The 141,863-nt window shown below is 51.2% G+C and overlaps 1 protein-coding gene and 2 long non-coding RNA genes across 4 annotated transcripts; 2 read left to right on the top strand and 1 right to left on the bottom strand.

Moving 5' to 3' along the window:
- Positions 1 to 56,314: 56,314 nt before the first annotated feature.
- Positions 56,315 to 99,244, top strand: LOC123333447. Of its 2 annotated transcripts, XM_044942349.2 has the most exons (4): positions 56,315 to 60,667; positions 94,824 to 94,967; positions 97,688 to 97,720; positions 98,841 to 99,244. In XM_044942349.2, exons 1-4 carry the CDS (start codon positions 60,141 to 60,143, stop codon positions 99,142 to 99,144), a joined length of 1,008 nt encoding a protein of 335 aa, XP_044798284.1. In that variant the 5' UTR covers positions 56,315 to 60,140; the 3' UTR covers positions 99,145 to 99,244. The 2 variants fall into 2 exon arrangements, 1 of the variants encoding a protein (XP_044798284.1); XR_006550865.1 differs by having other exon boundaries at positions 56,315 to 56,965; positions 97,688 to 99,244.
- Positions 62,097 to 79,360, bottom strand: LOC123333448. Its single transcript, XR_006550866.1, has 5 exons — positions 78,921 to 79,360; positions 75,651 to 75,854; positions 68,829 to 69,055; positions 63,531 to 63,732; positions 62,097 to 62,519 (listed from the first exon to the last, which is right to left on the bottom strand). It is a non-coding gene; the product is annotated as an uncharacterized LOC123333448 (long non-coding RNA).
- A 29,384-nt stretch (positions 99,245 to 128,628) lies between the features above and the next one.
- LOC102391785 lies at positions 128,629 to 132,953 on the top strand. Its single transcript, XR_006550864.2, has 2 exons — positions 128,629 to 131,095; positions 131,625 to 132,953. It is a non-coding gene; the product is annotated as an uncharacterized LOC102391785 (long non-coding RNA).
- The last annotated feature ends 8,910 nt before the right edge of the window (positions 132,954 to 141,863 follow it).

Raw genomic sequence — 141,863 nt, 5'->3', positions numbered from 1 at the left:
AAAGCCGGAGCGCTGGAAGTGGTGAGGAGTGGGTGGCAGGGGTGGAGAGGGAGGCGGCTTGGAGCATGGCCTCTCTGTCTTTGCTTGCAGTTTGGTTGAAAAAGGGTAGGGGCCGGTGAGCCAAGGCTGGAGCTGGTGAGGGACGTGGTATCCAGGGAGAATTTTAGATGAGAGCAGCCTGGATTTGTTTAAGCGCCGATGCAGAGCAGCTAGTATGGGAAGGGTGTTCCAGTTGTCTATTGCTGTGTAACAAACCACCCAAGTTGTAATGCCTTAAAACAACAGCCGTTTATTTTCTCTCACAATTCTTTGAATGACTTGGCTCTGCTGGCTCACCTGGGGCTGCAGTCACTTGCAGGTTTGACCAGAACATCAAGGTGGTCCATCACATGGCTGGTGGCTGGTGCTGGTCCTTGTTGAGGACTTGGGCTGAGACTGCTGACTGGAACACCATGGTTCTTCTCCATGTGGTCTTTCTGTCTTGGTTGGGCTTCGTACAGCATAACAGCTGCCTTTCAAGAAGAGTATTCCAAGTGCTCCAATGAAGCTGCAGATATCTTAAGACCCAGTTGTGGAAGTTACCCCATGTCACTTCCTCCACGTTCTATAGGTCTAAGCAAGTCGCAGGCCAGCCTTGATTCAAGAGGGTGGGGGCGGTAGACTCTTCTTGATGGGAGTAACTGTGAAACATTTGGGCCATCTTTAATGTAACTCAGGAAAGAGGGAAACTTTGAGGGAATAATTGATGGATCCATCAAGAAAATGGCAAAGCTGGACCCCAGGGCACATGCAGTGGGATTGGCTTTAGAAAGAAGAAGCGTTAGAATGGGATTCCAAGAAGGCAGGGTCATCTTATACTTTGTCAAGGTCTGAGCAGGTCAACCAACCACCAAGTTCTAGATTATATAAACCACTTTGAACAACTTCTTCCTTTGTAGGATAACAGAGAGACTTTTATCTTAGTGTCTCAGCACACATTATTGAGTTCTAATATGTGGCCTTAATCCATTCTCCCAGTGGCCCTGTTTGGTTAAATGAGGGCAATATGATGATGCCCATTTTACAGGTGGAACAACTAAGGCTCAGCAAATCTCTGTCTTTGAGTGTGTGTGAATGTGTTGATTGCACATAAAAAATGTTTTCTCTGTTCTGTCTAACGAGCATGATAACCCCTTAGAGGATTGACCCCATAATGGATGTGGAGTGAAATTCTCACCCAGCAGAGGGGATCAGGCAGTGGGGGGCACCAGCTTAGATCCTGGCAGCCTGAGGGTCTCTTAGGCAGGAATGGAGGCTGGGGCTGTGAGGTCTGAGCCCCTCAGAACTAGAAGTCAGGGGGTAAGGAAGAGAAGGTTGACTGCAGAAACCTGGACTAGTGACCACCATTCCCGCCACCCTAATCATGCACTCGTGATATTAATAAAAATAATTTATGTCATGTGACTGCTTTTTAACTAGCTGCTTTCAAGACTTAAGACCAGGATTATAAAAGGCATGCATTTATAAATTATTAGCCCAGAGCTCATAAGCACATATACTTTGGGGAACACTTTGGTAGCACTTTAAATTAATTTATTGTCATTCATTCCAGCTGTCTGTGATGTAAACCTTCAGCTATAAATTTGTACCATCATCTGACACACCATTAACTAAGGTGCTGCCCGAGCCAGAGCACATAATAAAACATTGGAGTACAATTTCTGTAGGGACATAGAGCTCCCCTTTCCTTCGTTTCCTCTCTTCTTTTTCCCATCCCCTCTCTTCCCCTCTCCTCCCCTCTCCTTTTAATGATAAGCAACATGGAGAGAAGGCAGGTGATTGAGAGTTATGTTGACAAGGAAATCAAGGCAGGTAAGACCCACTCTGCCCTGTGGCCAAGCACAGGGCTCTTGGGTTTCACCACATTGTACAGACAGGACATCAGAGGTCCCGAGAGAGCATGGGTTTGTCTAAGATCACCCAGCCAGCAGAGACCACAGCCTTCATCCTACCCTAATTCCTCTCTTGGCAGGAAGGCTGAGTCTCTGCTCCTGAGAATTTTGGCCTGGGCCTGAGTGACCCCCCTGAGCTTAGAAGAAAGGTAGGAATGGGGAATAAGATTTCTTTGAGAGGAATTTCTGGTGCTGCTGCTGCTAAGTCGCTTCAGTCGTGTCCGACTCTGTGCGACCCCATAGACGGAAGCCCACTAGGCTCCCCCGTCCCTGGGATTCTCCAGGCAAGAACACTGGAGTGGGTTGCCATTTCCTCCTCCAATGCATGAAAGCAAAAAGTGAAAGTGAAGTCGCTCAGTCGTGTCCGACTCCCAGCGACCCCATGGACTGCAGCCTACCAGGCTCCTCCATCCATGGGATTTTCCAGGCAAGAGTAATGGAATGGGGTGCCATTGCCTTCTCCAATTTCTGGTGAGGCAATCAGAAAAGCATTCTGGGGATGGTAGGCACAGAGAAGGAACGAATTGGGGAAGGGGGGAATTACTCCCACAAATACTACTTTTAAACATTGGAAAGGCTTGTTTTGAGGGGGCCCAGAAGGACAGAGTTGGCACAGTGGAAAGCAGTTCTGGGGGACAACTTGGATCCCATGAGGAGGGATTTGGTAATGATGAGAGCTGGCTGAGGCTGGTGGGAGCTCCCTGTCGCTGGAAGGATGCAACTGGAGGGCTTCGGGGGACGTAGCCCTGCGTGTTAGTTTCCTATTGCTGCCGTAACAAATGACCACGGAAGTCGTGGCTTCAAAGGATACACATTTATTATCTTATAGTTCTTTTCAGGTCAGAACTCCAAAATGGAACTCACTGGGCTAAAATCAAGGTATCAGAAGGGCTACATATCTTCTTGAGACTTCCAGGGGAGACTCTGAGTTTTTGTCTTTTCCAGCTTTTACAGGCTGTCTGCTTCCCTTGACTCGTGACCCCTTTCTCCATCTTCAAATCCAATGACCTTAGGCTGTGTTCCTCTCAAGCTTCCATCTCATCTCCCTGCTTCTCTCATCTGCCTCCCTCTTCCACTCTATGTACCTTTGTGACCACATCGGACCCACCTGGATGGTCCCAGAACATCTCCCCGTCTCAAGGTCAGCTGATCAGCAACTTCAATTCCATCTGCAACCTTATTCCTCTTATCCTGTAACCAACATATTCCTAGGTTATGGGAACTAGGATGTGGACATTTTGTTGGTAAGTTGCCAAGTCGTGTTCGACTTTTTGTGACCACATGGACTGCAGCATGCCAGGCCTCCCTGTCCCTCATCATGGGGGTGTAATTACTCCACCTGTCACAGATGGGGGGTAAGACCTCTGAGATCTCCCTTACCCAGAGAAATTTTCTAATCCGGAGCCAAAGGATATTGTGTTGTTTCTCTTGGGCAAGATAAGGTATGATGTAGAAGAAAGAGGGAGAGGAAAAGGGAAAAAAAGAAAGAGGAGGCAGGGCTTGGAGGCAGGACTGGAGAGGAAAATGGGGCAGGAGAAGTAGCAGAAGAAAGAGGAAGAGGTTGAAAAATTGACTTTCATCCCACATCACATGGACTCAGTCACTCAATATATGGTCAGGCTGGGCATCAGGGAACTTGAACTCCAATTCTAGTCCTGCGATGTGATCAGAAGCCTGTCTGCTCCCTGCTCTCACTAACTTCAGTTTCTCCCTTGGTCCTGGCCTTTGATGGTTCTCCAAATTACCTGTCTGAAGTGAGCCACATTGAGGAGGTCACAGGAAGGCTATACTGGGGCCAGGCTAGTGGGGACGTCTGGTGGGGACGTCCTAGAAGGGCTATGTGGCAGGGCGGAGGCAATATCCACTCCCAGGAGCCAAATGGCCATCACTGCCCCTTGAAGAGAGAACCATGGCCCCTAATGGTCCATGAACTCCATGTCCTAACTGCAGGGGGCTGTGAGTTTGCCCTCCTTGACCCATCCAGCCCCCTTGCCTCCCCTGTCCCAACCAGGCCTCCCTGCCTTCATCCCCAGAGCCCTAACCTTTCTGAGGATCAGTCCTGGGAGGCTTCTGGGACAGCTTGCGGGGAGCCTGCTAGAAGTTGGGTGTTCTGGGCTGACGATCGTGGCATCATCTCTCTCCGGAGGGCAGGGGCTGGGTCTTTCTAAAACCTCATCTGTCCACCTCCCTCATTTCTCTCAAATACTACTGTTAAGGTCCTTAACTTGAGTAATAACAGAACTTATCCCCAGGGCTTTGGACAAGGTGGAGTGACCGTCATTCTATTAATAAATGGCTCGGTGGGACAGGGTCTGGCATGTAACAAGAAGTAAGTGGTGGGTGGTGGCCTTCCCATCAGTGCTGCCCCTGGGCGAGCCGTGTCCCTCCATTTCTCCAACATGCCTTCCTGATTGACATCTCCTGGGGACCCCAGCTCAATAACTGCAGGTCTCTGTCTCCTTGGCCTCCCTGGCTCTAGGAGCCAGCCCTAGTCAGGCACTTAGTAGGTGCTGGGTCAGGGGTTGGAAGGTATGAGTGGATGCTGAGCTGAGAACGAATTCACTCAGCAGCATTGCTCAGCCTGGCTTGGTGCCAGACCTGGTGAGGGTGCGCCCTGCCCCAGTCCCCACCCTCCAGGCACCCACTGAGCCCCTTTGCCTGTCACACGCTCCTGCCCTGGGTGTGCGGGTCACTGGCCGCAGAGGGAAGAGAGGAAAGGCTCCGATGGATGGAGGCGTCTGTGGTCCTTGAACCCTCAGCACCCGCTCCGTGCTGGTACTCATGCTCTTATCTCTGGCCAGACCTTGAAGAGCCAAGAACCAGTCCTATTCATCAATTATCTGCTGTCTGTGCCGAGAGCAGAGCTGCCTAACCAGATAAAGACTAAAGGAAGGGCAGGGGGCCAGGAAGCAGACAAGGTGCCGGAGTGGAGCCCTCTTCAGCTGGTGGGCACACACCGCGGTGGGCGTGCACCCTGACACTCTCACACGCAATGTCTCTGGCACACCTGTCACCCTCTCACACATACACGAAGCCCCTCACCATTGAAAGGCCCTCCTGCATACATGTCTAAAGCACACAAACCCACGGCCATGGCTAGATCGCTCCCGCAGCTTGTCCCCTGCACACAATGCTTCCGACACCCACAGACGCAGGTGCCTACGTAGACACACCCTCCCCCAACATCTGCCAGTGGAGCCTGGTCCCAGCTGCCCACCACCTCCTCACACTCGTCCCATGCCTTGACAATCACATGCAACTCCACAAACCTCTGGCACACACATGTGCCCATGCACAGGTTCTCCATGCACACGGCTTGCCAGCGCCCATGCTGAGGGCTTCCTCCATGTTCCCCGAGGGGCAGAGCGGTGCCAGCATGGGCTGGCTTTATGGGGTTCTCTGAGGACAGATGGATTGCTGTCTAGAGCTGGTTGCTTTGGTCTGAATTATTGGCCGTGGAATCAGGGGACCTGGATTTGAGTCAGAGTTCTAAACTCACTAAGCTTGCAGACGCCTGGCAGAGTCCCTTTCCCAGTCCAGACCTCAGTTTCCTCATCTGTGAGATGGCAACAGTCCCAATGCCAGTGGATGTTTCCAGGATCTACTCAAGTGCTGTCATGGAAGTGAGAATGTGAACACAGAGAGGGGCAGGGTGTATTATTATCGCTGTTTGCTGCTGTTGGTGGGGGTTAGTCAGGGTCCTTTGGAGGTGCTTGTGACCAGGAAAACGCAACTTGATCTTGATAAGGGTTCAACACCCTCCACCCTAAATCACCGGGACCCTGCTTGGGTCCAGAGCCTCCCCCAGGCTGCCCTGCAGCAAGCCTGTCCCCAGCCACGTCCTCAGCCAGGCCCCATAGTGGCACACCCTCCATCGGCGCCCAGGCCCTTGGGGATAGGTATCCACGCAAGACTTTCCCCCGGCCGAGTCCCAGGGTCACAGTAGATGGGCGATAACATAGTCCTTGGGGGCCAGGACGGTCTGAGGAGCCGTGGCTCACGGCGGCTCTGTAGGGTGCCCAGATGACAGTGCGAGCTGGGAGGCATGGTGGGAGAGCACGCAGAGGTGTAGGGCATGGGGTGTGTAGGGCTGCGGGTCTGTGTGTGGGAGTGTAGCCTGTGGGGCTGTGAGGATGTTGGGTATGTGGGCATGGCTGTGTGGTCTGGGGGCATGGGCGAGTGTGCATGAGTGTGCTGTGTGTGTACGCATCCATTTTGGTGTCTGAGAGGGCCATGCAATGTGTACGTGTGTGTTTGTGTGTGTGTGTGCACTTGTGTGTGCGGATGGGTGAGCCTGACCTTGTGGGTAGGTGGTGGTATGCGTGCTAATGCTTCTATAGTGCTGGAAAATGTGAGTGTGGAGATGTGTGAGCGCTATGGAAGTGTGTGTGTGTTGTGGTGTGAGTCTGTCTGTCTGGGTGTGGGTGTGTCTGTCTAGGAGGCTGGCTGCCGTGCGGGTATGGGTGGGAGTGTATGTGTGTGTTGTGGTGTGCTGTGTGTCTGTCTGTCTGGCTGGCTGTGGGTGTGTCTGTCTGGGAGGGTGGCTGCAGCTCGGGTGTGGGTGGAGTATATGTGAGTGTTGTGTTGTGGTGTGTCTGTCTGTCCAGGAGGGTGGCTGCAGGGCCGGCGGGTGTGGGTTTCTTTGTGCTTGTGTGGTGTGTGGGGTGAGTGTGCGGGGCGGTGTGATGGGGAGGTGGCGGGTTGGGGGAGCAGCAGGCAGGCAGGCGGCCAGGGCGCGTCCCCGCTTCCCCGCACAGTGGCTGGGCTGACAGCCGGGCGGAGAAGAAAACTAGACGTCAGGGAAATCAGTCAGAGACAAATCGATTCCCTTTAGAGGTGAGAAAAAGCAGATGCTGCGGCTGCTGGTGGCCTGTTAGGCTCTGAGCCACATCCCTCCCCAGCCCGAGCCCCTCCCCCACAGCTCTTGGCTGCCAACGTCCCCCCACCCCTCCGCCTTTGTTAGGGGCCCTGCTGCGGGCCTGCTGCCTGGGCTGCCTGCATCCCTTCTCTGGCAGGAACTGGTGCTGGGTGTGTGTGTGTGTGTGTGTGTGTGTGTGTGTGAGTGTGTGTGCCTGTGTGAATGTGTATGTGCGAGTGTGTGTGCGAGACTGTGAGAGTGTGTGTGAGACAGTGTGAGTGTGTGCGTGGATGTGAGTGAGTGTGTGTGTGTTTGTGGAGACCTAGTTGTGGGCCTTACCTGATGGCAGAGCCCCCTTAGGGACTTCAGAGACGTTGGGTCAGCAGCTTGGCTAAGGACATCCAGGGAGCTGGAGGTGGCACTGGACCCAAACTCAGGCCTCCTGGGTGCCAACCAACAGGGATTTTGCCTGCCTCCTGCCTGCAAACCCCACCCCAGGGATTCTCTGAAGGAAGCCCCCCTTTTTCCACTCCATCCTGTGTTTGGGGTTAGCACAGGAGCTGCTGTCCCCAGGTAACACCAGTGCCTCGTCCTTATTCCCTGTGTGTCTGTCGGCCCCGGGGGGTCTGGGGCTGTGAGCAGAGCTGCTGCAGTGGGGCCCTGACCCCCTGCCCGGGCCTTGCTGGCACCTGGCTGCTGGGTGGTCGGTCCCCATCTCCAGGACCTCCTCTCTGCCACCCCTTTTTCCACTGGGCCTTAACACCCAGAACAAATCAGGAAACATGGCTGAAGTCTCTTTGAAACAGAACCTCCTGAAGTCAGGGCTTTGTTTTCTCTGCCCCGGGCTCTCATGGTCAGTCTCTGCAGGTGCCTATTCAGCAGACTTGCTGAGCTGTTGTTCTGGGCCAGGCCCTGGATCTGGAAATGAGCAAGAGGACCCAGGCCTGCGGTCAGGTAGCCTCATGTTGGACTGGAAAGACATGTTGTGACTCCAGCTGGGATGAGAAGTATGGGGAGGGGAGAAAGAAGGGAAGGGTCCTAACCACGGGCAGCCACCTCCCTGGCCTAGGCTCCACTCTCCTTTCATGGGGCCTGTCGGCTCCCAGCTTCAGCTCAAGCTGGTTCCTTGGCCACAGTACACCCCTTCCCTGCAACTTGCCCACCTCCTCCCCAGCGAGAGCTCCCCTAGATGCCCTCCTTTCCTTCACACCCGACCCCTGGCTAGGACAGGTGGCTCTGCCAGGCCCGTACTCCATCTTCCCTCCTTCTCAGGACAGTCAGCTACGTCCAGCACGGATGCTCCACTGGTTGAGTGTGAAGTCGCTCTGTTGAGCAGAGGGTGTGAGAAGTGGCTGCTCCAGGGGCTTGATTTCTGGGACAGCTGCACCAGCAGACTCAGCTCCCAGACCCTGTCCTCTGCCCATGGAGACCCTGCTCTCTGCGCCCCACTCTCAGGCACGTCCTGACCAGTGTCCATCTGCTCAAGTCCTCCACGGTCATCCCTGGCCACAGTCTGGAACCCAGAACCTACACTGAGAAGGTCTGGCTCTCCCAGACCTGGCTGTGTGTCCTAGGCCAGGCACTAACCCTCTCTGGGCCTTGTGTTCTTCCCAGCTAAGGGGATGAGGAAATCAGGCCATTTTTTTTGTTTGTTTTGTTTTTACCCGGAGTGTCCCAGAGTGGGATCTGCTCAAAGTAACAGCTGTGTTTTTGTTACTGGTGGTCGGGGGGATGGCTTAGGGAACCCTTCCCAAACTCCACCCCTGGCCTAGATTCCCAGTGGCCGGCCAGATGGGAGAGGCCACGAATTGATCTACAAACATTGATAGAATCAATATGGGGCCAAGCCCCATTGTGAGCAGATAGCACCTGGCCTAGAGCCTGGCCCATGAGATGTGTCCAAAAATTAACTGTGGAGAGAAGCAAGGGATAAAGTCATGAGTGTGGACGTGGCTGGTGTGCCCCCGGCCCCCAGGAGCTTTTGGTCTCACTGGGGCACGTTGGGTTTCTGACTCCAGCTCTGCTGCTGACCGCCCCTGGCCTTCCTGTTTGTCCCTCAGTAGCATGGGGACTTCTGTGACCTTGAAGCTCATTTCCTGCTGGGATATTAATACCACCACTAATAATAACAGTAGCCATCGAGGCAGGAGCAAGCATACTAATATTAGCTGCACCTGTTGAGGGCCCAGCACCTGCCAGGCCCCCACATGTGTTCTGATGTCAGTCCTCACGAGCCCTCCCCTGTGCCGTGAGCTGGACTCACCATCACCATGTTGACAACGAGGGGATGGATGCTCTGAACTTGCCCAGAGTTTCATGTCTAGGCTAGAACTCAGGCTATTTTGGTTGGGCTCTGAGGGTGGCAAAGAACAGAGGTACTCAGCTGACCTCCAGTAAGGGAGGGCTGAATGAAAAGAGGAAACTCGCAGGGACCTGGGGTGAGCCAGTTCTCTGTGCTGCAGGCAGGGCTGGACCATGGTGTGGAGCAGCTGGGGCAAGGGGGTGTCGTGCAACAGCGAACCCCCAGGGGCCTTGGTGCAGGCATCACCCCTCTTAGATATTACTGAGGACACTAAAGAAGTCTTGTTTATGGGGTTACATCTATTGATATTTACCGTGTTCTAAATGAAAATTGAGAAATCAAAAATATTTATTCTCGAAGAACAATAAGAGTAAATCATAACCTATTAACCATTAGCATATTTTTCAGGACAAATAACTAGTTTTTAAAGTGAAAACACTGGAGAGTGTTGCCACTGCCCTTGTGGGTCTCCTTAACCGTTCACTTAGGAGAAGATGGTTGGGTTCTCATGTCATCTGTTGAAGCCACTGGAAAATTCTGCTGTATGCTTGCAAAAGGAAGAAAGTAAAAAAGGCAAATAACACCTTCTCACCTTGCAGAGCCTCTGAAAGCACTGGTGTCTTAGGTCGTTCCTGATAGGACCCCTGCATGGACTCCTCAACCTGACATATGCTGCAGGAACTCAGCCATCAGCGGAAGGCTGGACATCAGGTCTGAGAGCTCAGTCACCCTGGGAGCTGGCAGCTGGAGCAGTGGGAACTGGGAGAGTGAATGGGGCCGAGAGCAGCTTCCTGGAGCAAACAGAAGGTGAATGGAGCCACGGCAGACGGGCGTCTTTGCAGAGGCAGAGGGGAGAGGAGTTTTCGGGGAGGGGAGTTTTCCGGGCCCTGGGGAATGACTGGGCACATCTTCAAAGTGAGATGGAGGGGCATGGGGCCAAGGCTGGCTGAGACCTCAAGGGCCCCGGGCTCCGGGAAGATGCTCGCTCCCACCTGGTGTAACCCCGGATAAAGTTTCCTTTCCACTGTGATGCTAGGCTTCCTTGTATGTTGACATTAAATTAGCCCCTTCCTAGTTTCTGGGTTGCAACCTTGGTTCAGTGCACAGAAGCACAACGTGGCTCAGTTTGGGGCGCCCCGTTGTGTCAGTCAATTTGGGGCGCCCCGTTGTGTCAGTGCTGCGCTGTGGGCTCGCTCTGCATCGTGGGTCACGTGGACGTGAGTAGATGATGAGCAGGGTGGATGGGCGATGGGGGACTTAGAAGGATCTGCCAGTGCTCCCAGAGCACCCAGAGATCCCAGGCATCTACTGCTGAAGAGGGTCTGAGTGGCCTGGCCTGGAATTTGTGGAAGCAGGGCACAGATAGGGAGCCCTGGTTCAGCCTGGAATTCCCAAATCTGGAAACAGTCACTGTCATAGCTACTGATCTTTCCACTTCCTTGTGAGGCGGTGGACCCTGCCAGGCAGAGGGAAGGGCAGCCTGGAAGGAAAGATTCCCACCCAGAAGAGAGCAGGAGGAAGTGGGGCTTGGTTAGGGCAGAGGTCTTGGGGCCGTGTGATGATCTGGGGAACCTCAGCTCTGAACCCCAGCTCTGCCACTTCCTCCGGGCCACAGTTTCTTCATCTGTGAAGCAGGGATGAGGTCGTCCAGCTCCCGTGGTTAGGTGGAGGTGACCTGAGAAGGTGAGAGTGAAATAAGATCAATGGGATGATGCAGCCGGTACAAAGAACTGGGCCAGTTCCATGAGGCTTGAGCTTCCTTTCACTTCTGTTTGTGCTGTAGACCAGATCCTGGTTCATAGGAATTGCTTGGTACATATCTGTTGAATGAAAGAATTTAATAAACAAACACATCAGTGGCCCAGTTAATGCCAGTTCTTTCCCTAGGTGAGGCTAGCCAGCCACCTCTGGCAGGAAAACTAAGACCCAGAGAGGGGAAGGGACTTGTCTACGGTGGTGCAGCAAGTTAGCGCCTGAGCAGAGTCCTGGATGAAGCCTTTGCTGCCATCAGCCCTGGCCAGGAAGTGTGTCTGGGGGAAGGGGTGGGCCCTTCTCTGTGGCAGATGCTTGTGTGAATTTGTGTGCTTGTGCCTGTGTATGTCTGGGAAGCCAGGAGACTCAACTCCCTTCTTTCTAGAGTTCTTCCCTCCTGCTGGAAGGCCTGTCATGGGTGGCTACTCTGTGTGGCCCCTGCACACCTCACCTATTTCGTGGATTTTTGTGCAGCCTGAATTGCCTGCAGGGAGGTATTTTCATTCGGGGTGTAAGCCCTGTCTGAAACGAAGCCATCACAGCTCTGAAGAGAGCCCAGGGGGCTGCTCCAAGCATGGGGTGGAGATGGGAGCTGAAGATTTGAAGAGGTGGGAGGTGGGAGTCTGTCACATTGTCCTCCGCATCCAAGGGCTGAGGGGGCAACCTTCCTCCTCCCTCCTGCATGAGTGCCCCAGGCCAGGGACCCCACCCTGGCCACAGGCTTGTCAGTCAAAGGGTGCTGAAGTCCGTGGTTCTGCTCTGTTACAGCACTTCTCAGAGCGTGGCCTGAGGAGCAGCAGCAACAGTGTATGCGGAGCTGGCTAGACATGCAGACCCCGGACCCCATCCCAGACCTATAGCCTCCAAATCAAATGAGAGATGGTACCCAGGAATCTGCGTTTTACAAAACCTCCTCAGATGCTTATGAACGTTTAAAAATGACTGCTTTACACTGTTTCTCAACAAAAATATGACATTTAGCAAGTATAGAGTTAAAAGAGGATGGGTGTTTCTTGGTTAAACTTAGGAACCTATTGAAATTGTCTGGTTGTCTGTCTGTAGGTCCATCCATCCATCTGTCCTTCTTTATTTGGTAGACATTTAATTCAGTTGCACCTAGAAGCTGAAATGGGAAAGTTCATCCCCACCCTGCCCCCTCCAGCTTATGAGGAGCTGAGGAGGTGGGCTTCCACTGTCCTGAGGCTCCAGGTGGTCAAGTGCTTCTGCAGGGCAGTCATTTGTTTGAATCTGAGCCTAACGAAGCCACCCTAAGACAAAGTGTACAGGAGGGAAAGGGGAGGAAATGACTTTTACTTGATATCTATTGTGTGCTGGGCCTTTTCCCCTTCCAATCTCCCTTCCCACTGGGAAGTATTATTCTCATTTTACAGAGAAGGAAACTGAGGCTCAAAGAGGTGGACATGACTAAGGCTGCAGAACCTGAGATGTGATAGAGTCAGAATGTGAACCCAGTTCCTCTCGCCCCCAGAAGCTGTGCCCTTTCTTCTGTTCCACATGGCCAGAATCTTGGGGGACCTGAGGATCAACAGCTAGAAGCTGAAGGGTAGTCTGATTTGAGATGTGCTTCTAACCGTCTGTACTGTCTGGAGGTTAGCAGGCTGTCTGTGAGGCAGTGAGCTCCCTGTCACTGGAAGTGTGCAAGCAGAGACCAGGAAATCCCGGGGCCATGGGTGTGGTCATATGTGTATACAGGGCAGGACTGAGAACAGGGATCTTTGAGGCCTTCTGCCCTTCTCGGTGGGCCTGCTCAGGCCTGCTCTGGGGTCAGTGTCCCCATGGTTGGAGGCTCTGCTGCCAGCTGCTCATTATCTGTGGCTCCTCTAAGAGGATCCTGCCAGCTCCCAAACAGGAAATGTGTCAAGAAAGCTGTAATTAGAGCCGGGAGCCACAGGCCCGAGAGGTGCCTGCTGCAGCTTCAAGTGCAGACATGCTGTCCTGGTGAAGTCCCTGGGCAGGGACCCAGTGAGTAAGGCCCTCAGAGCCTCTCCTTGCATGTGGCACCCGTGCCCCACCCCATTCTCCCTGGAGGAAAACCAGCATTCCCTGGGCGCCTACTGGGTGTCTGGGTTTCACATATGTTCTCTCTTCTGTTCCTCCCCAGAAACCTGGAAGAGAGGAAGATTTTATCATAATGCAGTGAGGAGCCCGAGGGCCTGAGAGGTCATATGACTCACTCAAGGTCATCCTGCCAAGGCAGAGATGTGATGAAGCCCTGCCCTTGTGAGTACCTGGTCTAACCTTGTCATCATTCTAAGAGGGGCTTTGAGTCAAAGGTGGGGTGCAAGAGGCCAGCAGCACGGGTAGAGGAGGCCTAGGTGGGCCTGACTGGGTCCTGGGTCTGCCCTGACTGCCTGTGACTTTCTTCAGCTTCTGTGAATCTGCCGCGGAGGCATAGATTCCTGCTGTGTTCCTCTATCAGAATGCTGGGTCACCCATAGCCATTGTGGTGGTTTAAAAGCATGACCACAAATTCTTCAGCCCATTTTCTATGGAGAAATAACCTCTAGGGAGAAATAACCCTCTGTAGTCTGGGCAGATTTGTGACTGCTCCACCCCACAGAGAGTGGCAGAAGTGATGCTAAGTCATACCATATGACTTTCCTTTTGCTCACTGGAACACTTTTTCCTGAGCCCTGAGCCACCACGTAGGAAGTAAGAAGAATCACTAGCCTGAGGCTGCCATCTTGTGAGGAAGCCCAAGCTACATGGATGGTCTGTGTCTGGGCTCTCTGTCCCCGCTGAGCCCAGCCATCCTAGCCTCTCCAGCTGTTTGAGCTTTTCCAGCTGAGGCCTCAGATATCATGAAGCAGAGACAAATCACCCCTGCTATGTGCTGTCTGAACCCCTGGCCCATGGAATCTCAGGATAAATTGCTTTATGCCACTGTTTTTGGCTGATTTGTTATTCAGCCATAGTTAACCAGCACAGCTATGCAGCTGGGTTGTACCATATGGTCATCTCAGAGGTCCCACTCAGACCATCTTTCCCTCATGGCCCCTGGGAAGCTGGCTGGGCTCACACTCTCCATGCAAAACATTGCTCCAAGGAGAAGGTATGGGACTGGGGTGGTGGGGGGTGGGGGGGGGGCGGAACTCTGTATCTCCTAGGGGTTACATCTGCTCAGCTTCCTCTGCCCACTTCTTTCTCAGAAATAAGCTCCCAAATCCAGATCTGCCTCAGGCCCTCTCATGTGTGATTAAGAGTCCTGATCCCTGCTTCACTGCTTCTTAGCTCTGAGATCTTGGGCAAGCTACTTAACTCAGTTTCTTTAGTCTTAGATGGGGATGATCAATGTGTATGTCAGAGCAGTGCCGTGCACATAGCAAGCACTCTGATGGATGTGGCCCCTTAGTATCCATGAAGGTGCCCTCTCCCTGGCCCCTGTGCATCTCCATGTGCACAGGGCTTTACAGTTTACAAGGTGCCTTCCTGTTCCCACAGCAACCCTGTGGGCAGGTCAGTATCATCACCATTGAACAGATGAGGAAATTGTAGTTCTCAGATGTGGCTCATGTTCATGGCCTCAGATATGAGCCATTTCTCCAACTCTTGCTGAGCTTCTTCTGGAATCTTCCTTTGTGTCTGATCTCCTTCTTACTTCCACTCTCTACTGCCTCTGGAATTCCGGAGTCTCAGCCTATAGCCTATGTGACTTTGGATGATTTCCGCTTTCTGGGTCTCAATTTCCCCCTCCATGAGATGAGGGAGTTGGGCTAGCTGATGTCCAAGGGTGCTTTCAGCTCTAAGACAATCCAGCTGTTTTTCACATCTGGGGGTGGCTTGCTCACAGGATTCCCTGCTGCTCCTCTGCGAGCTGTGAAGAAACAAAGAGGGCCTCACACCCCGGTTCCTGGGTGGCAGGGCCAAGCTCTGAGAATCAGGGAAGGAGCACCCCCATCCCATCCCAGGAGTCGGAAGGACCAGAGGACACTGAGGCATTTGCTCCCAGCTTGGCCATACTTGCAGTTCTGTCTGAGACTGATCCTGACAGCAGCCAGGTGAGGGACCCAACCCAACCAGGCATGGCCTTGAGGCCACTCCTAAGGCCATTCCCAGTGGAATCTCTGGGCAGTTATGGGTTCTTCAGCATCCTGACTGCTTGTGGTACAACTGCTGCAACTTCACCTTCCAGGTATTTCCCAGGCCCACCTCAGGCCTCACCTCCTCCAGGCAGTCTTCCCTGATATGAAACATTAGGTCTTTTCTCTGTCCTCCTGTAGTGACTTGGGCTTCCCATCAGGACCCTTTTTGAACTGTGATCTGTAGCTATCTGTTTACTTACAGATTCACTTCCAAGACCTTGAGTCACCGGAGGCCAGGGTCCGTGTCGGTCCTGCTCTCTTCTTCTTCTCCAATGCCCCACACAAGGCTGGCACTACTTAGGGGCTCAGTAAATATAGCTGGCATGAATGAATTTTAGATAAATAAACAAATAGCAACAATCCTATTAGCAGTAAATAGCAGTAATTTTCTCTGCTTAAACTATCCCAGCCTCATCTGCCTGTGCCTTAAGCCTGGCCAGGAGAGCATGACTTCCATAGAACATTATTTTGGTTCCTGTAGGATTCCTTCTCTTGAATTGTCTGTTTGTACAATGTCGCTCCCCAGAAAACATCTCCATGAAGTTTGTTTTGTGTCTATTCTGAGAATTTTATAATGAAGACTGCCAGGAAAAATTCTTGCTTTATACTTAGAGGCAGTTACGATTTTCCTAAATATCAGGCTTTATTTATATACTTATATTTTATTTCATGGATGCTGTGTAATTGATCAGGTTTCTCCTTTTGCACTTGCTACCAGGAAGCTCAGATCAAAAATCTGGATCCTTTGAAATAATGTTAAGAACTTAATCATCTTCATTTTTGAACTACTCAGATTCGTGTCTCATCTAATGTCCTTTCCTCTGTACTTCAGGGACTTTGCCTGTGTACTTTCCTATCAGTTTCTAATTTCTGTCTTATTGTAAGATTTTAGTTATCCTTATAAATTCCATATGGGTTTGTGTATGCTTTTAAATCATTTTTCTTGGGACAAGGCAAGATATACCCAAGTGCATACACATAGTACTTCTGAGCACATTCTTCCCAGGTTGACCCAGGATTTGATTACAGGCTGCAGGATGCTGGCGCTAGGTCTGCTCTTGGCCACACCGGCCTGTCTCCTTCTATGCTCCGGCCCCAGAGGCAGCCTAGCCCATGTTCTGTGGGTGTGGCCTGCCAGGCCTCTTGCTAGGTGATTTTCCCTGGCAAGAATAGGGTTTCTCCCTGAGCTGCTGGCCTTGCTGCCCTGCTGCTGCTTCCTGACCAGCCTCACCTCTGTGGCTCCTCACCCCCTGCTTCATGTCCCTTCTGTGATGATGCTTAAAACTGCTCCCAATAAACTGACTTGGCTGCCTTCTCAGCTAAGACTTGACCTTGTCCCTTGGATGCAGCCTGATTCCAGTTGCCATGGGCAATCACACTCACCATCAGTCAGGCCAGGGCAACTGACCTCCAGGCTGTGAGAACACACCGTGGCCAGCCTGAGTCAGCATCAGGGGTGGGGGAGTACTAGGAAAGCAGGCATAAAGTTAAGTGTTATCATTTTATCTCTGGAGATGGACATTTACCTCCAGAGGTAATGAGGGAAGGTAGTATGAACATGTTTGACAAATGGAGACAACTGTTTGACAATTGTGGTTCCAAAAGACGTGATTGACCCAAGGTCACACAAGACACTAATGGACCAGAGGGCTTTGCCTTCCAGCCTGGGGCTGGTTCCTCTTTACTTTCTCCCATTGTTGAAGGCCTGACTCTCCAGTGGAGATTGGCTGAGGGTCTCCAGTCACTCCCTGGCAAGAAGAACGCTCTGAGGCACACAGTCCTCTGAGAACCCCATGCCCAACCAGAGTCATCAATTGCCAAGAGGGCGTAGGGCCCCCGTTTCCTCTGCAGAGCCACGTGGTTATGGAGGTTCAGCCCACGTGATATGACGATCTGCCTGCTGGACATAGAAAAGAGAAAGAAGGGGAGGTGCGAGGAGGCGTGTGGGGTGCTGAGGCCTCTGCATCAGGAGGCCTCATTCTGGTCTCTGCTAGAGTTCAGAGCCTGGCCCCTGATCAAGTAAGACCTCTGTGTGTCTTCACTAGAGTCTTGTTCTCTATGCATTTTACGAGGCTGTGGTGTTCAGAGCGGGTCATTTTGGAAGTAGGGGAGTGGAGGAATTGTCAGTCTCCCGTTTGGGCATCAAGAACAGTATGGGCCCTCATTCTCTAAGGGACCACAAACATGTCCCTTGACTCTGGGGGGTCTGAGTGCTGTCGTCTGTTAAGTGGGACCCCGAGCCTTTCCCCACCTCTCTGGCAGGGGTGATGTGATAACCAGAACCTACTTGTGTTTAGACTGTTTCCCCACCTCACATCTCAGATGCTGTGAGAAACAGCTCCCCAGGGGACTCTGTGTACCTCCTCACCGCCCACTCACGTTGCTGGAGGAAACAAAACCCCTCCAGAAAACAAAAGACATCAGTGCATCAGAATGCACCGAGCCGATGATGGTGTTTGAATTGGAAATCAGTGAGGTGGTTTGGTTTCCATTCCGTATCAGAGCTTGATTCATGCAACGCGAATTTGTCAAGGTTTTGTTCAGTCTACAAATATTTGTCGAGTGCTTGCTTCGTGCTCAGCCTCCCCCTGCTCCGTGGTGGAGCTGCAGAGGTGATAAACCACTCTGGGGTGGGGGATGCAAGCAGACTGGGACCCCGTTCTGAGTCCTGGCTCTGGTTCCCACCTCCTTGGTGACCATGGGCAAGTCACGTCTCCTCTCTGGGCTTGTGCCTTAGCCACCTTCCTCATAGCATTGTTGCAAGCAAGGATCAAGGGAGGAGATGCAATGCTTTTATTAGCAGTGACTGAAACACCAAGTGTGGTTATTGCTTTATCAGGAGTGATGAGAAGACATGGGCTCTGCTCCCATAGCAGCGTGGTTGGGGAAGCTGTTAGTTATGGTAACGGGAGCTTTGGGCTGAGGGGAGTGGACATACGATGCTACGGATCACAGGGGAGTCAGGGAGATTTGTGGCCTTCATGATGATTTCCTAGCAAGCAGCTGTGAGCCCTGCCAGGGACTGCGGATGGAAGGCATACGTGGGATTTAGAAAAGAACTTCCTCCGTTCCTGGGGAGATGAATCTAGTATATGCCAGCTTTCTTACTCAGATACCACCTTCCAATCTCCTGTGGGCACTTTCAGGAAATTTACAACCATGTGCATCTTGGGACAGGGTTCAAGGGAGGGGAAGGGCAGTCATGGGGGTGGGAGTCTTAGTCGGGCTGGCTGCTATAACAAAGACCGCAGACTGGTGACGTAAACAACAAACACTTATTTCTCATGGTTCTGGAGGTTGGAAGGCCAACATCAGGGTGGTGGCTGATTCTGTGTCTTGTGAAAGCCCACTGGCCAGTTGGTAGATGGTGCCTTCTTGCTCTGTCCTCATATGGCAGATAGAAAGATCATTTATCTACTGACTCTTCTTATAAGGGCACTAATTCCATCAAGAGGTCTCCATCCTCATGACCTAATGATCTTTCAAAGGCCTTACCTCCAAATGCCATCACTTTGGGGGTTAGGCCTTCAGCATATGTAGTTTTGGGTATCTTCCCAGGTGGCTCAGTAGTAAAGTGTCTGCCTGCCAAGTAGGAGATGGAGGTTTGATCCCTGGGTCGGGAAATCCCCTGGAGGAGAAAATGGCACCCCACTCCAGTATTCTTGCCTGGAGAATCCCGTGGACAGAGGAGCCTTTTGGGCTACAGTCCATGGGGGTCCCAAAGAATTGGACACGACTTAGCTACTAAACAAAAACAACAGCAACAACATATGAAGTTTGGAGGGACACAGACATGCAGTCCATTCCGGAGGGTTACTTCACTGAAGGCGTTGTAGTACTGGTAGCATTGGTGTGGTAGGGAGAGAGTTCCAGGCGAGGGGAGGGGAAGGGGTGTGCGGGTACCTGGTGTGTGTAGGGCAGAGTGAGGATGCGGGTCCCTCCAGGCCCTCCTGCCACCTCCTTGTTTCCCCTGCCAAGCCAGAGCGTGCAGAGCTTCTGCTGGTCAAGAACAGAGTGCACAGGTAGGAGGGGTGAGCTGGTTCTCTGGTGGTGGGGGAGGGCCAAGTTGGGATGGGATAGGGAAGACAGGTGGGAGATGCAAAAGGCTATTTAGGCAGCTGGGGCAGTAGTGCAGTGGAACTGACCTTGGATGTAAGAATGAGTTTTCAGATTCTGTCTGGCTGGATCGGTCCTAAAACCCCTGCCCTGCATGTGCCAATCGTGCCGCTGGTTTTTCTCCATTTCCCCTCACATTCTTCTACCCTTCTCCGTCCTATTCTGTGTTCTGGGAGCACGACCCCTATGGACTGAAGGCAAGAATTTACATAACTATCTACCCCAAACATTATGGCCTAAAACACCCACCATTTGATTATGCTTATTGATTCTATGCTTACCAGGAGGTGCTAGTGGTAAAGAACCCGCCTGCCAATGCAGGAGACATAAGAGATGGGAGTTCGATCCCGGAGTCAGAAGATGCCCTGGAGGAGGGTATGGCAATTCACTCCAGTATTCTTGTCTGGAGAATCCCGTTGACAGAGGAGCCTGGAGGGCTACAGTCCATAGGTCATAAAGAGTTGAACATGACGGAAGTGACTTAGCACACACACACACGCATGCACGCGTTGATTCTGTGAGTTGGGAATTGGGATAATGTGCAGGAGGGACTGCTTGTCTCTGCTCCCACAGTGCCTGGGACCTCAGGCTGGAAGCCTCGAACGCTGGGGATGGGATCTTCTGAAATCCAAAGGTTTACTCTCTTACCTGTGTGACGACTGATGCTGACCGTGGCCTGGTACCTCTGTTGTGGTGGTCCACTGGAACCCCTGTACATGGCCTCTTCACGCGGCTGCTTGGGCTTGCTCAAGGCAGGGTGGCTCACTTTAAGGTGTGAGCATCCCAAAGAGGGACAGGTAGAAGCTTCATCGCTTTTTATGACCTAACAGATATCACAGTGTTTGTTCTGCTGTAATCACACCTGTGGCCAGATTCATAGAGTGTTAAGGTCCCTCTAAGAAGAGCATGTGGGAGGCGAGATATTGAAGCAGCCATTTGGAAAATGGGATCTGCTGCAGGATAAATCAGCAGGAGATCAGATTCACTCCTTCACTTATTCTCTGGTTCCATCAACAAACATTCCATGGCTTCCTCCTGATGGACTGTGGGTCAGTACTGACTTGTGTTCCTGTAGCAAATGCCATAGCTCCTGTTGGTCTGACTTCTCCTTCATGGCAGCTCCCACCACCCCCCAGGCAATTCTGGAATTATTCTAGGGGTGGCAGCAACTCCCACTGGGGTGCTTCACCAGTCCTTTCTGCTCTCCCTTAACCCTGCTCATGCCTATTAAAATGTCCCTATTATAAAGATCTCCTCAGTCACCCTCTTGAGTGATCATTTCTGTCAGAACTGTCACTGATACACCGTATGTCATGGGAGGAAGCTGAGGCTCAGGGCGCCTCCCACAGTGAATGTCTGGAGCGGGTTGGCTTTGAGCCCTCCACTCCAGTCTCTGGGTCCTGTGCCTTTTCCCAGGCACCACTTGTAATGTGTAGTCGGGGGAGCTCATCCGAGAAGCAGGGCCAGCCAAGCCCTGAAGGTCTGTTCTCCCAGGTCCTCTAGCACCCTGCCACTGCCTTCTGGGCTCCACTTGTGGCCTGCGTGGCCATGTTTGTCACGTCCCCAGGCTGGGGGACTCCCTGGGGCCTGCTGGATCCCTAGCCCTCCCTAGGTTAACTAGCAGCAGAGCGCCCCAAGGGGTGAGAGATGTGCCCTCCCGCCTGCTCACAGGCACTGGGGCATCAGGGCCAGGAAGGATGTTGCGTCACAGCCGGACACCTAAGCCAGGGAGGTGAAGGGGCTTGCTGGCCGTCACAGAGCATGCATTCCCAGCCCAGTGCCAACCCTGCACGCCCACCAGGCTAGGTCCCTAGAGTTCTTAAAGAGCTTTCATTTCTCACTAGATGAGTGAGTGATATCCGTGACTTCAATGATGCTGATGACAGTGGTGATGCTGCTGCTGCTGCTGATGTTGATGTTGATGATGATGACGAGGGTTATGGTGGCAACAAGTTTGCCGAGTGTTTCCCATGAGCCGGACACTTGGCCTACATCAGGTCATCTAAGATTTCCGCTTTGTAAGGGGACATGACATCTTGGGGGCCCCTTTTCTCAGGACCGTGCTGGGTCAGTGGCTCCCTGGGTGATCTCCTGTCTCACGGCTGTCTGTGCCCCTGCCCACAGCGTCTCTGTGAAGCAGGTCATGTTTCGCAGGATGGCACCACACTGCAGGGTGAAGTGACTTGCTCTAGGCTCCACAATTAGTAGGAAGCAGGGCTGGGATTTGAGCCAAGCTGTGTCTGACTCCAAGTCCATGTTTTCATGTGTCCTTCCCACCCAGGAACGAACAGACTTGAATGGATCAGGCCACTTGCTTCTGGCCACGGTGGTGTGAGGACAGGGAGGCCCCTTGAGCCCAGGTCTTCTTTCTCAGGGAGGCCTCCGTGTGAACGAGTGTCTGAATTTTCTCTTCGCAGCCCTACCGGTGTCACCTCAGGGTGGGGGGCACTCATGGGAAGATGAGGGGCCATTCAGGAAGGTGTCCATTCTTTGAGGACAGGGCTTTTCTCTCTTAATCCACCCCAACTCCCCAGCTCAGAGCCTGGGTACAGCCTAGGGCAACGGCCGTGGGGCAGTGTTTGTCGATTGAGTCAGTTAAGAAAGAATGAATGAGTGAATGAGTGAGCTCTGAGGATGAGGAGTGACCCAGTTAGGAGGCCAATGACTAAAGATTCCAGAGGGCAGAGGACTGCCTTTCACCTGGATGGCTACCTGTTTGTTTATTCCAGGGGGGGAAAAATAAGAATATGAATCTGACAACGAAGCAAGGCTGTGTGCTAATTCTATTCCCAGATCAAATCACAGTGCGGGGAATGCGTTATCATCAGCATGATTACCTTGGGGGAACAGAGACAGGGAGTTTTATTAAATGAGACAATCTCGCTAAAAGGAAACCTTACATTAGACTTTAGGCCTTAAATAATATTAGTGTCAAGAGCCGACAAACATTCTGCATGTGATATTGGGGGCCAAACTGACTCAGAGTGGGTGACTTAGTGGAGGGTTGCTGGACTGAAGCGACCCGGCAGTGGCAGATGGAGCATCTCCTTGGCCCAAGTGGTCACTAGAAAAAGAGGTTCAGGCCCCACTTTTCTTCAGGCCAGCGGGTGCCTCCCTCCTGGTACCATGGCCATGCCACCCTCCACAGCCCCACAGGGAGAGGGTTGTGCCATTCCTGTGTAGGCACAATGACCCTGAAACTCAACAGACCCAAGTGCAGGCCAACAACCATTTCTTAGATCAACTTGCCATTCCCCTCCCTGAAAATGCTGCCCTGGGACATTGCCCCTGTTCTTTCTGTTCCTGTTCCCCCTACCCTGTCTCTCCTTCCCTGTGTCTCCGTCTTGCGTGGAGACCCAGAGTTGGCGCCACTCTGAAGCTCAGAGTAGGGCGCCATGAAGATCAGGAAGGTCTGGATTCAAATCCTCCTTCACCAACCCTGTGACCTCGGGCACATTATTTCATTTCTTTGGAAGTCAGTTTTCTTGTCTGTAAAATGTGTTAACCTGTTCTGTCCTCATAGGCTTGTTCTGAGGATTGAATGCGTTAGTCTGTGGACAGCTCCTAGGATGGTCCCTGGAATGCAGGAAGTGCCCCATTCAGGTTCTCTTTATTCCTGCCCCTGCTTCTCCTAACGCATCACCCACATACCCAACCCCAGAAAAGGACTACAGGCTGCTGGAGAGCAAAAGTCTCCAAACCATGGTGGGAAAAGAGCATCTTGTGGAGCCAGAGATCTTCTTCTGTCCAGATGATAGATCCGTGTGTTTCCAGAGGTCACCTAGTCCAGCTCCTCCTGTTACATAAGGGGAAACGGAGGATGGAGCTGGGAGCCTCAGATGGGCAGCAAGCTGGCTGCTGTCCTGGGAGTGACTCGGTCTCTAGAAGACAGTTCCGGGATCTGCCTGGGGCATACAGATTTGCCAACCCCCAGGCCAATGAATCTGGAGTTCAACGCCTACCTCCACTTTCCCCCTCAACTCTGGAATAATTGATAGAGTTAGAGTAACAGTAGCTCCCATTTTCCAGAGACCTAAGTGTGCTGGGCTCCATGGTGAATTTGACATGATGGACTGTGCCGTGTAACCAGGGAGGGCTTAGTCCCAATCGCAGAGGAATAAACTGAGGTTCATAGTGGCTACTCGACCTGTCCAGACTGTGCAGCTAGTGAGAGATGGAGCCAGTCCTAAAAACCCAGATGGTCTGACTCCTGGTCTGGCTCTGGCACAAGTCGCAGTTCTCATGGCCACAAAGCAGAGCGCTCTCTGTAGGACGCCTGGGGGCACGATGGCTAACTTGGACTCCGTTTTTCTCTGCTGACCTTGAAGAAGTCAATTACTCATTCTGAGCCTCAGTTCTATCAGCTAGAAAGTGGAGGTGATAATTCGTAGGGTCATACCTGCAGTGATCATTGTGAAGCCCAGAATCCTGGAATTTCAGACTGGAGGGGACCTTAGGGACAATCCCATCTGGCCCCTTTTTCATGCCCAGAGAAATTCAGCAACTTGCCAGGGTTGTGCAGCTGGAAGGGGCCAGGGCTGGGATCTGAGGCTTGACTGCAGAATGTTGTGGCTGTGTGGTGACACCTGGCTTCCAGTTCTTCCCGGGAGGGCTTACGCCGCCTGCCTCAGCGCCGTCCCTGCCCTACTTCTCTGTGCCCCGTCACTCTCTCTGCACCAGGCATTTCCCCTGCAACACTGCACCCTTCTTCATGGCCCCTGCCTGCAGCTCGTCCCAGCTCAGAGAGGGAACGGGGCAGAGCAGTAGCATCTGGGCTGGCATTTAGGGAGCTGTGGGCTCTGGTCTGTCTCTGATATTGATGTGGTGTCTGGATTCTGCAAATCCCTTCCTCTTCCCGGTTTCCAGAGTCAAAAAGGACCATGGTTTTATCTATTCAAAACTAGACAAGTTTATCTTTCCCCAGAGTATATTTTGTGCACATCCCCAGTTCTGGTGGATGTTTCTGGGCATTACACAAAACAACAATTCATCATCAAAAAAGTTCGGGAAATGCTGGGTTAAACAGTTTTCTTTTCCTAATGCTACTTTATTTAAATAATTGATTTAATTTCAAGAGAAATGCATACTCACTCTGATCAGTGGAGAGTGTAGAGCGATATAAAGCAGTTGCCAACAGCCACCACCCTCAACTTGCACTTCCTAGGGCGTCTGTGTGTGCTAAGTCTCTTCAGTCATGTCCAACTCTTTGTGACCCCGTGGACTGTAGCCTGCCAGGCTCCTCTGTCCATGGGATTCTCCAGGCAAGAATACTGGAGTGGGCTGCCATGCCCTCCTCCAGGGGATCTTCCCGACCCAGGTATCGAACCTGTGCCTATTATGTCTCCAGCATTGGCAGGCAGGTTCTTTACCACTAGCGCCACCTGGGAAGCCCCACTTCCCAGGGCAAGCGATGCTAATGACCTGATCTGTGTCTTTACACATGTTTCTGTGTTGGACTTCCCTGGTGGCTCAGACAGTAAAGCGTCTGTCTATCAATGCGGGAGACCTGGGTTCAATCCCTGGGTCAGGAAGATTCCCTGGAGAAGGAAATGGTAACCCACTCCAGTCCTCTTGCCCAGAAAATCCCATGGATAGAGGAGCCTGGTGCAGGCTACTGTCCATGGGGTTGCAAAGAGTCGGACACGACTGAGCGATTTCACTTTGTCTTTGTCTGCGTTCATAAAACACACTTGCATATATGTAGGGTGTTTAAGAGCCTTGTCTCATTTTCTCCTGAAAGCCTTGTCTGTGCCGTTAACATGTGATGGGCTCTTGATCTCCAAGACCAGTGATGCTGCTTTTCTGAGTCCTGGGCCTTTTTCATCCCTGCAGAGCACCTTGGAGCAAGGCTTTGGGCCAGGCTGAGCTAGATGACCTGACACTTGGGCCCCAGTGACTCACAGGCCATCAGGGGAGGCTCGGTGAGGTGGGTGGGTGGGTGCTGGCTGCTGCCCTGGGATTTGGCTCAGACCACAGAAGCAATGGGCCTGGGTGGGTGAGGGCCAGCCCCAGGGGCCTGGCATTTACAGCCTCCCTGAGAATGCCCTGGGTAGCTGCTGTCTGCCGGGAGCCGCACAGGCTGGATGAGAAGGGGCAGTTCATGTGTTGGTGCCTGTGTCCAAGGAGGAAAGAGAAGCCCACTCAGCCACAGAGCCCTCTGCCACCCACATCCCTCTGGCTTTAGCTTAGATGATCGCTTTGGCCTGGCTACCCTCCTCAGGCTTGCCTGTGTACCCCCAGGTTTATACTCTGTTCGTCATCTTCACCTTGAGGTCCAGGGGACTGGGGACAAGCCTGGGATGATATAGAAAGTTGGGGTAGATCCAGCCCACACCCTGGGGCCCAGGATCATGTCCAGCCTTCTCTAGGTGACTCCAGGTGGGCCACCACACTTCCTGGGGAGCCAAGTCCAGGTGCCTGAAAACCTTGGTTTGAGTGCTGGTTCTGTCACTCAAAATGCTGTCAGATGCCAAGGAAGCTGTAACGCCTGGCCCAGGTCTCCATTTCCCAAGTTGCTGTGCACTGGGCCTTGGCCTCGTCTGGGCTACACGTCAATTTGAGGAGTCTGGGCCTATTCCCCAGAGCCGTGTGCCAATGTCCGTACATGCAGAACATTGTGTAGGGGGCGAGGGGCATGTTCTCTTGCAGCTCTAATACTTTGGTGTTACGGCTCATTTTTGAGGACCTATTGTGTGCATGGTCCAGGGCTAGGTATGGGAGAGTGGAGGAGCGGAGGTTGGGTTGGATCCGTACCCTCTGGGAACATCTGGTCTGTCTGAGTGATCAAAGTGCAGCCACAGGATACACACATCCGGGTGAAGACCAGAGCGGGTGAGAGTCCTGATGGCCTGCGGTGGAGCAGCTCTGTACCAGAGTGGTCAGGGAGGGCTTCCTGGAGAAGGCAGAGCCTTGATGGTATTCATGGGGAGTGGCACGGCACAGATAAAGGCATGGAATAGGAGTGGTTAGGTGTTAGGGGCCAGCCCTGGCAGCTTTGTTGAGAAGATGGCTCAGTGAGCCCACACGGCCCACAGTGAGGGCTGCACAGGTTGGCCCTATCTCCACTATTGGCACAGCTCTGATGGCGAGAACCGGGCATCAGCAGCCACCCACCTCCACTCTAGGGAGGGAAGCTGAAGTCTGTCCCCACAGCAGACTCGACAGGCCAGAGCTAGCTGAGGGATAAACATCGCTAATCGTTAATTACCATGCGCAGTGTGATTTTATGACTTTCCAGATAAATGCTCTCCAAGGGAGTGTCAGCATTACAGACCTCCAGTTCAATGATCTGGGGTGATGGTTTAAGGAGTGGGGTGCCAGGGGGGCTGGAGGAGGGTGGGTCCCCTCAGGAGTCAGGTCTAGGATTTCTGGCCTGGTGGGGGAGGGGGCTTGCCCGAGCCTGAGCAACAGACTGGAGTGGAGCTGCCCGCTCTTCCTGTTACTCTCCCGAACTGTCCACCTGCTGGCTGCCCCCTGTGACCCCCAACCCTGGCTGGGCACTGCGGGACTTTTTGGAGTGGGAGATTCTGACGGTCCTTCCTGTTGTCTGTCTGCTGCCTTGGCCTTGTCTGATAGCCTCTACCCCCAGCTCTCGCTCAAGTCCAGTGGCTCATCAGAATTGCTGCTCTCCCTTCCTAAGACACAACTTCACCACCTCTGCTAAGAAACCCCTGCACACTGGGGCCCTTGACTCCAGCTTTACCTCTGTCTTCTTTGAACCAGAGCCATTTCTTTCTTTCTTTTTTCTTTTTTTTTGCTATGCTGGACAGCATGCAGGATCTTAGTTTCCTGACCAGGGATGGGACCTGTGCCTCCTGTAGCGGAAGTGCAGACTCTTAACCACTGGCCCACCAGGGAAGTCCCACCAGAGGCATTTCTGAGTCTGTCTAACTCTACACTCAGGCTGGGAGTCCCAGGAGACCTGCAGCTGCTGAGACATCTCTGGACTCTTCCAAAGGCTGCCTTGCATTTTGCATGGGGGGAGCCTCCCACGGTGTTCACTGCATTTGGCTTCCTTTTTGGGCTTCCCAGATGGCCTAGTGGTAAAGAACCTGCCTGCCAATGCAGGAGACATAAGACACACGGGTTCGATCCCTGGGTCAGGGAGGATCCCTGGAGGAGGGCATGGCAACCCACTCCAGTACTCCTGTCTAGAGAATCCCTTGGATGGAGAAGCCTGGCAAGCTACAGCCCATAGGGTTGCAAAGAGTCGGAAATGACTGAAGCGACTTACACGCATGCTTGTGTGCATAGGAAGGGCTGCCCCAGGGTAGAAAGGCCCCTTCGCTGAGCCTGCTCTGTGCCATGTGCTAGGCACTTGGTAAAAGGCCCTTTCATGCCTTTGCACAGGGTCAAGGTAAAGACCCTGGAGCCAGACTGCCTGGGCTCCTCTCCCATCTCTGTCACCCATGAGCCTCTGTTTCTTGGCTTCCTTATCTGTAAATGGAGGTTATACTGGGACCCATTTCATTTAGGGTTATTGTGAGGATTAAAGGAGTTCATCAGTGGGAAGTTCCTGTCACTGTTTCAGCCCATAAATCTGTGTCGCTAGTTCACTGGTACTGTATTTCATGACAAGAGGAAGAAAAGGGGAGCGGCCAAGCGTGGCCCATGTTTGAATCCTGGTGTGTAACTCAGAGTGGGACCTGCGAAAAGTCATCTCATCTTATGGGTCTGAGTTTCCTCATCTGTAAAATGCTCATTATAGTAGTAGCCACCTCCTAGGATTATGGCTCCGATTAAATGAGTTCATGCCCATAAGACTGGTAGCAAGGTGCCTGGCACATGGCTGGCTCTCTGTTAGTGGGATTGTCATTTGTGTTTGACGGAAGGCAAGGCAGCCTTGGTAAGCAGAAGGGACTTGCCGAAGAACTTTGTTTAAACTCAGATTCACCTGAGACGAAAGCCAAGGTTAGTTTTCTCTAGTTCCATCTTCCTCCCATGCTCAAGGGTCAGGTTCTGGTCCCTTTAGGTCCCCAAAGCTTTCTCTTCTCTTATAGTTGGAAAACCTCCGCCAGCCTCCTTCCACCCTAGCACAGCTTATTAGCTAATTGAACCTCAGTGAACTGAATCTCTGAGGGCACCCTTCCTCCAGGAAGCAGGGCCAGACAAGGCCACTCTGCTGACCTCGGCAGGCACAATGGGTCCCAGGACAATCAATCGCTTTTATGACCAAGGCCACCACCTCTCTTCCTCTTAGATCCCTCTGTGGAAGCCCGGTGTGAACACTCAGCGCCTGGTCCACCTCCTTCCTTTCCTTCTGATTCCATTCTGCCGCTGCTAGGCCATGTAGAGAGCTTGTCAAGCACAGGGTCTGTCTCTTGTTGGGCACGTGGGGAGCCTCCCCTCCTTCACTGCACTCTGCAGAGTGCTGACGGGGCGAGCAGGATCTGCAGCTGAGTGCTGCAGACAGCACTCTCCCACGATAAGGACCAGCAAGCACCCTTGAACGGGGAGTGTGCCATTCTTCACTGACCCTGGGCAGCCGGGTGGGCAAGGCCGCCTCTCAGACTCAGGTTGGGGGACAGGCCAGCAGACAGCAGGGGCGGCCCACAGCAGGCCTGGAGGAGGCAGATTTGTTTCCCTTGAGGTCTGGGAACAGGGGTGTTGGAATAACAGAGGCTCCTGCTGCTACCCTTGGCGAGAGAGCGGTGTGATTTCAGCCAGATTGCCTGGGTGCCCCATGAGTCAGTGCTTAAGAGCAATGACTTCAGGCTCACTTCCGTGCTTTCTGATGACCTAGAGAGGTGGGATCGGAGGGTGGGGTGGGAGGGAGAGGATGTATGTATCCATATAGCTGATTGACTTCATTGTACAGCAGAAATTAGCACAACATAAGCAATTATGCTCCAATTAAAAAGTTTTTTAAATAAAGAAAAAAAAAGAGCTAAGTACATGTGCCACAGCTACTGAGCTCACACGCCCCAGAGCACGTGCTCTGCAACCAGAGAAGCCACCACAGTGAGAAGCCCACACATTTAGAGGAAGAGTAGCCCCACTCTCTGCACCTGGAGAAAGCCCAGGTGCAGTAACAAAGACCCAGGACAGCCAAAATAAATAAATAAATGTTTTTAGAAAGAACTTCAAATGAGGCCAGCTTGCACCCTCAACTAGCTGCCACCGCAGCTAATGACAGCTAGATCGAACTTCATCACATATGGGTGCCAAAGGCGAGGCTTTAAAATCATGCCCATTACCTTTTGACTCTCCTTCCCTCACAAGTTGAGCCTCATCCCCCTCCCCTTGAATATGGGCTGGGCTGCCCCTGCCTTTTCACCTCACCCAGGCTAGGGAGGGACCCTGAGCGCCACAAACATTCTAACAGCAGTCCTTGTTGCAATTCCCAGAGCACCCACTGCAGGCCAAGTGCCAGGCTGAGCAGTTTCCTGGAGCCACTCATGTGATCCTAACACCCAATGGTGGGGTAGCAACCCCACATCCCCCACTCAGGGATGAGGAAACGGAGGCACAGAGAGTTAAGCAAAGCACTCACAGCACCACCCATAAGTCACAAAGCCAGGCGTGAATGTCCTTCTTAGCCACCATGTTACCCATAGGGATGCAGCAGCAAAGAAAGCCCGGGAGCTCCTGTCTGGAGACCTGGGGGGTCCCTCTCTGTCCCCACCCCGAGCCAGCCCTCTCCTCTCTGGGTCAGGGAGATGGATGTGGTGTTCCTCGCAGGTGGCTGACCACAGCTGAGAGGACCCCTGAATGAGAAGGAACCTGGTCACCTCGGCAGCTCAGAACCCACAGAGGTCTGGGGAAAGGCAGGAGGAGAAGGGAGGTCAGCCTCCATCCTGAAGGATGAGGGAAGCCGGGACCTAGAGTCAGGTGAAATTGGGGGGCGTCATCAGAGGGACCTGGGGGAACAGGGGCTCTGGAAGCCGGCTTGGGAATTCCTGGCTCAGCTTTACAGACAGTGGAAATCTTTAACAAAACGCAAGAAAATATTGTTTGAGCAGGACAGCCTGATTTCCATGCAGTTTTCCGCACCACCTCAGGGTGTTCTCACCTTGCCCTGGGTGTGCTAGCTTAGCGATGCCCTACTCCCTTCCAAGTCCCCCAGGTAAGATCCTGCGGGGCCAATTGGACTCTTCCTGGCACCCAGATACCCTCATCTTGTCAGCTGCTGGGGGGTCCTGCCTCCTCCGCCCTTGCTTCTGCCTCCTTCCTTCCCACACCACTGTCCCTCCCCTACTGCCATCTGGCCTGCCGGGTGGCTGCCATCATCTCTGGCTGCGTCTCTCTACCTGGGGACTTCTTCCCTCTGGCTGCTTCTCTACCTTTCAGACTGAGGGGTCTTCCTAAGGCACAACTGAGCTAATTTTCACTCTTTGCTTATAATTCCTCAGTGGCTTCCAAGGCCCTCAAGAGAAGTCTGAATCCCTGAGCTTGTCTAATGGAGCCTTTTGTGCCTGGCCACCCTGGACACAAACTCTGAGTCCTGTCATTGAACTAAAAGTCTTCTCTGACTGGGAGGCAAGGTAGTAATCAGAGAAGGCTTTCTGGAAGAAGTGAGAGCTAGGCTGGGGACTAAAGGCTGATTGAGAGTTCATGCCATCAACCACACAGGAGGGGTGCTCCAGGACACCAGTGGCCAAAGACTTTTCTGGAGGCACCCCCACCCTCTCAGTGCCCCCGTGCCTTGGGATTTCTGAGAGGAAGCGGAACTGTGGGGCCATGCCACCGGTCATGCGGTGTGGACATTCTGGGAAATACCGCTGGCCACCGGGTTGGCGTCCACACAGGAAGGGGGATTCAGGACTGGATTTGCTGAGCTCAGATAAGCATCCCTGGAGTTCCCCAGAGCGGAAGCCCTCATGCAGGGGAACCTTGTGTGTGTGTGTGTGTGTGTGTGTGATAGGCGTGTTTGGAATGGTCAGGTATTGATTGAAACTGTCATACAAAAACAGGAGACAAACCGACTGGTGGAGGGTTGGCCTTGGGGAGCAAGAGAGCATCCTGTATTGGTGAAGGGACCAAGATTCTTTCTGCAGGGTGTCCAGTGAAATCCCTGGCTGGGTTCACAGCTAGACAGGAGGGGTCACATCTCCAGAGCAGGGCTAGACAGGGGAAAGCCTGGGCACCTAAGCTTTTCATTTGTCCAGATAACGTAATAACTTGAGATGAATCAATCCCTCTGCAAAACCATTCGTGTCAAACCCAGCCCTTGACTCAAGGGGTACCAGGAGCCCCAGGAAAGAACCAGACTTGGCATTGAGGAAGACGTCCCTGTCCCAGCCCTCCAGTTGTCAGTGGCTGCTGACATGTGATACTGGGCAGCTGCTTCCCCTTTTGAGGATCTCCATCTTCCCTTCTGTGAAATGGGCATCTTAATAATAATTTTTCTGCCCCCAAGGCAGTTGGAGAATCACATAGGATAATGGAGATAAGGTTACACAGTCATCTGGTGAGCTATGTACAACCATTGTGGGTGTGGGAGATGAGAGGAAGTCTTGGCTCTGCCCTCTCACAGCTCACGGTCTGGTAGGCAGGCAGATAAGTAGTCAGATTAGAAAATCTAATGGGGAAGTTACTGGTATAGGGAGGCATTCTGCATAAGCACCTCAACCAAGGAAGGCTTCCTGGAGGAAGTGACCTATGAGCTGAGACCTGAAGAAAGGAAGGACGAAGAGGCAAGTAGGAAGGAAGAGTGTTCAGGGTGGAGGTCAGGGAGAAGGGGAAGGAAGACATCTGAATGGTTCTTGCTAGTTCAGCATCTTTCAGGCATTGCTGTTCTAAGTCTGGTAGGAGGTGGTGAGAGCCTGTGACAAGTACTGCGTGTCTATACATGGTGGTGAGGAAAGTGTTCTGGCTTGGAAGGCTTGGCTGTGGCTCAAACCTTTTTTTAATTGAAGTATAGTTAATTTACAGTTTTGTGTCAGTTTCAAGCATATAGCAAAGTGATTCAGGTCCACACACACACATTGTTGTTGTTTAGCCAGTAAGTCTTGTTCGACTCTGTGACCCAAAGGACTGCAGCATGCCAGTCCTGCCTGTCTCTCACTTTCTCCCAGAGTTTGCCCAAGTTAATTTCTGTTGAGTCGCTGATGCTATCCAACAATTTCATCCCCTTTAATGTGGAAACTCACACACATACTCATACATATATATTCTTTTTCAGATACTTTTCCATTATAGATTATTATAAGATATTTGGGCTTCCCACGTTGTGTAGTGGTAAAGAATCTTCCTGTCAATGCAGGAGACACGGGAAACATGTGTTCGACCCCTGGGTCCAGAAGATCCCTGAGAGGAGGAAATGGCAACCCACTTCAGTATTCTTGCCTGGAGAATCCCAAGGACAGAGGAGCCTGGTGGGCAACAGTCCATGGGGTCGCAAAAGAGTTGGACCTAAGCACATGCACACTTGATAAGATATTGAGTATAGTTCCCTGTGCTATACAGTATACAGTGTGTATCTGTTAATCCCAAACCCCGAATTTATCTCCCCACCCCACTGCCCAAACCGCCCTGCTCCCATTATCCCCTTTGGTAACCTTAAGATTGTTTCCTATGTCTGTGAGTCTATTTCTAAGTGAGTTCAATTGTATCGTTTTTCTTTTTTCAGATTCCACATATAAGTGACATCATGTGATGTTTGTCTTTGGCTTACTTCACTTAATGTGAGAATCTCTATGTCCATCCATGTTGCTGCAAATGGCATTATTTCATTCTTTCTTATGGCTGAGTAATATTCCATTGTATGTGTGTACTATATCTTCTTTATTCGTTTGTCAGCTGATGGACATTTAGGTTGCTTCCACGTTTTTACTATTGTAAATAGCGCTGCTATGAACACTGGGGTGCGTGTATCTTTTCAAATTAGAGTTTTCTCCAGATATATGCCCAGGAGTGAACTGCTGGATCATATGGCAGCTCTATTTTTAGTCTTTAAAGGAAACTCCATACTGTTCTCCACAGTGGTTGCACCAATATACATTCCCACCAACAGTGTAAGAGGGTTCCTTTTTCTCCACACCATCTCTAGCACTTATTACTTGTAGACATTTTGAGGATCACCATTCTGACTGGTGGGAGGTGATACCTCATTGTAATCTTGATTTGCATTTCTGTAATAGTGATTTTGTTGTTCTTCAGTCGCTCAGTTGTGTCTGACTCTTTGTGCCCCCATGGACTGCAGCATGCCAGGCTTCCCTATCCTTCACCATTTCCCAGAGCTTGCTCAGACTCATGTCCATTGAGTTGATGATGCCATCCAACCATCTCATCCTCTGTTATCTCCTTCTCCTGCCTTCTATTTTTCCCAGCATCAAGGTCTTTTCTGATGAGTCGGCTCCTCACATCTGATGGCCAAAATATCGGAGCTTCAGCTTTATCATCAGTCCTTCCAATGAATATTCAGGGTTGATTTTCTTTAGGATTGACTTGCTTGATCTCCTTGAAGTTCAAGGGATTCTCAAGAGTCTCTTCTCCAACACCACAGTTCAAAAGCATCATTTCTTCAGTGCTCAGCATTCTTTATGATCCAACTCTCACATCCATACGTGACTACTGGAAAAAGCATAGCTTTGACTATATGGGCTTTTGTCAGCAAAGTAATAGCTCTGCTTTTTAATACACTGTCTAGGTTTGTCATAGCTTTCCTCCCAATGAGCAAGCATCTTTTAATTTCATGGCTGTAATCACTGTCTGTAGCGATTTTGGAGCCCAGGAAAATAAAGTCTGTCACTGTTTCCATTGTTTGCCCATCGATATGCCATGAAGTGCTGGGACTGGATGTCATGATCTTAGTTTTTTGAATGCTGAGTTTTAAGCCAGCTTTTTCACTCTTCTCTTTCACCGTCATAAAGAGGTTTTTCAGTTACCCTTTGCTTTCTGCCATAAGGGTGGTGTCATCTGTATATCTGAGGTAACTGATATTTCTCCAGGCAATCTTGATTCCAGCTTGTGATTTATCCCACCTGGCATTTCACATGATGTACTCTGCATATAAGTTAAATAAAAAGGGTGACCATATACAACCTTGACATGCTCCTTTTCCAGTTTTGAACCAGTCTCTTTTCCATGTTTGGTTCTAACTGTTGCTTCTTGACCTGCATACTGGTTTCTCAGGAGGCAGGTAAGATTGTTTGGTATTCCCATATCTTTAAGAATTTTCCAGTTTGTTGTAATCCACACAGTCAGTGATATTGTACCCCAAATCTTAGATCCAATAACAAATCTTGAGAGAAATAAAGTGAAAATCTCTCAGTCGTGTCTGACTCTGTGATCCCATGGATGATACAGTCCATGGAATTCTCCAGGCCAGAATACTGGAGTGGGTAGCCTTTCCCTTCTCCAGGGGATCTTCCCCACCCAGGGATCAAACCCAGGTTCAATCCACCCACATTGCAGGTGGATTCTTTACCAGCTGAGCCATCAGGGAAGCCCAAGAATACTGGAGTGGGTAGCCTATCCCTTCTCCAGGGGATCTTCCTGACTCAGGAATAGAACCAGGATCTCCTGCATTGCAGGCAGATTCTCTACCAACTGAGCTATCAGGGAAGCCCCTTAAGAGGAATACCAGAAATTAATACCTCCAACAAAGAATGCAACAAAGGAGGCCTCCATCACATCCCCATTCACTTTACCAATCTTATTCATACAAATACCAAATGGAACAAGCATGATGTTGAATTACCACCTCCTCTGAGAAGCCTTCATGTATTTCCCCTGGGCAGAGTGAGTTATGACCTGCTGGGAATACCATGGTACCCAGTATGGGCTCCCCTGTGGAGACACTTGTATTTCCTCTGCCAGGTGAGCTCAGGGGCACTTGGGCCCTCCTGCTTGTCCCTCCAGGCCTAAGGCAGAGTCTCTGGTGGTCCTTGGTCACAGCTGCCAACCTGAGCAACTACCTGAAAGTTGTTGGCCTGTGGTCGCCTGGTGCCAAGGCCTAGTGCCTTCCAATCTATTCTGTGTCCGGAGCCTGGAAAGGCAGGCTCCCGCTGCGGGCCTTTCAGAGACAGCAGCCCACTCTGGGAAGATGAGAATTTCCACGTGCAGATATTAGCTAATGGAGACCCTCATTACTTGCCATAGCATTAATTTTAGGAGATAGTCCTGGTGCACTTTAGAAGGCTATTTTAGTGCCACACAAATTAGACACCTTTATTAGCCATCGGAGGTCACGGAGGTAATGAAGTACTTGAGCTAGAAGAGAGAAATCACGCTTCACCTTGAGTCTGGCCATTTCCCCTGTGTTTCAACAGCGTCAGCTCATCCATCAGGTGCTGCCCACAGCCTGATGGAGTCTCAAGCATCCCTGAACAGGAGTGGGCAGGCAGGGGTAGGGTGTGTGAGCGATCTGGGTGCACACTGGGGCCTGACTGGTGTGCACACTGTACAGGCGTGTGTTGTTCAAGTGTGTGTGTGTGTTAGGGTTAGCATTTAGTCCTAAGATGTTCACCTTCTTTCATATCTGTTTATACTATATTCCTGTTTACTAAGTGGGGAGGGCGCTTCTTTATACAATGCTTCACCTCTAATAAGTCAGTACCTGTTTTGTTTCTGGGATGTTCTTTCTGTGTATTAAAAGAAAAACTTGAAAGTTAAAAAAAAAAGCTCACCTGTGAGTGTGACTGTGTGTGTCTGAAGTAAATGTGTGTGTGTGTTTTGTGGAGAGCGAGTGGGTTTCCAGTCATATGTTCGTGTGTAGAGGCCTTTCTAACTGAGTTGGAGGAAAGGAGATGGACTGCCTGTGCAGTGGTGAGCACCCCGTCCTGTGAGGTGCTTGTTGAGACCTGGGCAACTGACCTCTCTGGAGGGGCTCTTTTCACGGAGGAAGGGCACTGCGGAGGCCCTGGGTGGACTCTGCCTTGGGAATCCCAGGATTCTGGATGTCTCTGGGCCCTGATTCCCACTCTGGGGGTGAGGTTAGCCCAGAGACCTTCACCGGCTTCCCAGGAAACTGGTAGCTTTGTTCAGCCCTCTCTGTGGGGCTTGTGTGGGGCTAGCAGGCCCTCAGCTAGCTCCGGTTTCTCCCAGGGTGCCCTTTGGTGACATGGAACAAGAGCTCCTTCTAGCCACCCTGGTCTATGGGCCCCCACAGTCGCCCTGGCTCTTATGCGCACAACACGTACAGTCGACCAAAGCACTTTTTCCTCCTTGCTCAAGACCCCCACAGTCCTGGCAGCAGCCACTGCTCAGTGGACAGACGAAGAGAGGGCGGTCACCCCCTTAGTGGTACACACGCAGCGAGTGAGGGGCTGAGCTGGATCAGATCTAGAGCCCCTGTGCTTCCCAGGGGAGCCACACCCCGACTCCTCCTTCTCTGATTCTCCTGCAGCCTCTGGAGACATCCCTGGGCAGAGGGGGAAGGGTCTGTGAGCAGAGCAGGCAGTGGAGGGGCAGGGAGACTGCATCTCGGGAGAGCTGTGGAGTCACTCCTTCAGACCTGGCCTGGATTGGCAGGTCACTGCATCTTTCTGGGTCTTCCTTTCTTCACCCGTAAAAATCTCATCAGGAGGAAATGAGAATGGCCCAGGTATGTTCTGGGGGCTTAGGAGGCATGTCTCGCAGGTGGTTCTTGCCCTTTCCTTCCCCTTATAACTGAGTGGGTAGGCACAGGGTCGGGTCTGTGCAGCCAGGGAAGAAGGCAGGAGCTGCTGTGCCTGTGAGGGTGGGTGGTCTTCCTCGCCGCCCCTCACTCTGTCACTTTGAGCCCAACTATTCCCTTCCTGTCGGGGCCCCATGGCAAGGCCAGGTGGCCCCTATTGTTCAGGGAGAGATGGAGACTGAAGGCGTACCCCTTTCGGGAGGCTGAGCCTGGAGGATCCGAGCTCTCTTGCCGCTCCCTGTCTGAATTTCTTAGAGGAGAGGCCCAGTGGAGACACTCAGCACTTTTGGCTCTGGTCCCATGTCCTATTTCCCTGCCCGGATGAGGGGCCATTTGACTCATCACTTTCTCTTCCTGGACCCTGATGAGTACCTGACATGTGGTGGCTGTTTACAGAATAAACAAAGCGAAATCAATGCACAATGATTAAGGGTCTAGGGGGCCTTGTGGAGTCGGGGGGGTAGTCCTGGCCTGGAACTTATCCACCCTCATGCCCTCAGGGGATGACGAAACTGAGTCCTGGCACCAGAAGTCTTGGGGACAGGGTGTGGAAAGAGAACTCAGGGGACCAGAGTAAGGCTGCTGGGGAAGGGCTCAAAGCTGGGAGCTCAGGGCTCTGTGGGCGCCTGGCCTGAACTTGAGGATGCTGGAGATGGGAAGCAGCTGGCCTGAGGTGGGGATGGGCTGGGGCAGGGCAGGTGTCTTCCAGGCTGAGAAGAAAGAGCGTATGGCAGTCCTGATGAGACAGTGGGTTTGGGACACAGTGGAGAGTTTAGTAGGGTCTGGAGCTGCCTAGGCCACGGCGTGAGCTGTGGGCAGAGCCAGGTCTAGAACCCCGTCTGGCCAGGCTCCTTGTTCAGCGCTCATTCCGCGTGCAGCCACCCAAGTCCAAAGGCCTGGACAGCCAGCAGAGGCAGTGACCAGAAATCTTTCTCCTGGCCTGTCTGCCCACTGCACTCAGGAACAGATGCCTAGGCTCCTCCAGCCCTGGGGCCCACTAATGAGAGACCTGGTCTCCTGGACACAGCACGTGGGGTTGCAGATGACCTCTGACCCCAGGCCTCCTCGCGCAGACCCTCTGTATCCCCAGGCTTTGTTTTCTCAGGGTGGTAGTGCTGAGGGGAGGAGGGAGGCATGAGCGGCCTCCACACACGGTGGCAAATTTGGGCCATCGATTTGCATTCATTTCCTGCTCAAATGATCCAGGCTGGGGGCTGCTGGGGGTGGGGGTGAGGGGGCTGCTCTTTAGCATTTTAAGTTTGCAGATAATTGGAGGAAAATAACTCCAATAATGAAATCACTGCTGGATCGCATTCTGATACGTGACAAATCAATTCATTTATGATACCTTCTTTGTCACACTGAGCCATTCTGGCGCTCAGTGGAAACCTCTTAAATTAATAAAACTGTTAAATCCATAAAACCCTCCGTTCCGAGTAGCACATCACAGCACAAGTTTGAATCATTAAAGGAATAAAACTGATAAATGTGAGCTGGGGAGTGTCTGTGTCTGCAAAGAGGGGCTGGCTTTTAAGACAGATACAATATAATAGTCATAAGCTCCGATATTTCCTCCCTCTGTGTGTGTGTAGGGGGGCATCTGCATATTTCAGCGGGTGGAGGTTGGGAGATACAGGTCTAGCCAGCATGGGGGCAGGCTGCTTAGTAGTGATTGGTGGGGCTTTAGCCTTTTAAATAAAATATGATTTAATAGCAAAGAGAAAAAATATAAAGACTTTATTGGACCCCATTGAACCTGACTTAGCTCAACAGGGATTTTCCAAAATAGCTAGACTTGTCTGAAAGGGGCGGGCTGGCAGGGTTCTCGCATCACACACTGACTAGGGAGCAGGAGGCTTGGCAGCTGGGGGGAGAGGGAGGGGGCTTCAGTCCTGTGGGCCCAGGTCAGGCTGGGCGGCCTCCCCACGTGACTGCTAGCTGGCTGTGTGACCTTGGGCAGGCTGCTGCCCTTCTCTGTGTAAACTGGGGATGCTGATCTCCTAGGGAGGACTGTATGAGCAAGAGCCTTATGAACTGTAAAATGCAAGGAACTGGTCAATTAACGTCCACTGGGCTGTGCCCCTGGCTGATAGAGGTGACTGCACCCCTTAGCACGCAGGGCTGGCTTGGTGTGCTGCGAGAGGGTGGAAGGACGTGGCTCTGCTGGACGCACTGTCAAGATATGTCTGCACCTGGCTCACATCTAGTACCTCACAGCCCTGGGCTCCGTATGTGCCTGCTCTTCAAACTCTCCAGCCCCGGCGTCTGTCATTCATTTGGGCTGCAAGGGCTCTGGAGGAAGCAGCAGGGAGCCTAGCACATTGGAAATGGCCAATAAGAGCTGCTCCTCCCTCCACATCAGTCCAGCTTAGAAAACACCCAGAGGAGTGTTCAGGGGGCGCCTTTGTACCAGGCACTGGGCAAGGGTGGGCAATGGGGACCACAGGAGGTGAGCGAGACCCTGCCTGGCCCTGTGGGGCTCCTGTGGCCTCATCTCTTGTCCATTTGCCTTTCATGCCAAGGAAACTGGAGGTTCCCTGAGGCCAAGCTCTGGGTCTCCTTTCCTCACTTCCCCCAGGCTCCTCTCCTTTGAATAGGTTCCTCACGCTCTGGAACGGATGGAGTATTCAGCCCCTATTCTAGAATGTAAGGGGTTCATCCTATGTGATAGCTTTCAAACTTTATTTACCCAGAATAAGAAAGAATTTTTACATTGTGCCCCGGTACACACATCTATGTTATACTTACACTGTTGTTGTTCATTAGCTAAGTCATGTCCGACTCTTTGCGACCCCATGGACTGTAGCTTATCAGGCCTCCCTGTCCTTCACTATCTCCTGGAATTTGCTCAAATTCATGTCCATTGTGTTGATGATGCCATCCAACCCTCTCATTCTCTGTCGCTCCCTTCCCCTGCCCTCAATCTTTTCCAGCATCAGGGTCTTTTCCTTTGAGTCGGCTCTTCATATCAGGTGGCCAAAGTATTGGAGCTTCAGCTTCAGGATCAGTCCTTCCAATGAATATTCCGGGTTGATTTCCTTTAGGATTGAGTGTTTTGATCTCCTTGCTGTCCAAGGGACTCTCAAGAGTCATCTCCAGCACCACAATTGGAGAGCATCAAATTGGAACAAAATGTTAGGAAACAATACTTACCCTTAATGAGTTTTGGGAATTCTGTTCTATTCTAATTTCATTTTATTATATTCCATCCCATATTCCATTCTAAGTTTTTAAAATGTCTCAATCCCTTAAATTACTTTTATGAGCCACTCATGGGTATGATCAGCAATTTGAGTAATTCTGATCGGGTTCACCTTTTCAGTCTTCTGACAAGGGACTTGTCACATGGGAACAACTGTCCCCACCCCTAGGCTGGAAGATACCCAGGGCCACAACCTCCCAGGCTATCTGAACTTCACGGCTGCTCCCTGCTCTGGCCCAACCTGGGCTCTGCCAGAACCTTCTCACCAGTCACCCTGTGCAGGACTTAGGGACTCCAGAGGGGAAAGGGATGGGGGAGCTGCCACTGGTGGCCTTGGCCAACCTTGAAAAGAGAGTGGGAGTGACAAGCCAGCTCACCTGCCCTCTCCACCCCACTGCGATCAAAGGGGTCTTTGCGGGCAGGGAACCCATGCCCCTGACATAATGAGCCACGTGGGCCCAGCAACCTGACAAGCCTTCACTGCCCACAAGCATCAGGAGTTCCTGACAGCCAGCAACTCGAGTGCTAATTGCCAGCCGGGGTGACGGTGGCAGCCCTGCAATCCATATCAATTATGGACTTTGGCCGTGGCTGTGAGACAAAAAGCCTCCTCCGAGGCTGTCAGGCCCTGGTGTCATTACTTGGGGCTGCCGAAGGGTGGATGGGAACAGCGGCCACCCGCCACCCCCCACCGCCTGGGCCGCCTGGCCCTGGGCACCGGTGGTCTGCCAGGCAGGCCCTGACAGGTGTAGGGCAAACGCACAACCTGCATGGCCAGCTTTGATGCTTTGCCACTGGGCTTGTCACCCTGGCACTGAGGGGCTGCCACACCTGCCGTCACCTCTCTTATAGAGGGAAGGCTTCAGGTCCAGTTTTTTAGAACAAATGTGTTTTTTTTTTCCCTTGTGGGGAAACCAACATGGCCCCGCAAAGCATCATGATTGGCAGTTTTCAAACTAAGAGCTGCTGAGGGGCCTGGGAGGCTCAGTGGGTGACATGCAGGACCCTCCATCCCATGCTTAGGTCAAAACTGTTTTTCGAGTCAGGCTTTCCAGGACAACAGTGGCTCTTAGACTTTTGCATGTTTTAACCTGCTGCTTGCGCTCAGTTGCTAAGTCGTGTTCGCCTCTTTGCGACCCTGTGGACTGTAGCCCGCCAGGCTCCTCTGTCCATGGGGATTCTCCAGGCTAGAATACTGCAGTGGATTGCCATTTCCTCCTCCAGGGGATCTTCCTGATCCAGGGATCAAACCCACGTCTCCAACGTCTTGGCATTGGCAGGTGGATTCTTCACCACTGAGCCACTGGGGAAGCATTTTAACCTGGAAAGCTGCTTAAAATAGAGTTTGTGGGTCTCGGTGGGTTTGAGGTGGGGCCATTGTCTGCATTTCTTAGAAGTTCCCAGTAATGCTGAGGTTGCTGGGACATGGACCACACTATAAGACCCATTGCCCTAGAAAGTGCTTCTGAGTCTGTGTGTGTGCACTGCATATATCTGGGAACTTTTTCAAAATACACATATTAGAGCATCACCTCAAACCTAGAATCTTAATTTACAGGCCACTGCTGGAGGCCGAAGAGTCAGATACCCTACAGTGCTCAGACCCCATGTTGCTGGAGGAAATCACAAGAGATGCCTTGTCTCCCTCAAGGATAGAAAACGCTTTTTGAACGTTTGGAGTTGTTCAGAGAGGCAAGGGTTGCCTAGAAAAGTAGTGAGCTCCCCAGGGCTAGAGGAGTCAAAGACCAATTCAGGCCACCAACCCTCTAAGCTGTGCTAGAAGGGACTTTGAATGAAATAGAGGTTGGATGAGGGCCTTCGAGTTTGCCTCCCTCCCTGAGAAATCTGTGCACTGGGGACTTGGGAACAGAGTCTGGGCAAGACCTGGGTTTAGAAATCTCTCTCCCATTTTGCAGGTTGCCTGAAGGCTCAGTGGTTTAATTTCTCACCACACTTACTCTGTGACCTGCCAGTTCTTTAGGTACTATCTCACCGCTCCCCTAAATAGAGCCTACTTCCCCACCCCCTACCCCTGAGAGAGGCAGGTGGCTGTACCACACTGGCAGACAAGAAAACTAAGGCTCAGGGAGGTGAAATGACTTGTCCAGGGGTCTGTCGCACATCTTTTGGGGGTCCTGGACGCACAGCACTGGCAGTGAAGGTGGGGGACAGCATGTGAGGCCAGAATGACCCTGGCACAGCAGACTGAATGATGTCACTGTCGACACGAATGCTGAGCCCTAGGGAGGCTGCTAAGAGGTCGCTGGGCTGCCTGTGGCCTGGGAGTCTGGAGATCTCGGGGTCAGAGTGATCCAGCGGCTTCCTGGGGCTCAAGTCGGTCTGTGTTCTGGGGGACTGAGTCCAGAGCACTCTGCCTCTCGTGGTCAGCCTTGCTCCTGCAAGTCTCCCATGGTCTCTTCCAGGTTTGTGCCTTGCTGTGGCTTTTTAGAAAAACCAGCTTTATTGAGGTATAATTTACATGCCATAAAAGTCATCCACTGGAAGTGCACAGTCCGATGAGTTTTAATAAATTTATACAGTGTGCAGCCATGACAACAATCCGGTTTAGAACATTTCCATCCCTCCAAAAAGTTCTTTCTTGCCCGCTTTCAGTCACTCCCATCCTCAGCCCCAGGAAGCTACTGATCCACTTTCTTCCTCTAGAGTTTTGCCTTTTCTAAAAATTTCATGTAAATGGAATCACACAACAAGGAATTTTTTGTATCTGGCTTTTTTAACTCAACATAATGCTTTTGGGGTACATTTTTGTTGTTTCGGGTGTCGATATTTCTTTCCTTTTTATTGCCAAGTAGAATACTTGTGTGTGACTATCCACGTTTTATTAATTCACTCACCAGATTATAGACATTAGGATTCCTTCTAAGTTTGGGAAATTTCAAATAATGCTGTTTTGAACAGTTGCAGGTAAGTCTTTATGTCTATATGTATTTTCACTTCTCTTGGGTAGATACCTCAGTTCAGTTCAGTTGCTCAGTCGTGTCTGACTCTCTGCATCCCCATGGACTGCAGCATGCCAGGCTTCCCTGTTCATCACCAACTCCCAGAGTTTACTCAAACTCATGTCCATCGAGTCAGTGATGCCATCCAACCATCTCATCCTCTGTTGTCTCCTTCTCCTCCTGTCTTCAATCATTCCCAGCTTTTCAAATGAGTCAGTTCTTCACATGAGGTAGCCAAAGTTTTGGAGTTTCAGCTTCAACATCAGTCCTTCCAATGAATATTCAGGACTGATCTCCTTTAGGATGGACTAGTTTGATCTCCTTGCAGTCCAAGGGACTCTCAAGAGTCTTCTCCAACACCCAGTCATATGCCAAGTACATGCTTAACGTTTAAAGAAACTACTGTTTTCTAAAGTGGCTGCATCTTTTCTTATCTTCACCAGCAGCTTAAAAAGGTTTCAGTTTCTTCTCTTCCTCTCCAAAACTTATTCCCTATCTTTTCATTAGAGCCATTCACCTGGGTCCATAAGAGTATCTCTAATTTGCATTAATATACCCTTAAGGATGAGTGATGCTGAGTTTCTTTTATTGGCCTGTTAGTCATTTGTATATCTTTGGTGAAGTGTTTATTCAGATCTTTTTCTTTTAATTGGGTTGTTTTATTATTGAGTTGTAAAAGTTCTTCATATATTTTCCATACACATCCTTTATTAGATATATAATTTGTCAGCATTTTCTCCCAGTCTATTGCTTGTCTTCTCTTTTTCTTAATAGCCTTTTGAAGTGCAATATTTTAAATTTTAATGAAGTCCAACTTATCAATTTTCTCTATCATGAATCATATTTCGGTGCCATACCTAAGAAATATTTGCTGAATTCAAGTCCTAAAGATGCAGAGTACATCATGAGAAACGCTGGGCTGGATGAAGCACAAGCTGGAATCAAGATTGCTGGGAGAAATATCAATAACCTCAGATATGCAGATGACACCACCCTTATGGCAGAATGTGAAGAACTAAAAGACCCTCTTGATGAAAGTGAAAGAGAAGAGTGAAAAAGTTGGCTTAAAACTCAGCATTCAGAAAACTAAGATCATGGCATCTTGTCCCATCACTTCATGGCAAATAGATGGGGAAACAATGGAAATTGTGAGAGACTTTATTTTTGGGGGTTCCAAAATCACTGCAGATGGTGACTGCAGCCATGAAATTAAAAGATGCTTACTCCTTGGAAGAAAAGCTATGACCAACCTAGATAGCTTATTAAAAAGCAGAGATATTACTTTGCCAACAAAGGTCTGTATAGTCAAAGCTATGGTTTTTCCAGTGGTCATGTATGGATGTGAGAATTGGACTATAAAGAGTGCCGAAGAACTGATGCTTTTGAACTGTGGTGTTGGAGAAGACTCTTGCAAGTCCCTTGGACTGCAAGGAGATCCAACCAGTCCATCCTGAAGGAAATCAGTCCTGAATATTCATTGGAAGGACTGATGTTGAAGCTGAAACTCCAATACTTTGACCATCTGATGCGAAGAACTGACTCATTTGAAAAGACCCTGATGCTGGGAAAGATTGAAGGCAGGAGGAAAAGGGGACAACAGAGGATGAGACCGTTGGATGGCATCACTGACTTAATGGGCATGAGTTTGAATAAGCTCTGGGAGTTGGTGATGAACAGGGAGGCCTGGCATGCTGCAGTCCATGGGGTCGTAAAGAGTCGGACACAACTGAATGACTGAACTGAACTGTAAGATGTCCTATGGTAAGTTGTGTAATTTTAGCCCTTATATTTAGATCTATCATCTATTAATATTTTGAGCTAATTTTGTACATGGTGTAAGGTAAGAATCTAAGTTTTTTTTCTTTTGTATACAAACTGAATACAAATATCCAATATCTCAGCATTATCTGTTGAAAAGACTATCTTTCCTCATTGAATTATCTTGGCACTTTATTGCAAATCAATTGATCATACACATGTTTGTTTATTTCAGGTATTCTGTGCTATTGCATTGATCTATTATTTGGTCTTTTTAATATAATGCTTTATATTAAAATGTAGCTTTATAGTACAAAAGTACTATATAATGTAGCTTTATAGTAAAATTAGAAATCTAGCAGTTTGAGTTCTCCAAATTTGTTCTTGGGTTTTAAAACTGTTTTGGCTACTCTAGATTATTTTCATTTTCATATACATTTTAGGATCAATTTCTACAAAAAAAGCCTGCTGAGATTTTGATAGAGACTTGATGGGGATTTTAATGGTAATTTGGGGAAACTCACCATTGTAACAATTTCTAGTGTTCCAATTCATGAGTGTTTACTTAGATCTTTTATTTAGGCCTTGTTTGATTTCTCTTGACAGTATTTTATAGTTTTCTGAGTACAATTTTTAAGTTTCTTTTGTTAAACTTATTCTTAACTGCTTCTTTCTTTTTAGTGGTATTATGAATGCATTGTCTTCCTAATTTTATTTTCAGGTTGTTCATTAGTAGTAGACAGAAATACAACTGGTTTTTGTATATCCATCTTCTATGGTGGTTTTAAAATCAAAGTGTCTTGACACTGTTCCCGCTGAGGGATGGGATCTATGCTTCTACCCTTGAGTCTGGCTCTGGAAGTTGTTGACTAATAATACACAGCAGAAGTAACTCTGGGCCAGTTCCCAGGCTTTTAGAAGCTATCCACCTCTGCTTCCTGTCCCTTGGGGTACTTGCTCCAGGAATCCAGCCACCATGCTGTGAGGAAGTCCAAGCAGCCTGGAGGGGCCCAAGTGGATGTCTGTGTGGAGGAACCGAGGTCTCCAGTCCTTAGCAGCAGCAACTTGCCAGCTCTGGGTGGGAGCCGTCTGGGAAGTAGATCCTCTAGCCTCTGGGTAAACTCTTTAGCTAGTGTAGTATGGAATAGAGAAGAAACTTCCCTGCCCGGCCTTGTCTTACCTGCAGATTTGTGAGCAAGATAAATGGCCATTGTTGATTACCGCCACTAAGTCTTGGGGGTGGTTTGTTTCACAGAACTATTGGGTTGGCCAACAAGTCCGTTCGGGTTTTTCTATAACATCTTAAGGAAACCCTGAACGAACTAAAACCCAAACGAACTTTCTGGCTAACCCAATAGATGACTGGAACATTTGCTTTCTAATTCTGATTAAGACTCAGGTGGGAAGGAAAGAAATAAGGGGAAAAGGCAGAGGGAAGGGAACGATGAAGGAAGGCAGGCTGTGTGTGGGGGGCGGGGGGGCGGGCAGGGAGAAGAGAGCAAGCAAGAGGTGAAAATGTACGATGATTTGAGTGCCTGCGCTCTGCTAATTATGCATCTTGGTTGATAGAGTCAGACCAGCTTACAAACACCACAGCCCTGCTGTGAACACACTGTGTGCCCCTGATGTCAGGCAGGCCATTCCGTCCCTCAGGACCTCAGTCTCCCCATCTGTGCAATGGGCGCAGGTGAGGAGAAAGGCTGAACTGGGCAAAGTGAGAGTTGTGTCTAGAACTGCTCAGGGTTTGGGGCTGCTCTTAATAGGCATCTGTGGCTGTGGGCCCTTTGTTACTTTAAGGATCTGTCTGCATCTTTGAAAATCCATATGCCTCAGGGAAGAGGAAGAGGAGAGCGAAGACAAAGAAAAAAGCCAAGAAGAGCCGTAATAATTACAATAATACTTTCTATGGTTATGCTTCTTTTTTTTATAAATTACTTTTAATTAAATCTTTTGTTGTGAATTAATAGTAATGTACATGCATTTATAGAAATAATACAGATGTCCCATGTACCTGTTACCCGAGTCCCCCCATTGCCAACATCTTGTAAAACCATAGCATACTGTCACAACCAGGGCTTTGATACTGATGGAGTCAAGACAGGGAACATTTCCATCACCACAAAGTATGCTTCTTTCTTGAGAGGAGGCTTTCATTAGAGTAAGAAGTTTGGCTCAGGGACCCTGGGGCGGGGGGAACAGGACACAGCAGAAGACAAGTGGCCCCCTGTGCTTCCACGATCCTAGGGACTGGCCTGGTAAGGGAGGAGTAAACAGAACAGAGGCGAAGCGGGAGCCAGGGAGACCCTGGCTGAGCCCGGTGGTTCTGTCTCAGGGGAGAGGGCTCTGCCAGGGAGTGGGGTCAGGCTGTCCTAGGCAGAGGGAAGCAGGAGAGGGAGACGGGGCCTCGTTGGCCCGGAAAGCAGAACAGGAGGAGCTGATTCCAGGCTCAGGATGAAGCCACTGGGTGGATCACTGGAGGTGGATGGGGGGAGGCTGCAGGCCCCTGCTGGGACCCCATGGTGGAGTGCCTGGGACCCCATGAAGGCTGGACTAGGTGGTTCTCAGAGCTCCCTCCCCACCCTTATAGGCTGATGTGGGGACAGGGAGGCCAGATCAGAATTCCACAGGCTCTGCCTTCAGGGATGCAGCTGGCCTGGCTGGGCTGCTCCGGGTGCCCCCTGCCCCAATCTCCTCTCTTGACACAGCCCTTCTCTGCCTGGCACGTCCCACAGCTCATGTGCTGCCTGCCCTGTGCTCCCAGGACCAACGAGTGATCACAAGGTCCAAGGTCAGACCTGCTCATTTAGAGCTGTCTGGAGGGCAAAGATGCAAATGAGAGGGGCAAGGTCGGGGGCAGGCAGGACGGACAGGTGGCAGCAGGGACTGGCTTGCACGAGCCATGGGGCAGTCTGGCTCCTTGGCCACAGCTCCCTTCTTCATGTGCTGTGCATTGTACACTGTCCCTACAGCCTAGATCCCCTCTCACCCTTTCGCTCTTTTCATGCCTGGTTCTTCTATGCCCTTCGGTTCTCAGCTGAAATGACACCTCCTCAAAGAAGCCCTCTCTGATTGCCACAAAAATACATCCGCTCTCCCTTCCCCTGCTTGTTTGCTCCCTGGCACTATTGCCATCTGTCGTCATCTGTTGGTTCATGAATTTTGGGCCTGGTCCGTCTGTCCTGCTGTACTGTCGGTTCTGTGTGGTGGGTCACTGAGGCCTTATTCTGAGCTGTGTTCCCAGGGCCCAGTGAAGCCGGTGCCTGATGAGTGAACTACAGGAATAGCTAACACTTGGTAGTATTTATAGTCACTCAGCCCTGTTCTAAACTACCTATGTTAATGGAATAATGCCTCTTAATAACAACCTATAAAGTAGTGCTCTTATTATCCTCATTGTAAAACAAAAAGCTTGTGTCCCCCAGCTGTAAGTGGTGAGGCTGGGACTTGAACCCAGGGAGTCTGGTGCCAGAGTCCATGTGCTCAAGCCCCCGAGGAATGATGGCCCCCTGCCTCTGGCCCCGCCCCTGCTTCATGGGGCTCCATGGGGCCCCAGGTGACATTATGTGTAAAGCTTGCTCCCTGCCTCTCTTCATTCTCCTCTCCTGGCTGAACGCTCTGACTCCACTAGTCTCTGTGGGTCCTGGCAGGTCTCTCCCCTTCACTGAGGTCCCAAGACGGAGGTCTCATCCTCTTAAGACAAAGGGGAAACTGAGGCCCTGCCGGGGAAGACAGTTGCAGCGCCTTGCTTTCCAGTCCAGGGCTCCTTTCTCTGCCCTTCAGTGGCTTGAGCTCACAGGTAGCAGTGTTTCTGAAGACTGGGTGGGCCCCCAGATGGGGCTCTTCTTGTTTCCCTACAGCCCTAAGGGGAGGGCAGCAGGCATGGCTTTTATCCCCATTCTACTGATGGAAAAACTAAGGCCCAAGGAGGGGAAGCCTGTTGCCTGTGGTCATCTGTGTGAAGATGGCCCAGACATCCAGGCTTCCACCCTGGGCTCCATCCAGGATACTCCTGACACCAGGTCATGAGGAGCCTCTGCAGGTTCACCTGCCCCAGAATCTGGGCCTAGTGCCAGAACAGGCACCTACAGGGGCTTTGTAAGAACCAGCTGCACACCGAGTCCTCCAGAGTCAGCCTGTGTGACCTAATAGCTCAGGCTAGAGAAAATGGTTCCTTCTCTAAGGGAGAGGCAAGTCCAGATATAGAAGGTCGAGGAAGACTTCTTGGAGGAGGTGACCTTGGCACTGGACATGGGAATGGGAGGGACCCAAGGGAAAGGAGACCTAAGAGAACCCTAAATTCAGCTGAATTCCATCAGTAGGATGCAGGGGAGCGCAGGATAAAGAAGGGCTCAGGCCCTGGGGGTGGGGTGGGGTTTTGACCATTCTTTGTTCCAGGCCCAGAATAGCCAGGCTCAGGACAGGAGGGCTGTTCCTCTGGTCCTTCCATGCCTCAAAATCTGAGTCCCTGACAGTTTCCTCAAGTCTCCCAACACCCTTTTCTGTCTGGAACCCATTACCTCCTTCACAGCGAACCCCAAGGACTCACTGGTTTTAGCTCTAGGCACATGTGGTCCCGCTTCAAAGACTTCCAGGCTGAGAAAAATCCAAATTTCTAGGGGAAGGGAAATTTTGTTCCGTCTCAGGGAACTAGGCATTTACATACACCCATTTCTTCCTCACAAGAACCCATAAAGAAGTTACTGTTCTTTTATTTATTTTTTAACAGCTTCATTGTTTACAGTTCACTCATTTAAAGTGTACAGCCCATTGGTTTTCTGTATATTTGCAGAGTTGTGCAAGCATCATCATAATCTAATTTTAGGACATTCCATCATCCCCCAAAGAAACCTGTGCCCATTAGCAGTCATTCTCCATTCCCTTCCTCCCTCCCTCCCTCTCCTCCCCAAGTACTGCAAAAGTAGAGAGGGCACGAACTCCTTCCACCCGCTCCCCAGCTTCCTCATTGCCAGGTCCCATCCTGCTTCTGCCTTTTTTTGCCCATGTGGTTGCTGAAGAACGTTAAACCTATGTCACTCCATGGACCAGCAGCACAGGGGTCACTTGGGAATTGGTTAAAAACGCAGAACTTCAGGCCCCACCCCAGACCTACTGAATTAGAATCTTTTAACGAGAGCCCCAGGGAATCTGCATGCAAGCAGCTGGGGATGAAGCAAACCCCAGACTCCACATGTGGCAGCTCACCTTCTTGCAGTTCAACACGCATCTCTGAAACAGGGACACTGTCTTCCGTAACCACAGGGTCATTCTCACAACTATTGAAAGAAGCAAGAATTCTCACTCCCAAAAGTGGAAAGGGACCCAGAGAGGTTACGCCCCTTGATGCATGTCCCAGCTAGGGATGCAGAGTAGGATTTGAATACAGAACCACTTGGCTTCACACCTTTCCCTGCCTCCAGCCTTACAATTATATGGCTACCATTTTCTGCTTTTATCAAGGGCAGAATGCTTTGTAGATACCTAGACACACAGGCTTCTACTTCTATCTCCAGATGACTGGACTGGTAACGGCAATGCCTCGGACGATGACCAGAGACCATGGCCAGCCTCTCAGTCGGAACACTAACGATGTGAGAATGGAGGCAACTGCTGACCGCCAGGGGAGCGGCCTGGCTGCATCTAGACCCAACCAGTCTCTGACCTGCTGTGACCTGGGCCAGCCCCTCCCTGTCTCGGAATTTCTGCCTCCTTCTGGGAGAGGCCAGGTAAGGTGACCTTGGCTGGTCCCAAGACTGTGGGGGATTCATGTGTGCGCCATCACAATGCCCAGTGGCTGGACCACTCTGGGCACTAGCACCCTAGTGTTCTCTGGGGGGCCCTCCTCCTCCCCTGCCTGAACTCCAGTGGGGTGCTATTGAGACATGGGCACTTGCTTGCTAAGAGCTCCCGAGAAGAAATGGAGGATATGTTCTATGACTTTGCTCTAATGATGCAGAATCAAACTTACTGTCCCTGAGGCCCTGAAGGGGCCTGGCCCTCTCCTGGGTCCCCTGGGGGCTGGCCAGCTGAAGCAGAGGGAGGACTTGGAGAAGGTCCTACACACCTTGGCATTGACTTGAGCTGTCCGGAGTCTTCATTGTACAGATGGGGAAACAGAAAGTGATGGGATGCTGTGTCCTGTGCAGATGAAAGTCTGTGAATGTGATCATGGGGCCTTTCCCCCAGCCCCTGATCTCAACCTGTCAGTAACAGGGCAGCTGGGTTGCCAGCTCTGGGGTCAGGTGGCCTGAGCTGAAATCCCGAGTCTGTCTCTTACCAGGTGTGTGACCTTAGATGGAGTGTAGAGTAGCTTTGAGTCTTGGCTGCCTCTTTTGGAAACAAGGAGTGGTTATCAAAGTACCTTTCATGTGAAAGCAAGGTCAAGAGCATTGACTATGTAAGTGTTCTGATATATAGCACTTGGTCTATATAGGTTAGCTGTTATTAACTAATATTGTTGTCCTCTATGCATGTGAGCACGCTAAGTCACTTCAGTTGTGTCTGACTCTTTGTGACCCCATGGACTGTAGCCCGCCGGGCTCCTCTGTCCATGGGATTCTCCAGGCAAGAATACTGGAGTGGGTTGCCACGCCTGCCTCCAGGGGATCTTCCTGACCCAGGGATTGACCCCGTCTCTCTTACGGCTTCTATATTGGCAGGTGGGCTCTTTACTACTAGCTCCACCTGGGAAGCCTCATTGTCCAATGTCCTCAATGTCCAATGTGGAAATTGTCCACATCCAATGTCTTCTTGGATGTGGGAGGCCCTTCATTACGTGGCCTCTGGTTTCCTCTCCTGCCTTCACCCTCTCCCACTCTCTTATCTTTCAGCCAAAATATGTCTTTAAGTCATTTCCTGAACTGGTTTCTGACCTCCAGACTTGGGCCCATGCTGTTCCCGAAATCTGGACCACTTTTGACAATTCCTGTTTTCCTTCAGGTCTCCATTTGGATATAATTTCTCTGGCAACCTCTCCACACCCAAGTGGGGATACGGGCTCCCTCCTGGGGGCACCCCTTACATTCACCGTCAGCCTCTGCATTGCCATCCCTTGTTTGCTTGTCTGTCTTTCCTGTCAGTAAACTCCAGGCAGCAAGGGAGAGTTCCCAGAACCTAGTGCACACGCTGCTCAGGGGAGGGTTGAATGATTGAAGGGGTGCTGTCTGTCTGGATAGAGTAAGTGTCCAATGAGTTCAGGCTGACTGCAAAGGGAGGTCAGGACTGTATACCCTACTGCACACATTTGAGGTAAGTAGTGGTTGGGAAAGGTTTTTCTGTGGGGAGTGAAGCTTGATCATGGCCTTGGAAAATGCGGAATGGGCAGAGAGAAGGGGGGGCATTTTAATCGCTTTCCGTACATGTTTATGAATGCACTTGTATTAGTGGTAGCCTATCTCTACTCTCAGGAAGCCCTTTACCCATGCTGTGTATTTGGGGAGCTAGGTAGGACACAAGGGGAATTTACATTTGGGACCAATGGAGAAAGCTATGGGAATTGGGGCAGGAAAGCTCAGAAAAGGCTTCAGCTAGGAGCAGACACTCAAGGAGGACTGTGAAAGATACAGAGGAGTTTACAAGGTAGGTAAGAGAGGAAAGACAGCTTGTACTGAGTTCCCAAAGGAATAGCCAACAAGAAGTCATGGAGAGGAGAAGTGTGTCTGCGGAAAGTCAAAAAGTCTTACAGAGCTGTGTGCAGGGTGCCAAGCTGAGTGGGGGGCATATGACAAAAGCTTAGGAATATCAAGCTTTGGAGTTTGGATGCTATCCTGTATCTCATTTACTCAGGCATGTCTTTGACTAATATTTATTGAGCACTAAGTTATGGCAACCCACTCCAGTATTCTTGCCTGGAGAATCCCATGGACGGAGGAGCCTGGTGGGCTGCAGTCCATACGGTTGCACAGAGTCGGACAGGACTGAAGTGACTTAGCATGCACGCATGCACGCAAGCACAACTAAGCATCAGGCTCTGTGCTAGGTGCTGCGCATACCCTGGTGGAAAAAGGAAACTTGGTCCTTACCTTTGCAGAGCTTAGAGTCTTTACAGACACACTGAAGATTGCTTAAGCAATTAGCGACATAGTAAGACCAGGACCTTGGAAAAATTGAGCACTGTGATAGCTGAGATGGAAGACAGGTGAGAAGGTACAGGCAGGGGAAGGAGATCAGAAAGAGCACAGGCAAGAGCTGAGGGCCTGAACCAGGGCTGTATGAAGGGGATGGATTCAGCAACTAAACATATAGGATGCCAAGTTAAATTCAGATAAACAGTAAATAAATTTTTAGTATAGCTGTGTCCCAAGTATGCATGAGATATACTGATACCAAACATTAATCGTTAATCTGAAACTCAGATCTAACTGGTCTTCTGTATTTTCCCCCTGCTCCAAGCAGGGGGAATGGCCACTGAAAGTATCTGGAGGTGGCGATCCAGAAAGACATCAGCCTGAGCGGCCCTGGGGTCAGATGAACGGGGCCTCCTGGGAGCCTGGTCAGGGAGCCGGCTGCTGTACTGGGTGTGGGGAGCCTGTGCTGGGTCCCTGATGGAGCTGGTGTGCATTCTCGTGGCAGGTGTCTTGGCTGCAACGGGCCATGGGGCCCCCCTGCTGGAGCCCCGGTCTCTGTGTGCTGCATCCATGGCCCCTGGAGGGCCCCTCCTTGCAGCACGTGAGGAGTGAGCCTGGTTAGGGCTCCCTGTATGGCTGGGCGCTCAGGCCACACCCCAGTGGGGCCTGGGAGGTACCCTCTCCCTGTCCTGCTGGCTCCTCCCGCAGACTGCTATCTCAGTAAATCCAGACTTCTCCTCCGTGTCTTCAGAAGCGCTGATGCCCCGGCTCAGTCTGGGATCTGTCTGCCTGCATGTGGGAAGCTCCTCTGAACAAGGCTGGGCCAGGGCAGCAGGGACTACTTTTCCTCCCCACTGGGGGGCTGGTGGGATGGGGAACTCACAGGACCAGGGAACAGGGGGACCAGCTCCCCAGTCTTTCTCCCTCCCAGAAAGCCAAGTGTCTCCAGCCCTGGGGTGACAGAAGGCCCCGGGAGGGACATGTTTATGTCCCTGCTCTGGGGTCTGCCATGACTGCTGGGCTCTTCTCAGGAGCATGGACCCCAGCCCACATGAGGATCCTAGACCCCCACAATAACCAGCTCTAAGGTCTCTCATCCTGGGAGGAAGCAGCCCCTCCTAAGATGAGCCCACACAAGGGCCAGATGCTGAGCTGGGGGCGGTGTGGGGATCTGGTTTGGTTCGGGGGTCCCTCTTACAGCGATGGCTCTTTCCTATGGGCGCTGACTAGGAGGACTTCAAAGCAGCCTGTCTCCACACCCCCAGAGACCCCTATTGCCTACATACCCTCATCAAGGGCCTGGCTAACTTTGCTGGCTACCCTGGTCCACCCACTGCCCTTTCTCCCGCTTGTCCCAGACATACAGCTCTGGACAGCATGGCGGGGATTCCTTCTCTCAGCAGCCCTGTGCCACTAAGAGTCCATCCCTTTGTCATGAAACGACTGGACCTGCTGTGTGCTAAACACCGAGCTCCATACTCCAGGGGCCACTGTGAGACCTAAACAAGGTCGCACCCTCAAGGAGCCAGGAGATCAACTAAGGAGACAGGGAGGGGTGGGAGAAAGTTGAACAAACGAGTTGGAACTGGGAGTCTCTTTTCCAGAATCTAGAATCTACAGCCAGCCCTGCAGGGGGTGTGGCCAGTGAGTGACCACACAAACGCCGACAAGTCCCCTGAGGTTTCTGAGTCCCCGGCGCCTGCTCGCTGACTGCGGCCAGCGTTACTCTGTCTCCTCTGACCCCACAGACCGTGAGAGCCAACTGACAGGACCATTGTGAAAGCAGGGTGGCGGCACGTCTCATAGCTGGCAGGGATTATTTCCGTCTCTTTCGGAGCATGGCATCGTGCATTTGTTTGTTTTGAACATAAAGTGCGGCTCTGCAGACCTGGAGGACAAATTGTTCGATTTCAGCTAGGAACTTGGAGAAGGCCCATGAGGAAGGGACAGCAGAGGCGGGCCTGATGGTACAAGAAAGGATTTTCCAGGAAGATGAGAGAGGTGGGGCTGGGGAGGTGCAGGAACAGTGTCTCAGGCACCAGGAATGGAATGAGCAAAGCCACTGTGGCGTGAGAGAGAACGGGGCACCTTTGTGGACCAGTGAGCAGCAGTCTAGGAGGCTGACACCCAGGATCTGGGAGGGAGGGTGGGCAGGATAGGCAGCCTTGGAGAAGCCAGAGCAGAGGGGTCACCCCAGGGTCAGTGTGGGGAGGCCTTTGCATGCCAGCCTGGGGAGTCTGGACTTCATCCACTTGACGGCGAGGAGCCAAGGAAGGCTTTTAGCAGGAGAGAGGCACGATCAAAGACATGCCTTGGCTCTTCTTGACACTGTCTCCTCCTCACCCCATCTTCAAATCCTGCTTCCTCTATGGAGCTTTACCCAAATGTCCCAAGTCCCCCCACTTGGGGGGACTGCCCCTGGCGGGGTAGCTGTCCTCTTCCTCCCGAGTCCGCATAGCTCCGTGTAGGCTGTGCAGTGCGCATCCCCCACTGAACCTGGCTGAACAGGCGCACAGCATGCTCTGCGTCTCGCTCTGTGATGTTGGTGTGAAACCCTCAAATGCCACCACAACAAGGGTTGACCTACATCTCTGGGGTCAGATCAGCTTGGATGGGCCAAGTCGTGTCTCTGTTTGATTTTCCTGGATTACACTCAAGTTTAGTGACTGCAACCAAAATAGTCCCCGCCTCCCTCGCATTACGAGAGTTGTCCTAGCCGGATCTGGTGGCTCTAGGTAATTTTTATTTTTAACAACTAGAGGGGTGTTGTGGTCACAGGTGAGGCACAGGATGTATAATGAGGAGGGCAGAGAGGTGGCCTGTCTTTAAGGTCCCTGTGAGGGCACATGGGGGCACAGACTTCTCATGAGTCCCTCGATGATCTGTACATCCTAGCTTTATTCACGGCCTTCAGGAATTCTGCATGCAGAGCTTAAATGGGTCCTCTGTTCTATCCTTCGTTCTATGAGAGGGAAATTGAGGCCTGAAGTAGGGAGGCACCAGCTAAGATTACACTGGGAGTCAGTAGCAGAACCAAGGGTAGAACCTCACTTCCGACTCCTGTGGGGTGTTCTTCCAGACCCTGGGCTGGTTCTGGGCATGAGAACTAGACTGAGTTAGGGAGAGCTTGGAGGGGGGCTGCTGGGTCCAAGGACAGAGCTGGAAGAAAAGGAGAGTCAGTGAGACACCATGGGGATACGAGGACTGAGTGTCAGATGGAAGATCTGGTTCAGATTTGGTCCAAAATTGTACACTGCTGGGACGGTGCCACTCACACCCACGGTGCCCTGTCTCCCCAGCGGGAAGGATCTCAATCTAAGAAAGACAATACAAGCCTGGGTGTTGAGGATACACAGGTATCAAGAAAGACCCATAACTTGTAGAAAAGAAGGCCAGCTAAACAAGTATTTCTGATAGAATAATCCTACACCCAGAGCAGAACATCTAACTTCAAATGGAAGCGGCTGCTGCTGCGTTGCTTCAGTCGTGTCCGACTCTGTGCGACCCCATAGATGGCAGCCCACCAGACTTCCCATCCCTGGGATTCTCCAGGCAAGAACACTGGAGTGGGTTGCTATTTCCTTCTCCAATGCATGAAAGTGAAACGTGAAAGTGAAGTCGCTCAGTTGTGTCCGACTGTAGCGACCCCATGGACTGCAGCCCACCAGGCTCCTCCATCCATGGGATTTTCTAGGCAAAAATACTGGAGTGGGGTGCCATTGCCTTCTCCTATGGAAGTGGGGTAATCAACAAAGGCTTACTGGAAGAGGAGGCACCTGAGATGAGTCTTGAAAGAAGAAAGAGAACTAAGCAGACTACAAATGGGCAAGAGGCTGTCAGCAGATCCAAACGTGAACAAAACCAGGGATCCCTGAAGCTGTGTACGGTCATTACTGCTTTACACATGCCCCAGCTCAAGGGGGAAGGTAGGAGGCCAGGGAGGGACTGGGGAGACGACCAGGTCTTTAGGAGTTTGAATTTAAACTACAGGTGTATTAAGTTGGAAGGCAGCTTGTTTGGATTTGTAATTTAAACGATGGCCCTGGTAGGAGTGTGGCAGCTGACTCAGAGGGAGCCAAGGCAAGAGGCAGCGGGGAATGCTGCAATTGCCCAGAAAGAGAGGATGAGGGCTTGACCTTGGGCAGTGGTCATGGGGACTTGCAGAGAGGGATGAGTTGAGAAACATTTAGGAGGGCAGGTTGTCAGGACCTAGTGACTGATTGGCCGTGTGGGATGAGGGAGGGGGTGGACTCAAGGCTGGCCTTGTCAGGGGCCGAGCAGTGATGCAACCCCAGCCCCAAGGAATTCAAGGGGTGGAGTAAATTTCAAGACTCAAGGCTGATCTCAGGTTGAGACAACGGTGAGTCTTGGGTGCCCGGGTGTGAAGTGGTAAGGGGATGACAGAATCCCCAGAGGCAGCTGGAAACCCAGGGACTGAAGGTCAGGAGAGAGGCCTGAACTAGCAATGTAGATGTGAAATGATGAGCATATGGCGGTGGTGGGGACCACAGAAGTGGTGAGATGGCGCAGGGAGGCTGAGCACAAGAAGAGCCAGCCCCTCCCTGGGGACCCTGACCTTTAGGGGGTGGGCAGAGGAAGAGATGATAGGAGGCCAGCAGAAAAAGTGACCTCATGCAGGCCAAGTGAGGAAGGCGGACATGAGCAAGGGTGGGTAAGTGCGTTGACTGCAGCGGTCTCTGGTGAGAGAAGAACCAAAAAAGGCCCACTGGGAAGAATGAGGATTGCAGAGGGCCTCGTAGGATGGGAAAGCCCCGAGCACGTTTGGAGGTTTGGTGGAAGGAGGAAGTCTTAAGAGAGGGGTATTCTGGAGGCCCAGGAGAGGTGGGGTAATTGATGGAGGGTCCGGAGTGGGTGGCCCAGCACATAATTGGAAGGGTGGCCTGTCAGAAACAGGAGGGACTGTCCTTTCCCTCTGATTCTGGACAGAGGTGACCATGATGGGTGAGGGGGTTGTGACTGGAGATGGGGCAGGGCAGCAGGTCTCATTTGAAGGCCTTAATAGTTTTGATGAAGTGAGGCATCTCCAGGACCTGAGGTGGGCAGGGGTCATGAGAAGAGAGGCGAAGGTCAGACATCAAAGAATCTGTGATGGAAATGGGAACAGGAAGCCGGCCAACGCAGGCCAGGGGACTTTGGGGGGTGACATTGAGGATTCAGCTGAGGCTGGAGACCTTGCAACTGACATGGGTCCCAAACTTCCTGCTTTGGGCTCTCACCAGCCTGAGCGTGAAGTTCACTGGAGTTGGCTCTGGGTGTCAGGCTGGACAGATAAAGGGAAGGGTGGTATACAGAGGAATCAAGGGTGCTGGTGAGAGGACCATTCGCATGACCAAAGCACTGGAGCAGCTGGAGAACATGGGCAAAGGGAAAGAGGCTTTGAGGCTAAAACGGAAGAAGAGGGGCAGCTGTGGGGGATGGTCTTGGGAGGGGGCGGTCATGCAATTGAGGACTGGACTTCAATAGGTGAGACGGGCCCTGTGAAGGTTCCTGGGAAGGGGAGGCTGAAGCTCTGGATAATCCAGGTGTTGGGTGGCATCCAAACAGATACTAAATGCCACTGGGCTGATGGCAGGCCTTGGCAGGAGAAAGAGAGACCGTGATCTGGGGCAGGTAGGCAAGGAGGCACATAAAGCTGACTGGGAAGGTGGAGTCAAGAGGGAGGAGGAGAGGTTGTGGGGCTGGATGGCATTCCATCCGCCTAAGGTTGATGGGATCTTGGAAATACCCGCCAGGATGCGAAGAGGGTGCAGGGACCTTGGGGGCCACTCAAGGAAGTGAGATGTAAAAACAGGAACAGCCTCCCCTGGGGTGGACCGAGGCTTCAGCATGGGAGTCCCAAGGTTTCCATCACGAGGCCAAAGACCGACGAAGGTGCTCTTGTGAATACTTTTTGTGTTCATAAGAAGAAGTGAACCTACTTTTTAAAGGAAGTGAGTTCCAGAAGGGCCAGTGGGGAGGTTTGGGAAGGAAGGTGAGTGAGGCCTGAGCAGCAAGAGGAAAGGAGATGCACTGTGGCCCATGACTAAGGATACAGGACGAGAGGCATGGTGCAAGGATTCAGAGAGGCAGGGACTTGGAGGATGAGTGGGAGTCTTCCTGGGGAACAGAGGCAGGGGGATAGGGGTGGGAAAGGGGGAAGAGAACAAGAGAGGATAGCTAGTGGAAAGGCTCATTCATTCATTCCACAAATAAGTATTGAGAGTTTCTATGAGATGGGAATGGCTGGGGTACATCAGTGAACAAAACGATGCTCCTTGCTCTTAGGGAGCTTATATTCTAGCAGGGATGGAGGGGGAGATGGCCAGAAAGAAAATGTGACAAGAAAATTTTAGAGTATGTGAAGAGGTGAGGCGACTATGTGGAACAAAATGAAGTGGGGTAGTGTAAAATGGATCAGGAGTCCTGTAGGTGGAGCAGGGCAGGGGGCTGGGTGGAGTGTGTTGAAATGGAAAGTACGGTGATCCAGGCAGGCCCATGTTAGCCCAGGAATCTGGGTCTGTGGAAAATTCTGCATTGTTTGACATGGATGGGTGGTAGGGGCTGAGGATATGGGAGAGGCACTCCAATGGTTATCCCGATGGACAGTTTTGGGGGGAGTTTTAGACAAGAAGAATTGGCTAGGTTGGTTGAGATGTGATGGGAAAAGGAAGGAGATGAAAATAAATTCATGGGCATTTGTTAAGAGCCAGTCCTCTCCAATCCCTCCAGAAAAGCCTAGGAGTTAGGAAGGAACTTTACTTATTTTTCGCAACTTTACATGAAAATGATGGCAGTATTGAAAGGAGTTAGCACTCAGTTTGGTCCTGAATTCATTGCCTGAATTTTCTTCATGCATCCTCGAACCCCCTCATGAGGTCAGGGTCATTATTTCCATTTCCTGATGAGCAGTGTGAGGTTCAAAAGAGTCACACAGTGGCCAAGATCATAAACATGAGAGCCAGCCTGCTCTCCCCACTACCTGCACCCCTCTTACCAGCTTCGTGACATCAGGCAGTTCCTAAGTCTTCCTGGACTCAGCTTCCCCTTCTGGAAGTAGAGAAAATAAAAGCACCTGCCTTTATATAGGTGTGGTGAAGATTAAATGAGATAATATTACAGAAAACACAAAGAACAGAGCCCAGCACATAGTAGGTATTATGGAGTGTTCCCTGTTACTAATACTAATGTTCAAGGTGGTTCAGGTAGAAAGGGGAAGAGCAGGGTTTCAGATAGCCCATGGTGGGGCTGACCCCTGCCTCCTCCCAGCTGACCCTGGCCCTGAGTGGGACTGGCCCTGCTGACCCAGGCTCAGGAAGGAGGACTGTACATCCCCCACCAAGCCCGGTCCTCTGCAGCAGGCATGTGACATATTGTGGTGTGATGTGTTTTTCCCTCATGGTGCAAGATGTGACTCAGAGGGGCATGCTGGGGAAATGAGCTTCTTGGATTTGCCCACCTCATCGCCCCTGCGTTCTTTAGAATTTCTCTGAATCAGACTTTATATCTGGCGCTGCCTCTTTCACCCGCCTTATTTTATGCAGAAAACAGCCCCACGTTTTCCCACTTGCTCAACAGCCGTCAAGATTCATCTTGGGTCTGGCGAGGGCAGCAAACGGCGGGGAGGGCCAAAAGGAAAAAGAAAGAGAGAAAAAGGAGGAAAGAAAGGAGGAAAGAAAGAAGGAAAGAGAGAGCCAGCAACAATCAAAACAAGCCTTTTCTCCCTGTATAGTCTGGGCAGCTTCCAGGAGGATAATGTCTTTCCACCGCGCATCGCCCCCCTCCCTCCCAGCCTGTTTTCACAGGAAGCAAATCCTGGAGCACTTTCAATGTGCCCCTCGAGGCAGAACAATGAGGCCCTTGAAGCCTCGGCCCCGCGCTTCCTCCAGTTATCCGGAGCCCCGGCCGAGCCCCTCCTGGAGCGGGGCGGGGAGGCGGCGGGCGCGGAGGGGCGCGGGGACCGGCTCTGGGAACTGGGGGAGGGGGAGCCTGCGGGGTGTTGCGGAGCCGCACGAGGGAAGCCCATTAGCCAAATAATAGGTTTGGATCCGACTGTTTTGCCAAGGTACCCGGCATTTATCCGGCTCCCCGATTGGGGGCGGGGAGCTGGGAGGAGGCGGCGCGGATCCAATTACGGCTGCTCCTGCCCGGTCGCCGGGAGGTGGTGGTGGTGGCTGGCTGGGGCTGGCCGGGCCGGGATGGGATGGACCGGGCGGAGCGGGAGTAGAGGGGCTCCTGCGCGCGGAGCCTCGGCGGCGGGTCGGGGCGGGGGCGTGGAGTGGGGGCGCCTCTACCCCGGCCCCGGCCGCGCCGCCTCCCCCGCCCGCCGGCTCAGCTGCCTCATTGTTTATTGTGGAGTCTGGTTCGCCCCCCTTCCCGTCCCCCTCCCTCGTTCCCGCCTCCCTCCCTCCCGCTCCTCTCTCCCCTCCTCCCGAAAGAAAGAAGAGCCAGTCTGTGGAGACGAATGAGTCATGAATAAACAAACAGCGTGGGGGAGCTGTCACTCCGGGCTGACTTCCTGGCCGCGCTCGGCTCCGCGACCTCCTGGCGGGCGCAGAAGTCGGGCTTGCTGGGGTGGGTAGGGGCCGCCTGGTCCCTGAGGGGGCGTGGGATGGGATGCCCCGGACCCCCGGTCACTAGGCTGGCCTTGAGTACAGCCCTCACAAACATCCTGCCCGTTTGGGAGAGCGAGTGTGGTCCCATGTCTCCAAACCTCTCTGGACACGTGTGCTGAGGGTTTTGAGTCTTATTTCCTTGGGTTTGACAAAAGCCATACGCCACAGACAGGCATGCGAGCATCTGCTGTGTGCGGTTGATTTCCCTGTGTGGGCTCACCCTCTGGGAATGCCTCCGTGTGTATGTCTGGTGTATGCTACAGACGCCCAGATACTGTGAGGACATCTATAGGTGGTGTGTGTGTGTATGGTGTATATCTGGAATGTGGGGTACGCAAGAGTGTGTCCATGTCAGGGCCGGTGGCCTGTGTGTTTGTTGTGTGATTTTTTTCTGACTCTGAATCTGCTTCTGCCACTTTAAGCTTTGAGATTCTTGCTGTGTGCTTAGATTTCTCTACTTGGGCCTTTTTCCTTTCCCTTGTGTGATCCTATGGGTCATTCGGGGCCATCTCTTCCCATTAGTGAGGCCCCAGGGCCCAAGCAGACCTCCAGGGCCTGGCCTGGCTGGCCTCAGCGTCCAGCCAGCTGTGGCCACACGCAGGCTCCCGGCGCTGACTCATGCCTGGCAGGAGCAGAGCAGAGCGGAGTCTGACCAAGGCCAGGGCAGGGTGAGCCCCCACTGTGGGGAGGGCCCTCTGGGCCTGGTCTGTGGGAGCTCTCATGAGCTCTTGAGCTTGGGGGAAGGGGCCTGAGCGAGCCCAGACCTTCTGGGGGCTTCTGACAGAGAGAAGAGCCTGCCCCCTGGGGTCAGAGTCAGGGACAGGACTGGGGACATTTCTTCTGGCTTCCTTGGCAACCGCACAGCCTCACAGAGGTCCGACCCAGGGCCAGTGCTGATCACTAGGCCTTCAAAAAGAAGGCTGGTGAGACGAAGCATGGATGTGACTCAAGCCCAGGCCCTTGCTGTTTGTCTGGGTCCATAACCCTGCCAGCCCTGGCCCTGCTTCCTCTCCACAGGCTGGCCCGGCCCCTGAGTTCTTCAGCTCCAGGCTGGAGACGTACTCAGGGCCAGATAGCCCCGAGGCTGAAGCAAGGTGCGGGTTTGCTGGCCTTCCTCCATCAGCACCCCCTGCTGCAGCTCCACGGCCTGTGCTGGCTTGCAGGACTGGGCTTCCTGGCGCTGAAATCATGGTGCTGGTTCTGGCCTTGACTGGGGAGGCAGACTCTGGGGGTAGCAGGCCAACCCTGGTCATCTCCCAGCTTCCTCCTTCTCATCCCTTAGCTGGCAGGCAATGTGAAAGGCTAGATCAACATGGGTTGGGAAGCAGGTAAATGTGAGTTCATAGCCTGACTCCTTCACATTGTAGCTAGGTGACCTAGGACAAATCACTTAACCTCCCAGAACCTCTCTCTCTTCTTCTTTAAAATTATAGGGTCTTCCTGCTGGTCCAGTGGCTAAGATTTTGCGTTTCCAATGCAGGGGGCCCGGGTTCGATCCCTGGTGGAAGAACTAGATCCCACATGCTGCAACTAAGGGTTTACGTGCTGCGTCTAAAAATTCCTGCATGCTGCAAGGAAAATCAAAGATCCCACGTGCTGCGACTATAACCTGGCACAGTCAAATTGAAAACAAACAAATAAATAAAATAAAATATACAAACTGCCCCCTACCCTATGGTATACTTGCAAATATTAAGGGAAAAATGGCTATGAGTCTTTAGCATGGAATAAAGACTCCAAAAAGGTCGCTTTCTGTCCCCACCTCTGACCTGCCCTAGAGTTAGATCATATGGGCCTGGCATTTTACCCGCCCAATCTTGCTTATCCTCTGACCTAGAGAAGTGCTGGGCCCTGTGGGCCCTTGTCTAGAATGTGAGGCCTCAGAAGCAGTCCCACACAGTAATTGGGGTTTCTGAGTCCCAGGGTGGCGTGTCCATTTAAGCAGGACAGCTTGGACCCACAGCATCCTTCTGGAGCTTCGTCTGTGGGGAGAAGTCTCCACCTTTCAGGTCATACTCTGGTTTGCCTGGGTTGGCCTCAACTTGTAGGCAAGTTGTTTGGTCTATGCGGGATTAAAAAAAAACAGCCAATACTTGGAATGAAGTCATTTCCCATGAAAAATGTGGATTTTCAACTTCCTTGTACAATTGGGAGATTTGGCCAGCCTGGGCTCACATTCCTATGTGGCAACTGTGGCTTGGAGCTGAGAAGTGGGGGGCTGCTTTGGGTAGTACATGAGTCCCCTGTGTACTGCAGTCTCCGTCACACCCTATTGCCCTGGTTCTCAAACTTGAGTGTGCGTGAGAATCTCACCTGCTTGTTAAAACACAGACTGCAAGGCTTCACCCCAGTTTCTGTTTCAGCGGGCCTGGGGTGAGCCTGAGCTTTGCTTTTCTAACCAGTTCCTGGATGATGCTGGTCCAGGGACATACTTCGAGTACTCCTGCACTGCACCATCCAGCGTCGAATCTGAGTGTCTGTTACCGTATAACAGCTCACTTGGCCTGTTGCTTTCCTGTGGGGGAGGAAAATATTTCTCTGTATTCGAACTCTAGCAAAAGTAGGAAAATAAACAAGAAAAGCAAGTATCATTTGCTCTTGTAAAATGGAGAAGTATTGATTTCACTGGGGACATGAGGGATATTCCCTTGTGTTTGCATACAGTTTACACATATGTCTAGTGCTGCCTGTCCTGAGCATGACGTGGGGGAGGAGCCAGGTAGGCAGTTTGTGCGCTGGAATTTTACACCTGTCCATTTCACTCACTTATGTTATTTACTTGGCCCTGTGGGTGTTTGAGTGTGTGACTCTGCCCACAATGGTTTATTCACTGAACGACTAATCTGAAACAGTCCTATTGCTGTGCTGTGCTAGGATATGGAGACAGAGCGAATAAAGCACATAGTCTCTACTCTTGTAGGACTCAGACCATTGGGACAGACAGATAAAATGAAATGAGCAGATATATAAAATCAGGAATAACACATCATGATGATTATTGGGGTGCTGAGATGGAGCTAATGGGATATGTGGGACCTCCTGTAGTTTGAGGTCAGGGAAGCCTCCCTGAGGTCTCCATCCTATGTAGGGGAGAAGGAGTTTGGGGAGCAAACAGGACCTTAGACCTAGTCAGCCTGAATCTCAGCCCTAAAAGATGGATTGCAGATGGCAGGTCAGGAGACCAGGGCTCTAATCCTTGCCCCAGGGTTTTCCCCTTCTTTGCTTGTCATTTTATCCCCCTTCAAAGTCCAGCCCTGGGTTCCCCAGACCCAGGGAGCACTCCTGACCCCAGGGAGCACTCCTGACTTTCGTGCGCGTGTTTTGCCCGCTCTCTCCCCCGTCTCTCTCCCGGGCTCTCTATCCTCTGACCTGCAGCTCCGCCTGCTGCCTCTCTTTAGAGACCCCGTCCCCTAGCACCTCTTGTGACATAGATGCTTCGGGAAGCGGCCCGTGTGTTCGGGAGGCTGCACCACCCTCTGGCAGATGACTTGGCCTCTCTGACCTCAGAACCCCCAGCTTGAGTGCTTCATGAGCCCCCAGTCCGGTACTCTTAGTGCCGTGACCCCACTTCCTAGTCCTTCTTCAACAACTTGGGTCAAGGGTAGAACCTTTCCCCTCTCTTGGCTTTCCTCAGAGTCCAGCTCGAGGCTAAGCGCAGAGTGGGGTTCCACACACGTCACACCTGCCAGGGCATGGGACCGGGAACTGGCACTTCCCATATTTACATCCCCTAAAATGTCTAAACAATCTTGCCCAGTGTGGCAAACCCCTGGCACATTCTATCTATACTGTGTTCACAGCAGACATCTCTAATCAATCACAATGTGCTTTCCCATTGAGTCCCCTCATAGTACCAGAATCCTTCTTAACACAGTCCTCCAGGAAGCTGATGATGCTGAGTTTGAGGTGCCTTGTGGGATGATATTTACTGGTCCCTCGGGTTTTAGGAACAGCTCTCTTATCATGTGGGTCTCATGTGGCCTCTAGAATAAGTAGAAATGTGGGGCATGGACTTAAGATGGAATTTTAAGGCACCTGAGCTGGGTACGAGTTGGGGGCTGGACTGGTCTGTTAGCTAATGAAAAGACCTATGGGAAACTGACAGGCAGTGGCAGAGATGCGGTAGGATGCCAGTCAGCCTAGAGTGCCATCTGAGTGTCCATCTGAAGAAGGGAGCAAGAGTGCCATCTGAGTGTCCATCTGAAGAAGGGAGCATGGAGGGTGAGGCAATGGGGCAGAAGTGAACACCCAGATAGAGCTGGATTCCAGGGACACAGAGAGGCTGGTGGGTCCTGCCTGGGATCTGGGAAAACCAGCACGGGGCTCCTTTGGCTCTCCTGAGAGCGAGGACAAGAGACAGCAGTCATGACCTGAAACCTCTCTTCCTGCCCACCCAGGTTGAAGTGTCATCCCCTTGAAAGGACTAGAACCCCTTCCCCTCCAAATTCAAGCAGTGGCAGCCCAGGGCACTCTGGAGGGTCCCTTTGTAAGCAAAGGAAGCTTTTATGGAAATTAAATGCGGATATCTGTGTTCCGGGAACATCAATATATTTGACAGAGCTGTGGTCATTAGGAGAACGCACAGGGTTGCTGATGTCTGTCAAATCTCCCTTTGGCATTCTGAGGAATGATCTGGATGTCCTGTAGCCTTGCTCTGACCAAATACCTGGACTGTGGGCTGGGTCTGGCTCCCAGGGCTCTGGCCCGGTGAGGCTGGAAGTCAGCAAAGGATATGGCAAGGGTCTCCCTGCTCCCACCACTCTTTGCTCATCCTTCTTCTTCTCCTGGCCCCATTCCTGGGTTCTAGTTTGTGGCAGAGTGTGGGAGCAATTTTGCAGACTATAAGCTCCATCGTCTATTAGTTCACCATCCTATGATTGGTGCCCAGCTCTTGATGAAGGGAGGACTGACTGACCAATGGCACCTCTCATCACTTCATGTGGGCAGGAGCAAGGCTGGGAGGTCCGTGGTGGGATCGGAGCCTAGCGAGTTCTCCATATATAGGGGAGTTACAACGGGCTGAAGGGAAGGCCACGTCTTCTAGCACCCTCAGCCTCTGCTGAGTTCTGGGTCTGGGATGTGAGGCGCTCTGGGCAGTTGTGGGGCTGGGGCTCTGCTCGTCGTGGAGAGCACTGGACACCCTAGTCTCTGGGCATTGCTGGCCATTCCCCTCATGCTGCAGTTACATCCACTGCCAGGTCTTTGCTTCCATTTTCCCGGCCTGGAGTTCCCTTCTCTACTTCGTTTTGCCTGTTTGAAATTCTCTCAGTTCTTAAGGCTCGATTCCAGGGCCAACAGCTCCAAGAAGCCCTGCCTGGAGGAAGCCTCTGTTCTCCACACACCCTGGCTTCTCCCCACTGCTGGCATCGTCGTAGGGTCTCATCATGGTGTCTGTGAGGAGCTGAGGCCACCACTCTTGAAGCAGCCTGAAAGGGTAGTGATGGGACCCACCCACGGCTCAGGGATGAGGCCCTGCTGGACCTTGTGAACAGCTGTAAAGCCATCTGGGGAGACACCTGGCCCTGTCACTGTGCCTGCCCCCCATTCCCACTCTGGCAAGAGAGTACATCTGGGTCTTTATTCCTCCTGAAAGAAGAGCCCTCCATGCGTGTGGGCTGCAGGCATGAACAGACCTGGCCTCTCCCTCCACACCTTTGCTTCTTAGCCTCGGGGCTCAGGAGCTGGGCTCTGGGGATTGGAAAGGCATGGCATGTGGTGTAGGGTCTGGGTCATGCACCCCAGCTGGATATGTGGTGTCTGTGCTGACTCAGCCTCTCAGTGTTTCAGTTTCCTCAATTATAAAATGAGACACCCGTTCCCATCTCATAAAGCTATTGTGAAAATTATAGCCATCACGGTGCCTGCTCTCTCCTGCCTCAGGTTCTCTCTGCCTGAAGTGTTTTTCTCTTCTTCTTTGTCTGGCTATTCCTACTCATCCTTCAGAAAGTCTGAGTGCAATGTCACCTCCTCCAGGAAGCCTTCCCTGGTCACTGTTTCTTATGTGAGTCTCTCTTTGGGGTTGGTCTTCCCCATTAAATGGTGAGCTCAGTGAGGGCAGGGGCCGTGCCTCCCTGATACTCAACCAGGGCCTGACTGCAGTGACTGTTTGATAAGTAAATAGCAGACTTAAAGTGCAAACACATAGTAGGGATTCAATCAATTGCAACTTTTCTTAGTAAGTGCAGCCCCCAGAGCTGCTCTCAAATAATTGCTCCTCATTTCAGGCTTCCAGTGGAAAGTTCTACAGGCAGAAGTCTCCCCATCCAGCCTGCACCAGTCTGCCTTTGCTGCAGAAGTGCCTGCCCACTGGGGGATTTACCATTGTCCCGACCCCTGATGCAGCGAGGGCAGGGAGGGGCGGGTGAGGTGTACCTGTGGCCTGAGGCCTCAGTGTTGGTCTGTCCGAAAGAAAGCCCTGTGTGCCAGGGCCTCCCAAGATCCATCCCAGGTACAGAGAGCATCTGCATACAATCTGGTTGGTTTCCTCAGCCTGATACCTGGGCCTTGACGGCCTCTAAGCCCACAGCTAAGAGGGGGTGCACTGCCCACCGTGGTGGCTGTGTTCAGTCTGGGATTCTGGGATCGTTACCCACACCTGCCTAAACTGTATCCGGTCCTTGAATCCACTTCTGATCACAAGCCTGGCACTCATATCTCTTTATCAAGCCACCTGGGTCCTGGATAATCTATTTCGTTCCTCTGGGTCTCAGTTTCTTCATCTGTCAAATGGGAATGAGAACCTTGTAAGGAGGGTGGTGTTTTGAGGAGCCAACGGAATAACTAATGGAAGCCCTCACAGTACTTTGTGGTTTGTGATAAATTTATCATGTGTGTTTTCCTGACCACGTAGAGACCTTTCTCTGGGATCTCTAGGGTCTTAATGGGCATTGGGGAGATGAGATACCCACATGTGAAAGTTCAGGATGCCATGGGGTGGGTACATCTCTGGGGGTGCTAGTCACGTGGATACAATGTATATGCCCCTGGCAGTAGAGCAAGGTGGCTGTCCTGTGGTCTGGGACAGACAGGCTGCCGACAGCGAACTCTGCCTGATGTCTAGAGGAGAAGGTATCTGAGGCAGCTGGTCTGCCTTGCAGAGCCACAGCTCACGGCTTACTTAAATTTCTCACGTTAGTCACAGGTGGCCACAGGGGCCCTGAGCACTGAGGACAGTGGCCTTGGAGACCCTTTGCCCTGAGCCCTACTCTGCCCGGGCCATGGCCTGGATGGACACATTTGTGGTGGGGACACACCAGCCTGTACATTCACTTGTGTCACGTGTGCACACACGCATGCACACACACAGAGGCACACAACACAGGCACACAGTGCTCTAGACTGACCCCCTCACTTGCACGGACCCAAGCAAGTGTCTCGTGTCTTTCTACACAGGATGCATGGAAAAATGATTGCCTAGCAACTTCCAGGAAGATTGTTCTGTCCATTTCCCTCTTGTCTCTTCCCAGAACTACTCTATCAACTGGGAAACTGAGGCCAGAGAGGGTAAGCAGTGTGCCCAGGGTCCCACAGCAGGGCGGGGACAGCACCAGTCAGTCTCGGCAGGTCTGGCTCCAGGAGGCCCGCCCTTACCTGTGAGTGAGACGCCCTTACCTGCGAGGGAGGTGCCAGTCAGCTCTCTTCCTCAGTATTCTGCTTGACAGACAGGGAAAGGGACTTGGCCTTGACCTCTTTCAAAGGACTCCCACATCCAGACCGTGCAGAGGGGAGACTCAGAGCCTTTGAGTTGGAGCCCTGGGCTGTGGGTTGGTTTTGCTCTGCAGTGCTGGGAAATTCCAGGTCTGCAGTTGCTGCGAGAGCAAGGCTCATTCACACTGTAACTTAAACATAAAGCAGGGAACTTCATACACACGGTGTTGAGCGGAGGCAAAGGGAAGGGGCAGCCTCTCCCAGTGACCACCCACTTGGGAGCACCTTGTCCCACTGTATGCGGGCCGTGTGGCCGAGGCCAGCAGCCCTAGCTGGGCAGCCCTGCATGGCTCTTCCCCACCCCTGTCCTGCTGACACAGGCTCCCTCCTGGCCTCTCACCTCCCCAGCCCTCTCTGCCCTGCCCTCCCCTCTGGCAGGCTGCGGTAACAAGATGCCCTTTGTGTGTGCTGGGCGGGGGAGGGGGCTCCCTTCAGCTTCTTGCTGCTGAGTCACAGCTCCCTGCCGGGCTCTGGGGACAGAGAGTCACAGGTGACTTGCCAGGAGGCAGGGAGCCCAAGACCTTGGAGGTGACCTCAGGCAACCTTACCTTGCACTGATGGAGAAACCGAGGCCTGGTGGGGTGGGGTGGCCTCATGCTTTCCTGGGGGCAGGCATTAAGATGAACCCCCACCCCTGTGGTCTAATGGGTACCCAGAATTGTCATGTGGTCATCATAGTGTCCTACTTGTCTTTAAAATGGTTTGGTGTGTCTGTGTCTATGTGTATGTGCCTACACGCTCATGTCTGTGAGATCAGGTTCATGAGTATTGGATGGTGTAATTTTGTGTGTCCTTGTGTTTGCGTTTCAAGGGTCCCTGTGCCTTCTGCCTGAGACACCATGGCCTGGCTTTCACAGCACTGTCTGTTTGATTTACCCCTTCAGGCTCACCTGGGCTTGTCCTGACCCCACTGCCGGAGGACCCCTCTGCCTGCCTGGAGAACCTCTGCCCGGGGATGTGGATAGGGTTGGGTGCCTGTGACAGGCAGCTCATTATCTGGCAAGTCATCTCCCCTGAACCTAAGATAGGGGATCCCTCTGCCCCTCTCTTCTGCATGCTGTAGGAACACGGGCTCCAGAGCCAGACTGCCTGCATTTGAATCCTGACTTTGCCATTTCCTAGCTGTGTGATTTCAGCAAGTTATGGCTCCTCTCTGAGCCTCTATTTGCTCATCTGTAAAATGGGATCATAATAGCCTTGCCTCATAGAGGTCTTAACAGGGTCAAATTTGTATTTGAAAAGCTTTTAGTGTGCAGTGCATAGCATTCACTCAAGTTCAGTTCAGTTTATTATTACTATTGGAATTATTCATTGTGACCCTCAGAGATCCTACTGGAGATGCAAAGGCCTTACGGGGACTCTTCAGCCTCTGGGCAGCATTTGATACCCAGTCCTTTGGCCGTAGACAGATAGGCAGCGAGGGCTGGGCGGAGTTGCCTGTTCTGCACGTGCCTCCTCTGAGTTATGCCACCCTCAACAGTAGGGCCCAGGTCTGCACAGTGGACTTCCTTGGTAGCTTAGTCGGTAAAGAATCTGCTTGCAATACAGGGGACTGGGGTTCAATCCCTGGGTCAGGAAGATCCCCTGGAGAAGGAAATGGCAACCCACTCCAATATTCTTGCCTGGAAAAATCCCGTGGACAGAGGAGCCTGGCAGGCTACAGTCCATGGGGTTGCAAGAGTTGGACACAACTGAGCAACTGAACCACCCACTTACAGTGTGGGGGCCAACACTGCTTCAGTGCTGATGGCCTTCGGGGCCTCTGAGCAGTGCCAGGCCTCAGAAGGCAGGGCAGGGCGAGGCAGCCATGTGGCTGGACCTGGCCCTCCTCCCTTGACGATGGGCCTCCAGTGGCCTTGGCAGGCGGAGGGCTTCCTGCTGCTGCTGCCGCTGTGACTTCCCGCCTGGTGCCCAGGACCGCCATCTGGGCCTGAGAGCTGGGCCAGGGCCCCGCGGCCATCTGCTTGCTTGGAGCTGGCTGTTTCCGAAAGGCAGCGGGTCACCTGTGAGAGCTGGGGCTGCTGGAGGAGGCTTGGAGGTGGTTCTTATGACCCCAGGCTGCTCTGGGGAGTCCTGGTTCTTACTGCTTCCCGCCCTACTTCTCCCCGTGCACACCAACAGGGCCCAGGAGTCAGAACTCCCCACATGTCCTACTGGCCACTGCGAGGACTGGCCTGTGGTCTCAGGGGAGTTCCCGCCCTCCCCGGCTCCAAGTCTTCCATCCGTAAAGCGGGAAGGCTGGTTTCCAGTGTCCCAGACTTCTGTCTAGTTAGAGCTGCCTCTAGGCTCAGGTTTGACTGGGGGATATGCTCAGGGGTGGAGAGGGTTTCTCAGGGATAAACTTTTTTCTAGCTTAGAACCTGAGGCTGGCTTCCTGATCAACCTTAGAATTATACAAAGTCCCACCTGATCAGTGAAGATTGGGTCCAAGCTAGGGTTCTTGCTCAGTCCCAGCCCATTTCCAGTGCCTTGCAGGTGGACAAGACCCCAAGAGACATCTTTCCAGAGATTTGAAGATTGGCTAAGACTGAGGAGGCCAATTCTCACTCACTCACTAACTCATTCATTCATCCTCCTATCTATCCATTCATTCACTCATCCATCTGTCCACCCATTCATCCATCCACTCACTCATTCATCCATCCACTCACTCATCTATCCACTCATTCCCTCACTCATTCATCCATGCATTCACTCATTCATCTACCCACTGATTCATTTATTCATTCATGCTTCCATCCTTCCACCCACCCCTTCATCCCTCTTCTTGCTCATTAATCCATTCATTCATTCAGCAGTTTACTAAGCATCAGTGCCATGCTCAACATGGTGTCAGGCTGTGAGGATGTGATTGTGGACCCAGTGGTCAGAGTAGGAGATGTGCCTGGGCTTATTAGTTACCACACAGTGTGACAAATACGAAAATGGGATGACCTAGCAGAGAACTCACTCCAGTCCAGGGACCAGAAAGAGCTTCTGAGATGCCATGACTGAAGGGAAAGTTGAAATGAGCCAAGAGTATTTAATCTCCATAATAACTTTATGAGACAGTCAGTTACTATCCCCACTTCATGGGTGGGAAAAGTGATGCTAAATGAATAAATACACAGGCAACTTTCTTGCTGTCACGCCCCCAAGTAAATGGCAAAGCCAGGCAAGGAGCCCTTGTCTATCTGACTCCATGGAGTCACCTCTATGTTCTCCAGGCTCCATGCTGTTCCTGCCAGCTGTGTGCTACTGACTTTCTCTGGTGAGCAGGTCCTGAGCAGGAGGGGAGGGGACAGCAGAGGGCAGCTGTCCCACATGTCCTTTCCTTTGATTCGCTGTACAGGGTCAGGGGGTGGCCTATACGTCCGGCTCTTAGAAGAGTTTTGGATGGAACCAGGCAGCCTCTTTATGGGAACAGCAGTCATACCTTGGCCACCTGCTGGCCTGAGGTGACACAGCCAGCTGGGAGTTCCAGTCCTGGTTTCCTATGGACAACCCTCCCCACTGGCTCAGCCATGGGGCATTGCTGGCCTAGCCCCTTTGGTTTCTTTTTCTGGGATACATTCACTGATGGCATTGGGCAAGAGCACTGCAGACCCTGCCTCACAGGTTCAGTTCAGTTCAGTTCAGTCACTCAGTCATGTCGGACTATTTGTGACCCCATGGACTGCAGCACGCCAGGCTTCCCTGTCTGTCACCAACTCCCGGAGTTTGCTCAGACTCGTCCATTGAGTCCATGGTGCCATCCAACCATCTCATCCTCTGCCGTCCCCTTCTCCTCCTGCCTTCAGACTTTCCCAGCATCAAGTTCTTTTCCAATGAATCAGCCCTTTGCATCAAGTGGCCAAAGTATTGGAGTTTCAGCTTCAGCATCAGTCCTTCCAATGAACACCCAGGACTGATTTCCTTTAGGATTGACTGGTTGGATCTCCTTGCAGTCCAAGGGATCTCAAGAGTCTTCTCTAACACCACATTTCAAAAGCATCAATTCTTCGGCACTCAGCTTTCTTTATGGGCTAACTCTCACATCCATACATGATTACTAGAAAAACCATAGCTTTGACTATATGGACCTTTGTTGGCAAAGTAATGTCTCTGCTTTTTAATATGCTATCTAGGTTTGTCATAGCTTTTCTTCCAAGGAGCAAGCTTCTTTTAATTTCATGGTTGCAGTTACCATCTGCAGTGATTTTGGAGCCCAAGAAAATAAAGTCTGTCACTGCTTCCATTGTTTCCCCATCTCTTTGCCATGAAGTGATGAGACTGGATATCATGTTCTTTGTTTTTTGAGTGTTGAATTTTAAGCCAGCTTTTTCACTCTTTTCTTTCACCTTCATCAAGAGGCTCTTCATCTAGTTCCTCTTCACTTTCTGCCATAAGGGTGGTGTCATCTGTGTATCTGAGGTTATTGATATTTTTCTAGGAAATCTTGATCCCAGCTTGTGCTTCATCCAGTCTGGCATTTTGCATGATGTACTCTGCATATAAGTTAAATAAGCAAGGTGACAATATACAGCCTTGATGTACTGTAAGGTGGTCTGGACTCACAGGTGGTCCTGATCAAACCTGCCTGCTCTGAGTGTGCTCAGCACTTGGGGGGGGCTTCCTTTTCTAGATCTCTCCTCCAGAACTGTTGAATGACGAATGAATGAATGAGCTAGGGAATGAATGAATGGATGGATGGGTGGATGGACAGATGAATGGATGGATTAGTGAATGAGATCTTTGAGGGGAGCTGGCCTTAAATCCCACACCTCTCCTGGAGTTGGGGAGGGCATTTACTAACCCCAGGTGGCTGGGCAGACCCTCATTGGGTACCCCATCCAGAAGGATCGTAGTTACACCCGTTCTTGATTTCTCCCCTGGCCAGTCTCCGGGATTGCCCCACAGTGCTGTGAGTCTCTCTTGATTCCTTGCTTTCCTCTCCTTGCTGACAACCAACTCTATCAACTCCACCTGGACGTCAAACATCCTCATGTCTCCCCACCCCCACTGTCACCAAACTCATCTTCTGTCTGCCAGATGACTGAACTGGCCTCCGAATTGGTCTTTGAGAGCCTGTTTCTGCAGCCCTATGCTCCTTTCTCCACATAGCTGTCAGAAGGAGAGCATGGTGCTGCCCGGTGGGACCTGGATCCTGGCGTGAATGATGATGGCTGCTGTGGCCTGGTCCTGTACTCCTCCCCCTGCCCTTCCAGCCTGACTGTGCCTTGGCCCCATCTCTCCTTTCGCATCCCTGGTCCCACCTCTTGGCCTCTGTGTGGTATCCCTGCTGTCTGGAATTCCCTTCCCTTGGGTGTTGGTGTGGCCTCTCCTTTTCACCTGGGTCAAGCACGCTGCTCAAAGAGAACTTCCCTGATGGGAGGCCTGGCATTGCCCGCCCCCCCAACCCATTACCCTACTTTGCTTCTCCCGGGCTCTTGTTTTGTGGTCCTCCCATACCCCAACTAGAATGTAAGCTCCAAGACAAAGGGAACTTCCTTTCTCATCCATCCAGAGTCCAGAGCCTGTGCCAGAGCTGAGAGCATGCTCAAGGAATAGTTGTTGAATGAGTAAATTTCATGGTGCTATAGACACCCAGTGGGAAGGGATCTTGGTCATTTCTTGGCTGGATCTTGAAAAGTCCTCTTCAGCCTCAGGAGACTGGGAGCTCGTTGGCCCTAAGGCAGCACTTTTCATCTCCTGATTGCTTGGACGGTTAGCCTCTGTGCTTCTCCAGACCTCAAATCTGCTTTCAGTGGTTCCACTGGGCCCGGCTCAGTCACTGAACCTGACCCCTTCTCTGCAGGAACTTCTCTCCACTATTTAAGGGCATGGCATGCTAAGGACAGAATGGGGACACAGTGTCACAGGTCATGGGTTTGTGTTCCCTTTCTTCTGCTTCTCCAAGGTCACTTGGCAGTCACTGAGGTCTCTGACCCTTGACCTCCCCTCCAGAAACGCTGGGCACCAGTCCCCTCAAGGCTGCACTTGAATCAGAGGAAATGCTTCAGCATGCTCAGCCTGGTTCCTGGCGTAGGGACAGTGCTTAGTAAGTGTTTCTTGAGTTTGGAAAAGTCTCCGTGGTTCTTCATCGTTCCAGGGTATCTACCCCCACCCACCTGCTTCCTCTGCCCTGGGGGACATCCTACATATAAAAAAATATATATATATATAGGGATCCACAGGCTAGCCCTACTCAGGTGGGCTCTGGCCACAGGAGGGAGGTGGGGCATGGGTGGTGTGCCAAGCCCTCCCGCCATGATTTATAGTGTTTTGCCTTTTGGAAAACATTGCAGTACAAGGTTGTCCAAGGTCACTGCCTCTGTTCTGCAATCACTCTATGAAAAGGGAGAAGAGAAAGTGGGCAACGTTTCCAATTTTTTAAGGAGTTGGCTCCGAGCCAGTCACTAGGCATCAGAGAAAGGCAGCTGGCTGCACTCGGCCACATCCGGAAAGTATCTGGAAGGGGAGGAAGGAAGCAGATGTTTCTTAAGGAACTACTGTGTGCCAAGGCCCCTGCTAGGCAAGCCGTAATAAGGAACAGTCACTCTGTGCTTGGGATAGGCCAGACATTCTTATAAGCTTTTTATGTGGATTAACTCATTTAATGGATTTAATCCTCACTCCATCTCTATGAATAGGCATTATTGTTCCCATTTTAAAGATGGGTTAGTTGAGGCAATGAAAAGTAAAATAATACACTGAGGATCCTGCAGCCACCATGGTGGGGTTCTTTCATCCCAGTCTCACAAATACCTGGAAATGAGGATCCTGATTGCTGCTGGTTTTATAAATGAGAGTTCCGAGGCTTGGGGAGGTAGGCGGTTTGTCCAAGATCACACAGCAAGAGATGTGGCTGAGCTGGCGTTTGAACTCTGGGCTGGGTATCTGCAAGCAGAGTGCTGTTTTGTGCTGTGCAACTTGGCTGCTGTCTTCGTCTTCTTTCCCTTCCTCTGTCCCCTGAAATGAATGGGCCAGGGAGGGTGTGGGCTGGATGAGCGGCTGCTGACAGTCTTTGAGGACCAGGAGAGGGGATGGGCGCTAAGCCAGCCCCCAAGCTGCTGTGGGCCCCTCTGGTTTCCCTGCCAGTGGTGCCTTGGGCTTTATGTGAACATCCGTGTTTCCAACACAGACCTAGAGGAAGAAGCTGAAATCCTCCAGTAAACCTTCCGCTCCCTGTTAAGCTGCCTTCTTTGTTATCAGAGGGGTGTCAGGAAAGACTCAGATAAAGAGCCCATGTCTGGGCCCCACCATCCCGGAACAGACCCCCACGCACCACAGGATGAAGTCAGATGGGAGAACTTCCTGGGTTCGAGCCAGGGCCTACTTGGGGCCAAGGCATGAGTTGGCCCAGTGTGCTGGCCTGCATCCAGCCTGCAAAGCGCTCCCTGCCTGCTTCAGGGACAGTCCTTCTCAGCTCTCCCTGCCACCATCAGCACCTCCTCCTAGGAAAGGATGGGATGCCTCCCAGAACCCCGGGAGCCCCTGGAAGTCAGGATCCTTGTCTTTGAGACTATCTCCAAGCATGTGCTATAGCTGAGCCGATGTAGGAAGAATGCAACTTTGAGGGTTTGGAGAATGGGCTCTGGTCTCAGCCTTAATAATGACTATTTCAGGAGACAGGGCAATATCCAAGGCCTTACTTTTCTCTTCCATACAATGGGTATAATAATGTGGTTCCTCAGCCAACAGGTGACAATGAGATGGGACGATGGCTACGGAAGCACTTTGAATGTGATCAGGTCTTGGTAGCTGCCCACAATTACTATCTTGTCCTGTGGTCCCATTGCTTTCAAAGTTCAAGTCATGCTGGAACCACCTATGGATCCTAAACACACCGATACCTGATTCTTCCTCCATGCATTCTGGTTTCACTGGGAGTCCTCGCTGAGTCCTGGGAGATGCTAGAGCTTTCAGGGGTTTGTAACAAGTGGCCACGTGAGGGAACTGCTGTGTGGCCCTTCTGTTCTGTGGTTTCACTGACTAGTCAGATGACAGGGGAGCTCGGAGTCAATCTCAGGCCCAGATTTCTCTCTGTTCTTTCTCTGTTCCTGTCCTAACGTGGCTTGCTGAGAATCCTACACACCTGCTTTTGATGGAACGTGCCTCTGGCAAATGTCTGGGGAGCACAGTGCCCCGTGATTTTTGCTGACCTCCTTTTATGGGGAATCTCTGTGTTGGGGAGTGGGGAGGAGAGGAGCCTCTATGAGGCTCCCTCATAGAGGGACATAGAGGTCTGCCCTCTATGTTCCCTGGGGGCTTTCACCTTAAAGGTCCAGGGCAAGAAAGGGAAGGTGACGGAGCATCTTTGAGCACCTACCACCCGCTCCGTGCTTTCTCATGGATTAGCTTAACCAACAGAGGAACGACCTTGCCATCCCCACTCTCAGAGGAGGAAGCCAAGGCTCTGATAGGTCCCATACTTGCCTGAGGTCTCATGCAGCACAAACTGCAAAATTCAGTTGAATCCTGACCACCCCCTCAGCCCACGCTGCAACAGGGAAGGGACAGGCGCCGGTGGAGGCGGGTATCATTCAGTAGAGTCAGGCAGGCTTGGGGCTGGGGGTCAGGATTTTGGAGGCATAATGGATCCCCCTGGCAGGGTCCCCTCTGCTCTCTTTCTAGCCCTTCCTCTTCTTCCCCGCCTTTCTGGTTTCCCAGAGCACACAGCTCTGGATGTCTACAGAAAAGGAGGATCATGAACAGCTGTTTCCTGTCTTAGAGTTCAGCGCTGGGGATCCATGCATCTCCAGTTATCATCCTGCGGTGCTGACTTAACTTTCTTTGCTTTGAGAGTAATCAGATGGGAGCCAGTGCTCTGTAAGGGAGGGGGCGACATCATCAAGATCAACCTCAGGCTCAGTGGCTGGATCTGAGGAGGACCAGGAGGTCAGGGCCGTGTTAGGACCTGGGAGCACCACATGATAAAGCGGCCACAGGGCAGGCTCCCATCACTGTGGATGTCTTCAAAGCCAAGCAACAGTGAGCCCACTTGAGGGGGGTAGTCAGGGATGGTATTCCAGGTCCTGCTTATCCAAATTCCCTCTTTGAGTTGGAGATGGAGTCTCTATCTCCCCCAGCCTCACTTTTCCCCATCTGTAGAATGGGACGTGCTGAAAATCACCACTCAGGCAAGTGCAGGGCCTTGGATCGAGAGCACATAGGAACATCCAGCCAGCCCTACCTCCTTTCCTGCACCTACCAAATCTTATGAGCTCCTTTGGGGAGTCAGGTCTGAGCAGATATTTGTACCCAGAGATTGATGAAAATTACACCTGCTTCCTGGGCTCTCAGCCTTAGTGGGAAAGCCAGTGTTGGGGGTGAAGGAAGCCATCGTTAGTCCAGTCTGGGCCACTGGGGCAGGTTTCATAGATGAGGCGCCCTTTGAACTGATTTGAGAGGGAGCTGAGAGTTTGCCAGAGGTGTGGGGAAAAAAAGGGCTTCTTAAGTATAGAGAACAGCCAAGACCAGTGTGGGGTGGATAGTTAGGGGCCTCTTGGCGTTCTCCTTTTTGTAGCTGATATTTGGCAGTAGCCACAGATGAAGCTATCGGTGGGGGTCTCTGAGGCAAGATTCCAGTTTAGAGAGCAGAATCTGCTTGATGCTGGTGTGCAGGGAGGGGCACTGGTGTGGCAGGGCGGGCTGAGGCAAGGACGGGCTACTGGGGAGGGGATGTGCTAGTCTGGCCGCCTGCTTCAGCCTGCCTTCTATCTGTTTTATGCGCTGTGTCAAGAGGCCTGTCCTGCCCAGATGTGGAAGGACAAGAGCTCGGAAGCAGCAGCCTGGCCCTCTCATTCCCTGTTCAGCCCCAGTGGAAGGACGGATGCTGTCATTTGCATTTCAAAACCTGTATCTCCCCACATCTTCCCTTAATTAGAGCCAATTACACCTCTGCCCCAAACCGCAGGTTGCCTGCCTGTCATTGGGACTTTTATCCTGTTTGGGGTGGGGAGAAACTTCTCCCTTAAATGTCACATTTAGCATATGCAAATGAAGATAATTGTCCTTAATGGAAGATGAACTCACCTGCTTGCTGAGCGCTCCAGACAAAAGCAGACATTGATGAAATGGGCACCAGGCTGGGTCCGGGGTCTGCTCTTCCATTTCCTGCCTCACCCTGGGGCTCAGCTGGCCTTGCCCACCTCCTCCACCCATCTGGAAGATGACAGTTCCAGAGTCTCTGCCCGTTAGAAGGAACCCCATTTTGAGCTTATTCTTCCATCTGACAAGTGTGGACACTGGGGCCTGGAGGTGGGAGGGACTTGCTCAAGGTCATAGGCTGAGTCAAACCTCTTGGGGGAAATCAGAGTGGAAGTCTGCAGCAGCCCAGGTTTGGGGAAATAAGGACTCTAGAGATCTGATGATTCTCCAAGAAGGCAGACTGGAATGAAGAGGCAGCCCTGGGATCTAACACTTGTTTCAGACAGTATGTAGTTAATGGTTAGGTCTTTAGGAGGGACGATTTCCAGTCTGGGAGTTGTGCTGATCTGGAAAGGGCTGGAGAGGAGAGGGGCTCTGGAGAACATGTCATCCATTTCTCAGTGGGGCCCAGTGCTGCACCCATCTCCACCATGTCTGCCTCAGACCAAGAACGGAGTTGGGATGCGCTCAGAGGGCATGAGCCCTCTGTCACTGCCGTGTGCCAATAATGTGAGCGTGTTCTCCAAGTGTATATTCCCTTAAGAGTTGGGGTTCCCTCTGGGGATGAGCCTTGATTGATTGCCCCTTGTTCCCTGAACTGACCACAAGATGAGGAAATTAAGTAGCTCCAGACTTGGGTTGGGAAGATCCCCTGGAGAAGGGCATGGCAACCCACTCCAGTATTTTCGCCTGGAGAATCCCCATGGACAGAGGAGCCTGGCGGGCTACAGTCCATGGGGTCTCAAAGAGTTGAACACAACTTAGCAGCTAAGCACAGCACAGCACAGACTTGGGTGGGGCCTTCCCTTGTGGCTCAGATAGTAAAGAATCTGCCTGCAATGCTGGAGGTCTGGGTTCGATCCCTGGGTTGGGACGATCCCCTGGAGAAAGGAATGGCAACCCACTCCAGTATTCTTGTTGGAGAATTCCACGGACAGAGGAGCCTGATGGGCTACAGTCCACGGAGTCACAAAGAGTCAGACATGGCTGAGCGACTGACACTTTCACTCCACTTTCAGACTTGGGTAGAATGTGGAGATCTGGCCTCTTGTGCCTCAAGAATCAAAGCTCTGGCCTTGTCTAATTTCATGGTCAGGGTTTGGGATGGTGTCTCCTATCTGGACTTAGGGTCTTGCCCCGACCCCTAGGGAACTGTGTTGTTGTTGAGTTTGAAAATCTGGATTCTAGCTCCAATGTGTCCACTTAAGCTGCATGACCTTGAATATTGTCCTGTCCTCTCTGGGCCTTAGTGCCCTCCCCTGTGGGGGGATGTGGTGTACCTGGCTCTTTGGAGTACCGAGGAGGGAGCACCAGTGGGCTCAGAATGATGGCTAGTACACAGGATGTACTCAGTAGAGATTTGCTTGAATCATCACTTGTTCTTTCCCCTTCCCCTTGCCTGTAGAGGGGCCTGAATCCTGCTATGACCCCCCTGGGTGCCCCATGCTCTGCCCACTGGCCCTGCCTGGCTGCCCAGGCTGTTTCCCTCCTGTTGCCTATTGCTGGGTCTCCCAGATGGTCAACTCAGCCCAGCCACCTCTCTGCTGGCTGACCCAGGAATGCTAGTGACCTTAGAGGAAAGGCACAGGGAATCTCCAGGCTCTCTTTTCACTGGGTGCCGTGACAGGTCTCAGAGAGGAACAGGGATTTGCCCAGGGTCACATGATGAGGTCAGGGGTCAGCCAGCACATCTCCAGCTTTGATGGTCTATGAGCTTCTATCACAGTGAGGTGCATCCCTGTGGGCTGTGAGGGGCTCAAGTGTTCCAAGAGGAGTCCACAGCCCTCAACAGCAAAAGGCAAAGTAAGGATGAGGGGAGACTGGGCTTGGTCTGAGCAGGGTGACTGGAAGCCCAGCTCCTGGCAGATGTGTGTCTTTATTCCTGCCTGTGCTCCAGGCTCTCTTCTCTCTACAATGGCTTTCTCCAAGGCCCTGATCCCTGGGGCTGCGTAGGTCACCTCCCACTGCCAAGCCTGCCCAGTGACTCAGATCAGGCCAACGACCACAGCTGAGTTGCTCTTCTGTGGGTCTAGGGATGGAGGGCGTGGGCCTCCGTACGTGCCCTCCCCACAGCACGATGACTAATTCTAGGCCGTGCACACAGGTAGTGCCGGAGCTCTTGCCTCATTTTGCACAACCTGAGACCTAAGGTCGCACGACCAGCCGATTGCCAAGCAAAGAACCAAGATTCCAACCCTCTGGCCTCAGAGGGTTTCTCTGATGCCTCACTGGATGGAAGAAGGAAGGCCTGATGGCAGAGGACAGACACACCCACCTTTCTCTCCTGATGTCTGGGCCACGAGCAGGACCGGCAGTTCTCAGAGATTCCCAGGGCACTGGAAGGCAAGCCACTAGCTGATGGACTCAATGCTGGGTTGGAGCAGGAGCCCTGGCCTCCCCTGGGAACTTGTGGGGAGCTCCCTCCCAGCTCCGGTCTCCTCGGCCTGTCTTCGAGGCTGCCCGGAAGCTGTCCCTGTGATTAACGAGCATATCCCCTCCCGTGGGTCCCATGCTGGGGGATGGATGGGATGTGGCTTTGGCTGGTGTGGGTACTGCTGGGGTTTGGGGAGCCTTGGAGTGTGGGCTGCAGCTGTTTACTTGGCAGGGCCTTACTCACAGATGTGAGGCTGTGGGGGTGAGTGGGGACGTGAGGGGTGGGGTCAAACCCAGAGAGAAGCTGGTGCCATTGCCCCTCCTCAGAACGAGCCCATTCTTGGGCCCCTGCACTCCTGGAGAGGACTCACCCCCGCTGCTAGGAGTTCAGGACCATTGCTCTCAGAACCCACCCCTGATGGTGGCCCAGCTGTCTCCAGCTGTCTCCAGATGTTGGTCCAGTTTCTTCTGCCCCCATACCTCCTAGATGCTGACCCCATGGCTCCTCTTATTCTGGCCAGTGTGGTTTTGGTTTGGGGATTGAAGCAACATTGGACTCAGGCCCCAGCTCCAATTATCCTGGGCAGTGGAACTTGGAGCTGGGAGAGGCCAGGCTTGGAAGAGTTCTTAGCTAATGGAAAGATGGAAGCGTGGGCTACTCCCTGCTTAGCTCATCTCAGGGGACAGGGCAGGCCCTGCATCTTCCTAGAGCACAGCCATAGGTTTCCAGGATGTGAGCTCAGCACCAAGGGTGGGGGTCCTTTCCCACCCCATCTGGGACACTCTTCTGTTCCTTGCCCAGAGGGCCTGCCAGGTCTTTTTCAACCTGTAACAAAAAGTTGTTGTAAGGGAGGCGAGCAGGGAAGCTTCCTGAGTCACTGGCTACTGCTGTTGTTCAGACGCTCAGTCGAGTCTGACTCTTTGGGACCCCATGGACTGCAGCACGCCAGGTTTCCCTGTCCCTCACCATCTCCCGGAGCTTGCTCAAATGCGTGTCCATTGAGTCAGTGATGCCATCCAAATGGAGAGTGGAGAGGGCACTCAGTATACTTTGTCAGTGCTGAATAGTTTTGTGCTCATTGGTATAATTCACCTGCTCCTTCTTCTTCCATCCTTCCAAGCTCCACTCATCTCTCCATTAAAGTATCCATTTGCCAGTCAAATCATCCATTCACCCATCTGTTACGTTATTTCCACACGTTTCTCCATCTGAGCATCCATCTATTCTTCCATCCATATACTCTGGTTGAATGCTTGTGCTAGGCCAGGCCCTGTGCAGGTTGCTAGGATACAGAGATAAACAGTTCACCCTCTCTGCTCTGAGAGTATCCCCAGTCTAGTGACCAGTTATAAACATCCACATCTTCTCAGCCATGTCAAGTTGTAGTGAAGGTGAAAATTGTTTCATGAATCCAGAGGATTAACTGACTCCAACTCAAATGACACCTCCTCTAGGAGGTGATCACACCATGTGACCACACCATATAAATGGGAATTTGACAGGCAGAGAAGAGGGCGAAGGGCATTTCTGGCAGATGGACCAGGCTTTACCAAGGCCAGAGCTCTTCAAATACACAGCATGTTCAAGGGGACGCAGCAGTGTGACTGCAGGTGGCTGAGCAGGGAGGCAGGCTAGAGAAGAGGGAGCCGTGCTCAGGGCCAGAGGGTGGACAGCCTTGGATGTTAGGTTAAGGCTCTTGAATTTCCCTGTGGTCCTTGAGGCACCAGGGAGTAGCGGGAGGCAGAGATGTGGCCTGGTCAGATGTATACATTAAGATCATCCCAGCTGCATTAAGTATTTCTGAGGCATGTGTACCTGGGTTTGGATCCTTCTGTTAAGACGTTGGGCAAACGAATTGCTCTGTTTCTGCTCCAAAATGGAGGGGATGCTCTCTACCTCACTGATTTGTGTGGTATAAATGAGATTTTACCTGAGAAGTGCCTGGCATAGTTCCTGATACATAGTAGATGCCCCCTGAAAAGTGAAAAAGTGAAAGTGAAAGTCACTCAGTTGTGTCCAGCTCTTTGTGACCCCCATGGACTATACAGTCCATGGAATTCTCCAGGCCAGAATACTGGAGTGGATAGCCTTTCCCTTCTCCAGGGGATCTTCCCAACACCCAGGTCTCCCACACTGCAGGCAGATTCTTTACCAGCTGAGCCACAAGATGCCCCCTAACCACCTTATTCTGAACTCTGCCCAGACCCATACAGAATGAGAGTTTGGGTCTTCTGCCAGTCATTTAATCTCCAAGGACCTCAATTTTCTCATCTACAGAATGGGCACAAGAATGACAACCATGTAGGATTGCTGTGAGGAGTGGACTAGGTGATGGAGTGTGTTGGACGTCACCATAAGGGCGTAAGACTCAGAGAACCGGTGATGTCCCAGCTTGGGACCTGGGGACTGGCCCAGTGACCCTGGGTGCTCTGTCACAGGGCCACGTGAAACTCCTCCTGCCCACAAGTAGCTCCCTCATCCCCGCCCTGCCTCGCCCTGCCCAGCTGCTCTGAGGAGACGGCTCCCTGGCCCCATGACTGCAGCTGCTAATCTCCAGCAGCAGCGGTCTGAGGCGAGACCCGACACGTCCGTGGCACTCAGCACCCTGGTTTACCCATTGCTGTGGTTCCGTGAAAGAGAGTGTTAGTTGCTCAGTCGTGTCCCACTCTGCTACCCCATGGACTGTAACCCAGCAGGCTCCTCTGTCCATGGGGATTCTCTGGGCAAGAATACTGGAGGGGGTTGCCGTGCCCTCCTCCAGGGGATCTTCCCGACCCAGGGATTGAACCAGATCTCCTGCATTGCAGGCGGATTTGTTACTGTCTGAGCCACCAGGGAAGCCTGTGCCACCCCCAGCTTCGGACTGGGGCTGCTGCCCACCACCCCTGACAGGTTCTCCCCACTGACCTTGGGTCCTGCCTGATGGGCCACGAAGAAGTCAGAGACAGATGTGTCCAAGAAAAAAGCCATGTCTGTAAAGGGCCCACCCCACCTGCCTTCTGCAGTGACCGGAAATGTGGAGTGGGAACATCTCATACCCATGCCCTCTCACTTGTCACTTGTCCCCTAAGGGAGCCTCAGTTAGCTCATCTGAAAAATGGGAATGATACTACCAACCTCACAAATTCTATCTTGGCATCAAGAAAAAATAGGGAAGAGAAAGACCTTTGTAAAATGTCAAGTGTGTTCCGTGCCTAGTGGCAGAGTCTCCTAGTTCCTGGCCTTGTTCTCAAGGACAGTGATGCTCTCCTATGGGAGCAAACGACAGCCAGGCTGATGGCCAAAGCGGAATACCTTCCAGAAAGAAAGGGTTCTGGGGAACTAGGAACCAGGAAGGCCCTTGAATTCCTTCCTTCTTGCCTGGCCTTGCTGCCCTGCACATGTACACATTTGCACACACAAATGCACACTCACGCATCCATACCTCATACATGCACATATGACACCAATTCACAAATTCGTACACGTCTGCTTACAACACAGGCGCACACAGCACCACACCCCACGTCCACGTGTACCTGCACTTCTCCAGGATGTGTGCATGTGTTCACTCACACATGCACAAACCCTGTTACACACCCTACAACCCCTTCACAAATGATAGCTTTTCAATAGTAGAAATACCCACACTTCACTGTGCTGACTTTGATACCCTGAAGCAGAAAGTACCAGAATAAACATCACACTATAAAATGGCAGCTCTGTAGATCTAGAAAATAAGGGAAAGATTATAGCGAGCACCTTGGCCTCCCTCATTTGCTACTTGCTGACTTACAGCTAGGGAAAATGAAGCTCAGAGGGGCAGAGAGCAGGCCACAGACAGCTCTGTGACCTTGGCCAAGACAGGAGTCTCATTATGGTCATGCCGCTTTTCTGACAGCCTAAGCCTCTTCTTGTTGCTCTTCTGCTCTGAACATGGACTCTGGCAGCCCCCGTGGTCACCCAGCCCCACACTATGTTCTCAGCTCCTCGTTCGGGGCAGGACAGAGATAAAGTCCCTGACAGGAACACGAGCAGCCCCGCCAGGGATGACGCAGACGGTGGGTCACTCCCCAGTTGAATCTTCTGAGAGGACAGAAAAGCTTGGCTGTTCACTCCAGAAAGGGTGGTGTCGAGGGGCTGGCTTATCTATGGGTACCCCAAGCCCAAGGCCAACAGATTACTATTTTTCCCGGAACATTTGATACTTGAAAAAAAATGATCGACTTCAAAAAATGACTGCAAAATCAAAATTAATTGATGTTTAATTGAATATGTGCATAATGTAACATCATGTCAACTTGTTAAATTCAACTCGTCTCAGCTCCTATGAAGTTATATGTAAATGATATCTGAAGTGGGATGTAGATGCATTCTGATGTGTTTATTATGATGTGGTCTGACATTCTAGAGTGACGGGGTTGCAGAGGGGGGCTATGGAGATTTAAAAACAGCTCTACTGTGGCGAGGCAGCTTGGTGGTGCTGCCCGTAATGGCTGGACTACTTTCTGACAGTCCTGTCAGCACCTGCTGGGGACTCCTTGGAAGAGTCGAGCGTTTTCAGTATCTGCCAAGGATAAGCTAACCTTTGGACAACCATTTGGACTCTGATATTCTAGAATCTTCCTGGACAATCCAGCAGGTTCATGCAGCAGCTGAATCTGCAACGTTTGCCCTGGTTGTCTCACTGAGGCAGATGGGGTAAGGCAGGACAACCTGAAGAAGCAGAGATTATCCTCAGCTTCGGGTTCCAGGGACCGCCAGAGTTCAGGTGTCTGAAAGAAGAAAGACAGAGCAGCTCTGCTAAAAAGAATTACAAATGGGGCTCACTCTGCACAGCCTGGGGCTGTTTGCACAGCCGTTGTAGGCTGTTGATCTTGCTTTCTCTTTGAGATCACATTGGGCGATCAGGATGAGTTTACAAAGCTGGGCAATGGGGCCAGGGAGGTTCAGGAGGGTTGAAGAAGTGTCTTAGGTTCTCACCGCTGAGAAAGCACAGGTCTGGGACCAGAGCCTTGCCCTCTTGACTCTGGGCTAGGCAGAGCTCCCCTGCCCTACCTCTTGACCTCCGGGATCCCTGCAATCTCCAGGCCTCTATCACCCAGCTGCCCGAGCCCAGCATGCTCTTGGAGCAGGTTCCTACTCACAAGGAGCCAGGCGCTCCCTTACACCCCCCAGCCTCCTGTGCTGAGATTGGCCTGTGTCCTAGTTCTCGCTACTGGACTGTGAGCAACAGGGGTGTGTCCCTTCCAGCCTGCAGATCTGATTTATCCTGAGGCTAATGGAGTGTGGGGCTCCAGGCCCCTGTCTTGTCCTGGCCCTGCTCTCTGGGGGCCTTGGGTATGTTGTTTTATAATTTCTGTGTACAGTGGTGTTGGAGCAGTTGTAAAAAATATATATATAAAATATATATAAAAATATATTTTACATGTATTATAATTTTATATAAATTGTCTTTTAGAGAGCCCCTACATTGTGTAAGTTTCAGGCCCAGGAAACGTGCGTGTGCCCCTGTGACGGAGGCAGTTAATGAATGTGTATCTCTACCATCTGCTGTCCCCTCTTCTGCAGTGGCCTTAGAGGCCAAAGCAACAAGACGAAGGAAGGATGCTTGCCTGGTGTAGGCCTTTATGTGACTGAGAGTAAAGCTATATGAAGTCACGGAGACTTGGAGATTGTTACACAGCTTAACCTACAATGCTGACCCATGCGTACACTTTCATTTCCATTTCACAGAAGTGGAGACAGGCTTTGTCTTTGGCGGGTAGTGCTGGTGTTCCTGGAGTTGCAGTGGAAGAGCAGGGACTTGGAGCTTGCTTCTCACAGAGACCAGGACTGTAGGAACCATGGTCTGTGGACTCCAAATCCAGAGCTCTGAGTGCGGGAGACTTGGGTTAAGGCTAGGTGTTCTAGAAGCTTCATGGAGACCAGCCCATTTCCCCAGGGACCACAGAGTGAGGGGTCAGTGGTGTAGGGTTGAGCTCTGAGCCTGGAGCAACTCTGGGAGTATTTGAAGATGTTGGGTGCTCTCTGGGACATCTGGGTCCCTGCAGCTCAGCACCTCAGATGCTGGCTTCACAGAAGGAGGTCAAAGTCATGTGCAGTCTGTTTCTACCAGTGTGAATGGAACAAGCAGACCTGACTCCTGGCACAGCTGTTCCCTGATATGACTTTAGAACCAGGCTTGACACCCTCGCCTGGGAGAGGGGAGAGGCCACAGGTTTGAAGATCTGAGGGATTAGGGCAGGAGGGGCTGTGAACAGGTGGCCAGCTCTGCCTGCTCTGGGCTGAAGGCAGTGGCTGCTGGAGTGCAGGAGACCCCAAGGGCCCATGAGCCAGAGCTCCAAGAACATCAGAGATTCATGATGCCTTCTTAAGGGTAGTATCCTTAATAAACTGTTCCATGCATAGTGCTGAATTCATTCTTCAACTGCTAATCAAACCAGTGGGTATCACATGGGGCTGTGTATGGTCTGAACATGTATATTTTCCCAACTATACACAAGCATGTATGTGCTACACAAGTAGGCGTGTCCAGCATTTTATCTAAATGGAGAGTGTAATACCCATTGTGGTGAGGGGATTAAATAACTGGACGCAGTGCGTTAGCAGGGGCTTGACCCAGAGCAGCATTTGGTTCATACGTGCTCCATGCTAAGTTGCTTCAGTCGTATCCGACTCTTAAACCCCATGGACTGTAGTCTGCCAGGCTCCTCTGTCCATGGGATTCTCCAGGCAAGAATACTGGAGTGGGATCTTCTCCGGGGGGATCTTCCTGACCCAGGGATCGAATCTCAGTCTCTTATGTCTCCTGCATTGGCAGGTGCATTCTTTACCACTAATTCAGTATATATATATATATATATATATATATATATATATAATGATCACTATTATTATTGCTCTTGCCTTGGTTATAAATATTTGCACAGTTCAGTAGCTTTGGTGCCACCAAAGGGAGGGCTTTGCGGTATTGGTGTAGTCCTCGGACCTTTCAGAGCCCAGCTCTTTTTGCCTTGTGATGCTCTGGTCTGGGTGGTCTACAGGCTCCTGTCCTCTGTGTTGGTCCCTAGTTGACTCTTTTAACTGGTCAGCAGAGCTAGAGCCGCAGTGTGTCTGGGCAGCCTTGGGTGGCCTCAGAGGCTTCTGCCAGCTGGGCTGTGCTCTGGTCTTGTCTGCCGCTGCTGTGGCTGAGCACGGCAGCTCTCCCGGGTGCACAGAGTGGCACCAGTCAGCTCTGACCCAGCCAAATGCCAGCTGTGGCGTGCCCCCTGCTCTCTCCCGCCGCTGAGTGAGCAGCTTGACAACTCGCTCGGCTTGAGATAGGAAAGACCCCTCCCTAAGCCGGGTCTTGTCTAGAAAGCTCTCCCCATCGTGCTAGGTCAGGTTCACTAGAAACAGAGGGTGAAAAGCGGATTCCCGGGCAAGTGCCTTGTTGAGGGGTGTTCTCAGAAGAAGCCAGTGAAGCAGTCAGTGAGTGAAGCCAGAGAGGCCTTCTACAAAGCAGAGATGTAACGGTCTCTTACCCTGATCTCACTGGAAATTCTAGAGTGTGAATTGCACCAAAGATTTGTCCCAATTTGAAGCAAAGGGGCTTGGATTTATTTATTTTTAAAGCAATTTTTTTTAAATTGGAAGATAATTGCTTTACAATGGTGTGTTGGTTTTTGCTATGTGACGACATGAATCAGGAGCTGAGATTTAAACTCCAGCATCTGTAAGTCAAGGATAGAGTGCTCAGTAGCTCAGTCCTATCTGACTTTTTGCAACCCCATGGACTGTAGCCCGCCAGGCTCCTCTGTCCATGGGATTCTCCAGGCAAGAATACTGGAGTGGGTTGCCATTTCCTCTTCCAGGGGATCTTCCCAACCTGGGGATTGAACCTGCCTCTCTTGCACCTCCTACATTGGCAGGCGGATTTTTTACCACTCGTGCCACCTGGGAAGCCCAAGAAATTCCTGAATCTTCTGGAGAGTTGGCTCCTATCAGCCAAGGGCAGTTCTGTGGGGAAGGGTACGGTATGTGCTGTTAGTAACCCACCATCTCCCCACCCCTTGCCCGACCGCTGGGGGGTGGAGCTGTGGGCCGGCGACGGGTCCATGCGGGGCACGGATCACACCAACCATGCCCTACAGTGCCACTTGTTCTCTTCAAGGATGAACTTGTATTCTTCCCGGTTTCAGTTCTCCTTGGCTTAAGAAACACCCATTATCTGGACCTACTGTGCACCTGGCCACAGGGAGGACTGCCTGTCCGGGCCTGTGGTACCTTCTGTTCTACTCCCACCCACTCTGACCCCCCGGGCCTTGCTCTTTCACTCTAAGACCTGCCCAAGGCTGTGTCCACGAAGGCCGCGTGAGAGTATTTGCTCCAAAGCAGAGGAGGTGGACCTGGAGAATTGATTTTCTGTTACGAAAGGTGCTAGAAAGGACCCATTTTCTTTGGAATTGGTGCCGGGAGGTGGAGGAAAGGTCTAACGTATGCATGTTTTTTTCCTTTCTGCAAACTTCCCACCCAAGCGGAGGAGGCTGCACAGAGAAGCGCTCTCTCTCCTGCCCTCCTCCCCACCCTCTCCCTCCTGCTGGGCTGTCTCAACTGCAGCCCAGCCTTGTAGCTACTGCTGGGGAAAACAGAAAACCACAGCTATGTGGCACCAAACAGGCCTGCATCATGTTTACGCAATGACAGAGGCCTGGGCCTGACTCCAAAGAGGCGGGGGCCTCTGCAAAGCTCAGACAGCCCTTCCACGTCCAAGGCTGTGCTTTGGAGGCCGAGAGGGCTGAAAAGCCTTTGGCGGTCACTGCCTCCAAGTCTCTCATTTCACCAGGAGGCCTAGAGACAGGGAGTGAGTTGGCCGAGGTCGCGCAGAGAACTGAGTTCTGGTTTGGGAAACGTGGGAGGGAGGCTTAGGCTGAGGTTCCTGGAGGATGGGGTCGGGGGTGGGGGGGATGGGAGGGACTTGTTCCAGCTCAGTGTGGCTGCTCTCAGCTCCTGCCCCCTCCTCCCCTCCTGTCTTTCACTCTGCATTGGCAGGTGGATTCTTTACCACTGAGCCACCTGGGAAGCCCGCCCTCTACATCCAATTCAGCTCAGTCCCCGAGCCTGCCACCTCAGCTCTCTCACTGTTAAAACTTTTCCATGAAATGTGTGGCCGCCATGCTTTAGAACTCTGGAAATCTGAACACTTGTTTCCGCTCCAATGTCTTTGAGGTCACCAATGAGGTGTCCAAACTGATTCCTACCTTATTTGTTCTGTATTTGGAGGTCATTGTTCTGTATCTGACACTGTGATCCCCACCCCACCCCACCTTATCATATAGCCCACTCTCCTTTTGTCTTTTTAAAGTCTTTATTGAATTTGTTTTAATATTGCTTCTGTTTTTTTTGTTGTTGTTGTTTTGGATTTTTGGCCACGAGACATGTCGGATCTCAGCTCCCTGACCAGAGATGGAACCCACATCCCCTGCATTGGAAGGCGAGGTCTTAACCCCTGGACCACTGGGCAAGTCCCCCACTCCCCTTTCTTGAATCAACAGTCTGATCCCTCCTCAGTTCCCAGCAATACTTCCTCTTCTGTCTAATGCCCCGAACTGGTTCCCCCCCTGCTTTCTGTTTTTAGTCTCGGCACTTTTTGCCTAGGAAGTGAGTGAGGAATAAGAAAACCTTCCTTTATTCCTAGGGATACAGCTGTGTCCATGCTATTGAAGACTTGAAAGTGACACTCTCAGATTACCCATCCTCTGCTCTGAATCTCCATAGATCATTATTACCTATCAGGATGCCCTTCCTGGATATCTACCAAGTTCTAATTAGAATCAGCATCTCCTACATCAAGTTGATCATTTTTTTATATTTTTAAAAATATTTATTTCTTTGGCTGTGCCAGTTCTTAGTTGAAGCTCAAGAGATCTTTGATCTTTAGTTGCAGTGTGTGAGATTTAGTTCCCTGACCAGGGATTGAACCCTAGGCATTGGAAGCTCAGAGTCTTAGCCACTGGACCACAAGGAAGTTCCAAGCTCATCATCTTCTTCACCAATGTCCTTCATTCTTGGTTAAAAACTCCACTCAGTTGCCAGCATCAGAAATCTGGATTTCATTTTTGATGTGGGCTAACTAATCCCTCTCCCTACCCCAAGATGTTGACATCCTAATTCCTTTGCAGATGTGATTAAATTGAGGATTTTGAGATGGGAAGATTATCCTGGATTATCTGGGAGAGCCTGATATAATCACAACAGACTTGACAGGAGGGAAACAGGAGGCTCAGAATGAGTAGTAGGTGATGTGACAGTGGAAACAAGAGGCTGGAGTGATGTAGCCACGGGCCAGAGATTGCTGACAGTTCCCGGAAGAGGTGAGGAAGCCAGAAACTGGAAGAGGCCAGAAATGCTTTTTCCTCTGGAGCCAGCCTCCGGAAAGAACAGACCTGCTGATACCTTGAGTTTAGCCCTGTGAGATTCATTTTGAACTGTAAGAGAATAAATGTATGTGTTTTCTCAGTAAGTTTGTGGCAATCTGTTAGAACAGCCGTGGAAAACTGATAGCACTTTCATATTCTCCATCACTGGTTATACTCATTTGGTCTCAAATCCTATCGAATTTCTCTCTAAAATATCTTTTAGATTTGCTCCCTCCTCCATTCTGTCCTCAAGCCCATGCCTCCTCATTTCTCCTAAGAGCTTTAACTAATCACCCTATGTTTCTAAACCATCCCTTCTGTTGCTTCCAGAGTTAGACTCTGACTTGTGTTTCATAGAAAAGATTGTGCCCTCTTCCACAACCTTGACTTCCAGGCTAGGGAAGTTAAGAGTGTTTAGACTTTAGAAGATCAACGTGTTTAGGCTTTGGGGAGCCATGGGATGTGTGCTGTGATCAGTCCCTAACCTCTCTTTCTTGCCCGTATCCCTACCTCACACCCTGCCATTGAGTCACATGGTATCAGCCGCAGGCACCCTGCTGTATCGACCTTATCCAGAAGTACTCCTCTATGACTTCTACTAAATCTTAAAGAATCTGGGCCTTCTTTGAACCTCAACTTTCTTATCTCTCCCATTAAGGGGCTTGTCCAGATGAGCTCCACAGCTGTATGGAACTCTTTACCCTGAACAACTGAACCAAGTCAACTTCGTTGACCACCCAAGTGTTCAAAAGTTCTCTCAGTGGCCACTAACCCACCCTGTCTTGGGAATAGATGGTGTGTAATGGGCTATGTTTCCCACTGACGCCCTCTCAGAGTCAGTGGGCTGTGCATACATGTGCAGCATATGTGGGCTTGTACGTGTGTGTTTTGAGGGGGAACAACAGAATTCTAAACAGTTTATTAAAGAGCCACTAAAGGCGCCTCGGCTATGAAATTTCTCCAGGAAAAAAAAAAATTCTCTATTTTGACGATTTTAAGTGTTAATGATTCAAAACCATATGGATCACATTTCCCTCCCATCCGTATGGTTTTTAAAAAGTATCAGTGAGACTGCTTAGGGCAAAATGCATTTATGATTCTATCGATCCAGCAGCTTTGTGAAGGCCATTCAACAGATCTGAGAGCCTGGCAGGCCAGGATGCGGGTCCTTCCCTGGGCGCTTGCTTCGTAGTCTCCAAGGAAAATTGCTCTTGGCATCTAGGGAGAGTTTTCGGCCTGCAGCTTGGTGGGAAAGGAATGCTGTATCCCGGTGGGGTTTTTTTGCAAAACCTCCAGAACTAATTTTAAAATGACTTAGTCTTTGGCAGACTGAAGAGGTGTTAACTCAAACCCGGGTGTATTTCAAGGGAAATGTAATTAGAAAAATGCTCTCCTAGTTAGCTGGGAGACTGTGCCGAGCAATAAAGATTCTTGTTGGGTAGCTGGTGAGATAAAAACGTGCTACATCAGGGTCAAGGTGTAGGCGCATGTGCGGGCTCCCCACCTCCCTCCCCTGCCCAGGTACAGGGGCCATGAAACCCATCCATGCTGCAAGGACACAGCAGAAATCCTGCTTCCACTGTGCAAGGACAAATTCTGGGAGTTCGTCTTCCTTTCACTTTGTCCCTTCAGCATATTGGACACACACTTATGACCACTATCTGCAGCACTACATGCTGTCTCCCCATTGGGTTTGACTCTTGCCCCAGCTTTGCGATCCTGTAGGGAAGTGACTTGTCAGTATCCTATATCCATCATTGTCAGGGACTAGCATGTGGCTTGATGTGTGGTCAAGTGGGATGAACGTGGAGGGAACAGGGTAAAATTTGAGAAACTCTAGCAGTGTTTCTGGAGAAGGCGATGGCACCCCACTCCAGTACTCTTGCCTGGAAAATCCCATGGACGGAGGAGCCTGGTAGGCTGCAGTCCATGGGATCTCGAAGAGTCGGACATGACTGACTGACTTCCCTTTCACTTTTCACTTTCATGCATTGGAGAAGGAAATGGCAACCCACTCCAGTGTTCTTGCCTGGAGAATCCCAGAGACGGGGGAGCCTGGCGGGCTGCCATCTATGGGGTTGCACAGAGTCGGACACGACTGGGCGACTTAGCAGCAGCAGCAGTGTTTCACTCATCCGTTCATTTGATCCAATCACTCATCAATCCCCCCATCCATTTTCCTTTCCAACCACCCACTGGCCACCCATCTATGCATCCTTCCATCCACACAGCCATCCGTCCTCCACCATCATCTATTCATTCTTCCATCCACTTATCTACCTACCCATCAGGCACTCATTCAATAGATTAGATGCTTTTTCTTTAATCACACTGCATTTAATATAAAATGATCTTGGAAATTTTTCAAACCCTTTGACTCTATTAGCATATTATAACAACAAGGAATACCTGCCTCAATATATCTTAATATTATGCCATATGTACTTAAATTTTTTCTCATTAATCAAAATACTATAGAAATGGTTAAAGGTGTATATGTGAACCTCCACAATTCTGTCTTCTTATCTCCCCAAAGATGGTGTTTCTCATTCTCATGCATGTTTTAATTTTTTTCTTACCATGTATTTGTGTGTTCGTAAACAATGCAAAGGTTGGTTTTTCAGGTTTTCACTGATACGTCTTTTAGGTCTTCCCTGTAGCTCTAAGGGTTAAGAGTTCTCCTGCAATACAGGAGACCAAGGTTCAATTCCTGGGTCAGGAAGATCCTCTGGAGAAGGGAATGGCAATCCACTCCAGTATTCTTGCCTGGAAAATCCCATGGACAGAGGAGACTGGCGGGGTCCGTGGGTTCGCAAAGAGTCGGACATGACTGAGCGACTATTACTGCTACTAAACATGCAAAGGTTGGTCTTTCAGGTTTTGAAGCTCTATGGAAATGATGTCCCAGTGTTGCTGTCATTTTATAACTTGATTTATTTTTGCTTACGGTCCTTATGGTCCTGTTGCACTTTTTATGTCTACATCTATTAAAGCAATTATCAGCTTGCTGTACGCTCATCTTGGTCTCCCATTTAGACTGCAAGCACAGCCCAGAGGGCAGAGAGCTCATCTTCACATCACCATTTCCCCAGAGCCTGGCAGAGTCCAGCTGACTGACTGCGTTGATAATGGGCAAAGCTCTACTGAATGCCAACCCTGTACCAAGTGCCAGGCTGTGCGGTGGGTACCCAGATGTGGCTCAGCCTCGAACTCAGCTCCAGGGTTCAAAGACGGTCCAGATCTAGAACCAGGCTAGAGGTGGGAAGGAGTCTACAGAAATGTGAAGGAAGACTGAAAAGTTTGATGATGGGGGAGAGGGTCGGGAAAGGCTTGACTTATTGACAAGTGATAGGAGTCAAATGTTGAATGATAAGGAGAAGTTTCATAGTCAGGTGAAGAGGGAGCAGGACTTTCATAGTAGAAGAAACTGTACAGCTGAGACTTGGCATCCAACGCCAATGATTCCTGTTTCCTCGCCTAGGAGATACCTCCATTTAAATTGTTTCTTCACTCAAGGCCTTAGGTCCCTTTGTCTGGTAAACCTTTGCATGCAGCATGGAATTTTTGAGGCTTTATCTCATATACCCATTCATCTCTTCATTCATTCAGTCAGCAAATATTTACTGAACACCTACTGTGTCAGGCCTATGCTAGGGAGCCAGAAGGGTGTTTCTTGCCCTCAGTCTTGTGGGGAACAAGAGAGACAACAAAGCAAACAGATGGGAAGAATGTCAGATGGCAAGAGTCCAGTGGGCTACTGAGTCCCAGACTGGGTGCTTACTCAGGCGGTGGGGACTCCTCTCTGAGATTTGAATGATAAGAAGGAGCAGCTATTGCAAGACCATGGGGAGAACATGCAGGAAGGAGAGAACTGGCTTGCTCCAGGCAAGGAGAATGTCCTGTGTGTCTGGGACAAGACTGAAGAGAGGAGCAAGAGATAAGAGCAGTCATAAGATTGCCTGTGGGGTAGGTAAGAGGTATGTGCTTTATTTCAACCAGACGAGGAGACTTACGAGGGTTTTTAAACAGAGAAATGATGGGATCCGTTACTTTTAAATGAATTAAAGTAGGGGCCCGAGGGCTGGAGCCAGACAAGAAGCCAGTAGGCTCTTGTACAGTCCCGGTCGAAGTGGCTGCCGCTGACTCTGGTGGTTGGCAGTGGCAATGGAGAGAGGCAGCTTTGGGGTGTGTTTTCAAGGCAGAGTTCATAGGCTTTGCTGCAAGGGTGGATGTAGGAGAAGAGCTAAAGGGCAAGTTTGTGACCTCGAACCTCCGGTGAATGATGGGAGTCATGGTCACTGAGAGGAGCAGATTTGGAGGTTGGAGCAGGAATAGAGAGTTTTGCTTTGGCTCCATTGATCTGGAGACGCCTCTGAGACAGCCAAGTGGAGCTGCCCGTTGGGTGGCTCAAGTTGGGGTCCTAGGGAGAGGCCACACCTGGAGATGCTGCTCTGGCTGTCTGGAAATGACATCTGGTAACTGGGAGGTGCCTTGTCCTGTCCACCCGCCAGGAGGTGCAGCTCACAGCCTCCCCCCGCATGCACTGTGTCCCTTCTGAGGACTAGGCAGGACAGGGATTAATGCGCCCATTTTATAGCTGGGGAAACAGAGGCCCAACAAGGGCAGTGAGTGGTCTGACCACCCAGGCAGAATCTAGTCCCCGCTCCTTGCCCCAGGCCTGGGTTATCCCCAGACCTCCTCTACATCGCCGGGTGAGTGAAGGCAGCTTCAGCCTTCCCTGAAGGTCTGATGTTCAGACCTTGATCTTCCTCTGTAAACTCCCTTTGTGGTTTTTATGGTGCATCCAAGCTCAAAGATGCCAGAACCAGGGCTTGTATCCAGCCTTTCCCTGCACGTGCCTGTGTATGTTCTGGTGACCTGTGCCGGCCAGGGGCTGATGGTCACTCAGGGAGAAGCACTATGATGGGCTACTACACTCCACATTGTAAGGGAAGGGCAATCAGCTATCAGGTCATAATGGGCAGGGAAAGGACTTACAAAACTCATAACTTGCATCCCTAAGCGCTTACATTGCTACAGACATGAGGCATGGTTCTAAATACATGCAAGGTACTACACACTTGGAAAGTAAGTACAAGAATCATAGCCATTTTACAGAGAGGAAGCCAGGCATGCCTTGATGGTCAGAGTCCCACAATAAGGAGCAGAACCTGGACTAGACCCAGGTGGCTCTGCTCTCAGCCATCTCACTCCAAGTGGTGTTAAATCAGTATGTTGCTGTCACCTGTTACATTAGAGGTAGGGAAACTGAGACCCCGTGTGTGAGTCATTTCCGTCGGATCATATGGAAGTTGCAGGTCCCCGTGGCCCACATGTTGTGTTGATAGGAGGTTCCGGGGACAAGGTTCCCTAGGATATGGGTCTTTGCCTGCCTGTTTGTGATAAGCCCTTGACAATGTAAATAGCCGTGGCTTGGGGAAACAGGAAGGGCAGACAGAGGGCCCTAGCATACAGGCCATGGCCAGATGAGCTAATGGCTGGAAGGAGAGGCTCATGTGCCTGGATTGTGCTTCCCGCCCATGGGAGCTGGTGACCAGGAAGGGGATCGTGCTGGGAGTCTTCCAGGGATAGGGAGGCCTGGCCTCCATCTCCTCCACCAACTAAGCAACTGTGTGACTTGGGGCTAGGCCTGGTCCTCCGCTGGGCTACACCAGCTTTGTCTCTAAAATCAGGGCTGGATTAGAGTCAAAGCTGCCATTCTACAAGTAAATATAGTTAGCCCTCCATATCCGCGGGTTCCACACCCACAGATTCTACATCCACAGATGGACAGTATTTGGGGAAAAATTTTTCAGAAAGTTCCAAAAAAACTGAATTTGATTTGCTGTACTCCAGTGACAATTTATGTAGCATTTACATTTGTTTATGATTATTTACAGGGAACTTGCATTGGCTTCCCCGGCGGCTCAACGGTAAAGAACCTTCCTGCAATGCAGGAGATGAGGGAGACGAGGCTTCAGTTCCTGGGTTGGGAAGATCCCCTGGAGGAGGGCATGGCAACCCACGCCAGTATTCTTGCTGGGAAATTCCATGGACAGAGGAGCCTGGCAGGCTACTGTCCATGGGCTCGTAAAGAGTCAGACATGACTGAGTGACTGAACACACAACATACATTGTATTAGGTCTTATACGTAATCTAGAGATGATTTATAGTGTATGAGATGATGTATGTAGGTTAAATGCAAATATTCGCCATTTTATATAAGGCACTTGAGCATTCATGAAGTTTGGTATCTGTGGGGGATCCTGGAGCCCATCTATTGTGAATGATGGGCTCCAATGAAGTGACTGCTCGCTGTGTGCCCAGTAAGGGGTGTCTGTGATTGGGAACCACCCCCTGCCCCATCTTTTATTGTGGTACCAGTAGGTGGACCCTGAACATCTGATAGTGTCCCCTCCTGGGGGTGAGGGGAGGGCATGGTATTAGGGGACACCTCCTTGAGAGGCCAGCAGAGGAACACTGGAGGAAATGATTTCTAAATTGAACCCTGAAATGTTAGTAGGAGCTCACTGAGCAGAGGGAACCAGCCTCGGACACTGCTCGATAGAACATTTAAGATGAAAAGGAGATCGATCTATTTTTTTGTATTGAGGTAAAATTCACATAAGATAAAATCAGCCAATTTATGAGCATTTCATGCATCCAGTCCCTTCTGCCCAGTTCCACCAGCTGTTTTTCACCCTGACCTTGGCGGTTTCCTGTTCTAAACACTATGATTCTATGATTCAAACAGCAGAGCAGTTTCAAGACAAAACACATGTTGGTCACACAGGATGACATCATATTTACAAAAACCATTTTGCGATAGATATGACATCCCCATTTTACACGTGGGGACACTGAGGGAAACTGCAGAGCTCTGTGGTCCAAGGCCACGCAGTTGGGCCAGGGCCAGGATTCTCACACAGACGTCTGGGCTCATGTGTCCGGCCTGGGTGTTGGTCTTCAGACCAGCTGGGCACCTGGTTAGGAATTCAGATTTAGGGGCAGGGGCCCAGGCATTTGTATTTCTCATTCCTCTGTCCCCCCAGAATGTGGAAGGATCTGATCCCAGCACCTCAGGGAAGAGAGAGCCAGGATCTGCGGTGGCTCAGGCCCGGGCAAAGGGATCTGAGGTCATGGAAGCCTCAAGGTGGTCCCTTTTCAGCCGTGGCAGCTGGTGGGCTGGCAACTCGACAGTGGTGGGCGTCTGGGGGTAGTGGGGAGGGCAGGTGGAGCAGGGAATGGGGCCCAGGCAGCTCTGGGACAAAGCCCTCTTTGCCAGCATCCCCGGGCGTTGGCCCCGCTGACAAATGGGCCACGGCTTCTCTCATTAATTTGCAGAGTGGCGTGTAATAATAAAACGCTCCTTAAAGCTGGGATGTGGCATGAGCGACTGCTTTCTCAGGTCCTAATAAGGATCATTAACTGCATATGAAAAGGTTTTATAAACATTTGTTAAACTCCCTGAGCTTACTGTGCCCATGGCTCAGGGCACCCCGAGACGGCTCAGTCATTCAGAACCAGCTGGAGAGGGAATGATCCGGGGCCCAGGCCCCTGCTGGCACCTTGGGAGCCGCCCCCCTCCCCGTCCCCCACCCCCCGCCCCAACTCCCATGCTTCTTCCGCTTGGCTGTGAAGTGACTTGGGGCTTCCCGAGCTCTTGCTTCTGAGCAGGCCAATCCAAGGTGTTGAATGAAAGGGTGGGTAAGTGGGTGGAAAGCCAACCCCACCATTTCCTAAATCTAGACCTTTGGGCAACCCCTTTTACCTCTCAGAGCCTCACACTCCTGACCTGTTGAGAGGTTATTTGCTCCCTGGGTTTCTGGGAAAAGATTGGCTGCAGTGGAACACACATAATGGCTTCTGATTACCCTCCTCCTCTCTCTCCCTCCCGTCCTCCTCCTTTCCTCTCTGTAGTCGGAACTCTCATCTCTGGAAGTTCAGGACTGGGGCTGTAGGGATTCCAAGAAAAGGGAGGGTGGATGGACCCTCTTCTGAGTGGGGAAGAAGGGCCTGGGAGTCAGTCCGCTGCTACCTGTCAGATCATCCATTTTGTTTCCCATCATGCTCTGTGCTTGGAGAGAGGAAATGGCAGCCCACTCCAGTACTCTTGCCTGGAGAATCCTAAGGACGGAGGACCCTGGCGGACTACAGTGCATGGGGTCACACAGAGTCAGACACGACTGAAGCAACTTAGCACATGCTCTGTGCTATACTCACTTCCCACAACTTCTAAATGTTCAGAAAAATTATGTCATGCATAATCATCTGCTGTTAATGGCCTTTGGGGCCATGGAAGAGGTTGGGCCTGACTGGACTGAGCAGGGCGGGAGGACAGCAGGATTTGGCCAGCCTGGACCAGCCCTGGGTGGCTGGGCCTCCTCCCTGCAGTGGGTGGGAGGCACAACAGCAGGAGGAGCCTCAAGGGGCTTGCTGCTGGGACTCCAGGGAGGAGAAGGCAGGAGGCCATGGGGCTGGCTAGGCCCCACCTCGTTCTTACCTGCAAGATGGCCCAGCAGTCCTTGGAAGGACTCTTCTTTGGCTGAGCAATCCTGTACCTCTCCCTGTATTCCACACGTGGTTTCAATGGAAGCTTGGGGCACACCCCCGAGCTGGCTGGTGCCCAAGATCCATCTCCCCCTAGCAGTCCCCTCCCTTCCCCTGCTCCCACCCCTTTCTCGCCCCTCAGCTCTCCGTTCCCGAGGAAACTTGATTATAAAACCACAAACAACACTGGCCAGCTTATTTAAGCTCATTGCACGTGTGGCCCACTCCCCCAGGCCGAGCAAGAGTTTCCAACCGGACAGCCAGGGAGGAAGGGTGTGGTGGGGGCCAGGGTCGGGGAAACAGTGCAGAGACAGGTCCATGAACTGGGAATGTTTGCAGAGGAAAGCCTTTATCAGGAGTTACCCTGGTGAAGCTGGAGTTGGGGCCTGTGTGCATGTGTGTGCCTGTGTGTATATGCGTATATGCACCACCCACACTTGACTTGTGGACATAGGAGTTGGGAGTTGGTAAACAAATCTAGATTCACTGGCCATATTCCCAAGACAATTGTATACCAGAAACTGTGCCAAACACATTTACATCCATTTGACCACAGATCTTTATCCCAGTCACTCTAAGAGGAGCACACTCTTTTTATTCCCACTTTGTACACAAGGAGATTGAGGCTTCGGAGGTTAGTGTCTTGCCCGACATCACACACACCTCAACTGGAAATCCTCCCTCTGTGCTCCCACCTGACCTGCCTCCACGCTGGCTCTTGTCACACTGCATTCGAGGGGCCCAGCTGTGTGCCCAAGTCTGCCTCTTGCTCCTCACACTCAGGGGCGTGTCTTCTTTGTCTTTGTTGCACTCGTATGTGGCTCAGGCCCTGAAATGTGGGAAGGAGTCAAAGCAATGTGATGGATCCATAAGCGATTGTGCTCAGTCACCCCAGAGCAGAGGAGGGTGCTCTGCTGGGAGAGGGACTTGGAACAATGGTGCAGCTGCAGCAAAACCTGCTCCCAGCATTCTCCATGGCTCTAGACTGGGCTGCGCATCAGAATAAGCTGCACAGTTCCACTTGCTCATCTGGCCTGGGGTCCTGGAATGCATTTGTACATGAACCTTTCCAGGGGATTATGACACCAGGCTGGCTGGGGGACTGCTGTGCATGCCTTGCTCTGTTTTCCCCAGGAGTGCTGAGTATAGGGTAAGAGAAGGTCCTCTATGACTCGGTCTCACAAAAGAGGGAGAAAAATCAACCAGCACCACTATCTGCTGGGAAACTCACAGATGACTCATAGACAAATTGGGGAACCTAGGCTCAGAGAGGGAACGAGCTCACACAGTGGGTGGGGGCAGAGCTGGGGCTAAGCCTCGATTTCTGGTCACCTGGAATCTCAGCCCAGTCTTGCAGTTTGAACCAAAGCCTGAAGAGTAAGTGTGCGCATGGCATGGAGGAAGGGAAGCGATGGGGCGATGTGGGTGTGAGACTACATAATGCTGTCAGCTTTTGCCATGAAACCCACGAGCTGCCTCACTTAGTTAAATTTATTTCATGTTTTCCTCTTTCAGTCAGCCAAGCACGTTCATCCTCAGGCATCTCTCGTGAAGCCAGAAAGAAGGGCAGGAGAGAGTTATAAGATTTCCCTTTCAAAAGGAAAAGAAAAAAAAATTCCTCCTATCTCTTTAGCTCTCTCTCCTTCCCTTAAGGGAAAAATATGGATCGGAGATGTTTTTAGTTGCAGCACTTCCTTGCAGCCCCTATGAATGTTTGTCTAGCTCCTCGCGGGTGCTGCGAATTTACAGCTCCGCATCTCTGAAAGTAGCTTCAGGGAGAAAGATGGTGGAATTTTATTCCTGCTAATTTAAAACAATAATAATTGTTCACGCATTAGGAAGCATTTCTATTAAATCAATCCAATCTTTCGGAACAACTGGAACAGAATGAAGCCAAATTTCCCGACTGGGCTTCCATTGGCTTTGTGACATTCATTGATTGAGCCTGCCTTTTGTTTCAGCAAACGGTGGTTGAGAGCTGAAACAGGCCAGTGCTCTGCTAGGCACCTTGGGTGAGGAAAGGGGAGACAGTAAAGAATGAAGTGGTGATCCCAGACACGCGTGTGATTTTTCCTGTGGGGCCTAAGAGGACATGGGTGTCAATCACTACAAAATGGCTATGGTTTTGCAGACCATGGCTCCCCTGGGTGCCTGGACACCTAGTGGCGGCTTCTACTAGTATCAGGATCCAGGAAGAAGATGAGTTCTCAGGGGAGAGAGGTTGTGGGTTCACTTGGCCAAGTCTGTGTTTGGCGAGCAGTGAATGTGGGGTGAATGGGATGGAATAGAGCCCAGGATGGGGGCTGGCGCTGGCTTAAGTTGAACCAACACCTGAGTCAGACAGAGGCTTGGCTCTTCAGAGAAGTCAGGGCAGGGAAACTGAGATCTAAATTCAGAATCAAGTTGAAAGGGGAGAGTAAGTGGGAAATGGGCATCCATCTCCGATTAGAGAACAAATCCCATGAGTCTGGCAGAAATGAGGAGAGCAGCCAGAATTGCTGTGTCAAGGGGTGAAGCTGAGCTCAAGGCTGTGTCTGTGCTGAGAACTGGTCTTTATTATGATTCCTTGTACATGCTGTGGGGTAGATCAGATGCCTGCTTGTAACCAGAACACTCACAAGGCTGCATTTTTGGGCCTGTGAGTCATCCAGGAGGAGGCGTTAGGAGGGTGATTGAGCAGAACAATCTGCATCCTAGTGGGAAGGTCTGAGCTAGGACGGAGGAACTCTATGGCATCCTCAGAGATGCCACTGTATAATGGGTTTTGCCTGGAGAAGGCAATGGCACCCCACTTCAGTACTCTTGCCTGGATAATTCCATGGATGGAGGAGCCTGGTAGGCTACAGTCCATGGGGTTGCAGGGAGTAGGGCACGACTGAGTGACTTCACTTTCTTTCTTTCTGTAGTTCCTTTTGGAGAAGGAAGTGGCAACCCACTCCAGTGTTCTTGCCTGGAGAATCCCATGGACGGAGGGGCCTGGTGGGCTACAGTCTATGGGGTTGCAAAGAGTCAGACACGACTAAGCAACTAACACACACATGCTCACAATGGGTGTTGCCAGGCTCTCTGAGGTGAATGTGGTGGAGCAGAAGGGGGTGGCTGGGGGACCTGGAACTGGACACCCCTGTGGCAGGAGGACCATATGCCCTGATTTGCCAGGGAGGGACCTGGTTTGCGTCTATGTTCTTTGTAAACATGAACTCAGTTCCCCCTCACAGTCCCAAAGACTGGGTTTGGATGAGCACTGATAACGTTTGATTATCACGACATCTAAAACAAACCCAGTACTTTGTGGGCCTGCCCTCCAACTGTCAACAAGCCTTTGTCTTGAAGAATATCTCTGCCTCTTCTTCCAATGCCAACCTTCACTAGCTTGGTAATCTCTGGCTTGCTGAACCTCAGTTTTATAAAATGGTCATCACACAAATAAATCAGGTGTTTCTTTTGCACAGTTCTTGTGACACTAACATGGATGAAAAAGATGTTTGTAAGCTCTCAAGGGCTTCATCGGAGACTATGCCGTCTCTCTGTCTGTCTCCCCCTCCAGGAATCAGGCCACCAGCTCTCAAGGGCTTCATAGGAGACTATGCCGTCTCTCTGTCTGTCTCCCCCTCCAGGAATCAGGCCACCCCATCCTTGAGGCAGGGAAAGCATGCTGACTACTCTGGGACTAAGAGGATAATGACTTCTTTTTCTCTTCTCTGCCCCCTTTCTTCTTTGTCCTGAGGATTCCTGAGGTTCTGCGAAGCCACAGAGTGAAGACTCCTGGGACTGAGCTTAAGGTGCCTGGGTGGGGAGGACAGGTGACTGAGCTTCAGGGGAGGGAGTGGCAGTGATTACACCTGTGCTCTCAGACCTTCTGGAAGAAGGTCCAGAGCCATATCTGCCAAAAAAAAAACCACATAGACTCCATGCACAGAGAGGAAGTTCTTTCGGAAGAAGGGAGGTGGAAGCCCTGCTTGTTCTGGGTGTTCAGACCACAGGGGGAGGTTGCATTTATTCAGGATTATAATGAGACTCAAAGCCATATTAAACTCAGTGTTGAAGAAAGAGGAATATTTGTCCTGGAGAAGACTTAGAGGCCAAGGGTTTATTGATCTTCTAAGAAAAGAGCTGTTCTCCTTTCTACAGTTGATGTTCAATGAGACAGGTGCCCCAAGAAGGTAGTGAGTTCCCCATTCCTGGAGGAATGGGAGCAGAAATTGACTAACTACTTGGAAGGGATGTGAAGAAGCAGCAAAGCAGGGGCCTCAAATTGGACAGTTGACTTTCAATCTCCCTTCTAGGCCTGGGACTCGCCCAACACTAGTCTCTGCTTTTGGCAGGCAGCTGCCTTCTGAATGAGTTGCAAGCCCCATCAGCTGTGGCCTCCTCACTGGGGTGGGGCTCCAAGGGAGCGGCCCCAGCCTCCCACTCCCACCATGCAGGGCCACTGTGTGCACAGCCTCTGGGGTGCCTCTTGCAGCTACCACCTTCCTGGAGTCAAGAATTGGATACATTGGTTTAACAAGAAAAAGGCAAAAATTATACACACACACACACACAGAGGGAGATTTAGTCTGAAATAAGAAATGCCGTCTTGCTTTGGCCTTTTATCATAAGCCCATGGAGATGAATATTCTGACCTAATAATCAAAACAGGCTGTAATTGCAAACAGACTCTCAAGGCTGCACGGCCAAGGAGAGAGCAGATGAGATACCCGCTGAGCACAGCAGGCCTGGCCTCGCAAGCCCTCCTCCCACCCGTGGAGGATCGATGCGGCCAGCCAGCCGCGCACCATTTTGCTGGCCTGACTTGATGGAGCCCTGCTCACATTCTGCCTTCCTCTGGGGACCCAGGGCTCCCATTGCAGGAGAACCTGCTCAGAGGAAGCCAGCTCCTGCTCCTATCCTGAGAAAAATATGACTAACTCCTCTGCAGCATCCTGAAAAGCAGAAGGAGGAGGGAGGGAGGCTGTGCTCCCAGCCTTCCTGACCTCCACCTCCTCCTGGCTCTGGAAGATGTTCTCCCGGGTGTGCCACCAAAGCTGGAAGGTCTTTGTGTCCCCTCCCTGCTCCCACCTCCTTTCTGTGTTTTGTTTCAGACACACCCTCAGCTCAAATTTGCTTTGAAGGTCAGTAATTTCCACTCCTTTTCAAAACAGCTGCCCAGGTCTTTCGGGACCCAAATGTTGATTCTCTGTACTGAGGAATGAGTCTCCCTCAACAAGTACATTCCAGAAATATCCATCCAGCATCTTCAATGGGCAAGACATCCAGAGGGACCAAACATGAGCCAGGCATGGGCCCTGTCCCCAGGACACTCCCAGTAGCAAGGATTCAACTGCCGATAGAGGACCAGGAGCCCATCTGTGCCCCTCTTAGGAGCTATGGGAATTCTGAGGGTTGGGTGTTGAGGTAGTAAAGGGTTTTAAGCTAAGTATTCAGTAAGAGGAGGATTGATATAATGAGTTGATTAGGAAGCGGTCTACCAGGTGGGGGCTTCCCAGGTGGTGTTAGTGATAAAGAACCCGCCTACCAGTGCAGGTGACATAAGAAACTTGGGTTTAATCCCTGGGTTGGGAAGATCCCCTGGAGGAGGGCATGACAACCCACTCCAGTATTCTTGTCTGGAGAATCCCACGGACAGAGGACCCTGGCAGGCTATGGTTCACAGGGTTGCAAAGAGTCAGACACAACTGAAGTAATTAACACACACACACACTCTCACACACATACTCTCTCTCTCTCTCTCTCACACACACACACACACCCCCCAAGTGGATGAAACTACCTAAGCAAGGAAGTGATAATGATAGTGAAGTTGCTCAGTCGTGTCCAACTCTTTGCGACCCCATGGACAGTAGCCAACCCAGCTCCTCCATCCATGGGATTTTCCAGGCAAGAATACTGGAGTGGGTTGCCATTTCCTTCTCTAGGGGATCTTCCCGACCCAGGGATCAAACCCAGGTCTCCCACATTGTAGGCAGACACTTTACCATCTGAGCCACCAGGGAAGACCAAGCAAGGAAGAGGCTGGGCAAATTAGTGGTGAGTTTCAAGATGGTCTGGTGGTCTATTGTGACTGGTGTCTGGGGTCTGGGGTTTTATGATGGTGGAGCCTGTGTGGGGAGATGAAGTTGGAAAGGTATGTGGGTTGAGATCACATTGTAATGGGCTTTAGAGAACTTGCTGAGGAGCTTGACTTCAACCCCAAAGGATTAGGGTTCCCTGGAGGGTGAGAAGCAGAGCTGAGATTCAGAGATGACCTTCTGATAGTGACGTAGGGGATGGATATTAGAGGGGAAGGTGGAGACAGGGGCTAGAGGAAGGGGTCCAGGTGGAGGAAATGCAAGTCTGGCTCAGAGCAGCGTTGGTAGGAAGGAGGGACAGAGTCTGGGCACAGTTTCCTCTTGAAAATGTCCTAGCAGGCCAAAGTCTTTGCTTGGATGCTGGGTGGCATTGTCAGAGGATCACCAGGTTGGTGGCATCAGGGGCTGAAGAGCAATGTCATGACTCCAAGTTTTGTATCTTTTTATTTTGGAATAACTTTAGATTCACAGAAAGTTGCAAAGATAGTACAGAGTGGTCTCGTCTCCTGGCTTCCCCTGGTGGTTACATCTTACAGAATTATAGTATGACATCAAATGAGACCACGCTTGACACTGGGACTTCGGACAAACCCCATCCTCGCCTGCACAGGCTTGACGGGACGCCAGCCAGGCTCCAACCCAGACTGTCTGCAATCAAGGCAAATCCTCGCCTCGGCTGCCGCTCCCCCTGAATTGCTTGCTTGCTTGCTCTTTGAGTACAGTGTTTTTTGTTTTTTTTTCTGGAGACAATGTGAAGACCTAAGAGGACTGCTTCCTGATCCTTCTCCAAACACGCAATGGAGTCCTTGTCTGTAGACAGTCCTGCTGGAATTCTAGACTTTCAGATGGGGAGGGTGCCGGCTGTCCTGCCTCAAGTGCACCCTCCACTCTGGATGGTCCCAAGGCCTCCAACTGCTCTACTGCTCTGGTCTCTCCCCTGCTTTTCTGTCTGACCTTGGCTTGGCACTTCCCCTGTTCCAGAGGCTTCCATGACACCCTCGTGCTTGTTGATTTTAGTCACTCTTCAAGCCGACATCTCAGCTCTCCTCAGGTTACACCCTCTGTATTCCCCACCCCTTCACTCCTCCCTGCTTGTGCTGTGGACCCCCTGCAGGTCTTGTGGGCACTGTGGTGACTCTCTGCTCAGCAGGAGTCTTTCCCAGGGTCTGAGGTCCAGGGTGGGCTCGATTCCTCCATCATCTCTGCCTGGACCCACCTGGCTCCATCCTTTCCTGACAGCTGTGCACTCTGCCTGGCGGGACGTTTCCAAGCTCCTTGGATGGGGGAGAGAAATGCGATTCCCCAGGACTAGAATCCAACCAGGCAGAGCCTTAGGTTGTGGCTATGTTTTACTGATTTCCATCTCTCTAAAAATGCTATTTTCCTACTGAGGGAAGTATTTCATAACTAAGGCAGCCACCTCAGCCAGAAGCTTGCTAGTGGGGGTCCCAGGAGGGCAGTGTGACCTGGGGCCCAGAGTGGGGTGGAGGGAGGTCAGGCTCTTAGACTTCACTTGCAGAGCTGAAGGCTCCACTGAGGGCATTCGACCCTTCTTTACCAAGTGCCTCCCTGGGTGCCAGGCTTGGATGTCCCTGAGGGTCTTTGAAGCACCCTGAGAGGCCTGAGAGAAAATAGCGCTTGCTTTGTTTCTTCAGGGGGCTCTATTTCCTCTGTTTCACTGTTTTCAGAAACAAGCCCTGGGAGGTTTCTCTTTTAAAGGGAAATCGAGGGAGGCCCCAAAGAAAAGTGCTGCTACTTCGACACACAGGGAGGTGTTGCGCAGCCGTCCTTGATTCACGTGTTTCCTTGCTCTTGGACTCACTCAGCGGTTTGGCAGGTCTGCACCGAGTGCTCGCCGAATGCCAGGAGCCTCCAGAGCTCCGGGTGAGCAATGCGGGCCGAGCGGAGGCTGGGCTCTCCGGGAGCTCCATGTCCCCCGTCCATTCACTGGCTCCTTAGGATGTGGTGGACTGGCCTCCAGGCTGCCCCGCCTGCAGCTCTGCTGGAGTCCCTCCTGTCTCCCCAGGGTGAGACCCAGCCTGTCTCCTTCAGCCACCCCCAGGAACCCTGGCTTTCCCTGTCTCCACCTCCTTGGCCAGCTCCTGACTTGGCTCAGCTTCGGGGCAAGGCTCCATCCTCCCCTGGGCTTTGGCAGCACCAGCAGCCAGACCAGTTGCCCAGGTTGGGGTGACATTGCTCATGGCACCACATGGGATCAGCTGCAGCTGCATTCACTAGCTCCCGGCAGGAGGGCCTCCCAGCTTTCCATGTCCCGGGTGAATTGCTTATCTGTCCCTAGAGCCCTCTTCATGCTACCAGCCCTTAGGAACGCCCGCCACGTGCTCGAAGCTACGTTGGGGACTTGTGCTCCACTGCCCTGGTAACATTTTCTGGTTTCCAAATGACCTCAGTGTGCCTCTGCGTCGCCCTCACTATTGATTTCTGTATCATTGACACCTGGGCCCAAGGACCCACAGCAAATATTTGTGAATGAGTAAGTGAGGGCATTTGGGAAAGGCTCCCTGAAGGATGAACGTTTGAGGAGATGGTATGTCAGAGGTTTCGGGGTGTCAGAGGAAGAACTTGGGTCTCGGGGGCCTGGGAGGAGGATCCATGTGGTTATAGGCGAGAAGAGCTCACTGAGGAGCAGAGCTGTTGGTAAGACTGACGGTAAAGGAGGGCGAGTTGAAGAATCCGAGCAGCCTTGACACACACTGGGGTTTGGACTTGAACCTGTTAGAGGTCAGTAGTGATTTTTTTTTGGCCACACCATGCAGCATGTGGGATCTTAGTTCCCTGCCCGGGAACTGAATCCCTGCTGCTTGCAGTGGAAGCAGTCTTAACCACTGGACTGCCAGGAAAGTCCCCAGGGATGGTTTTTGAGAAAGGGAATGATGGTAGTTTATTTATTTTTGAGTCACTTACTATGAGTGTGGATAGAACGTGTACTCAAAGGGGGAATAATTGAGAAACAGAATATTTAGAATATTTGGAAGACTCTTGTGACAGCTTCTTTAAAATATATGTATTTAATGTGGCTCCAAATAGTGGAAAGGGACAAGCTAAACTAAAAAGACAACATAATGCTGAGAACAATAGGTTTTCCAATTATTCTGTTTACCTAGAATCGAAGAGGCCATCTTCTCAGAAGGGCTCACCTATAATTCGAGTGGTAATACTCGTGAGTCTTTAACTCGACTTTTCTCTTTGCTGTATAAAAATAATCTGATTTTCTCATGGTCTGTCCCTGCAGCCATCAGAATATAATTATTGAGAGAAATGGTTAGTCTCAGCCTTGTTTATCAGGTGGTACATCAGCCTTCCTAGGTAAATGAGGCACTAGATTTTTGTTAAGGAAAGCTGGATACAATTTTTGTCACACAATTATGTGGACACATTTAGCATACCTGCCAGGATGAAAAACACCTTAGGGGCTCAAAAGCTTGCCAGGTGTATTTATGCGTGTTAGAGGTGTCATGCTTTTCCTAGAACTCTTATCTCTTTCGAAAGTAGCAGCAGCTAGAAATGAAGTCTCTATGGTCTGTGTTTATTGCTGGCGTCTGATGTGAGGTGTTAGTGATCAAGGTAAAGGACACTGGAAACATGCACACACGCATCCTGAGCATGTCTGCGTAAGCATGCAGACATGCACACATTCATGCCTGCAAACTCCACACATACGTGCACACATATGCACACGCACATACCACAGTCTGGAACTAAACATCAGGCTGATGATTTACCTCCAGGATATTATTATTGCTGGAAAGGGTTTTGAAATCATCTAGGCCAACCCCTCATCTTATATAGAAGGAGCTCACTGCAGCCTAGAGAGGGCAACTCAGCAAAGGGAATCCCATTAGGGGAATTGATGGCTGAATCCAATCCCAGTAAGCCCACAACCACGACAGTTATCTATAGCAAAATGTTCCTGCCAGGCTGTGCTTATCCTCCAAAGGGCTGTGTTGCCTTCTTCAGAGTCCCAGTCTCCATCAAGGATACCTGCTTTAGACAATGCTGGCTGCACCACAATCCATGTCTAATAAAAGGAGCTGGGCGTGTCCTCAGAATTGGTCTCTATACAGGCTAAATTCCATTGTATCCATTTGGTTCCTCCAGGTTGGCAAAACATGTGGATTAAAACTGCCCCAGAGGATGGTGTCCTCATACCCTGAGCTGCTTCTGGTTTAACACCCTTGCCAGGTGGATGACTGATTTCTTGGAGTTTGGTCTTTGGAGTCTGCTTCCATTTTACTCCATCCCTTCCTCTTTCTCCATTTCCCTTCTCAGTTAGTTGTGGGGAGGAATTATTGTTCTCTGCAGTGCTTAACCAATAAGACTTCATCCCATACCTGCCATGTACAAGCTTGCCTGGGTAGACGGTGGCAGGGATGCAGAGGAGGCCATTGTGGGCTCAGCACGGGGTGGGTCCTTGTCAACAAATATCATAATTTCCTGGGAATCAGGGAATGCCTCTTATCATTTGTTCATCCATTTTTTTAAATTTTATTTTTAATTTTATTTTTTAACTTTACAATATTGTATTGGTTTTGCCATATATCAACATGAATCCGCCACAGATATACACGTGTTCCCCATCCTGAACCCTCCTCCCTTCTCCCTCCCTGTACCATCCCTCTGGGTCATCCCAGTGCACCTAAACTTTTTATTTTGTATTCGGGTATAGCTGATTTATTTTCTTGGGCTCCAAAATCACTGTAGATGGTGACTGTAGCCATGAAATTAAAAGATGCTTGCTCCTTGGAAGAAAAGCTATGACAAATCTGGACAGCATATTAAAAAGCAGAGACATTACTTTGTTGACAAAGGTCCACATAGTCAAAGCTATGGTTTTTCCAGTAGTCATGTGTGGATGTGAGAGTTGGACCATAAAGAAAGTTGAACGCCGAAAATTTGATGCTTTTGAACTGTGGTGTTGGAGAAGACTCTTGAGAGTCCCTGGGGCTGCAAGGAGATCACAACAGTGAATCCTCAAGGAAATCAGTCCTGAATATTCATTGGAAGGACTGATGCTGAAACTGAAACTCCAATATTTTGGCCACCTGATGCAAAGAACCAACTCATTGGAAAAGACCCTGATGCTGGGAAAGATTGAAGGCATGAGGAGAAGGGGATGACAGAGAATGAGATGGTTGGATGGCATCACCAACTTGATGGACATGAGTTTGAGCAGGCTCTGCGATGTGCAGAGCTTGGTGATGTGCAGGGAAGCCAAGCGTGCTGCAGTCCAGAGGGTCCCAAAGAGTAGGGCACATCTCAGGGACTGGACTGAACTAATAGCTGATTAACAAACAATGCTGTGATAGCTTCAGGTGAATATCTATGGATACAATGGAATTTAGCCTGTATAGAGACCTGTATGTATACATGTATCCAAGGGCCCTAGAAGCTCAGATGATAAAAGAATCTTTCTGCAATGCAGGAGACCTGTGTTTGATCTCTGGGTCAGGAAGGTCCCCTGGAGAAAGGAATGTCTACTCACTCCAGTATTCTTGCCTGGAGAATTCCATGGGTAGAGGAGCCTGGTGGGCTACAGTCCCTGGGGTTGCAAAGAGTCACACGACTGAGCAACTAACACATCATCATCATCATACATGTATCTGTTCTCCCCTAAACTCCCCTTCCGTCCGGCCTGCCACATCACATTGAGCAGAGTTCCATGTGCTATACAGTAGGTCCTTGTTGGTTATCCATTTTAAATACAACAGTGTGTACATGTCCATTCCAGATCAGACTTGTAGTACATGGTATTTCTTGCACTGAAATGCAGTATTTCATTTGCCTATGTGATAGGGTCATGCTTTCCCATCTATGTGCATGTTGCTTAATTATTTTAATATTTTCAGATAAACATCTATGGAAATCTCCCCATATGGCAAGTAAATGATCCCAAAGACGTTTTTCTCCTATATGATGTCACTTTGCTGCTCCCACAGTCCTAGGAGATGGTTACCATCGTCACTGCCGTTTTTCAGATGTGATGCCTGCCTGTATTTTGCTTCAGGAAATGGCAAGGACGCAACTCACTGCCAAAGACATGATGTTATGCTGTCAGAGAAGGTATCCTGGGGGTGGGTGGCCTTTGAGTTGGACCTGACATTGGAAAAGTAGAGAAAAGAGGATGGAGCCTTCTAGAACACAGAGAGGGGAGACTTGGAAACATAGGCAAGGAGAAGAAAAGGTTTGTTGTGACTCTATGTTGCAAGCAATAGGATGAGACTCAAACTAATTCAAATTGAAAACAGCACTGAGAACTGGGTGTAGACGCTAGGCTGACCTGTCATTGAGAGGCTCATCCTGAACAAACTACCTGGGACCTGCCAGCTCGCGGTCCAGTGCGAGGTGCCCTGGACCCAGAAGGCTGGTCTCCCTGGAGCAGCGGCAGAGCCTGGGCTCTGCAAGAGTGGGGGAGCCGTCTGTGGGTCTAGCCTGTGTGCTGGGCCGAGCTGCTCTTGTCACTGGGGACTAACCCTTGGTGGGCTAATTGGGCTCAACCAGCCCTAACTGGGCTCCATCAGCGGGAGATCTGGGCTTCTGGTGATGGGGCCCTGGCAAGGCCTGAAAGCTTCTCTGATGGGGGAGACTTGAGCTAAGGTGAGCCGGAAAGAATGAAGGATATTCCAGGGAAAGGGGATCGATGGGAAGGGCGTTCAGGCAGACTGAGGTCCTTGCGCATGGAGGATGGAGAAACAACGCGGCAGTGGCTGAGCAGCCGCTTATGCCCCTCACTTCCTGTCACAGCCTCTCTGTGCCTCATTTTCCCTGTTGATAAAGTGAAAATAGTAGAGGTATTCGCTGACGGAGTAATTGTGAAGTATAAATAACGGATTACTTACAACGGTGAGAAAGTCCCAGGGAGCCAAAGGTCTTAACAAATATCAGCTGTTAGGAGTATTACAATCTCTATTATGGCTCAAAAATCAGCTGTGTGATGTGTGTGTGCATGTGTGTGCATGCATGTGCATGTATGTGTGTGTGTGTATGTGTGTGTGTGTGTGTGTGTGTGTGTACACAGGGTGCAGGGTGAGGACCGTCCCTGTGGGCTCCCAGGGTTTGGATTTAACTCTGAGACTTTGAGAAGCCATGGACCCTTCGCCTGAAGGTGAGAGACCTGACCAAGTTTGTAGCTTTAGAAAGTTGTCCATGGTGAAGGTCTGGATGGTAGACTGGAAGGGGGATGCCAAGAGATGGGGAGACAGTGACAGGTAGGCCCTCACCAGCCTGTGGCAGGAAAACTGGGGAGCAGGGCCAGTTTTGGGGTAGAATCCACTGGTCTTGACTAATTGGAGAATGTGAGCAGAGGTGAGTAGAAATGACCAGCTTTCTACTAGAACAACAGTTGCTCCAGGGTCTGTCCACTAGGAGAAGAGGAGGAGGATCAGGTTCTGTGGGCAGGTGGGGGGCAGTCGGGGGTGGTGAGGGTACTGGCAGGATTTCCTGGTGGGGGGACACCGTGCATCTAGTAATGGGACTTACTCATTTGATCAGCCATCCAGGGAGCAATGCCAAGAGGCAGAGACATTTTTGGTTGTCTTGACTGGTGGGTGTTATTGGCATCTAGTAAGTAGGGACCAGGGATGCTGCTAAAGATCTTACCAGAGCCAGGACAGTTTCACAATATATATCCAGCCCCAAATGTCCTTTGTGCCCAGGTAGAGAACCCTAAAGCTGAGTGTAAAGAGAAGAGCCCCAAAGATGGAGCCAGAGAAGCACGCACATTTTGGGGATATAGTGGTCTTGAATGTCTCCTCATCTCAGGGAGCTTCTCTGACACCCGGAGGCTGTCACCGCAGGCTGACCCCCCAGATGGTCATAATTCCAGTTCCACAGGTTGGTATTGTAGTCCTCATTGTTTGCCTCTAACAAGGCAACCAAGACACTTTCTCTTTAACCTGAGTAAAAAATTTTCCAAGTCAGGAAATTTGTGTAGTTGTAGGTACGGATTTCGCTCATTCATTCACTGGGTGCTTGACTGAGCACAGAGATGCTGGGCTACTCCTGTCCATCCCCAGCCCTGCTTCATGCCCGAGGCTGTCCTCTCGCCTCTCTCTGCCGCTCTATCTCCTCCATGCTGTGTAGGCAAGTCCTGATTCCAGCGACCTTTGGTGCCTTTTTCTCCATCCACGCCCCAATTTATTGCCAAACTCATAAAAAGCAAAACTTGGGAGAGAGAGATTGAGTTTGCTTCTCGCAGCAGAATTTGATTTAGAGCCAAGAAGGTGGCAATCGCTGCAAAGCGGAGATGGGCTATTTCGGGAGTGTGGTGAATGATTTTTTTTTTTCCATCTCCAAATGACCTTACATATATTCCATCTCCCGCCCGCCCCTGTGTTGGGATTGATGGGGGGTGGGCGACGGGGCTCCCCTGGGCCCTGCTGCTGCTTCTGATCCATCTGTCTGATGGGCAGGAGAAGCAGGACCGCCTGGGCAGCTGGCCGGCTGGCTGGGCCCGTAGTTTAACATGTGGGCTTTGGGTGGACACAGCAGGTTCTGTGGTCACCAGTGCATGCTGGCTTGATTGGATGGGGGCTGTCCACTGGCACTAGGGGCTCTGTCTGCTAGGAGAGGTGGTGGGCACATTTGTCAGTGATCTCTGCGTCCCTTGGGGCCTTCCTCCTTGTGCTCCCTGGTTCTCTGCGTTCCTTGTCCTCACCAGTGTCAACTTTTCAGGCTTTCCTATGTGTCATGGCCAAACCTGCTTCAAGATACCAGAAAGTGCTTTCATCCTGGGTCAGGAGTCCAAAGACTTGAGTTTGGAGCTTCTCCATTACCAGTGAACAGGGCCACTTTCAGAGGAATTCTTTTAGTCTCCAAGCCTCCATTTTCTAATCTGTAAAATGGGGTTGACATTATTGTAGCAGTATAACTCACCTTCTGGGAGTATCAAGAGGATCAAAAGAATTTGAGATGTGGCATCAGGGGACTCAGGCTTCATTCTCAGCTCCCCTCTCCATCAGTTCAGGAATGTTGTGGATGTTTTCTAGCCTCAGTTTCTCCATCATTGATGAAGACCAAGTAAAATTGGGGAGTGTGTGGGGTTTTGTGATTCATAAACACTTCATTGGAAGGACTGATGCTCAAGCTAAAGCTCCAGTACTTTGGCCACCTGATGCAGGAGCCGATTCATTATAAAAGACTGATGCTGGGAAAGACTGAAGGCAAAAGGAGAAGGGTTTCCCAGGTGGCTCGGTGATAAAGAATCCTCCTGTCAAAGCAGGAGACACAAGATACATGGGTTCAATCCCTGGGTCAGGAAGATCCCCTGGGGAAGGAGATGGCAACCCACTGCAGTATTCTTGCCTGGAAAATTCCATGGATATAGAGGAACTTAGTGGGGTATAGTCCATGGGGTTACAAAGAGTCGTTCATGACTGAGTGACTGAGCACATACACAAAGGAGAAGGTGACAGCAGAGGATGAGATGGTTAGATAGCATCACCAACTCAATGGATATGAATCTGAGCAAACTCTGGAAGATAATGGAGGACATGGGAGCCTGGAGTGCTGTAGTCCATGGAGTCTCAAAGAATCAGACACAACTTAGCAACTGAAAAACAACAAGTACTTCAAGGAAGGCTTCTGAGAGGTTCTGCTTAGTGGGATTGGGGCTGGCTTGTCCTGTCTGCTTCCTCAGGCCCGGCCACTGCCTGTGATCCCCCTCCCTAGGCAGCTAGGCTGCCACTCTGCCAGAAATTTAGGGGTCACATCTCCTGGAAGGCAAGAGGGGAGCATTTTGATTTGGCTGTATCAAAGGCCCCAGGGCTTCCCTGGTGGCTCTGCTGGTAAAGAACCTACCTGCAATGCAGGAGACCTGGGTTCGATTCCTGGGTTGGGAAGATCCCCTGGAGAAGGGAAAGGCGACACACTCCGGTATTCTGGCCTGGAGAATTCCATGGGCTGTATAGTCTGTGGGGTCGCAAAGAGTCAGACACAACTGATCAGCTTTTACTTAACTTAAGGCCCCATGTAGAAGTAAATATAGTCATCCGTTATTTCCAAGAATGTGCCTAGAAGACATCCTTGCCCCCCTCCCTTGACTCCTTACCATCCTGTACATCTCTCCTCACCTTATCTCGTCCCAGCTTCGTGCCCCTTTGCTGGTCCTCACCCAAGAGTGGGGCCAAGTGATGGCTGCAGAAAAATGAGGATGGAGGGCGTTGGCTGGCAATGGTCATTTCCACATCTTACTTGACAACAAGAAAATGAGAGCTGAAACTCAAATCTTACGTTTTTAGGCAGAATTAACACATCTCCTATCCCATCACTTCATGGCAAATAGATGGGGAAATGATGGAAACAGAGAGAGACTTTATTTTCTTGGAGCTCCAAAATCACTGCAGATGGTGACTGCAGCCATTACGTTAAAAGACCCTTGCTCCTTGGAAGAAAAGCTACAACAAACCTAGACAGCGTATTAAAAAGCAGAGACATCACTTTGCCGACACAGGTCCGTTTAGTTAAGGCTATGGTTTTTCCAGTGGTCATGTATGGATGTGAGAGTTGGACGATAAAGAAAGCTGAGCACCAAAGAATTGATGCTTTTGAATTGTGATGATGGAGAAGACTCTTGAGAGTCCCTTGGACTGGATAGAGATCAAACCAGTCAATCCTCAAGGAAATCAGTCCTGAATCTTTATTGGAAGGACTGATGCTGAAGCTGAAACTCCAATACTTTGGCCACCTGATGTGAGGAACTGACTCATTTGAAAAGACCCTGATGCTGGGAAAGATTGAAGGTGGGAGGAGAAGGGGATGACAGAGATGAGATGGTTGGATGGCATCACTGACTCTATGGACATGAGTTTGAGTAGGCTTTGGGAGTTGGTGATGGACAGGGAAGCCTGGCATACTGCAGTCCATGAGGTCGCAGAGTCAGACATGACGGAGCAACTGAACTGAACTCAACTGAACATGTCTCTGCATTAACATGGCTGTGTTAAAACAGGAGCTCAAAAGCAGTCATAATGCTGGAGACCTACAGGATATGCAGAGGTGGAGGTGCCGCCATGGTGGAGGTTGGGGTTCATGGGAGCTCAGAGTCCTGGAGTCCTGAGCCTGCTGCCCCTGCAACAGCATGGTGGGTGATATACTCACCTGAGGAAGGGGGGGCAGATGGTTGGGGCAGAATCCCGACTCTGTCATCAGTGGCATCCCCCTCGGAGAGGGCACGGTGCTCTCCACTCGCAAGATCAGGTGGGAGCCTGGATTCTAGGGAGCATGGGGAGCTTTTCAGGGGACACTTCCTGCAAATGGGCTGGAGACGGTGAGGTGGGCGTGCTCACCTCCCTCTTATGACAGAGCGGAAGTCAAGAGGCTGATTTTCTCACTGAGGCCAGTGAGGGGCCGAGGCAGAGGGGACCTGAGTCCCCTTGCTGGGCATTCACTGCTTCCCACCACAGCACATCCCTCCCCTCATTGTAGGGGGTAAGTTCTCTCTCATCAAACTCAAAACATATCCATTTTCATATTTAAAAAAATCTTGATTCTATAGGTCTTTACTTATGAACAGGATAAAACAGGCCTTGGTATATTAAGAAGAGAGGGAGGAAGAAATATAATTTATGGAGCTGTGTTGTGTTTCCCAGGATTTCTTTCTCTCTCTCCTTTTTTCCTTAAAATCCTAACCACTTCCTTGGTGGCTCAGTTAGTAAAAAATCTTCATGCAATGCAGGAGACCCAGGTTCAATCCCTGGGTCAGGAAGATCCCCTGGAGTAGGAAATGGCAACCCACTCCAGTACTCTTGCCTGGAGAATCCCATGGACAGAGGACCTCGCAGGCTACAGTCCATGCGGTCACAAAGAGTCGGACACGACTGAGCGACTAAATCACCAACCACTGGACTGCCAGGGAATTCCCTCCCATGATTTCTGATATGATCTTACTAACACACACTTGTGGAAACTTCCCTCGTTCCCATTTACAGATGAAGAAACAAAAGCTTTAAAAAAAGTCAGTTCCTTCTCAAAGTGACTCAGAAAGTAAGAACAGAGGTGGATCTGTTGTTTCAAGTCAGAAATCTTGAGTGAAAGATCTCTGTCTTTGGGAGCTTCCTTGTTGAGGAAGGGAAACTAAAGAGGAGCTCTGCCCCCAAGTCTCTTGTTGTTTGTTCATTCATTCTTTCTATAAATACTTACTGATCCCCATTACCAGGCACTGTTCCAGACACTGGGGATGTAGCAATGAACAAAAGAATGATTAAAATCCTTTACTTCATGGAAGAAGGGTGGGGGAGAAAGTGGAGGGATGAACAAATAAAATATGTCAAAACTACTTAGGCTTGTTAATATTTCACTATCCTGACCCACAAAAAGAGCCATTTCATTCAGTTTAACCAAATGGTGTTAAGTGCTATGGAGAAAAATAAAGCCAAAAGTGGGGATTGCTTTCCCTGTTCTGCATTGAAAAAGGTCTTTCTTGCATCCTCACCTGACCATGTACACCTTTTGTCTCTATCAAGAAGCTTGACTCCTTCCTAAGTACTTGAAGCTCTTCATGGTCTGGATCCCGCCACCTCTGTCCGTCCATCAGACCAGCAGCTCCTGAAATACGGCCCCTTCTGTCTGTGCAGGCAGCCAGCCCTCTGTGGAACTGTCCTTCCTGCCATTGTCTGCCAGCCCTTCAGGCCCAGCTGGAGTGTCAGGGCCTCAGAAGAGCCTTCCTGAGCCTTGGCCTCCTTCTCCCAGACAGTTTTAATTGCTCCCTCCTCTGCACTCACACGCCACTTTATTAGAGCACTTAGAGCTGCTCTTCTCTTTAGAAGACGCCGTGATTTATTCATGTGCCTTATTAATGGTCCTATTCCCAGTGGCTGGTGCAGGCCCGGTAGGCAACAAGACTCACCACAGGCGAGATGAGCGAATGAAGGCAGGAGGAAACGCTGAGTGGGAGCTGCAGGAAGTAGAGAATTGGGACAGGTGAGCTTTATGGAGAGGGTCAGCCGAGGCAGATCTTGAGGGTTGGGGGCACTGCCCGAGGGAAAGGAGAGGAGAGGGCCATGCTTGACCAGCCCGCACTTGCCCACTCCTGCCCACACTGACCTACTCACACCTGCTTACTCCTGTGACCTCCTCCACCACCACCTGGCCTGACTTCACACGCTCTGTCCACCCTGGGCTTGCTTTTCCTAATGGCTTGGTGGCTCCTGTCCTTACCTCTCTCCATGCTTCTGCCCACAGGTACCCCTCAGTATCCTCTGGATGGAGGAGCTTGCCCCAGTGAGCACCCACAGTGCCCAACTCTGCCCTGCCTAACGCTCCTTGCAACTGTAACGCCTGCTGGGCTGCAGAGCTCAGGGCCTGAGCTGGTGGCTTTTGGATCAAACTGCCTGTGTTTGAATCCTAGCCGTGACCTTGGGCAAGCTGGTTGTCTTTACTGTCATTCCTCGGCCATTTCTTCTGTGAGGCGTGGGCAATAACTGTCCTGAACCGCTGGGGTACTGAGAGATTCACGGAACTAACCCACGTGGAGCGCCAGCCCAGAGCCAGGCTTGCATTAGCTGCTCATGAGCATCAGTCCTCGATGGCGGCTCTGTCTTTCCTGCGGGGGATGGGAGGAGGCGTTCTGTGAGGCCAGGGGCCCCCTCGGCCTTGTTCTCTGCCCGGTACATGTGGAAGAGTCTGGTGGTGACAGGTGGGTGAGAGCATCCAGCAGGGAGCAGAGTGGACAGCCCTGGAGCTGGGCTGAGCAGAGAGGGGCCAGTGTGACACGGCCTGGGGAGGACTGCAGCCTGGAGACCTGAGTGCGGGGCAGAGTCAGAACCCTTGTTTTCTGTGTGATGAACCCGTCTCTCTAACACGCACATTGATGAGAACTCTCTGTGTATCCGGGAACAAGGTTGTCTGGAAACCAGAGAGATGCCCGGACGGTCCGTTTGGCCTTTTGCCAAAACGCTTCTCTCTGTGAGATTATACATTCTAGGCCACATCCCCTCCATTGACACTTCCTCCCTCACTTTACTCCTTTTCTTACTCCTCCATCATAAAAATCTCTAGAAACAGGTTTTGTTCAAAGTGAATGAGGTAATAAATTCTCTGTTTCTGACAGGCTGACAAGAGAGATAAATTCTGTAGTGGGAGATGCAGGCCTACTCGCTTGCCCTGTGGAGCTTTGGCTGATGTTAAGGTCTGTCCAGGGAGGAGGTACTGGGTGGGAGGGGGGAGGAGGCAGAGGAAGCTCTAGGAGGAGCCCTTTGGGCCCACCCTGGGTTCAGGAGGGCAGCTGCTCAGGCCAGGTAGGATCTTAGTAATTTATCAACTTGCTCATGGCCAGGGCCGGGTCTTGGCTGACAACGAGCTAGGTGGAAGGAGCCACAGTCATTCATTCAGTCATTCCTTTTTTCAATCTCCTCTCCATCAATTCTTTCAGCAAGTCACCTAGCATGGATGAGAGGGACCAAATTCCCCTGGAGTATGACCTTTTAGAGGAAGCCTTCCCACAAAGGATCCCAAATATTTGCAATTCAAGTCAGAGCAAAAGATTGATTTTCCTGGTAAATAAAGAGCTCCTACCAATCATTAAGGAAAATAAACAATCCAATAGGAATCCAGGCAAAGATATGAACGAACAGCTCACACAAAGGGAGTACAAAGAGCTCTGAGACCAATGACGTGTGAAAAAGGCTGACTGTCACTCATCATGGGAGCCATGTACATAGAATGCCACTGCGCTGCAAGCCCAGCCTCAGACTGCTCAAGACTGCCGACGAGGGTGTGCAGCGGGCACGCTGCTGCCTCGTGGGCACGGTGTGCAGCTGTACACAGACCACAGAGATCACCTTGACCCCGCGCTTCTAAAGGGTCACCTGGCAATAATTTAGCACTGTCTCTACTCAGCAAGTCATCCCATCTCTACACGGACAAGGCTATTCCGCACGTACCAGATTGTTCCCTGAAGCATTTTCAGTATCACCAAAGATTTGAAACAGCCCAACTGTCCTTCACTAGAGGGTTGGCTAAATAATTTATGGTGGATTGGTACAACTGAACACTACGCAATCATGAAGAAGAGGGGAGGGGAAAGGGCAATAGGAAGTACTTTTATGCACTGATGTGCATTGAGCTCCAAGATACATTTTTAAGTGAAAGTGCAAGGCATTCTGTAGAATGGAATACAGATGATGCTTTTATTTGTATAAATGAGAAAAAACATGAATATATGTGTACACATATATATACAAAATACATAAATGTATATGATGTACAAATTTGTATTTAATGTACATATATGTTCGTTTTCTTCATTTTATTTATTTATTTTTTTCATTTTCTTCATTTTAATATGAATAGTAGCATAATCTGTATTATGTACACACAATATAAGTAGCTCCTTAGGTGAATAGTTGCCGCTTTGAGTCTCAGTTTTCACGTTTATAAAACGGGAGTTGTAAGAAAAGGGCAGGCAAATAAATGATAGGAAAAAGCAATGGAAGCAGCACCTTATATACGTGCCTTATATATTCCAATGCACGTATATGTGAAAATGGTTCTGTACATTTACCTCTGGAAGCACGCAGACCCCGTGGCTGCTTCTGGGGAGCAGAGCGAAGAACTTGGAGGCTGGGCCCATGGCAGGAGGGAGACTTTTCACTGTAGCACATCGTTTGTGCCTTTCGGGTTTTGGTTGTGAATGTATTACCTATTCAAAAAGTAGCTATCATTAACTTTTTCAAAAAGAGAGATGCAAAGGATATTTTCTTCTTGAGTAGCTTAGCTGGGGCAGAGGTCTGGGAGTGGGTCAGGTGGAGAATGAAGGCAGGGCCTGCAAGGGCAGGTGCCTGGAGACACTGAGGCACAATCTGGGGACCAGGTAATTGGCTACGGTTGGAGCACAATTTGGGGGAGTCTTGATAAGAACACGCCTGGCGAGAAACAGGGTGGATGAGGACAGATTTATATATCATAGTAAAGAGTCAGGCTTTTATTGCAGTGAGAGGCTCTAGAGGGGTTTAACGGGGGCCAGACATGGGTTATATTTTGAGAAGAGCCTCCTGGAGGCAGGGTGGGGAGGGTTCTGGGGAGAGTGGACACTCCTGATTTCCCCTCACCTTTCTTGGCCTTTGCTCATCTTTAGTGATGCTGACCAGTGGGTGGAATGAACTCTTGTTGCACATAGGGAACTGAGGCTGAGGAAAACTGAGTCCTGAGTTCTCACTTAGAGTCAGGATTCAAACTCAGGTTCCCATGACTCTGGAGCCTGAGCTCTGATTTTGGCTCTGTGTTGCTGGGTGAGAATTGCAAAGCGGTGGTCAAGCATCAAGTCCAAATATGTGGCTGATGAAGTCGGGATGCAATGGCAAGAACTTATCATCAAGTTTCCACCAACTCACTGGTCCCTCTCCTACCCCTCAGTCACCGTCCAAGTGACCCAAGTCCCTGGTCTTATTCATGGAAGAAAAGCAGTGCATTTCTTAACAACACTCAGTTTTCTTCTTCTGCAGGTAAAGTGAAGGTCAGACTTCTTACAGCTGTACCAGGACAGCCTGGAAGGAGGTTCCCTCCAGATGAGGTCTGTGGGAGATGCATTTGGCTCCAGTTAAGCTGAGCCTTCTACATTTTCTGGTCATCTGGTTTGCATTTTCCTATCATTTCTTTGCCTGCATTTTCTTTACGACTCCCATTTTATAAATGTGAAAACTGAGACTCAAAGAGGCAACTATTCACCTAAGGTCACCTGGTTTATCAACTGGGGAATCAGGCCTTAAAACCTTGCCTTGGGACACCAGATTTTTTTTTTTTTTAATTAATAGGGGTTTATTTGAGTCTCATGAGACAAACCCAGAAGTGTCTTGTGATTTCTTTCAGAGACGTTCAGTAAAGAGAAATCTAGGTTCTCCTTGTTGGGAGGCTGGTGTTCTCACTGTTTGTGGCCAGGAGTCCGGCCTATCAGATGCTGGGCCCTGGGGCAAAATGTGTGCCTGCAGGAGGCTGGATCCGCGGGCTGGGGAGACAATGGCAGCTCAGGATGCAGGCGCTTGCTCGTTGGGCCTCTGCTGTGAAGACTGCCACTGGCTAGTTTAATTAAGAGCTGGGGGAAGAAGGGTGCATTGTGGTCCGGGAGCTGAGGAGGTCAGCTGAGGGGGGTTAGGAGGGGCCTGGGAACCAGAAGATGTTCTGTCTGCTCTGTCTACCTCTGAGGACAGCCCAGGCTCCCAGAACAAGCAGGTCTGTTCAGGGTGCTGGTGGGCACGTGCTGCAGGGGGTCTGCCTAGGTTGGCTACCTCCTCAGATGCTGAGACCCTCCCTGGCTATGAATAGAAGGTCCCAGTTTCCCTCTGGGCTCCCTCCTGACTTTTCCCAAAGCCTAACCCCAGATCTTGAATCTCTGTTCTGCCACTCACCCAAGCTGTGACCTTGGGTATGTCTTATCAACTGAGTCTCAATTTTTTCATATGCAGAATGGGATAATGCAGAATAAGGCTTGCTTTTCCTGCCTCCACAGCATTTTGGGGAAGACCTACTGGATAAGTGGATGAGCTGCAGTGCGGAAATTGTAAAGCACTGCACAGTGCTTGCAGGGACACTGATGAAAACATAGCTGTCCCCACCATTAGAACATCTTCAGCATCCCAGCTTTACCCAGACTGCCCCGTGCCTTCCTATCTTTTGGTAATAGTAGGGTCATCTTGATTTTGTTTAACTTTTCAACTGACAATACCATATTATTTTTCCAGTTCCAAAAGTAGTACAGATGCACTGTAAAACATCTCTTTTAAAGAAAAAAAAATTTCCAGCTTTAACATTGTCACCATGTGACTTGGGGGAAGCTGTTCTCTGGGTTTGACTTCCTCATGTAGCCGCCAGATCAGAGATGACGAACGTACGACACGCACATGGCCCCTCTTCAGTCCAGTGCTCGTGGCAGACCTCTCTAGTGGATTGCAGCGTTGTTTCCTGGTGTCCCTGGAGGCTGCTTCAGAATCTTGCTCAACACAGGCTACCATCCATCAGAGTGGCTGAGAGAAGGAATCTATTGTCCCTTGATGCCCAGGTGAGCTTTGATGTTTTCTGGAGGAGCAAGTCCCGGGGTTCAGGCCCTGGGAGAGAAGTTTGGAGAGTCCCTCAGCTTGTCCATCTCATAGGGAGTTTCCTTTTATCTGATTCTGGAATCTCAAGTATTGTGCAGCAGATAATGGCTTCCAATGGGGAGTTCCCTGAAAATTTTTAAGAATTTAAAAAAAAAAAAAGAAAGAAATGACTCTTGCGAAGTCAATGGAATGTGAGCAAGTGACTTAATAAATTCACACCCACGCAAATGCTTGTGCTCCTTCAACTCAACATGAAACTGGGCGGGGTAGAATATTTTGGAAGCACTGGCTTCCAAAAAGCACACAGCGTGGGGAAGCAAGCTGATGCTAATAGGATCTACTCTCTGGAGGCCTTATACTCAAGTCTCACATCCCTAGAACTTGGATGATCCTAGTACCCCCTTTAACAAATGGGGAAATGGACCTAGAAGACAAAAGTGAGCTGTCCAAAGTCATCTGGCTTGTGAGTAATAAAGGAGGCACCTGAACCCAGCTGCTAGGTCCCCACTTTTTTTTTTGGGAAAACTACAAAACCCGCCAAGGGAAAGTCCCCAGTGTTTGGAATATTACTATGAAGAAAAGTTTTCCTCATCGTTAATGTGGGGAAAAACCCCATCTTGGTGTTATCATCCCGTCCACACCCACCATTGGTGTCACTGCCCCCCAACAGTCGGACATGAGCCCCTCCTGCCTTTGACATGTTTGTGGCTGCAGAGATAAAAACCAGGCTGCACAGGGAGCCGGGAACATTGGATTCCTGTCTAGGCAGCAGGCAGTCCTGAGCCCTCTCTGGACAGCAATGCCTTTGTTAAACAGCGAGGGGCTCCTCCTGGCAACTCCAGTTCAGAAGCTGAAGGGGTGGCTTCTGGAGTCAGCCTGCCTGGGTTCTCTCCGTAGTTTTGACTCATATTAGCTGTGCCACCTTGAACCTCTCTGTGCCTCAATTTCGTCATCTGTTAAATGAGAATAATAACATCCCCTGCCTCGTAGGTTGCTGTGAAGACGGGATGAGTTACTCCATGTGTAACAGGACCAGTCAGTGTGAGTTAACTGTGGCAGCAAGGACCCTGACTCTCAGAGCCTGGGCCCATGCAGAGAGAGGGGAGGAGTGGCTTGGGGGCCTAGCAGGTTTCACAAGGAACACCAGCTGGTGGGCTAGCACCCTTATTCGGGGCCTCTCTTCAAAGAAACTGCAAAGTTGAATTCAGCTACTTGGCCAAAGGTCAGTGACATCAGCTCCTCCTCCAGGAAGCCCTCCTGGATGGGTGGGCTGACCCACTCCCTTTCCCTGCCGTGAGGTCCCAGCCCCCCCTGCCAATGCCACCCCTTGGTCTCAGACAAAGCGGGCACCAGCAGAGGCAGCAGCCGGGCCGGCTCGGTGGCTTTCATGAAGCTGGAGCTCCCCGGAGCCTGTGCTGGGCTGTTCTGCTTTGAATGTTATTTGCATTGCAATAGGCAAGCCTAGCCTTCAATACAGGCCCCTTCTCTTTTGACAGAACAGCCTCACAATTGCCTATTGACCGGGCACCTGTTCCTGCCCCAGACATTATGCAAATGCCGGCCAGGAGCGAAGCCGCCAGCCCCCGGGCCATTGTGCATTGAACCCTGATGGCGCCCTGCCAGCTCCCAGCCGGCCTTTGTTCCCGGCTGCTCAGCACCACCCCCGCCCGCCCGAGGTGCCCTGCCGAGGAGCCGCCCGCTGTCAGCTACTTGGGTCCTTGCACCTGAAGAAAGACCCTGCGAGCTGGAGGCTGGCTCACGCTGAGCCCGGGTTGGGGCCCTGGAGGCAGCCATGGAGCAGCGGGCCCTTCAGTCCCTAGGGACCACAGAGAGCCGGCCTGGCAGGCGGAGGTGGGGGCAACCCGGACCGTGCCATCTGGGGGAGGGGGATTATAATAATCACTCTCACATCTGCTGAGGGCCTTCCAGTTTGCAATCCCCTCTCAAGGCCATCGCCCCACCAGGCACACCTGCCCCTTGAGGAGGTGGGCGGGCAGGGGGATGTGTGCCTTCACACAGGAGGGGACTTGGGGCCCCTGGGGGGAGCTGGCTGAAGCCGCACAGAGTCAGGATAGAGAGGACTCAGGTCCAGCACTGCCAGGGGCGCCTCTGACTCCCTGAGTCTTTCCTTGCTGCTCCAGACCCCCACCTTTACCCATGTAACTGTAAATCCCCGACCCACAGTGGAAGGTCCTGCATGGCGTGACTCCAGCCCACCTCCTCTTTTTGGTTTCTTCATCTTTTTCTATGCCCTCGGCTTCACCTTCACTCAACCAAAGCATGGGTTTTCAAAGCATGGTCCCAGGGCCAACAGCTTCAGCACTGCTGGAACCTGTTAGAAAATTCCAGTTCCCAGGCCCCAGCTGTAACACGCTGCCTCATAAGCTCTGGGGTGAGGCCCAGCTCCAGGTGCTCTAATGCATGTACAACTCTGAAGACTACAAGCCCAGACTGGGCTTTGCAAAGGTCTCAAGAAAGGAGCCATCAGCTGCCATGGGGCCACCGACCTGCATCTGTAGCAACAGATGCTCTTGGAAGGGGGAAGCCCAGGTCTTCGTCCCACCCTTGGTGCCCAGCTGGGACACCTCTGGCCCATTTCCTTGCTTCAGAAGGGCCATCAGGATGGGGAGTAAGAGCAAGAGCAGGGCAAAGCGCTGGAGTGACCCTGGGTGCCATCCCAGCTGCTCCCCTCCAGCCCTCTATGGCCCCCAAAACCCTTCACCCAATGCCAAAATGCTTTAAAGAGTTTGGCCCAAAGCAAGGAAATCTGATCTCTTGAGAGGCCAGGGCAAGGTTCTGAGAGCCAAGTGTTGGTCTGGTCTCACAATTTGTCTTCCTCAAGTGCTGTCAGAGAGCTCTTTGCCTGAAAGACAAATCTAAAAGAGAAGTAAATGAAGCCAAGTGAAAGTGAAGTCGCTCAGTCGTGTCCGACTCTTTGCGACCCCATGGACTGTAGCCTACCAGGCTCCTCTGTCCATGGGATTCTCCAGGCAATAGTACTGGAGTGGGTTGCCATTTCCTTCTCCAGGGGATCTTCCCAACCCAGGGCTCAAACCCAGGTCTCCCGCATTGTAGACAGATGCTTTTTCCGTCTGAGCCACCAGGGAAGTCAGCTCTCCCCAAGCCACATTCCTTGGTGTGGCATTCAATGCTTTTTAGCATCTGGCCGCATGGCTTCTGCCTCAGTGCCTCAACGTTCTATCACGTTTCCAAATCTCTGCTAGGAGGGCCCATGGGTCTGGGGAGCACAAGTAGAGGGTGTCATTTAAACACTTCTTTTGGGGACCATCAGATTAACTTCTGCTCATGTTTATAGACTTCTTGTCTCTGCCATTGGGAAGTCTTCCTATTTTTTCTATTCAGAATCATTTATTGAGGACCTACTAGGTACCAGTGTTCTGAGCTCTAGGGGACGGAGGGTAGCATGTTGCGTGAAGTCACCCATCTCTCAAGGAATTCCCAATCTAGCAGAGGAAACAGACTACCACTGTATGACCAGGTCTGAACGAAGGTTTAAGTGGGTGTGGAGAAGCAGGGCTTAAGGGAAGTTGGATGGATCCTAGTTGGGGACTAGTTGAGTTAGGAGAGGTATAAGGGAGGGGGGGAGTTCCATGTGATGGGCAGGTTTCCTGATGTGAATGTGGATGGTGGGATTATCCCTAAGAGGGAGACTGGAGAGAGAGAGAGAGAGGAAGGTTAGGGATCAGATGAGAGGGTGGGGAGTTGAGTTTTGGCTGAAGTGAGTTTTGAATTGTCCACGGCACAGGCAGAAAGAGATGCCCACTGGTAGATGGATGAGGGTTCTGGCCTTCAGGGAGGGTCTGAGCTGAGACTGATGGCACCAGAGTATTGAGGTGGCAGTGGGGTCTTGGGCTGACTCTCCTGTCCCCCCAGATAGGAGTCACGGCAGTGCCTGCTCTGACTTTTGGGTTCCCATCCTATATTACCTCCTTCCTCTTAGAGTTGCTCTGTCCTGGTCTGTTGGCCCTCTGGTTTTAGGAGCACCTGAGAAGCAGAGGTGAAAAGCGCTGGTTTCCAGATCACCAGGGTCTAATGGGGCTAGTGGTAAAGAACCCTCCTGCCAATGTAGGTAGACGAAAGAGAAACAGGTTCAGTCCCTGGGTTGGGAAGATCCCCTGGAGAAGGAAATGGCATCCCACTCCAGTGTTCTTGCCTGGAGAATCCCATAGACGGAGAGGCCTGGCGGGCTACAGTCCATAGGGTCGCACACGACTAAAGGGACTTAGCATGAATTCCGTGAGGATCTAATGGCTTGGGGAGGCCTAGGTTTTTTCAGCCTCCCCTGTGTGACTCACATCTCTCTGCTTATATCTTTATAAGAGCATCATGTAGAAGGAAAAGAGCCACTAACAAGCCTTGTGCTGCCAGAGGCACATACCCCTCCCCCAGCGGGACCAACAGAAGGTTAGGGCCAGAACTAAGAGGAAAGTAAGGCTGCCCCATCTCACAGAGGAGGAAACTGAGGCTCAGGAAGGAGCAGTGATGTTTCCTGATTTGACTGTGATGTTAGCAGCAGCAGCAGCACTTTGAGAGGGTCAAAGACAAAGATCTAAGACATCATTTGCAGATGAGGAAACAGAATCACACAGAGGGGAAGCCATGGACCCAGGCTCCCTGGATGGAAAACGTGTCCTGACTCTTGTTCCACTGCACCATCCCATCCTTCGGGATGGGTGACATCCCTGCAAGGCAGGCGCTTCTGACATTCCAGAGAAAGTGCTCTGTCAAGCCTCGGCAGACACCAAGCCCAAACATTAAGTCAGCCCAAACACTCCATAGGATGCTCTGGTCCCCACAAAGTGTTTGGGACTTAACAAGCATCAGCTGAGAACCTGCTGGGTGCCAGGCATGGGATGTGCTTTGGTACAAGTTATTTGAGTGAATCTTCCCAGAAATTTTTGGAAGGAAAAAAGCCTCCTTCCCTTTGCCAGGTGCGAAAGTGGAGGGCAGAGGGCTTCAGCTCTGGCTCAGCCCTGTCAACGGTAGGGGAGGAAGCCGCGTTTGAGCTGGGTGGCCTAACGCCTCCGTCATCTCTCCACCACAGAGCACAGTCTCCTTCTTGCTGGTCCCCGCAGCTTCTAGCTTTGAGAAGGGGACCCTCAGCACCCTCCCCACTCACAGCCCTTCTGAACTTGACTCCACCTGACCCAGCTCTGCTACCAGGGCACCCAGGGGCCCTGGCCAGCTCCTTCCCTCTACTGTGGTCCTCTTTCCCTGTGTGCTGTATGCTGAGTGTGGGGCCACTTTATATTTACAACAATCACTTCCTTCTCTGGCCCCTCCTCCTCTGCAGGCCAGCTGTCCAGGGCTGGGGAGAATGACTTCTCTCCATGGGCTCTGGAAAATGTTCCTTGGGAATAACGGTTCAGATGTTCACTCTCCCCAGTCACCAGCCCTGATTTACAAACCAGATAAAGTGTATTTTCTTTGTGAATCAAGAGTGGGTGGAGAGTAACCGAGCAGGAGCCCCTTCCGTTGTTGTCACGGGATAAAACCGCTCAGCTGAATGGGCTCTTGGACGATCCTTGGAAGGTGGCTTAAAGCCAAGAGGAGACCTGTGGGCCTTTTTCCCTCGAGGGGTGTCTGCTCCCTCCCACAGCTTACACATTTTTTCATGGGCTCCACACTGCTTTCTATCCCCGTGGATGCCCATCAGTTCTTGTCTGTTCTGAAGCCACCAGCCCCTCCTTGGAGTGAAGGACTTGGGCTGTGCTCACTTTTGCTTTCAGATCTGGATTTAAGCATATTAGTCAAGGGCCCACTATGTGCCAGGCCTTGAACCAAGCACTTCCTACCTTCTCTTTTTTCAATCTGAGGCTGAATGCATTAGTTCGTTTAACAAGGGAAGCCCTGAGAGTCAGCGGGATGAGAGGCATGGCTGGGGCTGTGAACTGGTGGGAGAGGGAGTAGAGGCTAGGACCAGCTCGACTGCTTTCTTTTCTCATCATTCTTGTATTTTCCTCATAATCTTTTTGTTCCGTTTTACCCCAGCCTGTCTTCCACTGGTGTCTGTTGGACTGTAAATGCCTTTTCAATCTCTTGTGTTCGAAGTACCGTTTTTCAGTTCTTAGCACCAAGGAAGGTGATGATCCTAAAGACAGGCTGCAGAGAAAACCATCCAGGACTAGGACACCAAGGTACTCGTTGCCCAAGTTTGAAGGACTCAGCATTGAGTGTGGCCTTTAATTTTGGCTATATTGCTCAAAGAATATTCTGGAAGCTGTTGAGTCTGAATCTAGCCTGCTTGCCTCTCTGGGTTTAAATCCTGGCCCTGTACATATAACTGTGGGACTCCAGACAAGTAAACTGCTCTGTGCTTTGGTTTCCTCATCTGCCAGTAAGGCTGATGGTAGCGCCTCTATAGGGCTGTTGTAAGGATTAAATAAATTTATATGTGTAAGATGCACAGAACTTAGTGGTGATTAGTGGAAGTAAGCACTAATTAGTGGTAGCTGTGGTAGAAATGGATGCATTGGGTCTGAGGAGGGGACTGGACAATTATTCTGGCTTTTTTTTTTTTTTTCGGCTCCTGCCAAGATATCCAGGGCTGGGATCCAGATGGGGAGCTGTGGCCTGAGGGTCCTGTCTGTCCCGTCCTCTCTTTCCTGTCTGGCTGCCTTGGTGGGTACATGGAGAGCAAGAGGTGGGGGGTGGAGGGTGGGCATGCATTTCTGTCCTTGGTTCCTGGGAACCAGCTGGGGATTACATATGAAACCCTGAAAATGCCAAGATAATGTTAGCCAGATCTGGGGCTCAACACAGCTCTGGTTGTGATGAATTCCAAATGGTGCAGAGGCCTTGGTGCCCAGGAGCAGCTGGGGAAGCTGTGGCGCTTCCTGGACCTGGAGACCGTTAACTCGAGCCGACATGAAACATGGCCTGAGACCCCGAGGAGCTCTTCGGGCTCCTCTCAGCCTGGTCTCTGACAGGTGGTTCCATGGTGCCCCCTGGGCAGCCAACGGCCCAAGTGGCAGTACAGAAATTTATTCTGGGGCCCCTAACTTAATGACAAACACTCCCTCTCTGTGTGTTCATAACTGAGCTCTAGAAAACCAGATTGGGCCAGGACATTAAGGGCAGTGTCCAGTCTGCTTGCCTGGTCTCCTGCCCCATGCTCACCTTGCCCTCTTTCCTTTCTGCCTTAAACCAGCCACTACTGAACTGATCCAGGTGTGGGCAGCAGGCGTGGGCAGGGCCATTGTGGTGAAGCTTGCATGGCCTCTGGCCTTGAGTTCTTCTTGAAGGGAAAGGTACGAGTCAGGGATGATGCAGTGTGACATGGGCTGTGAGCTGCTTCTATAGGAGCCTAGCCCAGGCTGGGAGTGTGTATGGGGTACCTTGGAGGGGTTGCCAAGGAGAGGTGGAAGCTCAGTTACGGACAATGGGAGTCAGTCAGACAGAGGAGGAACATGTAACAGAGAGTGTTGCAGGCAAAGATAGTGGTGTCTGCAAAGCCAGAGAGCTGGACGGAGGCTTGTGGGGAGTGAGGAGTGGGGCGTGCAGAACAGCAGGCAGCATGTAGTTCCCCCTGGCTGGGCATCACACATGCCAGTGTGGGTGGTGACGGTACACTGGAGAGGTGGTCAGGAAGAGGTAAGGGGGCCTTGATAGCCACGCTATAGATTTTTTTTTGATGTGAACCATCTTTAAAGTCTTTATGGAATTTGTTACAATATTGCTTCTGTTTTATGTTTTGGTTTTTTGGCCAGGAGGGAGGCATATGGGATCTCAGCTCCCCGACCCAGGATTGAATCCACACTCCCTGCACTGGAAGGGGATGTCTTCACCATTGGACCACCAGGCGAATCCCCATGCTACGGAAATTTGATTCTACACCAAGGGCAGTGGGGACCTGGGGGTGGGGCTGTGGTAGGTGAATTGAATGATCTTATTCCTGCTTTAGGAACATCACAGCTGGAAAGGATGAAAGGGAGAAGACCAGCTTGGATTCATGGGATCATCCTAGAGCTGCTGTTTCATCTAGGAAGAAGGAAATGGTGACTTGACCCAGAGTAGTGTCTGGGGATAGAAGGGGACAGACAGATTTAACAGTCATTTAGTGCTTCGTGACTGAATGAATGTGTTAGTAATTGCAAGGAAGAGGAAAGGCTCAAGAATGACAGCTCTCTGCAACATTCCCACCAAGGTTTGCCCAGCCTCCTCTTGCATACCTCCAGTCATGGGCAGCTCACTACCTAGTTGTTTAGCATTTAGTAGTTACCTACTTTAGTTTAAATCTGTCCAGATGTGCATCTTAAAGCTGCAAAAGCAAACATAAACCTCATTCACTAGTAGCTTTCCAGGCATGTGAAGGCAGTTTAGCGGACACACACTCCTCTTTTTACTGCCTTCGTCATTTTTGTTGTTGTTGTTAGTGTGAATGTTCTCAGATTTCTCCCTCTAATGCGGACATTACATCCTCTTCTATTTTTGGCAAACAAGAATATCGAATAATAAATTTGCAAAAAGAGCTACAGTCGTCATGTCGAGTAGAATAGCCTCATCCCTTAGTTCAGCGTACTCTTCTCTGGTAGATGATTCCAGCAGGAAGTCAAATTATAATTAGTAGGTCACTTGGTAAGCATGAGAACAGAGTCAAGGGAGTTAACTCACTGATGTCAAGATGCTCAGAAAGTAAGTAATTTGCCCAAAGTCAAACTGGTAGAAGTAGCACAGGAACTCAAGTCTAGGTCTGTCTGGCTACAGAACAGAAGCGCAGTGCTCATCCAGGTGGGAGGGTGTTGTGGGCTGTAGGAGGCGGGGAGGGCGAAAGGCAGGGGGCGGCAGCCCAGGCAGGAGGCAGTGTAGAATTCCAGAACAGAGCCACGTGGCAGGAGTGGGGAGAGAGAGGCCCAGAGGAGGCCAGTTTGGGAATGGCTTTCATGGGGGAGTGAGGGATTTGGGGGATCTGTTGATGTCCCCGGAGGGTGGAGGATGGTGTTCTTGGTTTCCTGAAGGCGCATCCAGAAGGGGTGGGTCAGCAGTGGTGGTAACGGGATGTTGAGCCCAGATGTGATGTGGTGTGTTGAAGGTGCCTGGGAGACCCTTAGGACAGGTCCAGCCAGCAGCGGCTCCCTGTGGAGAAGCATCGCTGGCCTGCCCACCTCCCCTGTGACTCCGAGTGCAGAGCCCTCCTCCAGTCCCAGGAACAAGGATCCCTATCCACTCCAGCCCAGGAGTGGGGGCCCCAGTCCAACACAGCCAAGGGTCCACTTGTCCCAACTGGGGACCCGCTGCATCCTACCACTGAAGGGCCAGGCCATGGTCTCCAGAGAGTCGCTTCCAGGAATCACCGCGCTGACGGTCACTGGCATGTCCCAGGATCTCTGGGGTCATCTACAGATGGCAGAGCGGTCCTTCTGGAGTCAGGCTGGCTGATCTGGAAGAATATGGGTCAGAACAAGCCTAGAGAGGTTCAGGGCTCCAGTAGCTTCTTGCAGAGGCTGTAAGGACGTGGCTGGGCATCGCTGGGAGCTCGGTGAGGCCAGAACACCCCTGCACAGACACTCTCACCGGCGTTGGCTGATGCTCTTGTCCGGAGGTGGCCCTGAAAGCTGTGTGGCCTTAGAAGTCTCTTGAGCTCTCTGAGCCTCTGCCTTCCCCCTGGGCACAGAGAGAAGTGATCTCACTGCCTTTCCTCCCTTCTTTCTTTACAGAGTTGTTGTTAACAGCAGATGAGGTAACAAATGAAAAAGTGCGTTCTCAACTGTACTAAAACGCCATGTGAGAGGTAAACAAATTCAGTGCGCGCATGCACACACACAACAGAAAGACACAAAGAGATACAGAGACACAGAGAGGAAAAAAAAGAGGAATAAGGAATGAGAGGGAAACAGAGTTAGAAAGACAGAGAGAAGAGATTTGGGGTGAGGAAAAGAGGAAGAATAGGAAATTCAAAGGGAGCAGAAAAAGAGGGCAACAGAATGAATGAGCAGAGGTGGGTGAGTGAGGTCTGGGCCTGGGGACAGAGGGACAGAGTGGGCGGTACAGGGAGGGGGCAGGAGGCAGGAAAGGGGCCTGGACTGGGGGCCTGGCTGGCCCTCACTCCTGAGCGAGGTGCTGCAGCCTCTGGCTGGCGTCCCCTTGGTTGGCATGCTCAGAGCATGGAGCCAGGTCCTCAGGCTACCTGAGGGCCAGGAAATCTTGTGGTGCCCCTGAGACTGCCATGGCCAGTGGATGCACCCAAGTTCTGCCCCCAAGAGGCCCTGCAAGGAGCACTGAGCTGTGAAGTGGGGCGCCAGGCTGCCCAGCATGGGTGGCCCTGCTCAGAAGTGAATCCATCAGCAGGGGCCTGGGTGCCGGCTGGCCCTGCAGCATGCCCACTGAGTGCCCTCAGCAGAGCGCCTCTTTCTCAGCCTCAGTTTCCCTTCTGGAAGATGATGCTCCCACAGTGTCCTGACTCTGAGTTCAGAAACCCAAGCAGCCTGGCATTACTCCCCCTCCCCTTGAACAAGGGCGGCCACAACCTTTTTCTACTTTGGGATGATTATTTTAAAGTTGAGTTTACCTGTCTTTCCTTTTCCTCTTCTCTGTGTGCATGGCCTTCGCCCACCAGTCCCTCCAGTCCCTAGACTGGCTCTCTCCTCCCCATATATGGCTCGGGTAAAGCTGGGTCCCTTGATGACCCCCTGTGGGGCAGGATTACCTTGTTAGGAGCTGAATTAGACTCAAGACAGCTAAATGCCATTGTCTGGGCCCTAAGGTTCTGGAGAGAGGAGTTTAGGGCATTAGGAGACCTACACAAAGCACTTTCTTTTCTAGGGGAGGCCCCTGCTCAGTGAAGAATCCGAATCAAGAATCCACAATGGGCTGGCACTCTGGGCAAAAGTCGGGGGTTGGGGGCGCCTTGGGTGGAGTAGAGTAGGGTGAAGTCACCCTGCCCTCTCTTCCCTCAGCTGGAGCCCCCTCCCTGCCCAGTGCTGTGGCCAGAGTCCTGCGGGCAGGGCTGTGGAGGGATGTGCCAGCCGCCCTCACCCATCTCTGCCCAGGATCCAGAACCTTCCCAGATGTATCAGCAGCAGCGCCACTGGCTGGAGTCTTGTGTGTAAAAGTCAAGTTACACAGCTGGCTTTTGAGGCAGGAGGGCCTCCTCTTTTACAGAGAGGACAGAGGTCTCCTGTCCAAGGTCAGGCTGCTAGGCAGTCTTTTCTAGGACCAGGGCAGAAATGCTGGTCTCCTGACTTGAGAGTGTCAGGGACAAGTGGCTCGTTCCCAGGGTCTGCTTCAACAAGATGGTACTGAGGAATGACCTATGGAAGTACTGAGTGCAGCAAGTCCTCCGAGTGGCACTGGAGGGGGTGACGGTGATGATCGTGGTGATGATGGTGATATGGTGATGATAATGATAATGACAGGGATGATAGCGGAAATGGTGACTGGTCGTCAGCCTCAAATCCAACTCAAAAAAAAAAAAAAAGCAGGATGAGCCTGAGTTGACCTCTGCTGAATTCCGCTCCCAAGTACAAGGCCTGGCATTTATCAAGTGCACAGTAAAAGTCTGTGAACAGACGAATGAATTCACCCGCTGCGCTGAGAGTCTCAATGTATGACGAGCTTGGGAAGCATGGGTGGTTGGAGCCAGCACCGTGGCGTGGGCTTCGGGTGCTGTGACCCCTCTGCTGCCCCCAGGCATGACTTGGGAGGGGGGTAGGATGGCTGTGTATGAGGAGGAACTGGGAGAGATGAGACCTCTTGTCTCCATGGAACTACCTCCCATCCTCTGAAGACTGGCACCAGAGAAGAGGCTGATTCGGACCTGGGCTGAGCTCTGGGTGTGTTACAGACACAGAATTCCTTCCTCATTTCTCCTGTGCGCATTTTTGCCAACTCTGTTACCTATCCCCTCTTTCTCAAACTTCCTGCAGGTTCCTGCCCGGTCCTAGGCCACTGCTGGGATGGAACTGTGACAAGGCTGATACCAAGGACAGAAATGCAGTCATGGGTCACAGGGACTCACTGTCTGGCAGGGAGGTGACCACAATCTTAGAATTGTCAGGTGACTGGATACTCAGGTGGGAGTTGGGACCAGGGATCCGACCCAGGTGGGGAGGCTGATTCTTTCTTCCTAGAGGCGGGAATTTGAAAGGTTCTTAGGATCAGGAGTCAGAGAAGGGAATGTGGATTTCAGGCTGAGGGAGGCACATGTATTGAGACAGAAAGGTGCAGTGTGCTCACATTAGTGGGGGGCTGAGCCTTGCGTTGCTGGGGTACAGGGTGGACTTGGTAGAGGTGGGGCTGGAACACTAGGTTGAAGTCAGACTGTGAATGGACCAGTGCTAAGGTACTTGGAATTTTTCTGAGGACAGTGAGCAGTTACAAACCATTGATGATGATGATTTTTATCTGTGATTTAGGAAGAACATCCATGCCAGATCGAAAGTTGATTAGCAAAGGCATATGGAGAGGAAGAGAGACGTGGAAGGAGGTGAGGATAACGTTGCTACTGATGGAGACAGTGATGAGGATGGTGGAAATGGTGGGTGGTGATGATGATGGGTATGTTGATGATGATGAGATGGTGATGATTTGATGATGGAGGCAGTGTGATGATTTCAGACCCCTGACACTAGCTTAGGCTCTGCTGTGTGACACCCTATCTCCCATCCTTGGGGTATGGGTGTGGGGGGTTGAAGGAACTTACCAGAGGGGGGTCTCTTCTCTTTTCTTCCTCAGCAAGCCCTGCACAGCCCCCAAAGCTGTTCAAAGCGAGAGGTCTCAGTTGGGCAAGCTCCAAGGAGTGAATATGGAGTAGGGGTTGGGAAAACCCCTCCAACACTCAATAATGCCTGAAACTAGGTGGCCGATCCCGTCCAGACTAATTTGACATGTGGCCTTGCCCGCCGTGGTTCCAGGTGGGACCCAGCTGCAAATGGCAGCCTGGCCTGCTCTGCCCTCTCCTGCTGAAGGCCCTCTCGTGCACCAGGCCAGAATGTCCTCAGGAAACGGGTTACCTCTCTCCCGGGGGTGCGTCTGGATTCCAGTTTGCAGCTCCAGCCAGGATGTTTTGCAATGAGTTTGGAGAAAGCATTCATTCCGGGAAGAATCCGGGAGTGGAATGCTTCCTGCCAGCAGGGGTGTGGGTGAGAGGGCTCAGGGCTGCCTGCTGGGCTGGGGCTGGCTGGGGTTGGGGGTAAGATGGGCAGGGGACGGTGTTGGCTGCCTGGCTGGCCCAGTCCTCAGTCCTCAGGGACTTTGGCGGCCTTCGGGCTGTTTTTCTATCTGTCTGCTTGTCCACCTGGCTTAGAAAAGCTGGCTGGTTCAGGCTAGTCTCCCAAACTCTTTGCCTACTCTAAGGTACCTTGAGCTTTGTTTCATTTTATTTTTGAATGTTTTTGAATACTACTCCAAAGTGATTACTGAATGAAAAGGTACATACCTCCAACCCTGTGCTTCTGACCATGCCCTCAGGGTCCCAGTAAATAAATTCTCCCTAGCCCCTGTTTTTTGTTAATTAACCCAGAGTTTCTATTTGCAAAATAAGCAGCTACATGGCTACATTTGGATCTCCTGCGTTTCTTACTCCAGCAGAAGCATTCTGTGTGCCTTGCTTCGCACCCTGTTTTGTTTTTGTTTTTTTTTTTCCACTGAACAGTGTTACCTGGAGATCCAGCCACACAGACCATGGAGACCTGCGGGGTCCTCTGGTAGCAGGGATTGAGCCATAATTATTTCAGGCTTTTGAGTTTTAAAACCCAGATGCCTACAAACAGTGAGCTGATTCTCCGGCTGGGCTTTTAAAAATTGTTTTCCAGGACCCCAACCAAAGGTAGGCGAGTCTTCCCTCCCCTGTACAGCCCAGCTAAGGCTATGGTCTCCTGTGTCCTGTCTCTCCTTTCCAGGTGGGTGGTATTACTGTTCACGCTTTGCCAGGGAGGAATCTAAGGAACTGAGAAATCAAGTAACACACCCAAAGGGATAACTAGTAAGTGATGAAGTCTGGGATTTGAACCCTGAGCAGTCTGCGTCTAGAATTCTTCCTCTTGGTGATGTCACACTGCTGGGGAAGATAGAGTTCCCTGGTCCCACATCTTCAAGAACCAGATGGAGTCCAGAGAGGGGTAGGGACTTGGTCAAGGTCACACAGCTATGCACCATCAACTCCTGGAGGGGAAGCATCCCTTGGTCACTACTGGGTACCTGATGCTCCCCTACATGTCCGTGGGGGCTCCCCGGTAGGACTTCTCTCCTCTGCACTCCTAGGCTTCAAGTTCTTGGTGGCTCCTCTGACCACTTACCAGGCTTAATGTCAGTCTCACAGAAGTTCGCCGCTGAACAACTTAACAGAGTCACTGCACAGATGGACAGAGGGAGGCAGGATGGAGAAGGGGAAAGGTCACACAGTCCAACTGCAGCAGAACTGGGGTGGATTCCAGGTCCCAGGATGCGTAGTCCGGGCCTCTGTCCAGGCCGCAGCTCGCCCCTATCCAGCGCCCCCTGACCTGGCAGTGTCTGTGCGCCTCCCCTCCCGAGCTTCCTCCTGGCTTCCTTCAAGATGACTGTGTCTTGCCTTCTCTCACTCCTCATCCACGTGTCAGGAGGCCCCATTTCTATTAGTGTTCATTGGCTATGGCGGCCTCCACTAGCAAAGGGGCTTGTGCATGAAATCTGGGCAAAGCTGGCAGCTGAAGTGACATCCTAGTCAGTGTAAAACACAAGGGTTAACTGTGCATGTATGTATTTTATCTCAGTGTGCACGCGTGTATTATGTGTCTATATGTGTATGGTGTGTACATGTGTGTGCATGCATGTCTGTACACACGTATATGTGCATGTATGTATATACATGTGTGTTGCATATAGGTATCAATATATGTGCAAGCATGGATTGTGCATAGTGCATATCAGTCAGTCAGTCAGTCAGTTCAGTCGCTCAGTCGTGTCTGACTCTTTGCGACCCCATGAATCGCAGCCAAAGAATTGATGCTTTTGAACTGTGGTGTTGGAGAAGACTCTTGAGAGTCCCTTGGACTGCAAGGAGATCCAACCAGTCCATTCTGAAGGAGATCAGCCCTGGGATTTCTTTGGAAGGAATGATGCTGAAGCTGAAACTCCAGTACTTTGGCCACCTCATGAGAAGAGCTGACTCATTGGAAAAGACTCTGATGCTGGGAGGGATTGGGGGCAGGAGGAGAAGGGGATGACAGAGGATGAGATGTCTGGATGGCATCACTGATTAGATGGACGTGAGTCTCAATGAACTCCGGGAGTTGGTGATGGACAGGGAGGCCTGGCGTGCTGCGATTCTTGGGGTTGCAGAGTCGGACATGACTGAGCGACTGAACTGAACTGAACTGAATCGAAGCAGTCCAGGCCTCCCTGTCCATCACCAACTCCTGGAGTTCACTCAAACTCACGTCCATCGAGTCAGTGATGTGTGTACATTTGTATATTGTGCATGTGTTCATGCATATCTGTACATATGTGTGTGCATATGCATGTATTTATGCATGTGCATATTGTGCACAGTGCATGTGGGCATGTGTGTATTATGTGTGTATATATATATATGTATTGTGTATATGTGTGTGTGCATATTCTGTGTATGTTTGTGTGTATTGTATATCTTGTATATGTGCGTGCATGCATGTGTACTGTGTATGTGTGCCCATGTGTGTGCATGTGTGCACATGTGTTTACATACACACGTGTGTATGCGTGTGTGTATGGCAGTCAAGGCTCAAGCGCATAGACCTACAGCCTTCACCCCATGAGAGCTTGATGTTGAGCCTTTTGTGTTCTCCAAAAGATGCAGTTTGTAAGATCCACAGGTCCTGAGTGGCCTTGAAATTCCTTTGGCACTTGGAGGTGGAGAACAGCCTGTGGTGGGCAGCCACCTCTGCTGGTGGTCCGGATGTGGGTTCAGGCCCCAGGGAAACTTAAGAGCACACCAAATTCCTGCTGGGTCACTTCTAGCAAACATGAGATCTCAGAGGAATCACTTCCTCCTTCTGGTCTCAGCTTGCCCACCCATAAAGTGGGGCTATAAGGCATGCTTTGTTTTACTCTCGGGGCATTATGAGGAGGAGATGAAATTCTCTTTTTCGAAACCGTACCAAGTTCTTCCCAATTCTGTGATTTCCAAGTTTTGCGAGCACAAGAAATCTCATTACAGTGTTGTCCTCTATATGTAGATGTATACTTGCGCATGAATGCAAGCCTGAATTTAACTTTGCATAGAAGTGTTTGGAGGCTAGGGCATGTACTCGAGTGTGCAGGAGCTTGTGTGTGTTGATTAGAATTTCCTTACCTAACTTTGCGTACCCTCTGCACAGGATCTGGTGGGTCAGCTTGGCTTTGAGTCCTGGCTGGCTCGGCTTGAATAAGCCAGATAACTTGGGTGGGCTTCAGTTTCTTCATCTGTGAAATGGGCCTGTGAGAGTGGCCACTTACAGGGCCTCGTGGAGTTTTGATGGACTAAGCTCAGAATGCTCTGACACAATGGGAAAGTCACAGATCATAGTAATAGTTCTTAGCTCAACAAGAACTGGAGGAGAAAGAGTGTGAATGCCATCACCTCTAAGGCGAATTATCATAGAAAAGAGGCTCGTATCCTCCAGCTCCTACTCTCTGATCCTTTGCCTTGTCCAAAAGCCTGGATTTGATGGTCTTAACTATTTGACACTTCAGGTGGGTTTTTCTGCTTGAGCACGAGAGTGCTGAAAGCAATTGATGGGAGAAAGAAGTTTTTGGATAGAGCCACAGAGGCCCTTGCTTTCCTTTCCTGGATCTTACCTTTGTTGCAGAGGAGAAGCCCTGTGGCTGGGATCAGAGAGCCACACACGTCTTACAGAATGTTCCTCTGTCTCTGGTTGCTCTTGAAAACTGCGTGCTCTACACTCACCAGGAGGGGTTCTATCCTCAACCGAGTTTGGGAAACATTGCAAGCAGACTCCCTGGACATTAGCATGCTTACTTGTATTATAAAGACGCTGTAAAATGTGCAGTAAACAAGTAATTTAAATTTAGTTTAACCTAGCATTTCCCAAATGCACTTTTCTTTTTTTGCATAATCCTTGCTATAAATCTCTGCGGAATGCACCCTGACAAGCACAGATTCGCGGAATCAATAGTATGGAAATCCACAAAGCCACGTGGCTCTAGGTCACCCTTCCAGTAAGGCAAATGATATGTCATAAAGCAGTGCTTCTCATATGTCAGTGCACACACATGTCATCTGGGAGCTTGGGAAAAGGCAGATTCCAAGTGGCAGGTCTGGATGGGGCCCAAGCTTCTGCATTTGTAACAACTCGCAGGTGATGCCCCTGCTGCTGGGCCCAGGACCACACTTTGGTAAGATTACAAAGAGGCCTCTGCTACCATGGAATTTCACCTCTGTCCATCCTTTCAACGGTATTTGGAAACTGGTGGCTGCCAAAGAAGTCCCCAAATC

Source organism: Bubalus bubalis, chromosome 4 (genome assembly GCF_019923935.1).
Source record: "Bubalus bubalis isolate 160015118507 breed Murrah chromosome 4, NDDB_SH_1, whole genome shotgun sequence".
In the NCBI taxonomy this organism is placed as follows: domain Eukaryota; kingdom Metazoa; phylum Chordata; class Mammalia; order Artiodactyla; family Bovidae; genus Bubalus; species Bubalus bubalis.
Note: the sequence above shows the minus strand (reverse complement) of the source record. Positions and strands in the feature narration are given on the sequence as shown.

Bases quoted from the DNA above. Each gene is read 5' to 3' on its own strand.
- LOC123333447 (XM_044942349.2), top strand. From the start codon at position 60,141: ATGCAGAAAACAGCCCCACGTTTTCCCACTTGCTCAACAGCCGTCAAG. The intron at 60,668-94,823 runs GTACCCGGCATT...TCTCCCATTTAG, and splicing joins GATCCGACTGTTTTGCCAAG to ACTGCAAGCACAGCCCAGAG. The intron at 97,721-98,840 runs GTAAAGAACCTT...CTGTCCCCCCAG, and splicing joins GCTTCCCCGGCGGCTCAACG to AATGTGGAAGGATCTGATCC.